The sequence below is a fragment of the Haemorhous mexicanus genome, chromosome 2 (assembly GCF_027477595.1).
Source record: "Haemorhous mexicanus isolate bHaeMex1 chromosome 2, bHaeMex1.pri, whole genome shotgun sequence".
Classification (NCBI taxonomy): Eukaryota; Metazoa; Chordata; class Aves; order Passeriformes; family Fringillidae; genus Haemorhous; species Haemorhous mexicanus.
The window spans coordinates 55,632,065-55,741,383 of NC_082342.1; the positions used below are offsets into that span (position 1 = coordinate 55,632,065).

Genomic DNA, 109,319 nt, shown 5'->3' on the forward strand with positions numbered 1-109,319 from the left:
TCTAACTCATTAGTATTCATTCAGTGGAAACAGAGCGTGCTGTGATGAAAAAAAAAATCAGATACTGTAACTTGAACTTTGGCAAGATCAAAAGCAATTAGTTGGGTACTACAAATCAGAGTGCTTTCAGCTGAAGTGGAAGAGAAAGCAGCAAAAAAAAAAAAACCTGCATGATTTTGCATTACAGAAAATTATAATTTTAATGCTGGATTATAACGCTGTAATAAAAGGGTTGTTGCAGAAGGAAAAAGAAAGTGGAAAAATCAGGAAGATAGACTGACCTTTGCTCAGCTTGGGTGCTCCTATCCTTTGTCATCTGGATTTGTTCAGTGGTTATCAAAAAGGCAGAACTCTGCTGTTGCTCCCTCCTGCGCCCTAGTTCATCTGAGTAGCTGTCCTCTTAAAGTAATCCTGCTGGGATGGTCTTCTGGGATGCTCTTTGGTTTCCTTCCTCAAAGAGGGATCCCTGGAGAGGAAAACGTGAAGAGCAAAAACCAAGAAAGCTTTAATGAGAATAAAAATTGATATATAAATAAATAGGTATACAAATAAATAAACAGAATAAGCAAAATGAGTTGAAAATTGTGTAGCTAGAACTGAATTGAATTTGCACCTCTTCTGTCTTTCTATCTTAGGGAAAAAAAAGCTTGCAGTAAAACAAGAGGAAAAAAAAATATTTATACTTTGAGGCAAACCACCCACCAACTGCTTCCTATTTACAACTAGAAAAATGCCATGCAAAATAGATAGATGGAAGGGTAATTAGGAAAATGGATATGATTAAATATTTGGGGAGCATGGTACCTTCTCTGCCCATGTGTGTTCAGCTGCTGCAGGAAATGCACCAGAGAGGATGGAGAAACAGAGCCATCTCTGCAGACAAGGAATAATGGGCAGGTGGACTCTGCCTTTGGTGACACTGAGATCCATGAGCTCTGAGGGGAATTTGAGCAAGCAGGATCTGCTCCTCATCTGTTTCCACATACACCCCCTGCAGACAGCCTCAGGGACTGTCCTGGCATCCTCACATGCCCAGGGCCAGTGGGTACCATCCACTGCCTTCCCTCTTTCCAGCAGCAAGGATGCTGTAGGAGCTGCTGGAGACAGTGTGACCCCTGTGAACATCTGAACAGTGACCAGCTATAAATACCTTAGGACAGCTTCCTGAGCACCTGAACTAGTTCTCTAACCTTTCTCTTGCCTGGCAGGAATACAAAAACCAAGGTTTATATCACTCACTTGTATCTGAAGATGGTGATTCGTGTTAGACTGGAAATGTCTGCTGCTATGAGGGCTGTGGCAAAGAGAATAAACAGAAGGAGAATGAGAGTAAGGCGGAGTACAGAAGTGAGGGACTGACTTTGCCATACATCATCCTCGAAGATCACGGGATTTACAGTGAAGAAACCCACTTGCTCCCCCCAGTCCTTCTACTACTGCATTAAATCTTAAGATAACTTTAAAGATAATTTCTATGCTTAAAACAATGCAGCAGCTTGGAAACCAGGGTAGGAGGCATGGTTTTCAGCAGAAAAAAAAAGTAGATACCTGTCCTGTTTCTGAAACAAATAATGTGCAGGCACTGGGCAGTGATCCTACTGGAATTAGCCTCCAAGCAGCCAAACCTGCAGCAGAGTCCTATGCAGATATTTCCTGTCTTCTGTGCTCACTGGAAAACACAGGTCACAGTTTATTGTCATGAGCTTGATACACTTCTGTCTCATCTAATTATTTGAATTAAATAAACACCATTATTAGTTGAAATGTTTTATTACAACATTTTGGAAACAAGCATTGTTCTCAGATTGCTTTGGACTATATTTAAAGGTGACTCAGACACATCTGTTTTAAAATGAAGTATTCAAAGCATGTCTCTAAAGATTAAATGAAACAATCTTGGTTAACCTTTTAAAACAATCCTGTTTAAAAAGTAGATTTAAAATTCTTTTTTCAAAAACAGAATAATTTTTTTGTGAAGAAAAATTTCTTCAAATAGACCTGTGATTAATTTTTTTTCAATTATTTAATCAATCAAGAAAAAAAAGTCATTTATTTATAAAACCTTAATCAAATTTTCCTTTATGACTAGATCCTAATGCATGTTTGCATACAGACCTCCTGTTGACCTCCTTGGAAGTTACGCATCTAAAGGGAATGCAGAACCAGACTCAGCAGACAAAATTAGTGATTTTCTAATTGCTCTAATTGGTGTTTAATTTTTCCGCTGTTTAGAGACCAAGTTACTGACTTTTAAACGGAAAAAGAAATATATGCTGAAATGAGAATGTAATCAGACAAGAAAAATAGCTAACATTATATTAGAGCTCCAGAAACAGAGCAGTTGGTAAATGTGAATGTTTTCATTTGAGTAACAAATACCACCCATTGCCATTTCCGTTGCCACTTCTATTAATTTGTATTCAGAAAACCGCATCTCTGAAAATGTGTAAAACATCTGCTTTGAGAAGCTGAGAGTCAGTAGCTGAACTGTGTGCACTGCCATACAGCAACCCTCAGAGTGGTGCAGAGGAAGAGTAGATAATTTCCATTATGGGATAGGTATTGGTGAGTTGTCCACAGGATGGATCTAATCACATTATACATTAATTCAGCCTCCATGGGGGGAAAGAAGGGGCTCAAAAGCATCAGCAATGACCTAAAGTATATTGGGTTTTAATCAGGTGAAACATGACAGTGACTTCAACTGCCTCCTTGCGTATGGAGGTACTTCAGGAACCCACCCCCATTTTCCTATTTTCTTTGGATTTTCCTAATTCCTGTGTTTTTCCTGAAATTACCGCCTGTCCTAGGTACATGATATTTTATGCTAAGCCTAGAAAACCTCTGCAATAAAAACTGCCGTGGAACAGTTGGGTAATTTGACAGCAGTAATACATGGCCTATCCCCTCTCACGTTATCTTTACCCTTTACTGAGCAGTACTGACTTTCTTAGCAGGCAACACAAGCCTTCTGCTGATAATCTGTAACATCTGCTTTAGATCAAAAGGGAAGGGAAAATATTTCTTGCAAGCAGACTGCTCATCTTGGTTGTCTGTAGCAAATTTCAAGTGGAGCTGATGCATAACAAAACCCACAGTTGACAAGGGGTATTTTTAGCTACATACCTCTCATCTGGATATCAACATACAGAAGCTCATTTGGATTTTGAATTTCTATCAGCAATTATTCTCCAAGCATCTCCTGAGTCCTGGAAAATTCAGTGAGCCTACCTGATGAGCATGCTATGGGAAAGTCTCTACAGTTTAATCAGGAAATGCTGTAAATACCATTTTGGGCAGTATGTTTGATAGGTTAGATCAGTTAGTTACAACCTTTAAAGGTGGTGCTGCCACAGTCATGAGCATTTTTATCAAAATGCCCTTACCACTATTACATACTCTATTGCCATTTACTAGGACTATTTAATTTCTTCACTTTGGTATTAATTAGTTTTAAAGATAAGTAGATAGATAGATAGATAGATAGATAGATAGATAGATAGATAGATAGATAGAACTACAGAAAGACATCCCAGGGTGGGTGCTGCAAATAAAACCACTCATTGCTGTGTATGCACAGTGAGGGAATTGTTAAGTGAACTTCTAGAAACCTAGGCTTTATGGGATGGGATCACCTCTGAAAGAATTCTTTCTTTCTCTTTATTGCTTGTGTTACCCTAAAATATCCATTCAGAAAACATTATTTCAGATACTTCAGATTTTATTTTCCAGATACATTTTATTTTCTTTTCATTCCTCCTTCCCCTCCCCCGCTCCCTTCCCTCCCTCCATCTGAATAGTTAAACCTCTTCACCCCTGCATCCTGGTTTTCTGGAAATGCCCAAAGATTTTTGGATTTAGAGGGCTGAATTATCAAATTTCAATTAACAAGTCATCTTTATAATTTAGGGATTATTTTGCTGCCCTGCAAAATCCAGTAGTAAAGTCTGGATTAAAAACATTAAAGAAACAATTTCAGTGCAGGTTTTTTGATTTGCCAAGGCTATGATTTCACAAAGCTATGGACCAAAACAAGTTTCCCAATGATGGTTTTCAGTACATATGGATGAAGTGCAAATTTGCCTGACATCCTGCAAATGTTTGTTGACAACGAGAAATTAGTTCATTCTACTTTCTGTCACTCTCACATACACATCTATTTTTGTGTACTTGTATGTACAACACCAAACTCCTCAATCCTCTCAGCCACTTCTGTCACTCTTCTCTGAATTCTCCAATCTCTTCTAGGAAGATGCTCAGCATCCCACTCAGTGTTGCAGCTCCTGCCACCCCAGAGTCACAGAGAGTATTTGCAGGATTCCCACTTTGCAAGGGGATGTTTCTGTATAAAGAGACCCAAACTGGCCATATCTCATAGTAACCTCACATTTAACAATATTTTAACTCCAAATCACCTGTGTGTGTCTGGAATCAATCAGTACCATTGAAAACCTGGGCAGAGGAATGTTGTGCATAGTATAGTCAGAAAACTGGACCCTGGTCCACTCTAAATCCAAATCCCAAACCATCTTTTCTTTTAAGATTCTTTCATCAGTGCTTTGCTCATCTTGTTCCATTTCAGCTCACCCTCAGGATTTCTTTTAATACTCTGTTAACATCTTCATTCACATAATTAAACAAGCCTGCATGTAATAGCAGTCTCAGCAGTAAGCCACCAAGCTCCAACCCAACACATTAATGTTTATCATTGCCCTTTGTTTACAATTCAGGGAGGTTTTATCCCCGTCAAAGTAACTATCAAGGCAATATCTGAGTGATATTTCATAACTGACTCTATCTAGTGCATTACAGAAATGTAATTATATTGGTGTAAAGTGTCAGAGCTGTCAACAGAATTAGGCATGTTACATTCAAAGACCTGCTGCTGTTACGTCCCCTGCTTTTCTTTTCTCTAATTTTGATTGTTTGAGGCAGAGCCAAGGGCCTGGGAGCAAGAAGGGAGCCTGGGCAGCACCTGTATGGAGCCATGAGATACTGTGGGGCAGACACAGCTGGGGGAGTTACAGACTGCTGCACTGGACAGGAAATGTCTATAGCACTGTCCTCAGTGGTTCCTGCTTTCCTTTCACAGATATCTGGGGTTTTCTTTTCTCAGAATCCCCTCCACTGCATAAAGTGAGATGGGAGCTTATCCTCATCCAAATATAACTGTCAGGATTGTTCCTCCCTTCCAGAGAAACCAAACTACATCTGATTTTCTCTTCTTGTTCATACACAGTTTAGAGCTTCAGTTGCCTTACTGAGAAGTTTCCTGCACCCTGAGGTCGACACCACCAACTAACAGGCAGTCTCTTCATTGTTCTTCATCCACTTCTTCCTGGTCCAACCCTTAAACCGCTGTTGGAAGTCTCTTGCAAACTGTTCCTTTTCTGCTGTGTTCCAGCAGACAGTCTTTGTCTGGAAAGCACATCCAAGTCTGGGAGTGTCATTGAAGCTATTTGGGATTGATGGCTTCTCCCAGACACCATCTCAGCTGGCTCAGGCTCTGCAGGAACTGACAGTGTGGCTGCTCCCAATTAAACCTTACATTTACTGCATAAATACCACAGTCCCCATATGACCTGAACCGACTGTCTTTTTCATGTTTATATTTCCGGGAGTCCATGTCTGGTTTGGCAATTAACAGGTCTTTTATTAGATCTCCTTTACTTCCTAAATGCTCCTATTTTCCTTTCTCATTATGACATAACCTTTTTATAGTTAGATAAAACTATTGTGCGAAATTTAGTCCCTTCACCAATTTCTGGATGTTTTCCTACGTGGCAGCCTTTTTTCAGGCAGGAAGTGGCCTTCATTAAAATGTGTTGTATTTTTCATTTGTCCTTCGATCATTTCCAACTTTATTTCTACTGGTTTTGTCTACTTACACCTTTTTCCTTAAAAGCCTTAGCCAATTCTTTCTTTTTATTTTGTTCTATGGCTGTAGGTTTTCTTTAATCTCAGTTCTTCTGTTTAGCTCCTTAGTCTCAACCTGAAGATGAGGGTAATGGGGAAGAAGCAAAACAAATAATGTTCCTGAGATCTCAGCCTAAATCATAAAATCTAACACTTGATAAAAGCACAAGCACCTTCTCATATGAGTTGTTTAACCATGCTAAGAGAAAATATCACTCCTGACCATTGAAGGCACTTGGCTTCCCAACCAGAGGCACGCAACCTCTGAGCACACATCTCCACTTTCATTCAGAGAGACTACTTGCTGAAATTGCTATTAAGCAGCTGGAAAAAAAAAGAAAATCACAGAAGGGCTTTGTTCTTTGCAGAATCACAAACTCAACTTATCTCAGCCCCTCCAAGGTGTTAGAATTATTTGCTACACTAAATTCAGGAGTGACAATAAATACTTCAAGGTGTTTTGTCATATCAGAGGCATTTGTCTTACCACAAGGCATCATGCCCTATGAGGTAACCAGAGTACAACAGTATTATGTTCTACTTTCCTTTGTTTTAAACACAAAGAATTTGACAGAAGACTACCTAAAAAAGTGATTGTCTTTCTAAAGGAAAAGTTAACAGAGCATCAGATACCATATTTCAAGCCTGACTGCATTATTCAAGGTAGAAAAAACAATTCAGTTTTATTTAAACCACTGAAGGTGTTGTTTTCAAATCTGTGGCTTGTCTCAGTTATCAAGTACAATATCTTTTGCAATGACTTGCAAAGCTACCTCTTAAAGTAATAGATAATTTTTAATTGAAGCAAATTCTATGAGAGAGTAATAAAAGGAAAATCTTCTTGAAAGGATTTTTGGAACATTTTGCAATCCAGCCTGGGTCTCAGCGTGGATCTGAATCTGAGGCACGAATACATTTGCATAAATAGAAAAGAAATGTGGGAAGGTCATTGAACAATACAGAAATGTTGGGCTTATTGCATGGACTGAAAGCATTTGCCAGAGCATTACTTTTGCACTCTGCTTCCTGCTCATCCATTTCAGAAAGCAACAATTTTTCACAGCATTGAAGGTCCTTCCTGCAGCAGTCAGGCTTTGTGGCCACCACTTGCTGCCTGCTGAGTTCTGGTGTTAGGCATTGGAAATCACTGACTTTGGGTGTCACAGTGAGACCTCACTGTGACACCCAAAGTCAGGATACCTTTGCAATGTGTTCTAGTGGAGACATCCTCACCTCAGATTTTGTTCACCAGCACTACTCCTGAAACAGACTTTTGGACTTTATTATACTTGCAGCCTCAAATGAAATTGCAACAGTGCATAGGGCAATCCCAAAGTATGCTCAATCTAAACAAAATGAGAGGGGGGGAAAAAACCCCTCCCACAGCTATTTTTCTTCTTTGCAGATAACTGATTAGGTCGTTCAAGTGGGATGTTAAACGTCTTTTCTAAGGTCATATGAGAGGTATATAGCAAACCTCGGATTGGACCTCATTACCTTGAATCCAGGATTGCTCTCCTTTGAATATTCTTTTAGAGCATAGATGTTCTTTGTGTCTCTAAGCCTCTGATTAGAGGCCCTCTAACTGCTGTCCCCACAGCAAACAAAAGCCACATACACTCAGTGCTAAGTAGCCATCTCTTTTACACATCACCTGTTAAAATCTGAAAGAACTTTATCTTTTCAAGCTGTGCAACTGTGCATCTAAATGACTTTCAAGCACTTCCATTATCTCAGGGTAGGGTTATTTTTCTTTGGTTGGCTTTGGGGTTTGGGCTTGTGGGGTTTTTGTCACTAACTGCTAGTTAAGGGTAAGCATCTCCTACTGAAGATGAGACAAACTGGCAATCAGGGAGTCCAGACTGACCAGCTCAGATTGCCACTGCAGAGGTTTACCCTGGGGTACTTGACTTCCACAAACGTCTGCTCTCTGAAGGCCTTGCTTGCAAAACTATCACAGAGCAGATGTAGTGGCTTTGCATCTCCCTTCTTTGCACAAATAAGCCCTACCAATCAGGACCAAAGACTTTTCTTCTTCTTTGCGCAACAGCTGCAAAGAGTGCAGGGGAAAAAAAAAAGAGAAGGTTTTTTTAAAATCACTCTACTTTGTTTAAACACTCTCTTTCGGTTTGTTTTTTTTTTTTAATTCACAGTGCAGCTTCCCCATCAGTGTGTGATGAAGCAAGTTCCACCCACTTTATACAAAGTTAGCCACTAGATAGTTAAAATCTTCTTTAGCAAAGAAGAAATGGAAAGATTTTTCTAGTGTTATCATCCACTGTCCAAATAATGAAGGAGGGGAAAACTGTCCAGCTCTCTTAATTTAAGCCAAATAAGGATTAAAGCAATGTATTGATTTATTAATGACATATAACTCACCTGCAGTACAATTCCAGATCAATAACAATAATAGCATTGTTGGTATAAATAAACCAGAGATAAACCATGTCTCCTATAGGCTAAGAAAGGTCCCTCTACAAGCCCCCTTATATGCACTTAGAGTGTGGGGCCCCACTTGTGCCTCATCCAGCCATGCCACCTGTTGAGCACCAGCTCCATGAGGAATTCCATAAGGATGATGACCTGTTTGAGGTAAGTGGTGGTAGCAATGCTGACAGGGCAGATTCTGGCCATGTCAAACCAGGTTTGACTACTGATGGTTACCCTTCAAGGTATTTTCCCCAACCCCAAACCAATTTTCAGTTTCTTTTGTACTTCTTTTCAGACAGACTCCTCCTTTGTTTCAAAGCTCTCTTCACAGTCCTCTGGCTATTGTTTAATCCATTGATTGTCACTCTTCCTCTGTAATAGCATTGGACTGGGGCTTATGGTTGTCTTCAGCTTGAACATGATCAGTTAACATGGACAAATGTCCTCCAGACAATTTTGTGTATTCCACACACACACACACACACACACACACACACACACACACACACACACACACACACACACCACACACACACACGCGCGCACACACACACCTCACCTCACACTGCTGTGCTGTCAGGTATTGTTATTCAGTCCATTTGCCAAGCATGGGCTGTGCAAGCACCTACACAGTTAGTTTGAAAAGTGCTGTGAATACTAATCACTTCCCTGGTAATTTTTTATTGTTTAATGTAGTTTACAATTTAGTTGGTATCTTGGGGAATGCTTCAAACTCTGTACTCACCTGCACATTTGTTTCTCATTTAGGTAAAATTAATGGCAGCCACTGAATTAAAGGTTGATATTGTCACTTCTGCTAATTATACAAAGATAAACACCTGTGGCCAAGCCCAGCACATCGAGCTGCTAAACTGTAAGACATAAGGCACAGATGCCTATTACCTTCCATCAGCTTGGCTGCACCCCAGTGGGCTGCACAAAGAGTGGGGAGCTGAGGAATCCTTTGCTTCCACACTTGCCCTTGTTTCCAACGTACATCAAGCACAGAGCCAGTGCAGGTTGTCAAACTCTACTGAAATCTCTTCAGCAGCTTGAACAGTCATTTACAGCAGTGGAGGATTGTGTTCCAACATCAGGGAACCATCAGCTGCACTTGGCCTTTTAAAACCTGTGTTTTCATGCTTCCTATTAGAAGCCTGTGACTCCAGAACTAGCCCATGTCATTGGATCGTTGTACTCTGCTACCTCATGTTCCTCTGCCCTCCTAAGCTGGGCTTTGAGCTCCTTTTTACCACTACACGAACTAAGAGCAGGATGCTTTCCTTTTTGCTGGCTGGCTTCTGAACCACGTGCAGATTTTGTCTCCTGGTCCTGTCCTGTTGGCTTCATGGCCCATGCTGGGAAACCAGCACAGACTACTCAAGCCACCTGAACTTCATTTGCAGAGCTCCATTGTGGGACAGGTCTGAACCCAAGGAGAGTGCACAGGCAATATTATGAATATTTTCCTAGGTATTTACACAGTATAGCCATGGCACAGTAGAGCAAATACTGCCTTGCTTTGGTAACCAGATGGCTGCAGGTAGGAAGGGCAGCAGTCTGAATGAGAATCAGTCCAAGAGGGAGGGAAAAAAAAAAGGAACTGCGATAAAGCAATTAGCTGTTGTCTGCAAAATGGGAATATCAAAGCTCCAAACCAAGTTAAATAACGATATAACAAAGACTGAAAGCTTGCTCTCCAAGGTTATAAAGAGTTATACAGTTTCCTGAAGAAATCAAAAGAGGTGACTTGTCAGCAACTGGTTGCAGGAAGACTGGCAGAGATAATGACCTAAGTTATATGATGACTTGCTTGGGTAAGTCTTGAGGAACCTGAATTTTAAAATAAAATACCTGAGTTGGGAAGGAAGGAAGGAAAAGGATAAAGGCTCTGCTTGTTTCAATCTTTTTCTCTCTGCTTGTTACATTTCTATGAATAAATAAATCACAGTAGTCTGGGAAGTCGTCCTGCTGGATTCTTTTCATACCAAAAACCTGGAGGATGGCAAATTGGTGTGATGCCAATTTTGAAAGAGACTCCGGAGGAGATTTGAGGAACTCTAGATCTGTATTCCTGATGCTTCTGCTAGGCAAATTAAATGAAAGTATAATGAAGATTAGAATTAGTGGACACTTGAATAAAAATTATCTAATTGAGCAGAATAATCAAGGTTTTTATGAGGAGAAATAGTGCCTTATGAACAAGGTCTTTAAGTGATTGAATAAGAGTATGGATGGAGATTATCAAGGTCATTCCAACTGCTTGGATTTCCAAAAGACTCGACTAAGCCCATTGCCAAAGATCATTTAGGGAACTAAGCAACCACAGAGCAAGGAGTGCATTTATGGATGAGTAAATGGCAAAGAGATAGAAAACTAAACAGGAGCAATTGTTTGCTTTTCAGACTGGAGGGACCTATGGGAGATCATTTTGATATTTGACATAAAAACGGAAAGAGCTGGAAGAGTAGGTGGGTAATAGGCTGGTGTGATATTTCTGATGAAATGAAGTTACTTAGGGTGGTAAGGATGAAGTCAACAATGAGCAAAGATGGACATCCTACAATATTATGTTATGTGAATTAAAAAAGAAATGAAGCAACATGATTAAGAGTAGCCTCACTGAAACAAGGCTCTTGCACAATAAAATGTTACATTAGACAGTTAGAGATTAATTTTACAGTGTTATTTGAAAATGGAAGACATTCAAAATGGCATTCTGGGGTTCCACATTTGTTATAGTTTAATTAGTTTCAGATCAAACACATTGCTTCTATCAGCAGAGATGTACTCTGCTAGCCCTGGAAATTCTGCCTGCCTTCTAAAACTCAGACTAGATTATCTTCTCATTATGTCTGCTTTGATGCCTATGGAAAGTCAAGCTGTGAATTCACTCAAGATTCATCAGCAATAAGATTCTCCAGCTGTGCTTTTCTAAAATTTGTGCACAACTCCATGACCCCAGGTTCAATGATCACTGTGATGAGAATGCCCTTGAGGGATTCAACACATTCAGAGTTATTGATATTATGTAAACAAGGTGCTTGAAGAACTGAAACACATAAAAGAGTTTTTCTACCACAAAATAGGCAGATCTGACAGTATGCTCACAGGAATGATCTGTGTCTAAGAAAATGGCATTTTTACATATCTGCTTTCCCAAGTATGACTATACAATAATTGTTTTTGACAATACATCAGACTAATGCACTCTGATATATTCTGTAAAATTAATGAAGCCATTGCAATGGCAGGTAGAGCAACAGCATTTGCTGTTAAATCCTCAGTGATTAGTTAATTATAGAATTAAGAATTATAGAATTAAGGAATTTTTCCATTCTCCTGCTAGTACAGACAAACCCTCAAAGGCTTTGGGAAAAAAATTATTTGGGACCTTATGAATCATAAATTCAAAAAATTGAATAAAACTAACTACTAGAGCTCCTTTGTAATACAAGATGGCAGATCTTTTATAGAAAGAGACAAATTATTCTGTTTAAAGAATCAATATGCGTACACCTGCTAAACTGATTTGTTTACTGTGAGCAGTTTCTTGAAATGCCAGCTGTTGTTTTCAGTGTGATGGTAGTCACAAAGAATGCACAGTCATTTTGGCTCCTTCACAGAGCCTTAAGAACATTTATTCTAGCTGCTTTTTAACCCAAGAATGAGTTGTCTGCTGAGAAAGCATGTTTTTCTCACATTAGTAATTTTAAATGCGGGGATAAACCAAATTGCATATTCTTTTTGTTGGATGCCTTCAATTAAAGGCACAATGTTCATTTTGTCTTCCTGAATCAATAAATCTCTTTCTAAATCCAGAAGCACCTAAATTTTGCCTTTTTAAGTCCATGGGGGTTTTCTTAAGGGACAATTATTTCTGAAACTACAGGAAGGTAAATCCTGTGTTGTGTCACCGAGAACCAAAACTGACATCTACCCAGAGTGCTGGACAGTTGAAACACTAAGGGGATGGCTCAGCAGCTTGGCAGATTGTAGGTTCATACTCTGTCAGACTACTTTCCTAAGCTTGCTAACCCTGTGCTAGTTTACACAAAAAGACATAAAAGGCACATACAATGCTGACATACCATCAATGTGTTCTAGTAGTAGCACCACTTTGAATTTGGTATTTGGCACTAATAGAAGATTAGTCATCCTAATACTTTCAGCACAGGCTGGTGCGCCAGGAATTCTTTATTTCTCTTGCAGTGTTGTTGTTCCCTACATCCCTACGCAATTCTGCAACTTGATGTGTGACTTGACACAGGCTCACTGAGAGCAGAGGAGTAGAAAGGAACTTGTCCCCTCTGATACTCTGCACAGTATTCACTGCTCTTTCACAATAGGTTGATGCTTTTCAGAGAAACATGAAGAATGAAGGATGCCTCAGTCCTCATACACACAATTATTGAGAATTAAACCAATTTGTCCTGTTGAAATGCAGTTTTTGCTCATTACAGAGATTACAGACAAAAAGTGCATCGATTTCAGGCACTTTTCACTGATTTAAAAATGTTAAATGGTCTTGAGGCATCCATGGTGTGAATGTGCCTAGAATGAAAAAACGGTTAGATTCTTTCAGAGTAGGTTTGCATCCAGTTCACAAGATGTAAGTTTGTTTAGTCATCAAAATCCAAAATAAGTGTCATGGAGAGCTTCATTCCTCACTGACTGCTAAGTAAATGTGGCATATATCCCTTCTTGGGCAAACAGGAATGAACATTTGAATGTAACAATCAGTAGCTGGCAATTTTTACACATTTTTAATGAGATGGTTTGGTTTCAAAGTGACAGCCATCAGAGGAGACAAATGCTTTTTGTCTCTACAAAACCTCATAGCACAGTCTCCCACCATGGAGCTATCACTCTGAGGAAAAAACAAACAAACCCAAAACACAAAAACACCTACTTCAAATCTAGGCAGATCTACACTACATTGTGGTCACTGCAGTAACTGTGGTTCATTCCCAAACACGCTACACGCTGTATAGACAAAAAGGATAACAAGGATGTTACTGCCTCCTGCTATTATTCCTCAATTGAGGAAATGAAGGATTAATCCTAAACCACCAAAGCTGATTAATCATTAATTCAGTGGAAGTGTGGGACTAATTATCTCTGAGGACTGGAGCCAAAGTGGTTTGCTAAAGGTCATCCGGAAGTCTTTGACCAGTCTGTGCAGAAAAGAAACTAGAAATATGATAAATATGCATCCAGAAATACAACCAAATGCCATCTCTGATTTCTGTTTACAGCATTTAAGCATCCTGAGGAGACCACTTCGATGATAACCTCTCTGATACTTTGAATGCAGCAACACAAACAACTGACAGGCAACACAAACAGTGGATTTGCAACTGCAATGACTGTTCTTTAAATTGTGGTCAAGAGTCAAGTGGTTTTGTACCTTCATGAGTACAGGCTAAGCTACCTCACGTTGGCTGTGGGTCGAAAACATTCTGACAGGCTCTCACAGCAGAATAGGAGCTGTGGTATAAACTTGCCCTGCAGTAACTTGTTCATGCAGCCAATCATTCCTTCTTCTAACTTCCAGGGATTAGCAGAAGATGTCCCATGAATGAAAAGTGTACACCACTTTTTATTTGATCCTATTTTTTGTGATCAAGTATAGAAAAATATTTTTATTGGTGGTTTTGGTTGGTTTTTTTTGCTTGTCTAGTTTTGAATATAAAATAGGTGTAGTGCAATTCCCTGACAGCAGTTTAGTCATTGCTAAGCTGATTAGAAATTCAGGAGCAGCACAGCTGAGCTCTAGTATAAGCTATCAGTAAAAATCACCACTGGGAATTACTGTGTACTTCTGAAGAACAAAATCCATTTCAAATCAGAATGAGAGATGCGGGACAGTCAAGGAAGCTTGGAAGGTGACTGGGTAGTGTTATCAGTTAAATGGAATTTATAAAATATCAATTTTTCAAAGCTTTACTCATTCACATGATATAAGACCAGGCCCTCAGGGATTCTGCATCTCATCAGGAGCAAAACATGGCAGCAAAGAGAGAGCTGGGCCATAAATTGTTCCTGATGGCTTGGTTTCTTGAAAGCCTGCAGCAATGTAATCACTGAACTTTTCAGAGTGCTTGATCACACAGCTGGCACGTTCTAAAAGAGGGTTCCAATAAAATCCCTCCAACATGCATTATTAGGCAGCACAGAAAACTGCTGTACAAGCAGAACCCTTGGCATGAATCAAAGCTTTGACAGTTCCATTCAGATGATGAGGAACTTGATGAAATTTTTTCTCTCTCCTCACTGTTGCCTGACATTATTGTCACAATTTGGGTCTGGATGTGGACCAGCTTTGTGCTGCTCTGTGAGTGTGTGACCCGCCAGGGAGCACACCAGCAGCTCTGTTACAGGAGCAACTCTGATGGCTCCATTCACTGAGTAGCTCTGGGTGATCCTATGACAGCACATGGTGGTGTGGCCATGCCAGACAAGCAGAAAGCTGAGCACAAACTCTCTGTACCCATGTATTTGTTGTAGAACAGGGAATCCAATAACTGTTGCTTTTTCCTTATCTTCCTTTGCCTCTGAAATGGACTGTTGTTATAACTTTGCTGCTGTTTAATCCTTACCATGATCTTGGCCATCTCCCTGGGCCATCATTCTGCCTCTTAATAAGAAAGTGTGGCCTTACATAAGTAGTTAGGTCACCAGGCATTAATGATACAACAAAATGACTGCACATTTACACAGACTTTTTTGGGCTACTTCCTTCCTAATTTAGAAGAACTAGCTATGTTTGCAAGCAGGAATGAAAGACTCCTAATAAATCCATTATTTTCTTTGTTCAAATAGCTAGTACACACAGCAAGAAAAGAGGTCTAGGGCTGTGGCAATTCCATCTCCACACAGACCACTAAAAACCCTTTAAATTCTCCATGGCATCACTTTTAAAAGTATCTTGGATCATGTACTTGCTTATTCATGCAAGGCCACTAAAAACCCTTTAAATCCTCCATGGCATCATTTCTAAAAATATCTTGGATCGTGTGCTTGCTTGTGTTTGAATCTAAAGGTGAATGACTTTGCAATTTATCACAGAATCATAGAATGGTTTGGGTCGGAAGTGGCCTTTAAGATTATTCAGTTCCAAACCCCCTGCCTTGGGAAGGGACACCTTCCACTAGATCAGGTTGCTCCAAGTCCACAGCTTCTCTGGGCAACTTGTTCCAGTGCCTCTCCCCCATCATAGGACAGATTTTCTTCCTAATATCTAATCTAAATCTCTCCTCTTTTATTTTAAAGTCATTCCCTCTTGTCCTATCACAAGAGTCATCCCAAAGCCACAACTCCAGCAGCAACCTCATCTACAGTTCCCTACATCTGTTATCCCACCAATTCCACAGCACCCTGCACTTGAGCATGGGGAACTGAAGGTCAGGGTTCCTGTTCACAGGGTAACTTTTGGTTTTACCTAAGGACCCTGTAAGATGGTGACCACTTCACAGGAGGGAACTGAGGCCTTCTTCAAGGATTCACCTCTTGAACACTCTGTGCTTGCCTTCCTGGCTGCTTAGAGGCTTCACCTGGAGGAAGATGCAGTGGATACCCTGACCCTCTCACAGGCACAGCACTAAGACCAACACACTGTTGGAAGGAAGGGTAGATGACTTGCCTCCTCTGAGATCAAGGAGGGTGTTCAAATTAATTTGCACACTTTCTGGATTATTTAGACTCATAGAAGAAGTGAACTCTGCTCTGTGAAGTACTTGTATGTAGCACTCAAGTTGATGGAGGCACTTAATCTGGGTTCCTATTTCTAAAGGTGGAAAAGGACTGGAGCTCAACCAATCTTTCCTCATACACCAACTCCTGTGTTTTGTAGATTGCTCTTTGGAAATTACCCAGAACACACCTATGCTTCATGCAGAAAACAGAATGAAGTGCAGGATGCTCTCCTGCATTTGCATTCCACAACATCACTCTAATAATGGTGTTAGCAGATTCCTGCATTGCAACCATGTCTTAACTCTTCACACCACCTGCCTTGGCTTCTAATTTACATATTCTGACTCCTTTGCTGAGGCTAGAGGTCTACTTCTTACTGTAATACCTATCTTGGAGGCATATCAGCAGGTCTCATGGATCTTTCTCAAATTAACTTAAACCCAGAAATCTCATTAGCTTCAGTCACAGCACTAATCAACTTCAGTCCAAATTCCCTGTAGTAGTTAGATTCCTAATTTCCAGAAATCTAAATATAAGACAGATATATAACTGCTACTGGGACCTGTATCATAGGGTTCTTCAAAATCCCTGTTCCTCAGCTTTTGAATACATTACCAATATAATGATCCCATGATGAGATTCTTACTTTTCCCCCTCAGTCACCTCTCCTGGGGCTGGTGCCAGCTGCATCTGCAAGAGAATTATGAGTCAATCATGAGTCATAACAAACCAAATGCTGTGCACAATTAATTGCCAACTTACAGTTTTAGAGATGCTGATCCTGTTACGGTTGCAGTGACTTATGAGTAATTACAAATCCTGGGTTCTATCTTATGTTTTCTGAATTGGCACAGTCAGATCACAAAATCACAGAATCATCAAGATTGGAAGAGACCTTCAAGATCATCTGAGTCCAACAGTCAATCTAATACCATCATAATAACCCCTAAACCAGATCCCCAAGTGTCCCATCCAGACACATTTGCAATACTTCCAGAGACAGTGGCTCCACCACCTCCCTGGTCAACTTACTCCAATGCCTAACCACTCTTTCAGTGGAAAAAAAATTATAATATTTCATATGAACCTCCTCTGGTACAACTTATGGCCATTTTCTCCCATCCTTTCACTTGATGGCAGAGCCTTACCAGCATAGGCCATTCAGAAATATGTACATATCCACATTCTCATGCAGGAAAATCAGGTGCTACAAGCCAAACAGGAATCTGCAGTTTACTGTACACACTCGTAATTCCAATACCAGCAGTTGAACACAGAATGGTTATTCTAGAAATTTTGTATGTTCTGCTCTTTCTTGTAAATGGCTCTTAGAGACTCAAGGCTCACCAATGCTTTAGACACTGCTACTACTTGCTGTAACTGATAATAACAGGTCAATGATATAGGAGAGGGTGTGTATAGAAATGCTCTTTTGGATGCCAGTATTATTTGCCATGTAGTTCTAGAGAAACATAGAATGGCTTGTGTTGGAAGGGACTTTGGGCATCACTTAGCTCCACCCCTCTCCCCATGGGCAGGGAAGCCACTCACTAAATCAGGTTGCTCAAGGCCTGATCTTGAACACTTCAAGGGCTGGGCCATCCACAACCTCCCTGAGCAACCTGTTCCAGTGCCTCACTATCCTCACAGTAAAGAATTTCTTCCTAACATATAATGTAAATGTCTCCTCTTTTACTTTAAAAATGTTCCCCCCTGTCCTATCAATCTGCCTGTGTATAAAGTCACATTTCTCTTCTTTATAGGCTCTCATTAGGTACTGGAAGGCTGTGATAAGATCTCCCCAGAGCCTTCTTCAGGCTAAACAGGCACAACTCTCTCAGACTACTATGTTTTAAGTTTTTCAGGTGAGACAACACCGACCATAAATGAAAATCTTTTGCCTACTGTGGACATAGTTGGACCTGACTTTACTCAAGACCCTCAGGTCTTAAGGTGACCCATGTGGAATGTGACATTGGGGTCCCACCTCAAATTCCATTTATGTCTTTGCTTTGAAGATCTCTGTAGACTTTCCTGTAACAATGATAACCTCTTTTTCAAATTGTTTTAGTGGACAAAAATCTTCTCATAATACAGTTGGCAAACACAATAGACTTCAAGACCAAAAGACAACAGATGTCCCATTTTCCTCTTCTAAAACCTTTCTGTATTAGATATGGCATCAAAAAACTACGACCCCCATCAGGTCCACTTGTCCATCTTTTATTCCAAAACATTTTACAGACTGATTAATAGATAGAGATGAAATGTATTTCTGATAGCAAGAACAGCAATCTGCAAAAAGGGATGGTCAAGCATTAAAATTCTATGACAATGCATCCAGCATCTGCTACTGATATGATGCCATGCATTCCTTATTGCATATAAAAACAGGAATGGCCTACTGCTTCAGTACTTTGTTGGTGTTTGGTTCTTGAGGGTATTTGTCTCAGAAATCTGTTACAAACAGTATCCTGAGGTCTTCTCTCTGATTCTATGAACTATGAGAAAAGATGGTCACGTACTGCTATTTCCATTTTTCTCTTGTTTTTCCACTGAATTTTTACAAATCAGTTCTTCATGGGAAGATCAAGTCCAAGACTTATGTGGAGTTATGCCAACAGAGAATTTGGCCCCAGGTTTCTTTTTGTGTATGATGAATTGACAGTCTTGTACCTGTAGCCAAAGGGAGCAGATGGAAGAAATTATAGTGACAATTTCGTTCTAGTTGTATGCTTCAAAAAACTGCAAAATATTCCAAGGAAGTTTTTCCCTCTTAAGATTTTATGTATCAGATGGAGGTATTAGGAAGCCAAAAGTGCCCATTTTAGCACAATTTCCCAGTACCACTTTCATAACAGCTCGTGCATTAGTTGTTTTGTTATTCCTATTCCTCTCCAGCTTCTGGGGAAAAAAAAAAAAAAAAAAAGAGTACTGACATTCTCTTATATTTTTTTAAACTACAGTGAACTCCATTGATTACTCTGATTGTGGCTAATGCAAGACCCCTGGGATTCAATCAAGTCTCCTGCTGTGGATGGATCTGGAGCTGTGGACTCAAGTCTAGTTTACAGACCCAAGTCTGCAGCCAATTCCTTGCTGGTCCAGCTGTAAATGGATATGGAATCATGGCCAGACAGGCTGCAAGCTGCTGTCTACAATAACCACAATGCCCTTTCCAAATCAACACAAGAGCCTTTTCAAGACACTTGTCTCATAAACCTCATATTCACTAGGATATTTAGCTATTAGTCTGAACAAATTCTCCTAGAAATGTTACTATGAAAGAGTCAGCTTAAGACGAAATTGTAGTATGATCAAGAAAAATATTTTCCTCGTGTTATTTAATAATATGAAATTGGCCAGAAGAGTCAGAAGGATCCAACTAGCCCAAGATTCAGCCTTACAAAGGCATTACTGTATTTTTTGTCACAGGTAGCACATGAGGCACATTCGGCCTCAGTGTAGCTTTGTTCCTCTTGGCAAAAACTGTCCTTTTCCCAGCAGCATGGATCACAAGTAATTGCCAATATCCAACAACTGGTAATAGGACTGGTGCTTCTGGAAATCACAGAATCTGAATACAAGGGCAGTGATAGACAAGGCCCTAGCAGACCCCGGCACCTCACTTCTTTATTCCCTTTTCTCTCATTCACTGACAAAAGCACCATCCAGTGGAGTGAAGCAACATTTTAGTCAATCCTGTGCCTGTCACAGCAGCCAAACTTCAAAGGTGCCAGGAACAGATGGTAATATCCCCTAGTTAAGGGATATTTGGTGAAACGTTTTATAGAGCAGATTGTGGCACTGAATTCAGTAAGGCTAGTTTTCTCTTGAGAGGGGAAAAAAAGAGGAAGAAAAGGAAGAAAACAACAATCCCCAGGAGAACAGCGGTTAGCATACTTGATGAAGGCAATAAGAACAGTACACTCACAGTAGTGCTTCCTCCAAGTGTTCTAATGGCAATCATCCAGCAAATAATCAGTTGAGGACTTCCTGAGCCAGAGATATTGTCACTATGTTTATTAGAACTGTATTATGCAATTGTTCAATGCAATTGTGGTGTACACAATGGATATCCTAAACATATGTTGTACAGCTTTATGCACAGTACCACTGCACATAACAGGTTTGCATTTTACTTTGGCTGAAGTTCTCTTTCATGAAACTGTCCAGTCACTCTTTGAATTATGTAAACTTGTAGCCACTACAACTTTCTGCACGGAAACTTTTCACAGCTTGATTGAATATTGTATAAAAATTCACTTCTTTTGTTTGCTTTTATCTAGTCATCTGCTCCTTTCATTTGAAGGTCTTTTGCTTTCATATTGGATGAAACAGGTTATAACAAAAATTTGTAATTGTCTTTTCTAGCCACTTGTTTTCACAGACTTTTCTACAGTTATCTCTCAGCCAGTCTATTCAACTTGTCTATTTATTATATAGCAGTTCCATACCTTTGACAGTCCTTATCCCTTGTCTCTGTACCTCTTCCAGTTTGCCCACCACCCTTGAGACAGAACCAGAACTGTACTGAACACCTCCAAGAGGCAAACTGTGTATATTATTTTCTGTTTTGATTGCCATTGCTGTGCTAATAATTTTTTACACACTAGCTGCTTTTTGCTTGCAAACAGAAAAATTAATAGAAAAATATTAGAAAAATAATAAGAAAATAGCCTAGGTTATATCCCTAGCACCAATGAACCAATGCTGGGTTAACAAATGCAAGAGCAGCAAAGATGCTAGAGGTGCAAAGACGTCATACATATACTCATAACTCATGTCTCTTACTGACCTCTGAGGAACTGTCTTAAATGAGAGATTTTATCAGAAATAAAGTTTTGATTAACCTCATTACCTCCTTGACAGCATTTACTGCTCTCTGGAAGGGCTATGACATTTCCAGCGGGCCAGCACTTGAGCAGTGTTTTAAGACTCACTGTACCAAAAGGAGATTTAGATTAACACTCTACAGTTCTCACAGAGGTCTGTCTCTTAAGGAGCTTAAATGACCTGGCTTCTGAAGTTACTGCTCCCTGACACTCCTAGCTACTACAGAAGGAGAAGCCTCCAGTAATTTCAAGTTTTTTATATCAAGATGGATTTAATTTTGATTCAGCAAAAGGTTTTGAATACTACAATAATTCTTTTAGTTCAGTATTTTCCATACAGATTTGGTTGGAGTCAACACAAACACAGGGCGCTATTTGGAGAACTGCACTGTGAAGAGGCTTCTTAGAATTTTCATGGTTTTGACAAGTAATTAGGGTTTGTACTTTGAGAAATGACAGGCAGAATTTTAATCAGGAAAACAAGAAAATGAATATGAAAAGAAAAGAGACAGCATCAACTGAATGATAGCAAAACCAGAAGTGCCATGGTTGTGCTATCAGAGATTTAGAGAGACTTTTACAGCACTCATAGAAAACTGGGAAAAGACACATTTGAAAAAAAGAGTGGTTTTGAGAATGACCAAAAAAGGAAAAAGATACTAAAGGAGAGAGGACTAAATAAAAAACTAGGTATGGGTGATCCATAACATTTTCAGTTCCAGGTTCAGCTTGATTTACTGAAGACATTCAGAGATGCTGATGCTAAAGGGACACTCCCAGTTCTTATCCACTCCCACGCCTTATCTATGGAACAGATCTGTTGTGGAGAAAATGGAAAAGAAGTAGAAGTTTTAAAAGTACATTCACTTGTTCACATATCATTCTACATTTAGACTCACCAAACTAACCTATCACAGCTCCACTAGAATTATGTGGCACTCACAATATCAGGCATCCCTTTCTTGGGAAATTTGGAACATTTCAATTCACTGGAGAATCCCATGAAGTTGTCTGAAGACAAATCTAAATCCCTTAGCTTTGAATCAAGAAGATAAGTTAATTTCCAGTCAAGATTAGACTTTGCTATTTCAGTAATAGCCCTCCAGACCTTGCAAGAATGAGGCGGGAACGGAAATTGCCTCCTTCCTTAGAGCACTATAGTTTGCTTCCTGACACCACAATCTCTGAGAGAAGCAAACTCTACTCACAGGAGAGCAATGGTTCCTTCTTATTATCACATTTTCTTTTATCTAATTGATTCTTTTATTATTGTGTTTTGAGACCAGTGAGAAAGGTTGATTTCTCAGATTTTTTTTTTCATTCAAGCATTTAACAAAGGGGTTTTCACCTGTATGTCTTTGACTTTAATTTATTTAGCCTGTTTAACAGGCTTTTAGCTTATATAGATAATTTTAGCTTATGCCATTTTCTTGTGATGATTCTTGGCAGTGTCAGTTGATGATTCTGGGACTTTTGGTGGGCGCAGCACGGCAAATAGCAGAGACACTCTCTGTGTCACAGCAATTTCTGGGTAAGTACCAGACAGAACAGGATCCAGTAGGTAAAACATACCTCACCCACATGAGAATAGGAACCTAACACATTTTCTTTTCAAGAAATTTTTCTTGATGGCTCATACCTCATCCCTCTCCACTCCTCCCTCTCTCTTCTCTGTGAAGTACAGGTGTCTTTTCTGCAAATAACCTCAAACATTCACAGATCAAGCTGCAAAACCAGTTTTCCTCAAGCTAGAAGCTTTTAATCTTTCGTTTTGGAACATATTAATTTCTTTAGATGGATATTGGTATGGACTGTTATCAGATAGTGGAACTAGAAAATAATTAGCTCTCATACAAAACCTTTAATGGGAAAACCCGGGCCAAGAATATTCAGAATTAGATTTTTGTCCAATTTCTTTTCCCTGGGCCAGAAGTCACAGAATGGCTCTAAAAAAGTAGAAATTACACGCTGCATGGTACAGAGAATTGTGTCAATGTACATTACACTTCCTGATTTCTGCCAGCTATAAACCCCTCAGCCAAGGCTTTCTGCTGGGAAGCTTGTCTATTGGCATACATATGGAAAGAGCAAGAAGAAATGAAATTTTAGGAGAGAATGGAATTCAAAGTACAAAAAGCTTCAGAAAGGGATCTTTGCTGTGAGGTTGCTTTGTCCTTTCATGGTGAGGACTGCCAGAGCTAGCAGCATCATGGGGTTGCCTGGATCTTTGGAAAGAGAGAGACAGAAATTGTTGCCTGTTTTTTCTATTGTTCCCACATAATCTGCAAAACCTGTCTCTCATCCGACTGTATTTCTGTGGTCTCAGCCTGCTGGACAGCCACTACAGCAGCAACTTCTCTGTAAGAAAATGCTCCTCTTTGTAAGATCGTTCAGGTTGGACCATTTCAGATATATAATTGGTTGTATACAAAGCTACCAGGTCTTTCTTTGCTGGGCCTATTTTGAAATGTGAAGTAGCACCATTATCTGAATTGCAGTTTTGCATGAGCTATGCTTTGCTCCATCTAATTCATAAAAGAGCAGATACAAATTCCCAAACTGCTGTCCAATGTCAAGAACTTTAAAAACCTTGTGGAAAGCCCCAGAAGAGTAGTTGCACAGAAGAGAATGACTACCACAAAACCATGGAGCCTGTCTCTACAGCTGCGGAAATACCCAGCTGTCAACATCCCATCTCTGCTTCCCTCAATGTTCTAGAAACAAGCACAGCACAGGTAGAGGTGCTGACCATTGTCCTGCTGCAGGGAATTCCTGTGAGTGAGTAAAGGGAACAACTACAGAGGTAATATAAAGGAAGAGATGGAAAACTAGATTTGGCTTGACCAACATATTTAAATAGCAGTTTTACAACCTGTTCTAGCTAGTATGACTAAGATCTATAGTCTTTTGATATTAATAACCTGAGTACTATCAAAAGTAAAATCTATGGTTCCTATAGTAGACTGAAAGAGGTTTACAGAGTTTACCATGAGAAGCGAGTATTTGATCATCTGATTTGAATCACCAGTATTTCACAGGCCATTTCACAGATGTATCACACAGCTCCCCTTTTATTGTGCTACCTTGTGTTTGACTAAACCCGTTTTCCAGCAATTTAGCTAGGTGTGAATCCAAAACACAGAAAGCTGGAGTATCTACCACTGTTTTATTAGCTTAATCGAGCCATTAATCACCTTCACTCTTAAAAATTTGCACCTTATGTCCCATTTGAATCTGTATGACTTTAGCTCCCAGAAAATGGTAAGGGTTTGTTTTTTTTTGGTTGGATGGTTGGTTTTTGTTTTGTTTTGTTTTGTTTTTTTCCTCCAGAGGTTTTCCCTATTTAATTCAACTTAATTAATTCACTTACTATTATTTTATCTTCAAAACCCTACTTATATTGATATTGTATCACATGTCAGGTCTTTGGGGTTTTTTTAAGTGAACTTCTATTTTTTTTTTAATTTTTCATTTGCAGATGTTCAATATTGCCCTAAGTTGCTAGTGAACTGGAAAACACTTTTAATTTCCTCTTATGATAGAAAAAAGCATGGTATATTTTCAATGACTTAACAGAAATATTTATTAAGCCTCTATTTTTTTCCTTCATAAAAATGTTATAATCTCCATTTAACAGGAGGCTTAGGAAGAACACATTTTCTAAAAATCTTCAGCTTTTCATTTGTTCTGTTGCCAACATTTTTCTACATTTCATGACCATATATGCCTCCTTACCTATTTCTCATTACATATAATTTATTATTCACAAGGCCTGACCTGGCTTCATTACTGGGCCTGATGCCTTGTGAAGGCCGGCCTAGAACAGAGACTAGATGGAGCTAAAGAATAAAGTAGGTTTTTACCAGGAGGACTCAATGGATACACCTTGGGCAGCACAAGAGCCCAGCCAGGGCCACACCCTATGTGAACCCAAAATGGTCACAAAACGCACGACCGGTCACTGGGTCTCTCCCTTTTATAAGTTCAGGTCCATTAGCATATTGGATTTAATTGTCCAGTTACAGCTATAGTCCATGAAGTCTCATCCTTGTCTTTCTCTCTTCAGTCCACTGCTGTTTATGCTCTTGGGCCTGAGATCTGCATTGGCTGTCCTTGGGTCACCAGCTGGAGAAGGAATTGTTTTTTCTACCTACTCTGTGAAAAGAGCTTACTATCCTTTAATATGAGGCCCAGACCCACACACTAAAGCAGCACAGAATCTGAAAAATACAAATCCTAAAACCTGAGGCATCAGGCCAAGATTGGCTCTAAGCCAAAGATGTCCCTTCTGATAGATTGGAACTTTTTTAGCCATCTAATAAAATTTTCTTTTAAATCGACTATTTTCGATTTTTTTCCTAAACTATTCTGTTCATTTTTTTTCTGTTTTAAAGTTAACTCCTATATCCGTGATGTGCATCCTTATGAGTAGCATATGTTTTTATAATTACTGTTTATGGTGATTTTTTTTCCACAGTGTCTGCAATTAGTCTTGATTACTGGCTTCCTAATTTTCTACTCTGTGATTGATTTTTCTTTATCATAATCTGGCACTTAGTATCCCACATGTAAGTAAATTACTATCTCTAATTGTTAGAAGGTGTAATAATGCCTTAGCACTGGCAGTCTAAACCTTCCCTTGCTATTTTATGCTTTTAATGTAATAGGATGATGTATTTGTTATAAACTGTTAAAAGATCAAAAGTGTTGATTTGCCTGACTAGGACATGCCTGAAAGACCATTACTTAAAGTACAATCACTTTATTATGTGGGAGTAAAGAAGAAGATAAGACCAACAAGGCTAGATGTGGGTTAAAGAGCAATTCTTGTGGATTACATTAATATACACGAAGACATGCTGGCTGTCTGGCCTGTCAGCAAGCTACCAAGAAATTAAGGATACTATATGCAAGCTCAAGTCTGATACTTGACTTGACCGTGGAAATAGGCCAAACTCAGTTGCAATTGGTCATGTAATTGCAAACATCTGACACACTTACCCTTGTAACAAGAAATCCAGGTCATAGGGAAACTAGGAGGACTAAACACAGTGAAATAAACTGTCAGCCTTTGGGGATCCCACTGCAGTTAGGAGTGGTGACTTATTTTTGTTTTATTCTTTCTTTTTTTTTTTCCACAAGAAAGATAGATTTTCCAGACATTGCCTGAGTAATTAAAGGTATTGTGATTTCCTTGAGAGTAAGGCTTGAGGTGTAGAAGAATTGTCAACAATTAAAGGGCTTTAGGTCCAAATTCTGCTTTGAGTGGTATTTGTACGATTGTGTGGGAATTGCCAGGGTTGGCTTTGTTCTTACTGATTTCAGTGTGGCTGTTAAGGTTTTAAATCAGAGCTGGATTTTGCAAGTAGCCATTCCTCACACTAGGCAGTGAACAAGTATATGTAGACATATATTCACTTTATTCATACTGTTTTGAAAACAATCAAATCAATAGCGCCTATTTAAAAGAGAAACAAGGGGAGAACATAACATCTACATTCTCTGCATCTAAAAATCTTTTGAAATACAGGCAGTTTCAGGGAAGAACAATGATTTAAACTTCCAACTTGTGTTTGTTATATAAAACATTGGCATTTTTCACCACCACTAATCAAGTCCAAAATCTGCATCTGTGTACTCCTTACACTGCAGAATGTCAATTAATTTTATCCCTCAGAGCACTGGTCCAAAACTACTGGTCCTCCTCATTTCAGTATAAAAAAAAAGAGAAAACTCTTGATCAAGTGACAGTGCCAAAGAGAAGCAAAGAGGAATGAATTTACAGTTTTCAGACTTTGACACATTTCTAAGCATGAATTATAATTCTTTATTGAGAAAAAGCAGTTGAGCAGGAATTACCTTGTTGTTAGTCAACTTTTAAAAATTACTTGGAATAAGACTGTCTTCACTAAGCTGTTGTGTGACAAGTAATTTATAACAAGAAAATAATACCATGGAAACCATTTTCTTTATTACAAAGAATAATTCAACAGTAGCAATATAAGGATTGTACAACTGTTGCAGTATAAAGAGGAACATTTAGAAGTTGAGACAATTTTTTATGTAAAATAGTCTGTTGAAAAGAGGATAAGTCATAATTATCCTTAAGTCAATATATGGGGAACTAAATAAAATGTTTTAATGGTTTGAGAATATTCAAATTGCATTTTATGCTTCCTACTCTTCTTTCAATAGTTTAAATGCCCAGCTCTATATAGGATGCACAAGTCTCGGAAATTGAGAGCGGAGGACAGAAATGTCTAGGTTGCACACTTTTTCCTTCCAAACACTTTTCAACAGATTGTGTAGCACAGACCATTATGAGACATTCACAAAACACCAAAAAAGATGTTGAATGCTAACAATTCAATAAGCCTACAAGTTGCCATCTATTTAGAACACAAAACCAACTTCACACATACACATACAAAGTCCTCATGGAGGACTTGTCCTTATTTCTCTCAATATTTAATATGCCAAGAACCCTCAGCACTTTTCCCATGTTTCCCACACAGTTATCCATGAATCTCTCTGCTTTCTAAGGCAGACTTGCAGACTCAACATTTTCTCCTCTAGGACATTACTTGTGGCCCTTGGGAAGTAAGTAATCCTACTTTTCTAGTAGTTACTCTGTAGCATTCATAACCTTTATTACCTATTGTCAATTCAATAAAACATTACAGAGAACTCCATTGCTGCAGCCCCAACACTTTGATTTTCCAGTACTGAACAGAATTAGAGAAAATCTGCAGCAGTTAGGTTGGCATAGTTCAAAGGGGAAAATTGTGCCCGGCTCTTTAAGGAGATTGTCTCCTCTGCATGCAACTCCTTTACAAAGCTCCATGAACATCTGCCTCTTCTTGGAAAAATTCTGTATCTGAAGTGGACCATCTCCAATGTACAAAAGGACATAATCTTCACCAACATTCCTGTACCAGAATATGCAACCAGTAGCATTTCTCAGCATAACTATTAAGCCTGCAGAGACCAAACTAACTTCCATTTTTCTGTATGCCAGTAGCTACTTCTAAAACAATAACCAGGATCTGGACAAGGTCCAAGTGTCTCATGAATAATACTAGCCATTGACCCCAACTGAGAGAAGTTCAGCCTGTGGATTGCAACATTTATCCTTTTGGAAGGAATGCATAAAAAAATTATGTAGAAACAGATGTGCCTCAGCCAAATGGTGACACCAGGGACTCGGGGGTTACACAAAAACCTTCTGTAAAAATACATGGAAGAGCTCTTTTGCCTAGAAATTTTGATGCTTAAGTACAAGTGTGTGACACGCCTCCAGAAATACGTGCATATATATATATATTATATATTATATACATATATATGTGTGTGTGTGTGTGTGTGTGTGTGTGTGTGTGTGTTTATGTATCTCAATATATGTACAATATATGTACTGAAATGCCAAAATGACTGTAGATCAATACGAATGCTTGAGGTGATGATGCATGACAGGACCAAGAAATTCAATGTTTGGGAAAAATGTTTCATGTGAAGTAGCAGTCCCAGGACATCTGGTAACTAACAAAGGAACTGTTCCTAGATCTCTGCAAGAGAAAAAGGATAAAGGCAATTGTAATTAGAAGATATAAGCTAATGACTAAGGCATGTGCTAATGGCCCCTTAATAAATCCCTTTTGAGCTTCCTGAAAACTGGTTTCAGGCTCCTGTACTTGGAACCAGCTTGATGTAGTTGGAAGTCTGGGTCCTGACTCCTCCAAAATTAAACTGTTTAAACATCCATCTTTAATAGAATGGCTTTGAAAACAGCTGGGTCCCCAAGGGCGTTCCAACAGTCTGTTGATCATGGAGGCTTCAGGGCCAGCATTCAGACAAACATACTCGTTTGCCAAGACGAAAGGCAGAATAGCTGTATGCACATAGCACAAAGACAGCACACTTGTCCAGAAAATGTTATTCCTGTACATAAATAAAGTCTTGTAATGTCAGTCTGAGAAAGGAGAGAATAAACAGCTTCTTAGGCACAGATACACCATTTACTGAGGATCAAGCCATGCTTCAGTCCTGTACAGCAATAATTCCTTCCCTTCAATTGTGCAAAAATTCATTCCTTTCAGTCTCTGATAGTATGAATCTGATCATAATAAAGTCCCTACATACGAACTTCCTTTGTACCTGTATTTGCCAAGAATTTCAAACAGAACAGGTATAAATCATTGTGCAGAGTACAACAAAAGCTTTTACATTCCATGAACTGGACTCCTTTCTCCCTGACTTTCTGTAAAGGAAAAAAAGAGTGGGCTAGGAAAGCATATAAACGAGGAGCCAACAAATCTTATTTACTGACAGTTGTTACTATGCAATTTCATAAAGCAGGGCATCTTGACTTTTCTGTGCCAGGAACACTGTATGTCTCTGCCCTTCCCTTTGTGGGTACCCCCTACATCACTGCAGTACAAAGAAGCCAAAGTGATTCTGATTCTCTTGCTCTTTGAAGAACTGTCACTTAAACAGAGCAAATCAAATAACACCTACCCCCGCCCTTGATATTGAGAAATAAAACAGAAAAGCCTCCATGACTGGGAAAAAGAAGGGACAAAGTTGCTATTTCACAGCTTCAACAAAATGCCAGAGAAGTGTGCAAAAATAGCTCTAGTTCAAGAAAGAAGTTCCTGTTAATAGGTTAGAGGCACCCTTTTCACTAAGGGGATTCTCAAGTGTGAAATACATCTTTCAGAAAAACTAGACACCTTTGATTACACTTATATGTGAGAAATGTGAGAAAATATAAATTTTGCTGTCCAAATAACTATTCCAGAAATAAATATTCCAACTTTTGCTTGAAATGACATGCAAAACATACTTGTGACAACTATACAGAAGATACTTCACTGCTTGATTAAAGTGATACATTATTCACAAAACACAACCTGTGAATAAGTTGTTGAGTGACCCCATGGTGTAACTCCTTAGATCATGAAACAGAGACCCTGGTGAGAAGCTCAACAGGACCTGGCAGAGAAAGTCAATCATATCCTGGGTTGCACCAAAAGGGGGTTGGCCATCAGGTCAAGGGAGGGAATTCTGCCCCTCTACTCCACTCTTATGGGACCCCACCTAAAATGTTACATCCAGCTCTGGGGTTCCCAACATAAAGGTGGTGAGATTCTGGCACAGGCTGCCCAGAGAACTTGTGGATGCTCTGTCCCTGGAAGCATTAAAGGCCAAGACTGCATGGGGTTTTGAGCAACCTGGTCTAGAGGAAGGTGTCTCTGTCAATGGCAGGGAAGTTAGAACTTCCTTGACATGATGATTATGATGATCTCTAAGGTCCCTTCCAACACAAACTGTTCTGTGATTCTATGAATGTCAACATGAAGGCCAGAACACATGATCAATGTTATCAGTTGTTACAAGATAAGAAGGAAAAGATGCTGATGTTCAGACACAGGTATGAGCTGCTTGTATTTGGCAGCCACAGTCGTTGGCAATGGACAGAGCAGCTAATCACATATTTCCCTGCCAGGAGAGGATTGCCTCCCTTATCTAGAGCTTTGCTTCCATCTAGTTTTAACTTTCTTAATAAGCAGGGCTCTCCCTACTTCTACTGAAAGACAATGTTCCATAGTCTAAAACTCAGCTCACTGCCTTCCTTTTTTCATTTTTGCCAATGTATCCCATTTTTTATATTTACTGCTTTATTAACCATAGTGACTATACCTACTTATTTTACAGTAAGCAGTTTTCTGTTATTCATGGTTTCTTGGCTATAAGGAGAGAAATATTATTTTAAAGTAGGCCTGAATTCAATTATTTAGATTGAGAGGGAATCAACCTGTGAAACAGTAGTAATTAGAATTAGCAATGCTGACTTCTGACAAGGTACTCACTGTTCCATACCACGAAGGCATATCTAACAACTCACATAGACTAGGAGACAGTTCTGGACATGTCCAAGGATGCTGGCTCTGCATGGGGCGACAACATCCAGAATGACACTGACCCTACCCAGAGGCCAAAAGCAGTAAACATGATCCACTCATTGTGAATAAAAATCACCTAGACTAACAAAATGGTCTGCAGTTCAGTTTTACTTCAGAAATTTGAAAGAACATCAAAGAAACACCGTTTTGAAAATTAGTAGTGTTCCAGTAACTAAAGCTGTGAAGAGAACAGGGGCTAATAACTGTTTAGTGTGAGGTTGGAGGTATAGTCTAATGCCTGTCCTGCACATTTTTATTCATGTCTGTTTTTGATTGGTTTTACTATCTTGTAAATCATAATTTTATTAAAAATTTTGTTTTAAAAATTTACTATCTTGTGTAAATCTTAATTTTATTAGAAAGCTGATTTACTTATGTCTAATTCTGGTTAAATATATGGAAGGGGAGATTTTCTTTCAGCATACCTATTTAATTTATCTGTTGTCATGGGACAAAGGGAACCATGCAAAATGAGAAGGGCATGGGGAAAGAAACCTATTTTTAATGGCCTTTTTTGTAACACATATACTAAAACCAGAATACATATCATAATGCAAACCAAGCTTCCATTTAGTTCATTTTTTTATTTCTATGATTGCAAAAATAAATTTGTCTGTAATTCATAAAGCATAGTGAGTTTCTGATTACTCTTATTTTGTATACTTGAACAGTGCAAAGAGAGATGTCTATAAGATTTGATGAAATTGGCATCAAATTTTTGTACACTTACCTGAAAAGCAAGCTTTAACAGACTGATTACAGCAGCTTAAACTTCTTTGCTTTGCTATTTGTGGTAAGATTCCAGCACTCATTGGCACCTGGGTATTGAATCAGTGAGCACATTGATCACTCTGCACATTACCTTCCTTTGAGGGCAGATTTGTTTTCAGACTGCTGAGCTTTTGAATCTTTCCATGACTGTATCACTGTTCAATTTGGCTTGAACATCAAGAGCAAGTAGGAAGAATAAATGGAGAGTTGGCTAAGCAGTACAAGGTACAACAAAGCAGAAAACTCTCTTGATTATATACTTGCATTTGGATTCCCTCAATCAAACAATGTGTTTCTAAAGAGATGTATTTTAAAAACTATTACTTCTCAGCTTCCTCCAGCAGTCTTCATTCATTCCTGTTTATCTTTCAAGTACCATTCATTTCTGTTTTAAAAACCCAAATGCTGTCCTTGACTCAAGCTGTTAATTTTAGTACAAATAACCAACAGCAATAAGGTTACAAGACACTTTGCATTTAGATTATATTTACAGGGATATCACAACACTGGATGTAAGAATTTCAGGGTCCCATGTCTCACAGAAGTTCTTAGTATGGCTTGCGCTCTTACAGCACATGATAAAGGCAAATGCATTTTTTTATGATAGATAGACAGATATTAAGTGAACAAAATTCATATTATCCCTTATGGAAGACTGCTAAAGCAACTTTCAACAATTTGAAAATATTACTTCAGCTATGATCATCAGTACTATCTTGTTTATAAGAAGGACAAATCAGCTTCTTCAATGATTATAACCTTTCTGGATCCTAACCTGTATCTGTTTTTTAAAGCATGTTGTTCTCAAGACAATTAAGAACTAGATGGTAAGAACTAGCACAGAAATCTAGAATATTAAAATTAACTATTTCACAAACACAAAAGAAGAGACAGCAGAAAATCAGAGAATCTATTTAAATATTTATTTAGAGACGTCAGCCTGAGGACAAATGAACTTATTACATTTCAGTAAATGAACTTATTGCATTTCAATAACTGCATTTGTCCTTCCCTTGCACCTGGGAATACAAAATATGATGAGACTGCACCTGACTGGATAGCAATGATGGACAGACTGGTGACAAAATTTTCCAAACATGACATTCGTTCTCCAGCAGACAGATCTACAGAAGGGCAGTCCAAGGAAACAACTACTTTTTTTGATTTCTTTTCCACTGGAGTGTTTCTCTTTTCTGAGCAAACCAGGCAGAAAAGAAGAAAACACGAGTGGCAGCTTTTTAAGAAGGACTTGCTTTGTTAGCTGTCACTAATTTACTACCTGTGTATGTTTCTGTGCCCTCAAACAAACAGATTACAAGGTTCTGGGTTAAAAAAAATGGATAATACTTTGCATTCCAGTACAGTAAGAGACTCAGTAAATATCAAATCAATTTGCTAATTAATTAACCCCTTCAATATATTTGTAATGCACTGTTAGTTATCCGTGGTTTTTTATTGCTCTTTTTTCTTCAAAAGAGGAAAATGAGAACCATGGAGTTGAAGTATGCTTCCAGGCATAGTCTGCAAGGAAATCCCCATGTGTTACCAGAGTGTCTAAGGTAGAATTTAACTTATTCTACAAGAGAGGGAGTTTTCAGCAGAGCATTTGGTTGGAAACCTTAACTCCATGAATAATTTTCTCATATAGTCTTTAACTGCTTTGGTCTGCTGGTCAGACTGGCCCATGCCAAACCCTGCTGTCTCAGTGGGGCTTCACAGAAGTGGATGAAGGGCCCAAACAACTCTTCTTCCTAGAATTTAAAGGTTAGCAGTTTCCTATTTCTTTTAATTAGTTATCATGTGGATACATGCAGGGAGTATGGCTGGAGAAAAATGTGATTTGATTCATTATTACTCTGGATTTTTATTTTAATTAATGTCAGGAGAACTTAGAATTTTAGGAAGACATTCTTTCAAGATGCATTCAAAGCAAAAGAAATAAACTAAAATTATTTCTATGGGCCTATAATGTGAAAAAAAAAACCCAAACATTTTGTGATGACATCAAAATAGTTTAGAAGTGGGAGGAAAACAAGGCTACATGTAATTTTTGTATTTTTCACTATTGACACAATTCAAGGCTGAGTCCTAAAGAAAGCTTCTGGCAAGTTGTCCTAGCATGGCTGTAACAGAGATGAAAGACACTAAAGCAGATGTGGGGAACGTAAGTCTTCACTGACAAATATAGTCTGTAATTCCTGTTGAAACCCTGGAACTGGAGGTCATCTCGCCCATGACTGCTTGGTGAGAGGCAATGAGGACAGAGTTACTCAGTTCACTGCAATTTTTCAAGGACTATACCACCATTAACTATTTTGACAAATGAGAGAGAAATGTATTATGACAAGATTGAGGGTGAAACAGAATGGCTACAACTGTGAACAGCATAATCATTTATCTTAGTGACAGGAAAAGGGAGCTGCTGTAATTGCCAGGGAATAAATGGAGTCAGCAGCGTTCTTTAATATGGGATGAACTGCTGTGGGCAATGAGAAAGGCAAGAACCCATGGAAAGTAAGGAGGTAAGACAAATAAAGAAGGGCCAACAGCAGGTGATCAAGGAGATGGAAGTCAGTGGGACTTCTCTGCAGCCATGCAGAGGTAACCCAAGGAGAGAATGTATATCCAAAGGAAGAAAGGGCAAGGAGCAGCATGCTGACAGCCACATGGGCTGTCACTAGAGGCAACAAAAAGGCTAAGTGGGAGAAGCCAAACTGCATCCCTGTATCTCCACTCTCGAGTGACAGTGGATGAAGAGCAAGGATACAAGTACAGCCTAGAGACAGCACTTGCAAAGATCAGCTGCAGGAAAGCTTGGGTCTGGGCAGCCATCACAAGACCACAGCAGAACAGCCTGCTCAGCCTCCTGGCTGAGCAGGCTGACAGGGCATAGAATCCCAGAAGATGATGGGATAATGTGTATGTCTCAAAAACGATAGCTGGATAGCAATGGAGCCAGCCAAGGGTTGTTTGCACTAACAGACGAGGATTGCTGATGTTAATGCTCTATGAGAAAGAACAAGATGTGGCTGGAGACGGAGGCCATGTGGAGGGAGGGTGGCACTTTTCCTGGACTAACAGCCTTGTGTAGTTCCTGGAGATGAGCTCGACACAGTATCACACAAGCATGGGAATGAGGGCAAGATGTGGGAGGAGATCAAGACCATCGAAGTTCCTTGAAGCTGTGAAAAATCCGTATTTTATGACTGGCTCTTCGCAAATATTAAAATGAATATTATATGTGTTATGTTAGAACGTTATGCTGTATTAATTTTCTTAAGTAGTGTGTTAAATATAGTTTTAGGTTATAACATAATGTTAAAATAGAAACTATGCTATGTAAGGTACTTTTTTAAAGAGAGGACTCGCACCAGATAGCGGCCACGGGACAATTAAATCTTTCAGAGAAGAAGAATTTATTGCTCTCTTATTGAATTGATCCCGTCTCACTCAGCCCTGAAGATGCCATTAGGATTCAGAGGAAGAAGCTGACACTGACCAGACAGAATCCTTTGTTTGAATGGAATTTATGCATCATATATGAGGTGTATGAATATGCAACAGGCTATTGCTTTTAAGGGTTAATCCTCTGTTAACGTGTGTCCTTTTTCGGGCTTATTTTGCCCAGAAAGAGGTAACCGGACTGTCCGTAACTCTTTGTTCTTATTGTCTCATATTGTCCTAATACTAATTGTCCAAATTTTTATTACTATAATTATATTGCTATTTTATAGCCATTTTATTACTATTAAACTTTTAAAATTTTAAAAACAAGTGATAGTCGTTTTTCACAAAGCTCTCTGAGCTATTTCCCAAAAGATCTGAAAGAGCACACTGCGCACGATAATTAATTTGTATATAAAGTGAGAAACCTGTCCATGAAAAGGTACCCCCCTCCAAACCTGGGGCAACACCTCTTTTTTCTCTTTTCTCTCCTTTCTTAAGTTTCTCTTCCTCTCTCTGACCCCTCACCCCCTCTAATTCATCTTTTCGCTCTTTCCTTTCACCCTGCCCCTATATCCAAGCCCACTGCCGTGTGCTTACACAGTAGCTCACGGGCTAACAAACCAATTCCCACGCCAAGCGCGCAATATACTAATAGAACTTTCTGATTGCTTGCAGACCCTCCGACTTCCATCGCTCCTTTCGACCACGAGCATCTACCACCCAGGGCCAAACCACATTGGTAGCTCTAACACGACAGCAATCACGCACCACCGGGACCGCCAAAGCCCCGAAGCAAACTCCCCCACAGACGCCCGGGGGCGGCGCCGCCATTAAAGGAGCCCCGCCCCTGACCGCGGCCGGGGCGCGTGCGTCATGCGCGCGGCGCCTGCGCGCGGGCGGTGCGGCGGAGGCGCGGGAGCGGCGCGCGAGAGGCGCGCTCAGGGACCGGCCGGGCCGGGCCGGGCACCGCCGCCCTGCAGGGCAGCCCAGCCGCCGCTCCCGCCTCCTCCGCCTCTTCGTCCTCCTCCTCGTCGCCGCCGCAGCAGCAGCTGACGCTGCTCGTGATGCAGCCGGGCGGCGGCGAGGAGGCGGCGGCCGGGGCGGCGGGGGTGGTGCTGCAGCCGAACGCCGACCCGCAGCTGCCGCCCTCTGCTAGCGGCGGCCTCATGGTGTTCTACGAGCTGGGGGCCGCCGGCGAGGTCGAGGTGGGGGAGGAGGAGGTCGAGGCGGCGGGCGGCGAGAGCACGGCCAGTCTGGAGGAGCTGGAGGAGGAGGAGGCGGCGGCGGTGCCCGGGGCTGCGGGCGGCGAGGCGGCGGCGGGCGGCGAGTGCAAGAGCTGCACGTACGAGGGCTGCAGCGAGACCACCACGCAGGTGGTGAAGCAGCGCAAGCCCTGGATGTGCAAGCGGCACCGCAACAAGATCTACAAGGACAAGTACAAGCGCAAGAAGAGCGACCAGGCCCTGGGGGGCGGCGGGGCGGCTGCCGCGGGGGGCGGCCCGCGGGCCGAGGTGAGGCGGGGGGCTGCGGGGCCTCGGCCAGGCCACCCTCGGGTGCCGCGTGGTCCCTCGGAGCTGGGGCTTCCTGGGGGTTTGTAGGGATCTGTCAGACGGCCGGAGAAAAAGGAAGAAGTTTTGGGCGTCCTGTAGGGCGTCCTACAGCTCGCTCTTCTTTCTGTTTGCCAGAGCAAACTCCGTTTGTTTTCAGTTCTGACGTAAATTGTAGAAACTTACAGCTATACCAGATTCCAAGAAAAGAAATATCGCTAGAAGATGCTCTGCTTGCAGCGTGGCTTTTTTTCCCGTGGTAGGAAAGTATAGTTCTAAGAGAGATGTCAGACTTGTTTCTCAGCTGGTGCTAAAGTGTGGGATTTTAGAGTCCCAAAGGCTGTTGGGTATCAGGTGTACAAAAATCAGTTGTGTAGGTTCTTCAGGATGCTTTTTGGTTGTTACTTTTATATTAAATGGCAGGTAAATATTTCGACCACTGCTAGTTCATACGTAATCTGCATAAGCTTATATGTATTGTTTAGATGGGGAAATACTATCAGTGGGAAAACTGATGGTAACGTTCAACTTTTTAAATCCTACAGTTTGTGACTCAACTAGGACCACACACTTCTCTGATGGTTGCTTGTATAGTTAGTGTTTCAGATCTTGTATTTAGATGAGACAGAAAAAGGGAAAAAGTTTTACACTTAAAGGCGCTGAGTGGTTTGTGCTCAAAGGGGCAGGTGTAAAACAGTGATTGTCAGGAGAAAAAAAAATAAAATCTTACCTGGAGCTCCTGCTAAAAGCAACCCTTTTATGTCATCACAGCTGTGTCTGGAGTTGTGTTATTGGGAACTGATCTAACTGCAAACTGACCACCAAAATCTTTTCCTGTTTCCATTTTTCTTCATGTAAATATAATAGTAACCATACTGGGTGTCACACGAAAGAATCTTCTTCTGTATGTCCGTAAATGCCATGAGGCAGGTGCTTTAAAAAAGGGAAGTGTACATGATGCTGCTAGGGAATATTCTCTCATCTTCTCTTTCAGTTCAAAGGACTTGCTAAGGTTTTCCTGATGTATTCTGTAACTATAATTGATAAGTGTTCCATATAGTATTTTGGGTTTTTGTTGAACCCTTGTAAGTTCTGAGTCTCTGTTACATTCTGTTGGTTTTTTCAGGTCTGCTACCTGGTGTGAATACTCACCTTGTTTTTGAATCTTGTTGGTGTCAACCTAATTTGCCAGGTAGTGTTTACATTAGAACAGTTCCTCTTATGATTACGATACTTACTCTAAGTTTTTTCCTTCTCACATTGAAAAGGCATGGCATGCTTGTTTCCAGTGAAAAAGTTACACACTATTATCATCTATGCTGTTTTGTAAGCCTTTTCTAATTCTAGTAGTTACTTCTCATTTCAGTGAGATAAGAGAAGCTGCACACATTATTCAAGAGGAGAATGAATTCTAGATTTATATACCAGCATGACTTTCCCTCTTCTCTCTTTCTTCCCTGATAGTTCATCTTGCTCAGTTCATGATGTGTCTACACAAATACTTGTGCTAGTTTAGGAGAGGGGACAGTATGAGAGAAGGGTAAAAATGCTGCATTTCATGTAGTGATGGATTAAAACTTTTTGATCTGTAGCATAAAATAGTGATTATTGCATGTTGGAAGAGGATGGGTTTTCTTTTCCCAGTTTGTGCAAGTGGCAATTGCTTTGAATATAAGGAAATTAGGGCCTGAACTTGCAGGAAGAAGCAGGGTATTTAGTGCTAAACTTACTTTTTTTACAGTGATATTTTATTGAGGCCATTTTCGGTAAAAGTTCCTAGTAGAAGTTTCATTTTTCACTTCTGTGGAGAGGATAGAAGTGAAAGGTACTGGGATGGTTTTTTGTTGTTCTGCTTTTGAACCCTTTCCAGTAGATGGAAGTATCAGTAAGTTTTGAATGTAATACACGTAGTATTTGGCATTGGTTGAGATTTTCCAAACCTTTCATATTTTCTTTAGAGCAGATTGTAGAGCCACGTTGTACTAGTATGTCTAATTCAGATGACTGGTGATTGTACAGGCAATAGGATAAATTTGGAGGGGAAAAAAAAAAAAGCCTGTGGCTATGGCGAGTTCATCATAGTGTTCTGAAGTATGTTTTGGTTTTGGTACTACAAGGATTATTATCATTCCTGCCCAATTACAAATGGTAAATATAATTTCATTTCTGCAAGCTGGAGGCTGACCTGTTGTGAATTACTTCATTTTTAAGAAATGCAGTCAAATAAATTGAAGCCATTAGCTAGCCCTAGTAACCTGTTCAGTTTTGCAGTATAGAAGACTAACTCAGCTGCGTTGCTTCACTCTTGCTGGTGAAATAGTGAAAGGAGGTGGAAAGAAGAGGCCAGGTCTTGAATAGAGAGATTTCCGTTCCTGTACTGTTACTTTGCTCTGCAGATTAAGGAGGCAAATGTTCTCTACTCTTGGGATTTTCTGTATAGAACTGTATCAGAGTTCATAGTGTTCATAGTTTGACCTCCCCTTTTTTTTTTGGATTTTTTTTTTTTTGTTTTCTGTCATATGCAGGATAGTGTTGAAGGTTCAGTGTCTGCCACAAAACAGAGAACAGGATCCATTGGAGATCGCCCAGCAAGACCTACTCTTTTAGAACAAGTATTGAATAAAAAGAGGCTGGTAAGTCTTGTTTTTGAGAGGTTAAGAATTCAAATAAGTAAAGGCAATGTAACAGTGTTTACCTGTCACCATTGTGAAAAAAGAAAATCAGTTTAATAAGTACGCACTGCAAGTGCATAATTTTAGATTTGAAACATGCTTCAGAGATGTGCACTTCAGTCTCTCTGTGAAGAATACTAAGATGACTGAATTTAATGATCTGAAGTTTTGGTAGTAACAGATGTGGTGGTTTCTTTAGGGTAAATAGTGCCTACAGTATAACTGAGATGGTTTTAGCTTGTTCAACCAAAGCCTTAGGTAGAACAATGAATGGACTTTAGGTCTGATGTAAGCTTTACTATGGTGTCTTTTAGAAGTTGTAGACATATCATATCAAGCTCAAAGTTGTGTATATGTGTCTTAATAAAGCAAACTCTAAGCAAACAGTGTGATTTATAACATTTGCAGATTGCATAAATGGTGTGTCTTGCAAGTTTTTTGAACACTGGTTTCTCCCTTAACAAGTTAAGCCCAGTGCAGGGAAATCATTCAGTACCTACAGTTTGTTCAGCTTCTTCACCATAACTTTCTTTGTTGTATGTGTTTGCAGTCCCTATTCTTTAAAAGCTATTGGGACTGTTTGTCTTCCTCTGTTACCTGTGCAATTAACACAGTTTAACAATCCTTATTATAGTGCTGTAGTGCTTGTTCAGAAATTTGGAAAGAAACATCATGTCAGTCTTAGGTATACAACTACCTAGATGTATTTCTTGATAATTCTTTCTCAATGATAGCACTTTTTTAGTGATTGTGTCTGAAATTCAGAGGAGTATTCATAGCTTTTCAGTTTTTATGAGGAAAACAATGAACTACAGAGTAGTTTTCATATTATCTCTTGTTCTTCATGCCCCACTTATTGGCTTGCTGTCCCCTTTCCTGGCTGTTTTATTGACATGGCTTTTAATTTAATTTGAAAGGTATCTTATGAATAAAACATTATTTTTTTTATAGGAGTACAGCAACCAGAAGCTCTTTTAATAGATTTTCAGAGCTTTTGCACTTAATTTTGTCAAGGCTCTTTAAGAACTTAGGATTCCTTCCGATATTCCTGAAATTCAGATTCTCCGTGATCTGGTTCTTGCTTCTCTCTTTCTCCTCTGACTTGCAGTACCTCTTTGGTTTTATCATTGAAGTAACCGTGGATAATGAGCAAGCATCTAGGGAATTAATTCAGCTGAAAAATAACCCTTTTCCTATATTAATTTTTGGAAGGAATCAATTCCCAACCTGATATGCCATTTTACCTTACAATCACTTGTGCTGCCACCATGCAGGAATGAGAGTGAACAACCAGAGTTGGATTACAGACTGCAGCTATTCGAGCCAGGAGCCAAATGCAAATACTTTTAGATACTTTTGTCTTTTGATTGAATGCAGAGGAATTTTTTAAGTCATTCCCTGTGGATGGACTGCTGTTTTGAAATGTTGGAAAATTCTGGACCATAGAGTATCTTGACCTGAAAAGGACCCACAAGGATCATTGAGCACAACTCCCTGCTCCTCACAGGACTGCCTAAAACTAAAATATGTGCTGTGGGCATAGTCCTGATGCTTGAACTCTGATAGGCACGTGATCTTTGCTGCAGGATTACAAGATTTTATTCATTTGTTACACTGATTTTGAGCAATCTGCAGTGAGAAGTGTAGAAATTAGCTCAATTGAAGCACAGCTGTTGAACTGAGGCACAACTGAAAGATGTTTTGGTTCCAGTATGTTAATAAATTACTCCTGTCTGCTATACTTACAGGGTTTTTATGATATTAAGCAACAGCAGTGGGTAACGTGCAAATTCATGTAATGGAAAAATACTACTATGGTAGCTATTTAACATATGTGAGTTTTGTAAAGTAAAATTCACCTTCTCTCTCTTTCAGTCCTTACTCAGAAGCCCAGAAGTAGTGCAGTTTCTACAGAAACAGCAGCAACTGTTAAGTCAACAAGCTTTGGAACAAAGGCAGCAACAGTTTCAAGGAGCACCTGGGTAATGAGGAAAGATCAATGATCTGCAGATGAGTCTGGTGCTGAAGGAGGGACACGATCTGTATTTTGTATAAATACAAAGAATCTCAGTGTTTAAACAAAAATGGAAATTGCTGTTGTTATGTATTTGTTTCCTGTTTGCACTTTTGAGGTTTTGATCTGCTTGGGAGTCTGCAGATTTGTGAGCAAATCATAGAATGGCCTGGTGTTATGGAAACTTCTGACAGGTGCCCCACTTGACTCCCTGCACACCTGGCTTGCAGTCAGACCAGGTTTCCTTACTGGTTTGACCCCCGGTCTTTATGCAATTTTGTTCCATAAAGCAATTTATTAACAGTGTAATAACACAGAAACAGCCTGGGCTGGTTCCTCTGAGGAGGGATCTCAGACAGAGGAACTCCTGGGCTTTTATACTATCACAGTCTAAGGCTCTTTCTCCTGAGTCTTCCCTTCTGCGTCTTCCATTCCTGCCACATCCCTTTGTCCATTCACCTGGCTAGCCACTCACCTTCATGCCTTTTGTTATACAGAGTTGGCAGTTCACTGCCTCCTGTCTTTGATCCCACCTAGAGCTCAATTTCCATCTCAATCTGCCTCTCTTTAACTGTAGCTTACAAATCAACTACCTGCACCAGATGTATTCCTCAGCAGTTGGAAGGGACCTTGAAAGATCATCAAGTTCCAACTCCCTGCTGTGAACAGGGACACCTTTCATAAGACCAGGTTACTCAGAGCTCTGTCCACCCTGGCCTTGAACACTTCCCAGGGAGGGTGTATACATACCCAACTTCTCTGAGCAACCTGTTGCAGTGCCTGATGACCCTCACAGTAAAGAATTTCTTCCTAATATCTAATCTAAATCTACTCTCAGTGTGAACCCATTCCCCCTTACTATGTCCCTACATGCCCTTGTAAAAAGTCCCTCTCCCATCTTTCCTGTAGGCTCCCTTCAAGTAATGGAAGGCTGCAATTAGCCATGAAGCCACCTCTTTTCCAGACTGGACAATCCCAGTTCTCTCCGCCTTTCCTTGTAGGAGACGTCTTCCATCCCTCTAATCAGCTTGTGACCCGTCTCTGGATTTGCTGTAACAGGTGGATGTCCTTCCTATGTTGTGGGTTCCAGAGCTGGATGCAGTCCACCAGATGGGGTTTTCACCAGAGCAGAGGGGCTATGATGTGTTGACTTTGGCTGGACATACAGATTTGTAAATTTTCATTAACTGCTATCCCCTGTCCTTTCACAGATAGGTATTATTTTCCCATCTCAAAAGCATCCTCCACCTCTTGAGATGTCCAAAATCATGTCATGACTTGGGTTAGATTACATCAAGATGGGTGCTCAGCAGCACACTTAATTATTGGACACCAGCATTGGCCCTGTGCCTCCCACTCTCCTTATTCCTCACAAAATTCATGCTTCATCAGTTCATGTCATTTTTGCTGCTTTACTTTTGCAACTTACAACTTACACCACAAATTATTTTCCCCCCACGGTTAAATCTCCTTGGAGCACACACTGGGTCTCCCTATCCTTCTGCATTACCCACCAAGTACACCCAGGTATTTGAGCAAAGACAATCCAATAAACAGGTTTGCCTTTTCCAATAGGGAGAGAAATCCGCCCTGATTTCCCCAGCCACTTCCCATGTATAGTAGAGGGACCTTATCTCCTCCTCCAGTGTGTAGGGGTTTTGTTTGGGCAGGACCAGGAGGTTTGCAGATCTGGTGTTAACCAGCCAAGTGGTTTCTGTTAAATATACATCTCAAGCTTTCTATGCCTTATTACTGAACACTTAACACAGTCTTCAGCAGTCTGTTATACCACACAATCTTTCCAGAGGCTTATGGGTGATGATGGATGTGATGTCCACTCAATGTCATTTTTTTTTTGCCCAAGAGTTTATTAGGTTGTTCTGAAAAGTAGTCCCATTGTCTGATTCGATTCTCTCTGGGGTACCATGTTGCCAAAAAATGTGTCTCTTGAGACCTGAGATGGTGTCTTGAGCAGTGGCAATGGTTTACAGGGTATGTTGCCAGCCAGCCAGTTGTTACTTCTACCATGGTGAGTACGTACCATGTATTTGGTGTGTTCATGGCAGTGGTCCAGTTTGCCAGGCCTCACCATACTAGAAACCCAGCTGCTACCCTCTATTCCAGGGAAAGTTTACTTCAGTGGCTTGGCTGATTGCAGCACATGCTTCTCATTCATGAATGATCTGTGCAATGGCCTCCATGATCAGGTCAGTCCCTCATTGATAAGATCATCTGTTTGTTGCAGCTGATGTTTCATGGCCCCATTAGGTTATAAATAACTTAGGCACACTTGGACTGGGAGCTAATTCAGTTTTGGCAGCCTTATCTCCCTGTTCTTCAGCTGAGTGGTTTTTTGGCACATGAACATCTCCCTGATATACCTTTCCAGTCATGTTTTTGACCTGTGTTCTGATGTCCTGCCCCAGTGCAGGTGCAGTCCAGCCCAGGATGGGTTTATCCTTGCATTGCCAATTGGTCTTCCATTTTGCAGCCACCTCCATAGGTGTCAGGATGGAGATAGAGGCAGGTCACTTTTCTCATTCAGCAATCTCTCAGGCTGGTTCAGATGGCTTTCACCTCTGCAAACTGGCTTGACTTACTGTCTCCTTTAGCAGCCTCAATGACTTGTCCACTTCTGATGATTTCTTGCCACACAGCAGGATCCATCACTAAATAGGCCATAGCCTTTTTCATCTTCTGGTAACTCATTGTGTGGGGCTGCTTCTTGTGCACAAGTCTCCTTCTCTGGCAATGCTCCAAAATCTTTGCCTTCTGGCCAGTCCATGATTTTTTCCAGAATTCCCAATTGAGCTCATGTAATCAATGCTACCCTCTTACTCCATGTAGCCCTGGCTGCATGATCTGTTAGGGGGATGTTTCCTGTGAAATCTGGAGAAGTCTTTTCCAATTATTTTTAAACCTTAATTTTAATATTTAATTTGTTAATAAAAGCTTGTTTATGGTAGCAGTGTTTAGCTGTACACCCTTTTCTACCAAAATTGGAATAAATTAACATTTTTCTATATAAACATATACAATTAAGTCAGTCTTTGATGACAATCATTGATGGAAGTCAGTTACTTTCTGTGGACATTGTGAAACAGTTCTGAAGCTGAGTCAGTCCTGTGGCATTAGCTAACAGCAGTTGCTCAGGGATATGAGAAATTTATGTCCTGTAGAATCTTGCACTAAAGGCAAAGACAACATGCCATCAAGAAGTCAATCCAGCAGTTCAGAAAAGTACAAGTGATCTCTTTATTTCCTGCAAGTTGAGTAGGTTTGAAATGCTGAATTGTGCATAGCATGTAAAAGAATTTGCACTTGAAAGTTCCTAAAGTAATAAATGGCAAAAAGCTTTAAAAGGTATCAGGTGAAAAGCATGAAACTGAGAGTTGGACCTTGTTACATGGAGTTATTTAAAATTACTAACTTCTTATATGTGAAATATAACTTAATTACAGATTAGAATACCACTAATTTTTAAGTGACTAAATTAAATTATAAGGTTTTTAACTCTTGATACTAAGTAATTCAAAATCTAGTCTTTTTCTTCTCAAAAAGGTAAAGTTAAAATTCTTTTATTAAGACAACAGATCTCTAATCAGCTGCAGTGCTTAACTTCACAGGTTTTCAGCCAATTAAAATGAACTTGTAATTGATTGGCGTTGTCATCTTATTGCAAAGCTCCCATACCTTCTTGGTAATTTCTCATGGGCAGCTCCCTGCAGCACTGACTCCTTCTTCACAGCACAGCCAACAAACTCTAGCTCTCTTCTCAACCAGCTAACCCACTCTTTTGTAGCACTGGTCTTCTTATTGGACACAGCTGTGGCCTATTAGGGGCAGGCCTGTTCCTAATCTTTGGTGATTAGTACAGCTGCAACTCCTCAGGTGTGAGACTGCCCTCTGCACTATCTTTACTTTCTTACACTCTATCCCTCCACAGATTGGGTTAAGAATCCAAACACTATATTATGTAAATGTTAAATCCCATGTTTTATTTATAAAAATCATTTTGTATTAAGCCACATTTCTGAATAGGGGTTATCCAAATGGATTAGGTGCTTATTATCACGTACTATTTTTATATTGCAGCAGTTTGAGCCTCTAAATAATCTCTTCAGCAGTATTTGTTAGTCTTATGGATTTTTACATGCTCTGCTTTTTGTATTTATACAACTTGTTCTGTGGGGATTTATTGTGTTTAGCGTTGTGTAAGTTGTTCTTTAAAAAAGAACTTGAAAAACTTCATATAAACAGTTCCGGACCAATAAATGAGGAAAATCTTTGTTTTTTCTTTAAAAAAAAAGTCTGTTCTTTTTTGTTTTGTTAAATTTGTATGCATTTTTCTTCCTGTGCTAAAAAAACCAGTTCTGACTAGAAGTAAGTTTTGTGTTTCAAGGTCTTGTTATAGAAAGTTATTTTAGATTTAAGCAAAATTAGGTCACTTTTCAGTGTATAAGAATATACATGAAAACATAATTGGCAAAAATTGTAGAATAATGTATTTGATTTTAGTTTAAATGATCAACTTTTAACAGGTGAGCAGATCATTTGGGTGGACAGATCTGATTAAACTTTTTTAAAACCCAAACCCTCATGACAGAAAATTGGCACAGGGAATTTTTGTTAAGACAGTGCTGAACAAGTTGGCTAAGTCAAAATAAATGTCAGTTGCTGAAGCTGTGCATAGAGATGTTTAGTAGAGTGCAGCTCACCTATCCTGTATTTTTGGTAGTCTGTGATAGCAGCACCATTAGGCTGATGCAGACACTGGGACATGCTGGCAGTGCTCTCCTGTTTGGGCAGAAGATTGGATGGGATTCCCAAGCCGGCACTGTCTGCGTAGCTCTGAGGCCCATTATGTTGTCTACTCCCTTCTGTTATGACAGAACAAAATCTGAATTTTAGGAAGATGGAAACACAACACTTCTCTAAGCATACATTCTTACGATATCTCTCTTTGTCCTTGAGCAGTTCAAGAGCTGTGCAGCTACAAGTCTGTCTTTCCACTAATGTCAGTCTGCTCCAGAGGGAAGGCTTCTGTCACAGGGCAGCATCACTGTTCATTGACTGCCTGTCAGATAAGAGCTGTCCTCATCCAGAGAAAACTGAACCATCCTCTTGAATCATCAAATCTATCACAGGACAGTGAGGGATTAATATACATGGAGATTTTATGCTGAATCAATTTTCCATACATTTTCTTGTGTCAAGCATCCCATTACTCACTTAGCGCAATTACTGATTCCTCTTGCCTAAGACTGATTTGTATGATAAAGGCTTTCTAAATGCTCTAGTTCCCAAAGTCACTTGTGGTCACACTGGGACCTACAGCCAATCTCTAAAGGAGAAGAAGGGGAGACAACCAGAGAAGGAGCTCTTAAAACAGAAATATCTTTATTAACAGTAAAACACAAGACGTGAATAATCCCTTTTACAATAGAATAATTCCGGCCAAAGAAAGTGGAGTGCCTTAAAAAGTGTATTGTTCAGACTAAATGTGTTGTCTTCAGAATGCCTCAAATCAAATGCAGCAGGAGGAATGCTTGGGAAAGTGTCCCCTTGGTTAGCAGTCGTTCCATCTTTCTTGGTACGACATGGCATGGAATAGAGTTCTATAGGGCTGGTTGAAGGACTCCAAGCTGCCCGGATCTCTCACACTCCTGAAGCTATGTCTGTGATTTTTCATTCTCCAGAGGCAAGAGCCAAGTATTGTTCTTTATACAGCGACCTATGCTGGTTGACAGAATGTCACAAACCATGAGTAATACTTGTGGATAGTACAGATGTTTTGCTTTGCTTCTGATGGAAAACAGAGGGCAGAATTATTCATAGACATGAGTGACTCTTGTTAATCTATGGGTGACTCACAGTGCTTTTCTCACCAGACTGATAGGTCATAGTTAACACAACCCCATAGTAACTCCTTGCTCAAATCCACCATTTTAGCCCCTTGCACACAGCTTTGCAACTTCATGACTTCATTGATCCACACAAAAAGGCCGGTTTCTTCACTTTCTTGTCTCACTTCTCAACCTCATTTATATCACAGAGGTGATATGAAATGAAGGTTTAAATTGCTAACACTGACTTATCTGCAGAAAGCAGGCTGTGGTACATTTGACTTGTACTTTAAATGTATTACAAATAATTAAAAACTCCAGTTGCTTGAGTAAGTGAAAAAAATGTATCTGAATGTGCAATTATCTCTGCTCATCATTGTTTGTTCCCTTGCTCTCATTTGCAAAGCTTCTCATGGACATAACTGTGAATTAATAAGACAACACACACTTTAGCATCAAATAAACCACTTTGAATATGATGTGCTCACTCACTACTGTGAAAGTGCAAGGGGTCAGACTTTACCAAGTTTTCTCTAGCTTTTCTTTGCTGATGAGGTCTGTATTTAAAATTATTAACTGGTTGGTCTATTTCATCCTATGCTATTCATATGCAATATTAATTGAATACTAACATGGAATATAAAATAGCAGCATCCATGGATAATAAAAACACTATGACTGAAGATCTAAAATGTGTTCACAATTAGCTGCAAATGTTCACATTGACTGTAATGGAAGAGTAGCTGATTCTGGAGGACATAGTGGTTATGTCTACCTTGTGTGAGAGACATGGCCTGCAAATTAGATTTGTTATCTATACAGGTGCCAAGTTTGCAAGCATGGCCCAGGTGCAAGTGGAGGTGTCCTCTTGCTAGGATTCTCATGTGCCTCACCTCCCTGGCAGAGAAATGTGGCATCACTATGGCACGCCTGGGCAGGGTGTCTCGACAGCTCTGGGGTGAACACGTAACAGGATTCTGGCTGTTCCTGGCTGTTCTGGAGCTTCCTATGGGTAGATGATGGGTACAAACCAAAGGCTGTGTTCTGTGCTGGTCCCCAGCACGCAGAAGCATCTGTCTGTCCTAGAGACACAAAGCAATTTCTCTCAACCGAACAAAGACTAAATGCCCACTCAGGCTTCCTGTATATTGCAGAAAGGTACTCCTGGAGCTGCCATGAGGAACAAGCCCTGTTTCAGTGGCTGCAAGGAAGCCTCCAGGTTTAGAACTTTTTAATTCACAGGTCTCAAGTCTCACAGAATCTCTCTCCCCACTGCAAGACGGGACTAACTCTGTCTAGCTCTTTTTTAGTGGTAACTTGACCTCTTAGTTGCTCTTAGGGAAACACACTTGTCCATCCTTATGTACTGTTAAAAATCTGATTTCATAGTCAGGAGTCCTCATGAAGGTTCCTGCTGACTGTTTTCCTCTGGGCACTGCAATTTCCCACCTTACCTTGAAATGAGCTGGTTTGTCGCAATTCCCAGGTTAGATGCTCTCTCTATATATAGTTCACATTTTTTGAGTTGTGCAGTTTCTGTTCAGACTGCATCTTTCTTTGAGGAGCACATACTGGATGTGTTTATAGTGTCCTTGAACAGTGCCCTGAAGCTGGGCTCCTCATTAGTCATGCGGCGAGGCAGAGGATAATCTTCCAAGTGTGGTTTCCAGCTTACTCTCTGGAACACATGGGACACCATTTGCCCCACTACATCGGATGGCTTAATCAGGAAGCTGGCACATTCTCCCAGGCCAGATGTATAGGAAAAACCCAAGCAAGGATTGTGGTACTTCAAGCTGCTCCTAAAACAGGCCTTGAATGGCTGCCTGAGCATGTACTGCCTTATACCACTGGGCTTATCTTGTTGTGTTCTCCCTCCTCCTCCTCAGTCTCTTCACCATCTCAGTGCAATTCTGGCTACTGGAACACCCATGAACTGCAAATCCTTTATAAAAATTTTCTCAGCCCCTTCAGTGAGGTCTCCAGTCACTCAGAAGGGCTTTGGTTCAGATGTTCAAGTAACAGCCAGTTCTCCAGGTTTCTCCAGAGCAAGGAAGTCTTGTTTCTGTGCAGGCATCTGGGACATCATTGTCATCGAATAGTTTGGCTTGGAAGTGACCTTTAAAGATGATCAAGTCTCAACCTCCTGCCATGGGCAGGGACACCCTCCTGTAGACCAGGTTACTCAAAGCCCAATCCAACCTGGCTTTGAACAATTCTGGGGATGGAGCATCCACAACTTCTCTGGGACAGCTTGTCCTGTGCCAGTGTCTCCCTACCCACACAATAAAGAATTTCTGCCTAATATCTTAACTACCCTCTTTCAGTAAAGTCATTACCCACTTGTCCTATAACTACAAGGCCTTCTTGTGATATAAATCTTCATTTGAGGCAGCACTTCTCAGCTTTGAAAAATGGTATTTAATTACTCTACTTTATGACTCATTGATCTTTTTTTGTTGTGTTTGATTTTGCTTGTACTAAGCTAGGTTATGGGAAGATAGGGTGAATAGTAGAGAGGATGTAATGTTTCTTTCCTTTGCTGAGTACCATGTAGTACTAAAGTATTCAAAAATATTTTATAGTTGTACCAGAGCAGTCTTGATCCAAGAACATTAGTCTTATACTTTATACCCCTTTAAAGTTCCTAAATTGATCAGGCTTTTTTATTAATTGTTTCCATGCAGTCAAGAAGCAAAGTCTCTGCCTGAGCTGCCTCTGTAAATACAGCTGTTCGTGCAACTCCTTAGTCACTGGTGAGATTCATTTGTAGAGCTGATAGACAGAGGTGGGTGTAGTAAGTCAGGAAGAACAAGAGCAGATTAAATAAGGTTACAGTCACAAATGCCTTGTTTTCTGCATTTTAAGAGGGGTGTGGTGAAAATATGTTTACAGTGAGAGATGTTTGGAGCACTTATTTTATGCTGAGGGAACACTAATATGAAACAGCTAAGGAGAAACGTGTTTCATCCTGAAAGTGCTGCTAACAGAGAGCTCCTTCCTGTGGCAACCAGTTATTACTGAATCTCCACAGAGACCCAGAGGATGATGTATATTGGAAGGGATCTCACCATGGCATCAAGTCTGACACCCGGCTCCAGACAGGGACTGCTTGGACAAGGCTGCTCAGGGCAGTGAAAGTCATGACAGAGTAGCTGCTGGAGACATGGAAGGGATTTCCTCAACTCCAGCTGATGCTACTTTGGACCACAGTAGCCCTTTATGTTTCTGATATTTTACCCTTCAGACTGAGCTCAGCAAAGCATTCTGATGAGGAGTGAACATGTTGGTGGAATAGCAGCTGATGGGGAGGGCAAGCACGTGCTGCACCTTGCAATGCTACAGCCACTGCTGTGCTGTACCTGGGCAGCTTTTCCTAGGCAAGGGGATGGGACTGAGCCACCCCAAGCAGTAGTGCCATGGAATGGCTCCAGGCACTCAGGGTGCGAGATTTGCTCCCGTCACCTCTGGATGCAAACAGCACATTAATACTGGTGATGCTGAAGAGCTGGCAGCAACTAAAATCATCTTCTCTTGACTATGTAATAGGAAAACAAGTCGTCTACATACCATGCTGAATGTGCTATATGCCTCTGCCTCATTAGGCTCCCATCACTGCCTGATGATGCATAGTAGTGCTCCACAGAAACTTTTAAAAGGCTATGAACTGTTGATGACTCAAAAAAACCCCATTTTAAAAATCTGCCTTCAACTAAGTAGTCTTGCTGTAAGTGGCTTTAAATCTCTCAGGAAGACTGTCTCCAAAGGCTGAGCATTAATGAGTAGAACATTTATAAAGACCTTAAACTGACTACGGGTTTAAAGGTTCATTAAGACCTTTGAGCAGAAATTATCTCCTTCCAAAGTGGGGAAGACATTAGAGATACAAAGTTATATTGCTGTAAATTGTAAGAAACCTGAATTTTAACCAATTGCAATTCATATCTATTAGAGAACCCTGTAAAAGAAATCTTGTTAAAAAAGAAAGGGAAATAAATGGTTTATTAGCCTTACTTTTTATCTGGGCAGGTGTCATCTTATTTACTTTTTTGTCTCATCCACTGTTACCACTCTTCCTTTGGGGAGGAGCTGTCAGCTTCTGTGTGTTTACACAGCATAGTGGGCTAAGCCCCCAGAAACCATCACAACAGGAAACAATGGACACAGCGGTATCTGCCTTCACAAAGGCTAAAACCAGATGGCTGTTGTCAGAATTGCCCAGAATCGAGTGCTTTGATCCAGTTTTTAGCAAATAGTTAAATTTGCTGAAATTCATCTCATCCTAATACAGGTGTTTTAAATGGGTCATAAGAATCATGCTCCAGAAATGCCTCTTTTCTTATTAGTGAGGCAGTATTAAAGCAACTACCTTAAATGAGATGCATGTATGGACTACATGGAAGCCAAATCCTATTTGTAAAATGATTAAAGGTAAACATAAAGGAAAGGGAAAACTGCTCCAAATTGACCAACTTCCATTTAAACCAAACAAACACTGGCTGAGCAAGCATTGTTACTAGGCTGGGAAAATCACCACACCTTCATTAGAGTTCCTCTCCTCTGTTTTTTAATACATCCAGTGTAAGCAGTCTGCATTTGAGCTAATGACCCCTTATACTCAGTGGGAAGACACAAGCACGCTCAGGTAGGAGTGTATTTCACCTGCTTGAAATACCTTGTGATGAAACAAATAATGCCCCAGAAGAAGCTGCTTCTCTTCACTGGCCATCCAATTTTTCTCTGCAGCATTGACAGAAAACTGAGTTCTGGAGCTGCCCAAGAACAGATGCACCTCAGAACATTTCCCTTTGCTCTCTGTGAGGAAGGTGACAATGCTGGGAATGCCTAAAAGGAACTCCTAGGCTTCTCTCTATATTATAAGGGAAGGAGGTTTCAGCCTAAAAGACAAGGAAGAATCTAGGACAAGGGACAGAGCTAGATTCTGGACAGTAAAGGTGATGTCCTCTATTCTTAGCTGCTAAAAAAAAAAAAAAAAAAAAAAAAAAAGAATGAGCAAAATCAAAAGGTTCTCATCCTGGAGCAAAGGTGCAACTGGAGAAGAGGGGCAATGAACATGCTAAAAAACATTACCAGTATCTGATCACTTAGAGAGAACTGAGGAAAATGCATTTTTCCAAACTGATGTCTCTAAAGACTGCTAAATAGTAAATGACACACCTGGAATTTCTGTATATGATTATTATTGTTATTGGATTTCATTGCTGCAAGAGACTGTAAAGTTTTTCCTATCTCACAGTGACCTTGCTGATGTCAAATGGTGACAGAATAGGGTTCTCTGCACTTACAAATTTCCTATACAACTTGCTATTACTGCTCAAACTTAACAACAATTTATCCTTCTGTGCCCTGCTAAAGCTGCAGGCAGCTGAAGATGCATTCAAATGAAATAACACTGTTAGTTTACTCACTGTCTTTCCGGTGAATGTTATTTCCTTTTGCATTTGTGGTACAGCTGAAGATTTCAGGAGTACTCTTCTAATTATGCAGCAAATGTCTAGCACCAGATATTGTGTGAGAAGAAAAGAAATATTCTGAAAAACATTTTTTTTCCACTAATATTTCTACCTGTTCTATGGAGGAATGATGTTGCAGATGTTTTCAGTCTTTTTGACTCTTAAATAAAAATGATTTTCAGCTGACTGTTATGCCCGGAAAGAAATAATCTCAACTCTTTCAGCAAAAGGAAAGGCCATCAAAAAATACTAAGAATTTCACCTGTCTTCTCAGGAAAGTTTTCCAAGTGAACAGCATTTTGCAAGGATGGGATTAGGGTATGGCCAATAGGTTTCCCTGCTTACAGAAGAAACACAGACAAGGTTCTGCACATAGATTCACTCTTTACTTGTTCATGGCTTCACAATGCCTCACCATCCTCTGCAGGCAAGGCAAAAGCTCAGCAACTGAAGAAGCCTGTACCTAAGACGAGAAACCATCCACAGGGATGTATGGAGTGACTGGCAGGGAAGCCCTCTCAGTCTGACCCGAGCAATGCTGTCAGATCCTGAGGACTGGCCCAATACAGGGGATGGACATGGCTGACTCCCATCTCCTTCTCATTGCATCCTTTGAGTGTGGGGCTTTCTGTTCCCAAGATGAATGATAAAGTAATTATTTGCTTCTTCCATGCACAATTAATGTCCCTTTTCTGAATCACAGTTCAAATCCCTTTTTGGTGTACCTTGATATCAGCACAGCAGTCTAAATACAGACAGTCCTAACTTTAAAACAAACTACATCAATACTGTAGAATGGACAGGATTTACTTTACATGCTGGACACATATGCAAGTATGTATGTACCTTGCAAAAAAAGCACTGGAAGTTAATTAGTTTTTTTTAACTCATGGCCATAAATTTAAATTATTATTCTTTTTCTTAGGAGCTTGTTGCTTTTCAGTGCAGCAGTACCATACCCTACTATGTTAGCAGTATCAGACTACTCAGATTGTCCAGAATGCTCTGAGATAAGGTTCCTGTGTTGAACATGCTCCCTTCTCCTGCCAAATCCCAGGAGAGACAGTGTGCATCAGCTCTTCAGAGGATTTGTAGGCGCATCGTGCTTTGCAGTAGGGAGACAGACTGGAATGGCAGTTAGTCCTTCAGTTCACTAGATAAAAGTCACCTCTATGTAAAAGTCCTGTGCACCACCTCAGGTCCTCTTCTGGACTTGAAATCAAGATGTAAGATGAATATAAATGGCACAGAGATCTGATTTTGGTTGCCTGCAGAGGGGTGAATTTCACCTAGTAGGAGCAGCGAGAGACAGGTTTCTGAACCCACGTGAAAGTGCTGGGAATTTGCACCGTTTACTGGCTTGGCTGGGGAATGAAGATGCTCACAGGAAATGTTTGACACTTTTGCAGGAATTTGGCTTATTTTGTACTAGAGAACAGATATGCTATACCTGAATTTCTAAATTCATTGTACTGGCATCAGAGTAACTAGAAACCACAAAATGAAAAAAAAAAATTAAAAAAAGAGAGTAGACTATGTATAGATATATTTACATCTACATACATCTACATATAGAAGCTTCTGTTCATCGGAATTCTATAAGCCACTGCCTGCAATAGCATCCATCCTAAGGGAATTCTAGAGATGATTCTTAAGAGACTGAGGAGATGGGGTTGTGAGGTGAGCCCATCTGTGTCAGCACCTTATCCAGCCATTGCAATGGTCCATGCAGGTGGATCTCAATCCAGCAGGGTGTGCTTGTAACATCTTGGCGATGATACTCTGCTCCCCAGCCCTATAAAAGGACCAAAAAGTGAGGATTTTTAAAAAAAAAAACAACTCAAAACATTAAATCATAACTCCAGTGCTGATAGTCTAACACAACTGCAGACAGTCCACCACCCAAGTTCCCAAGATTTAGTGCTTTATCCTAGGGATAATTTTCTCTAGAAACTTAGCTCCTTTTTGAGGTCATTGTTATCATAATTACCAGGGACTCGATGCTATTAAATTAAAAATCTCAGTCACACTTCCAGGTGCAGAGAACAACTAGCATGGAAAGGCCTGTTTCCAAGCCTGGCTGCCTGCAAACAGCCCGTGGGGAATGGTCCCTGTTGTTTGCACCCCAGGGACATGTCTAGGGAAGTCTGGCAGACTGCTGTCTGGCACCAGCAAAGAGCAGGCCAGCCACTTTCATTAACAGGAACTAGGGATGGTCCTGGGCACTGCTTCATGTATTGGTAGAGATTCATCCTGTGATTCTAAGAATTTAGAATTTCTAATTATTTGTCTAACCTCTGGAAATTTCCAGCCGTTCCTATGTACCATACTTAGCCTATGTATAAATACTTTTCACAGGTTTTCTATCCTTGAACATGTCCTCTTTGCCAACAAGAGTTCCCAGCTCTGCGGTGGGAAGTCCTGCAGTAATTTCTCCAGCTCTTGTGGGGAAGATAAGGGATATGAGGCATCTGAGAGAAAGTGGGGATGGGGTGCTGGCAGGGAGAAGAGAAAACCTGAAGTACCCATGCTTCAAGGAGCAGGTTTAAGTTAGGAAAAGACTTTTCTCCCAGAGGGTGGTTGGGCACTGGAACAGGCATCCCAGGGAAGTGGTCACAGCACCAAGCCTGACAGAGTTCAAGTTTTGGGGACTAGTTACATGACAAAGGTCACGTAGACATGCTCTAGATAGTTGAGAAGTAGAAAAGTACCAGACCCAACTAATCTGGGGCCCCGCACCTGTGAAGACGCTGTGGCCTTGAGTATAGCTGTATTACAATAACAAAGATGCTGTAGCCGAGAGCAGGGCATGAGAAAAGAGAGATGTAAGTTGTAAAGAATGAAGAAGTAAGAATAACCAATAGATTGCTTAGCTTACAGAATATGCATGAACTTATTAATTGTTGTGCATAAATGTTTGATACTCTAATCAACAAATGAAGTTTGCTGAACTCTCATATTGAGCGTCCGAGCCTCCCTCACTGCGACATTCAAGAAGCATTCAGATAATGCTTGTGGGTGTGATTCTTGGGGATAGTGCTGTGCAGGGCCAGGAGCTGGACTTGATGATCCTGATGAATCCCTTCCAACTCAGCATATTCCAAGATTCAAGCAGGCACAGTGTCTAAGCAGTGCTAAGCAGGCAGCCTGACGTCACAGCAACACAAGGCATGCGAGTCACAGCCCAGAGTCTTGCAGCTCACCAGATGCCTCACTGGCAGAACTGATCTCAGATTTCCATAGGGCAATGTGCAAAACACGGTCCCACTACAGGATGAGGATCTTCATTTGTGGGATGCTGATCAGACACTGAGTCATACCTGTCATTATGATAAGCAGGCAGGTTGGTATTCTTGCCACAACAAAAGGACATGGAGGTATGTTAAGACTGATGGCTGCCAAAGTCACCAAAATTTGAGAGTGCTGAGCAGCTCAGACAACTGTGGCTGCCAGTGCAGCTACTTCTTTAGATGACAGCTAGAAAACTAGGATCAACACTAAAATGAAATGTCACCATAAGTGGTCTGGATAAAATCCATGCTAATTAATGAAGTAAAGGGGAAAGAAAGTAGAAGAGTAAGGTATGGACCCACCAAAGCCCAAAGAGTACTTCCAAACAGACAGCATTTTTCTGAGCTGCGGAGCATTTATCAGACTAGAAAGAGCCTGCATTCACAGAACCTCAGATTGATGTTCTGTAAATGTTTACATAAAATGCCAGCACAGTCAGACTTCTGAGATGGTGAAGTCAGAAGTACTCAACTGCAGTGAAGATACACAGCCAGGAGAGCAAGTGTCAGAGGAGCTGGCACACCTTGCTGACAGGCAGGAGAGAAAATCTAGAGAAACAGCAATTACCGGATTCAAGCACAATGTGCCAGATTTGGGGGAGCCTGCCAGGTGGCTGGCCATCTCCCTCTGCTGGCAACTCCCAAACATTCCCGGTGATGCTGTCTCTGGCTGGAGCAGCCCCAGGGGAAATGCCAGGAGGGCAAGGACCCTGGTGTTCCCTGTATATCACTCTTGGTTTGCAGGTAGCCTCCTTCGCCCCAGGACTGAGAAGAGCCCAGTGCTGGAGTTCTCTTAACTAGGGAATGAAGTGAGTACAACTTTCAAAGCTGCAGTGGTGTTTTCCACAGATGGTGGGAAGAGGATACTGGTACCCTCATGTGTCCTGCTGCTTCTGCCAACACTGCCCTCCTCCTGTGGGCAACAGCTCTCTCCGGCCTAGGCTCCATGTCCCAGAGCACTGAGCTTTCAAGTCTGCTGGGTATTCCCCTTAGCCCCAAGACCTGGGGAGATGTGGGAAGGATTGAGCTGAGTTCAGACCTCGGCTTGGAGAAACTCTCGATCTCTTCCCTTTGTGCTTCACCTGCCTCAGTTGTGGAGAGGTGGCAAGAGCCATCCTGCTTTGGTTATCAGCAGTGCTCAGTGGATGGAAGCTGCTCTCACTGATGATACATCCACATTTGAGCTCCTCTCAGCTGCTCTGTGGGCACAAAAAGGGCATCAGAGGGGACAAGACCTTCACCTCCCCCTGTCCCATGCCCTGCATCCAGAAGATGGCACAGAGTTTCTCATATCTTGGTCCCTACCTATCCCTGCCTCCCAGCTGGTAGCTCAAGCATTGGTGGGGTCAGAGGCAGGGTCTCCAGCCCTTTGGGCTGTAGGTGACTACCAGTATCTGGACACGAGTCAGCAGAGAAGCCACAGCACTGCCCTGCACATGAGGGCTCTCATGGACTATGGCTCTGATAGACAGCAGGCCCCTCTGGCCACTGCATCCCCAACATCCAGGATCGCTCCTGACCCCAGACTAAACACAGGAGGGCTCACTCCTTGGGAGGGAAATATTTTGGAAAGACTGAATAAAGGAAAGTGTATTTGCAGGCCAGGAAGAAAGAGCCTAGATGAGATTTGCATAGCAATTTTCCAGACATCATGGGAAAGAGTTCAAAATGACTCCTTGCACTGGTCTTCCGGTGCCTGAGGCACAGTAATAGTTGCTGTTATTTCAACAAAGCAAGGTGAAAATATGGCAGCAGAATTATATAGTGCATCAACACCACCATTTGTGCTGCCATGCTGGGCATGGAGGCAGATAACACATCAAAGAGCTTGCCCCTGAATCGCTGAGATAATGAAAATATTGTGTAACTGGCTCCACTGCCTTTACAAACAACGTGCCCATTCATGCCTTCCATTAAAGAAAATGCTGTTTGTTGGGTTTCTTGCTTTCTTTTTTTTTTTTTTTTTTTTTTTTTTTTGCCCTTATGCTTGTATGTGAATTAGATATCAGTTCACTCCCAAGAACAAAGCAACAGCATGGTCATGGGCTTGGAGATTTTGGCTTGGACTCCTGGGAGAGATTACAGGGCACTCCTAATGCTCTTGAAGACTTAAGAAGATGGGTCCCCAAGGATGGCTAGAACAAGTTTGACTGGAAAGATATGTAGGACTCAACTCATCAGCTGTGTAGAACTTAAGGAAACTGGACTTGAGCCTCAAGCACTTTTTGGTACCTTAGATGAGAATTCAATCATCTCAATTCAGTCATTTGTATAAAAACAAATCTGCAAGACAAAGGAGCATACTCAAGCCATTTTTATGGTACCTAGCAGGACCGAGAGCTTCTAATGGTGCAACTGCTCTAGTCTGCAGGCTGAACATTGCTGCCAGCTCTCCCCAGCAGCACTACAGCAAGTTGGTCTAGCATCATCTGGAAACTATCTCGAAACACTTGCCATTCTTTGGGGGTTAGATGCTACAACAGGCATGCAAATAAATCCTAAGTGCTCAAAGGAGTTGAGAGATCTTGTTCTGGTGAGAAGGCCATTCAGAAGACTTGTGAAAGTCCCACAAAGACTGATAGATTTCCCACAATGCAGTCAGACTGTGAAATTCAAATATGAAGGACATCAGAACAGTAATGGATTTGGTAGCCTCCTGTCTCTTCCAAATAACAGGGGGAAGGTAAAATATTCTTTTAGGTTTTCCATTCTGCTTGCAAGAAGCCCTTCTGGTTGTGTGGCTGGCCAGAGTGAATGTCATCAGAAAGTAAGATGATATTTGTCAGGGACTGGGCAGATGGCAAACAACAATTCTCTGCAAGGTCAGTGAGGGATGAAGAAGGACCCAGTGTTTCTTGATTAAGACAATATATACCAGTCTGTGGTACTGGTGAGACTGTAAATAAATAAGGACATTCTTTTCAATGGCTCTATTAAGCTCTATTGCCAACCCCAGTAACAATAGGAGAGATCACAACTGCCTAAGATATGTGCTACAATATTTATATGTTGCTAAGCTCTTCTGAGTTGAGTTTTTTGAACAATCAGTGGGGGAACACCACTATGCATTCTCTGCCTATTTTCCACAGAGAGTCTATGGAGCACCTAAATTTTGTAATCAAAGAGATTTTTAGGTTGGCCACAAAAGCTATTGATTTTGAGCACCTATAAGTTTAAGGCAATACTGAAAAACAGGCAGTATGAATTGCTATTCTAAAGTTGGGTATCTACATCCTCCCTTGGAACGGATTTGATGTGATCTAGTTTTACACCAAAGGATGCAAGAGAAAGCAAGAGAAAGGATGTAAGAGAAAGCAAAGAATCCTTACTTTAACAAAGCTCATTCGAATCGTACACATCTTGGTCAGCTCATACACCACTTCAAAACCATGATTGACTGACTGGGCAAGAAGCTGGGCAAAGAGCTGGTTGTTGAAGATCTTGAGGCTGCAGCCACTGGGGATCTTGCAGACCGTGGCTGGATGGAAACCGTGCTGGTAGTTACAGTTGCGGCTTTGCACAAAAATACTGCTGTCACTGACACATTCAGCATAAACCTCCCCACCGACGTAGTAAAGATGAACACCTTGAAAAAAAAAAAGTAACATGTATAATGTCTCGATTTTTCACAACACTCTTTATGCCAGTAAGTAACTATCTTACACACACTTTATGCCAGTAATTAACTATCTTACTGGTTTGGGGATACAAGCCCAGGATCCTTCCAGGATCTTTGTTTCTCAGTACTGGTTTCTTTACTTTTACCCAACAGCATAGTTGTACTAAAGTAGTAACTTTATGACAAAATACGCATGCATAAACATCAAACACACATCAACAATGTCCTAAACATCAACCAAAACTATCCAAGAATGGAAAAATGACTATTGCATTACACAGCTAAATGTATTTTTGCTGTTAAGCAAATGTGCACTGGTCAAGACCCACTTCACTGCACGCTGTTGTTTTACTACAGGATCCTACAGTCAGACATTTAAAACACAACATGGCGTGCACTTAAAATACTTTTCTGTATTTTGCCTTATCTGCCACATCAGAACCATGTGTTTGCATTTACAAGATGTGACTTACTCATCAGATCCTGTTCCAAGTGACCTTTAGCAAGAAAATTACTGATTTTCTTCAGAACTTTTCAGTGCCCAAGTGACTTACCAATACCAACTCAAATTTTGACTTTGACTTGGGGAAATTAAGGTGGAAGCACTTCTATCCTTTCAAATATTCTGATCCGCCAAGGATATCTGCTTGCATGAAAACATACCCAAATTGGTGGGAGAATTTATCTCAGCCTAATTCAGCAACCTTGAATTTGGGGATCATCTGTAAGATGATAACTGTGTAGATGCCTTCTCTAGCTGATAGCTAGAGAGAGGCACTGTGACCAGATGATTCACTCCATCTGCTACAGAGTGCAGGCTCAGAGCCAGCTTAATGCCATGGAAGTCTGTGCAGGTGCTGAAAAGGCTCTCCCATTCCCTGCCCCTGCTGACACACCTGCTTTCATGCTGGCAGCAACAGCTGAGGATTGGGCTGCTGTCCAGGCAGAGGAACTGAACCAGCTAATAAACTTAAAAACAAACAAAACAAAATTTATTTTCAGTGAGATCTTGTGAGATCTTTGTCAGTACAAGTGTGACAATGGGGACCCTGGCTGCTTGAAAAGTGAGCACGAAGCCACAACCTGAAAGGAGAAAAATCATCCTGTGAAAATTCCCAGTCACCCTTCCCATGGCTAGATTAGGGGAAATGAACCCTTCCCAGGGCCAAGAGAGGTGGAAAAACTCAAATCTTTGTTCTTGTAAAAACCACCACTAAATAAAAATAAAATCCTCCTCTCTAATACTAGGTATGCTCTTCAAACACACACAAATGTTCACAGAGCCTCAGAGACTGCCTGCAAAGCTACTGGTAACTGTGCTTTAATAATGCAGCTGTAATTAGTTTTATTCCTGCTGTCTTTCATACAAACAAAGACTGGTTACATATTCCCAGTCTGTTCATCATTCTGCAGTCATAACAACAAGGGGCAGCAGCACATCCTTAGGACAAAACCAGCCTCTAAACAGAAGTGGGAATGGCACAGGGGAAAGCAGGTTGAGTGGGAAAATAATCTGGGAAAAAATAGACTCTCCCATAGTCTTCCAGGGTGACTCAGACAGGAACCTTAAAGTCTGTCTTCAAGCCATCATTTGAATTCTGAACAGCCACAAGATCTGAAACGAGCTGTGAGTGGCAGGACTGTGCTGGGAGCACACTCTGGTGCTGCACTGGGAACAGCAGCGACAGGAAAGCATCAGCTCCGACTGCACCAGGCACTGTGGGGTGCTGCACACCATGACTGTTACCACTTGACCTTCCTTCCCATGGAAATGGATAAAAGGGAAGGACAGAAAGGATCTTTATGGAGTCCATATAGCTGTCTGAAATAATCAGATGAACAGAGGGTAGAGACAGAAGAATAAGGATGTAAACATGCACCACATTTCAAATCTTCAGGAGCAGCTACTGACTTAGGGTCACGACAGGCGATGCAAAGGTGAAAATTTCTAAAGGCTGAGTTTTCAAAGTATATTAGATAACCCATTTTCTGAAAAGAATGAATGCTTTCAAAGGCATTGCCCAAACATTGTGCTACAATAACAAAAACATCAACACCACTTCTGAAAGCAGAGGTTAAAAATTATTTTCTTCTTGTGAACTTTTTAAAAGCAGTAAATACAACACTAATCAGTGTGTATTCCTATTATTCTAGTATTCATTCACCAGAGGAAAGCACCCTAAAGGAAAGCAAGCAGCTAAATACATATTTGTAGAAGACCAAATCAAAGGTCCATATGTTTTAGTGGTATTTCTTTGCCTCTGCAGAAACTGAAAATTCAGCAGTCTCCAAGTATCCACATCTTTTTGACACTGATCAAAAGTTACTTTTTTGTCCTTGAAGTCTGACTGCTGAAACAGGTCCAATTGCTCGTAGATGTTGCATTGTGTTCTGGATTGTTTTTAGCTTTGATGTGGTATTTCCAGGAAATGGTTTCATGCTGATACTCTAGATGACAATTCAATCACATATCCTTATCCTACTGAGCTAATCTTGTTTACTCACTCTTTTTTCTCCAGTGCTAACATGTGACAATTGTATCCATTTCAGCAGCTTTCATCTGTCCACCATGCCTTTGAACTATACGCTTCTGCAGCCGCTCTGTGCTCTTCTGCAGGCCTGCACTGGTGCCACTTCTATTCCACTTGTATATGGTTTTTTAGGATTTGCATAAACAGAGAAGAGCAGTGAAATTAAGGATCTCTGATATATTAAGCCTCCTCTCTCTGGGCAATCTGCTCCCTTCCCTTGGGCACATTCCTAGTGTAAGACTTTAAAGAACTTCTAATCAATTAAGACAGATCTTCACATTTAAATGGATGAAGACCATTAGCATTTACCTAACTTTATTTCTGTTCTGTCTCCTCATCTTTTGGGGCAGAAAGTCACAGACTGTAACATTGCCACATGACAGCTGGGATCTTTTGTCATTCTTCTTTTAGGGCCAGGCTCAGCTTTGATCTACATCCCTCTGACAACTTACACTGATAGGATGTAAAGCTTTGCTTTATTTTCCAAGTTAAAACTAGATGTACAACACATTTGCACTGCACACAACAAACCACTATGGCACACACTTGTAGCACGTGCAACATAAGTGATTTTCATTCAGGGGAAAAGTGCAAGAGCTTAGCACAACATGGCCTGCTCCAGCCTTCAGGTTCACTGCTGTTTGCAAAAAAATGTATCACATTTGTCTCAGAGCTTCCTTGTATTCAGTCATTCAACACTAGACTATCAAGAGCCAATTAAAATATTGCTCTAGGCCTGGGAAATGAGGTGAGGTTGACAAGATAATAGGAGTGGAACAATTAGAGTTAATTAGCCCAGTGGGAAATGCATTCCCAGGCAGCTACTGGTGAGAGGCTGGGTTGGCAAGATAATGAGTCTAGACTGGATGTACCAGAACAGGCAAAGCTTCATCTGCATGGAGAAGTGGCTGGCACAGGGCTTCTGACTCACCACCACAAACAACAGTAAATTCTGGGAGAATATCAAACCCGACACAGCCCTGGGGAGCTGGGAAGGAGTGTGTGCGGCCATGTGTGTCCAGGCGTGGTCTCCTCGTGCTTGGCACCAGCAGCATGTCACACTGCATGCTGAGGGTATACGTGCACCAGAGCTGCACCAGCAGCCACTGGTGGGAGAATGCAAACCTTAGTTTTACCAGTGAAAAGCTGACAAAGCAGGGAATCGGGCTGGCTGGGGGGAGGGGAAAGCTACAAACAATTCCACCAGAGTTCTTCAGCTAAGTAACTCAACTACTAAGTGTTTCATCCATCTCTCTTTGTTATTTGGTGGGAGGAGAAGCAGCCCTGAGGCACCAGCAATTATCCTTTTAGTGGCATTTCAATGGCAATATTCCCAGTTGCCAGAAGCTCTAATAAATAAAATGAAAATACATACTGCTAAATTAGAACACACAACTATAAACAACATTTTTCTCTTTGCTGGCCAAGTAAATAGCCTTTGTAAGGAGTTACTCTGTTGATTGTTATCCAGTCAGAAAAGAATCCTCTGCTTTTCTTCTATTTCAGAAGTAATGTCAGAGGTCTGATTTTAAGGCAAGCACGTCTGATGAATCAGATAGGTTTGTTCATGCAATGCATGGTTCTTCTGAGTTCTGAATATTATTCCTGAGGAGAGGGGATTCCCTCTTACCTTTTCCTATGTGTCTCCTGGTGTTTTCTATAGTAGAATTGCGGTTTACATTTGAGAGCAGACCCAGGCAGAACCTGTTTTTGTTATTGGAAGGATCTGTAAATCCATCTATAAGGATACTTCGAGAGGAGGCCTGGAAAGTCTCCCCTACCCGGTTGTTGAGTTCATAGTAGGCAACTGAGCACCAGTGTTGGGGTTCCTCGTAACAAACAGGCCGAAAGTCTGTAGGGAATAAAGTTATGCAGCTGCTCAGGTTTCAGCAATATTTTTTAAACAATCTTTCTCTGTTTTCTTTCATTCCCTCCCACTCTCAGCCCCCCCCATCTCTTTATCTAAACAGTCGCTTATGTCATACTTTGTCCCAACAGAAGCTTCCATTGCTTCTTGATTTTATGACTGAAGTCCCAAACATGCAAAAGGTTGGTGCATCAGCTTAACTCTAAGCCTCGAAGAGCCCCACTTCTTCTTAAAAGTGGAAACTCCACTGCATTAAATCAACCACACTGACATTTCTCACTGAACTGGGGCCCGAAATATACACTGAAAATAGTAAGGGATACATCTGCTCTGCACACCAGCAGGAGATAGGGATGACAGATGGGCTCAAAGCAAGTCAAAACTGAGCCAAGTTTTTGGTATTAGGCCTTCAGCCTAATACCAAACTCTGGAGTTCAGAAGTAATAAATCACTCAAATTTTTGCACACTTTCAGGCTTTCCGCTTCCATGTGGGACTGTAAACAGAAATGTCAGCAAGGTCATTTCTTTTGGATCTATCCCTGCCCAGGTTTTCTAAGTCAGAGACAGAGAAAGACTCAGAAATGTAACAGAATCTCTGGTCTCATTTGTCCTACAGGAATTAGTAGGAAACTTTATCCTGCCTGCTCACCACAGGCATGTGAGCCCGCCTGCCCCCAGAGCACCTCTGTGCATAACCTCTAATAAACCTCCAACTAATATTCACTAGGATAGTGATCAGGGATGGTAGGCTATGATAAAGAGATTAAACTAGCTTGACAATTTATTTATAAGTATTGGTGTCTGATAACTTGTTATTATCCGGCCATCCTGTGTCCCCATGCATAATTAGCACCATCCCCTCACATTCCTTCTGCTCCAGTTCCATGCTACATACACACTCCTCGCTGTTTCAGAAGGCTGGCATTAATTTTTTAATGTGCATGTGTGTGCAGTGCTCAGTCCTCATTCTAGAAATGACACTTCTTTAGGAACACAATATGGTGAACTAAAAGAACAACAGTGATTTTTCATTGCAGTAGCAGGAAGCCAAAGCAAAAGCCAGCAGAGGAACTCCATTTCCCCTTCCTACTCTGCAGCAAAGGGCTGTGAATGGTGGGGGCATCAGCACTAGCCAGTACTAGCCCAAAGGTAGGCGAGGCCATCAAGAGGCGAGGTCATCAAGTTGTTTGAGGGGTGCAAACAGGACCCCAGACTCTGCTTTGACCATTAATGCCTCTCCCACTAAAGAATTCTTATAAGACGACAAAGACTTTGGAGTTCTGTCAAAATATCTTTGTACTCCACTAGAACATGTCCTTTTCTTTCTAGCCAGCCAGTACCATAACATTTATACAAAGATGGCAGTAAAAAGGTCCCTACCATAAGGCTTTAAAGTGCTTGAAACCTAGAGCTGAAGGTGATAAAGGAGTTCTGATATTGATAATGCTTTTGTGTGTTATATTGCCCCACCATCCCTGATTTGATATGTTTATCTTTACAATGTAGATAACAGTGTTTGCTTGCATTAACAGCTTTTTAACTGTAATAGTGCATGGATGCAAATAAGGTCTAAACTCTGTAACTTTGCACTTAATTCATAGAAATATTATATCAGCCTCTCCTGCTAGCTAATGGATGGGTCTAGCACACAGCCTTACTGCAAAAACTGACTGAAACTTATTACAGATCACTAACCCTTCTTGTGCAAATAACAATTTTTTTAAACAACTTTTTTCCTTAAAAGTTTTTATTTAGAGAGTAGTACAAAATGGTATTTACTTTCAGCTTCTCCATCGGCAGATTTACCTCCATTGGGCAAAGACAGCACAAGCTGACTCTCAGCTATTGCATCCATTGACCGTCCATTGTGGATTCCAGGAGGTTCTCTTGCGTGGTAGGGCGGAGGTGGAGTTTCCACTACAGGAAGAAAGAAAAAAGAAAGGAGAAAGAAAGGAAGAAAGACACCAAAGTCAGTATCTTGGTAAATTCCTCCTGGTTTTTTCCCAGTGAGTATTTTACTATTTCAGTACTGTTTGGCTTGAGAAGACTGGAAAAAGCACAAATCTGAATCTGACCTCCCTTCAGTCTCCAGATTAAGACCATTGCATGTTCAGCAAAGATGGGAAGGAAAAGCTGTCATGCTGGACGTGCAGTGCTTGAAAGAGAGAGGGATGGTCACAACAGTGCCTCGGGCCTAGACCTGTGTAAAATCAAGCTCTTTGTCAACACCAGTTGTTACCCTAAGAAAGTAATGCAGTTTCATCTGTTATTTCCAGAATTCTGTCTTTAATTTAAAACTTGAGGAGGACGATTTAAGAGCAGAAACTAACTTTATTTCATCCTCTGGGAGAAAACTCTCTTTCTTCATAATCTGTAAAAAAAGCCTATGGAAAGTTGGAGAAATCAGACTTGACAAAACTCCCTCCAGACTTGTCTTTTTTCCTCTGTCCAGCCATGGAAGTCTGTCACTCTCCTGGTTTGTTCAGTCTTCCATCAAAGAGCAAGAGATGTCATGAAAACATTGGGAGGAAAAGTATCAAGTCACAACAGCTCAGCTCCTGATTTGTTTCATTTACAGCAACATGAGCTAGAAAACAGAAGGTGACTCTACAGTGGGGATTATCCAGAAAGGCTGGAGGCTTTAGAAAGCTAAATTAAAAAGGACTTCATTTTCATATTATAAAATGACAACATTCAGTGCATAAGCACTAAAAGTGTGTAGTTTTGCCTCACTTGAACAGAAACTCAAGGGGCTTATATGAAAATTATAGCAATATACAAGCTTGCAGGACCAAGGGCCTCTTTAGGAAGGGTCTGACTTGGTTGCAGACTGAAATTCCTCTTGTGTTTGGGGTCTGTTGGCTGGCCCTCAAAATGAAAAAACTTGACCTGGAGTGGATAACTATGAACTGTATAATGAGACAACCACTGAATCTTCCAAGTAAGCCATGTTAATCTATTCTATTCAAGCACTGTTCAGGGCCTAGGAATTTAATACACTATAGGATATTTCTAACACTTAAAAGACATAACCCTCCAGCAAAAAACTGTAAAACAAAGTCAAGAAATAGTAGAAGAGAAAATTAGTAACAGAAAGGAATATAATCACAGAATCATGTGGTTATATGGATATTTTTGATATCTGCTCAAACTAGTCACATTTAGGTCTCTTTACATCCACTAAAGAAAAATAGGAACCTGCAGTGTATTGGACATATACAAGAAGATGCAATGAATCTTTTTCTAGGAGTATCTGTTTTGCTCCACTGGTTACAGGGAGAGTATAGACAATTCCATGAGCTGCAGAAACCTGCATTGCTGACATCTGTATTTGGTCACAGCAATCCCTCTCAAGGTTCTTGATGTAACTCCAGTTTGCTTTAGATAGCCTTCCATCCCTAATTGTTACACAGGCAAATTATGCTTATCAGTGTGCCATGTGCTGTGATATACTGAAGCTCAGGCTGAGCCACTTCCATTATTAAGTAGCTTTGTGAGGTCCCAGGTTCAGTTAAATGCACGAGTCAGAGTCATTACACAGCTGGAATGGGCCTGATTTACCTGTCAGGACCAGCTCCACTGAATCCAGCTTAGGTACACACAGGTGAAAGAAAAATATTGGCAAGACAAACAAGTCTTGCTACTTGATGAAATGTTTCAGTGTTGCTAAATATGATATAATCAGAAATAGAGATCTAGAGAAAAAATGAATGAAGGCACATCCAATGAAGGAAGAGGGAAGGAAAAACATCACACTGTGTTGAAAGTATCCAACTTAAAAGGAAGTTCAAATGCTACAAAAACCTTGTAAAATAAACTTCTTTCTTAAAATGAAATCGTTATATCATTAAGGACCTGAGTTTAAATGTTTCATAGTTGAGACACTAAAATCTTAAATTACAAGATTCTGACCTGAATTCATCTTTGTGAAAAAGCTGACATAACAGAAAGTATTTGAAAATTAAAGTGCTGAAGTGAATCTGAACCATGTTTTGATATTAAAACTAGCTCTTAGCTGTGTTGCATTAACAGCAAAAGCACAGATAAATTTTCAGGTAATTAGAGCTGTACTAATTCAGGAGTTTACAACACAAACAATCTGAGTGGCATAAGCCTGCTAATCTCAGAACTGTGGAACATGTTCCAATGTCACAGGAACTTGTGTGGTGACTTCTCCAAGTGTTGGGCCAGATTGTTAAACACCTTAAGTTTATGAAATTTATACAGTGAGTAGGATTGCCATAAACTTAAAAACTTTCTGCACACCAGTTTCCCCATTTTTTCCTGTCTCCTTGATGGAGTTTCTAAAGGTTCCTATCCTGACCATCCTAGGTCCCTAACTTAGGTCTTGCAAGTGCTCTTTTCTGCCACACCTGCTTCTCTCCTCAGTTTTTTTCCCCAGAGTAATCATAACATCCCACCTAGGCACTTCTAGGAGCGGGACAACTACAGCTCTCAATCTCTTGAGCATCTGTCAGAAGGACTGAGAGACAATATACAGGAGACAGCCATGAGAAATCACATTCCAAGTCCATTCTATCCAACAGTTCAATCTGCAGCTACAGTCTGTGGGGGAGCACAGAATTGTCACCTGACCCCAGGCCCTGGCACGACCCGCAAATGCCTCAGTGAGGGTGTCCCAAAGCTCATTCTCACCTGTGAGCTGATAGGGACTTCCTGGTCCAGAAGAGCTTTCTGGTGAGTTGGGGTAGCTGATGCTGTTAGGTGACTGGGAGAACATGTGGCTGGGGGATGGTGGGAAAGGGGTGCACGGAGGATGCTGGAAAGAATCCGGATAAGTGGCATTGTGTGGCATCAGTGGCTCGCTGTGCAGAGAAGTGTTTCGAAACTTGGCAAGGAGGCTGAGGTGAGGGTTAAATTCACTGTGTCTTGGAACAAGTACAGGAGGTAGGACTGAAAACAAAAACAGAAAAAATGGTTAAAATGGTGTTCTTGAAAGTGTATCTTACTGTAAGTTAAAAAGAGGCATATTCCATGCTGCTCAAATATTACTGGCTGTATACAAGTCATTGAAGAGTAACAAACCTGTCCAAACCCAAGAATCAAAAGCTGAATTCTTGGACATTTTTCTCCAGACCTGCAGCCAGTTACAGCAGTTCCACATGCAAAACAATGAATCTTGACTTGAGCAAGGTACCATAAAATTCACAAGAATGGCATGCAGAAATTCAGGAGGTACATCTCTCTCTTTCAAAATTACCTATTCTTTCCTTCCTCAAAAACTGAACACATCAGAAGTTTTCTAAATATTATCACCAGGATGTGCCAAATTCACAGCCAAGTTTCATGACAATTAATAGTGCTCTACAATACTCTCCATATTTTACTACCAGCGTGTTACAGATGGGCAAAAGGAAGTACAGACCTGAAGCCAGACACCGGATCTAAAATGTTGTCAGGTACTTGAAAATGCTGCCAGACAGACAGTGGGATATTTGAAAGGAAATGTAAATGGCAATTCAAACATTGCAGCAATATCAATTTAGGTTCTTGCAATATAGTTAGAAAAGATCTAGCATAAGAAGGCATATGTCAGTGGTTGGTATTTAAGACATGAAAAATGCAGACCAGAAAACTGAAATCCAAATTAACCCATTTAAAAATCAGTCTAGTAGAAGATACTGCCTATGCACAAACTCTCTTCGCTTTCATCTCACACTGTCAGTGCTGCTAACAGCACTGCCCCTTTGAGAAACCCAAAGTTGATCCAAATTAATTTGGATTCTGACATATGAGAAGCAAGAGTAGAATTAAGACTCAAAACACTGAAAATCCTGACTAGTGAAATACCTGTGAAGATGCAGTCCCTAGGCTGGAACACAAGAAGGCTTGCTGAATAATTTTCAATATGAGAGCTCAACCTTTAGGAGGTTTTAATTGTGTCTTCCATAGTCCTTGGTGGGGAGAGCAGCCCCTACAATGGGTGATTCCTGTACCCCAAGATTCTCTATTAGTTACTAGCTCACATAATGCCTAATTATGTTAGTTAAGGCTTTCAACACAGGTAGGGGGAATGGATTCCCAGCTGGTATCATGCAGATCTAAAAGCCACCAAAGAAGATAAGGAGGCAATTTGAGTTATTGTGAGAAGGATGAATTGTCCCAGCATCAGGGACAATTCAGCAGACTTGTGTTGACTGACCTAGCATCCAGAGTTCCTGTGGCCTAAAACCCAGCAGCACATCATCTTCCAGTCTGTCCTTACTAGTTTATGGAAACAAATAGCAATGTACACTCTTGGTTTTAAATGTTGATGGGAATATACAGTTTGAACATGTTTTAACATATTGCTTGGGCCAAAAAGCTGACTAGGTAAGGCAAATTATTTTTAGGTAGGTTAGCTAACAACTTTTAATTACAGCAAACTCTCATTTATCCAGCTTAATGAAAGAGTGGAATAATTGCTATTGAATAAAGCAAATAATGTATAGATAATGCAAAACACATGCATGAGAAGAGGCAGCAGGAATTCTGCTTGGAATGCACATCAGTTGCTCAGAGAGCTGGGGCATTTACAGTGCCTGGTACCAACAATGGGTTTACAACTTCTTGCTTAATGTAGCACTCTGCTGCAGTAGAGGCAGGGTTAAACAACTTGTCTGCCCACCCACTGGAATATATCACTGGGAATCTGCTAATCACCCATGACCTGAAGAACTGACCCCTAACACTATGCAAAAGACTGGACTGATGGCAGGGACTTCACTGCAGAAGTTATCTTCTCCTCTGCCCAGAAACACAGGCACTGGGATACCTGTTAAGACACCCCACATACATGGTTCTCTGGCTCAATGCATTGCTAATTAACCTCTGGCCAGGACAAGGATTGGTGCTCTGGAGACTACTTTCTTCCCTCTTGCCTCTCATATGCCCCTATTTGTGTCATGAAGATTCTGCTGCCACTTTCTTAAGTCGTTTGGTAAAGAAAGGTATTTCTGCTTCTTTACTATTCTTTTAGCTTTAAGCATCCAGGTAGGACTCCTACAGGCAGTACAAGTATTCACATCTGGCATGCACTGCCCAGTCCTCTGTGGATCTCTTCACAGCCAGTGGAGAGGAATAAACTCTTTAACTGCTATATATTGGGACAAGACCAATACCATCACTGCAGATATAATTTTGGTGAGCTGTATTCCTCGCATCCCATGCTCCTGTGAACAGCTCCAGGCTGTGAACTGTTGCTGCTTCTGGAGTTTTCCTTTGCTGCTTCCGGAGTTTTCCACAGCAGTTCCATGAAACTGGTATGATGCTTGTCAGCTCTGCTGCTGATCAGCCGGCTCTGATCCGCAGCCTTCGAAAATGAGGAGATGGAGATCCCTTTGCGCCCAGCAGAGGTGCTGAGCAAAGGGCAGCTAGCTGTGTGCAACAATGTCCTGCAGTGTTGAGAGGCTGACACCTCACTGTGGGTACCACAGCTGAGGGAGCTGCTTCCTTCAGCCCTGTGAGAACTCAACTCCTTCTCTAAATGAAAGCTGAGAATCTGGATGCATGAACAGTGCTTGCCAGGGAAAGCTTTTGATTTGCCTTGAGTGAGTCAGCAGGAAGAATTTTCAAGCCTTGAACTCCTTCCCGGCTCTGACCATGGCACTCTTAATTTCTGCTCTGCTGAACAGTTTGTTTGCCACCTCACTCACTCTTTCCACTGACTGTTCTGTGACTGCCTAGAGGGCTAAAGCCTCTGTGGTGGGGAGGCATTCCCAGATATTCTTGTTTGTGGCTAAGAGTGTCCCCCAGGGCCTCATTCTCCTTGCTCTTTTGGTAACTTGTCACTCTCCAGGGCTCAACCACTCTGAAGGAAGTGTGACCAGAGGCATAAAACTGAGTAACTGAATGTGTTGGGACCTGTCTGTCCTCATAAATTACCCACATTTTCTCCACTCATTGGAGTCCTTTTCGTCTATGTGCTACTGTCCACCAAGAGCCAGAGGTGGATCCTTCCTTCTATGCATGCTGAAGATGATCTTTGTTCAACTGAAGACAAATATGGTCATGTTCTAAGTCCTGCCACTGCTTTTCATACCTTTCTCCCATTCCCTTTGGCTTAAACAGTTCCTGCTGGGAACCTGGCTGTGCCTGTGACTTCAGATGCTAGCAAGCAAACTTCCCTTCCTCATTTTAATTTCAGGTACAACATCCACACTGTGATTTCTCATACATTATTCCATCTCTACATAGTTTACTACTTTTGGAGACCACTCTCCTGTGAGATCCATCTCTTCCCTGCGCCCATGACTGCTCCCAAACACATGGCCAACGGTGAAGCCATCAGGTGGTCTTCCACCTGGGAGGCTCACTTATCTTAGTTCCACTCAGGCTTCATGAAAGCAGTCAGTTAGTCTAAGTCAAAAATTCTGTCTACAGCAATGGTGCACCCTCAAATTTGCAATACTTACATATGAATGATCTCTTATAAAACTGATATGTTATAAAAACATGTTTAGGCAGCTTCTGCTGACAACAAACCAGACTTCTGAGAAGCTCTTCGAAGGCAACAATGAAGGGGGAAGCAGAGCATAACCAACATACCTACCTCCTTCAGATTAGGTGGCCTAACTCCTCTCTGCAGTGGGATGTTGCACACATAGAGGAAATATTTTCTGCTTTTTTTCTTAAGTGGCACCTGCTATTCAGCAGAGCTGAGAAGAAATCTGCCAGTAGTTGTAGCAGCAATAAAAGCCATGTGTAATCTGTGCAGTTTCAGTAGCAGTGCCTAAAATGGGACTGGGCAGCCTGAGGACACAGCAGAGGTAATGAAATCCCTAAATCACTGACCAGATTTTAAAGCTGTTACTCTAGTAACAGAGGTCTAGGGATTTGCCAGGCTTTGACACAATTCATTCATTCTGGATTGAACTTAATGGATCTGGTCATGTAGTGGTTGACTCAGCAAGAAAGACTGCAGTGATGGAAAATGATCCCCAAAAGGGTGGACATTTGTATGAAAATAATATGTGGATTATAAAAAATACAGTGTTGACTTATTCAGTGGGGGAATTGTTTAGCTCCAGAGGATGAAACTCAGAGAATATCATATAAGCCTAAGATCACCAACAGCCAAGATGCAGATTTTCTGCAGTTAAAAGAGGACTGTTGTTTAAACAGACTGGCACCTAAATCAACCACTCCCAGCCTTTTCTGTGGTGATCTCACTGCTACCACTTCCTCATGAAGCTCAATTGCTCTCTTGCCTTGCCAACACCTCCTTGCAGCTCTGCTTTCTAACTGGAGCTGCATTGCACCACTTGCAGTGGTGCAAGTTCTCTCTCCTGCTGCTGCCCCAGAACACCTGAGTGGGTTGCATTCTGCTATACTGTACAAATATATACTATAGCTGTGAGCTTCAGCTTCTGAGTTGTCCCTGTAAGCAGAGTTGTAGGAGTGAATACAACAGCCTGAGAACAATTCCTGGGTCCTGTGGAGAACTGGCACAGCGGAGCTTCTATCCTCACAGTTGCACTCACTTTCACCTCCAGAACAAGGTGACCAAGTCCAAAGTGCCCAAAGTCCCTCCAGTGGGCTAACCCTGCACTCTGAGAGCTGCTAGTCCACATGGGTGAGAGCTGTTCCTGGGATCATGTCACCAATTCAGCAGTACCCAGACCTGCACCTTGTCCCCTTCTACTTTACTAGCACAGATACTGGCAGTCTGCTGCACAGACAGACAATAGAGACACATTCACAGCTGAAAGCTTCTGAGTTTCAGGATCAGAACAGCAAGCTTTGGCAGCTGCTGGACTATTCCATTAGCAGTGTTTGTTAGCTGGAACTGAACAGATGAGAAAACCAGGGTTGAAATCTGTCAGCTTTGAGGAGACTCCATTAATTGCACCAAAGTTACACCAGAAGAAATGAGAAGACACTAAAGACTGCAGCATGCAAATAAAGAAGTGCAATAAACAAAAAAATGGGATATTTTATGAGCATCTTTCCTTAAATTATTTAAGAGTTTACTTTAGCAAGGCGTGAGATCAGCTTTTTCCACTGAAAACTGTTGACAACAAGCACCACTCAGTGTAGCTGTAAAATATAAAAGTTTTGACAATGTTTACAGCAGGTCGGATACAACTTCACAGTGACAGTGCTGCTGCACTGGAAGGATTATCAGAAGAGGAAGCAGCCCCTGGTGTTTAACAAATGTTAACAGATGTTTTTCCCTTATTTCATCTGTGTGAAAAGAAACATCCCACAGTTCACTTATCTGATCCTAATGTCACCTCAGAGTAAAATTCATGCCAGACAAGGAGTAATCTCTGAATAAAAAGTATACACTTACCAACTGTATCCATTAGTAAATTAAATTACCGTAAATTTTGGCAGTAAGGGAGAGCTAGGTTAGACATTAGATATCATTTTGAACTGTAAGGATAGAAAAGCAATAGCTTCACTTGCCTGGGGAGGTTGTAGAGCCTTTATCACATGGGATTTTTAGAGCTCATTAGGAAAATATCTGTCAGGAACGTACCTGGTAATTTGGTTTGGTTCAGGAGTCTAGGCAGAGGAAAACAGGATGACTGCTCAAGACCTTTGCCAGTCCTGCTTTCCAAGATCCCTATAGAAGTCAACTCTGAACACTACAATTTTTTAACAGTTGCTTCATTGACATAAAGCCCAATTAAATACCCTTTCAGTGAGGTCATAAGTTTTTAGTGCAGTCCAAAGAGGGTTATCACTAGAAAATGTCAAAGTTTTAGAGGGAACCTGATGGATTTATTTCACATAAACTCTCCATTTAGGTAAGCAAATCCCACTTAAGTCAGGCCACCAGGTATTTTAGGAAGAATCAACTGACCTGGTTTCGCATTCACTGCAAAATATGCCATTCTACTGCAACTCTTATCTTTAAAGAGAAAGCGTTTCCTAGGGCTTAATGAGTCAACTGTTGGATTTCAATGAGACGTAAATCTCACCATGGTGGTGAGGCCAGGCTGGTGCCCAGACTTCATGCAAACCAGTTCAGATGGGGAGGATTCAGCACCCACGTCCAGGGAGAGGAAGCTGCTTTCAGCACCTTGGACAAGATCCGGGTGCCCTCAGGGGTCCGATGGGATGCAGACCCCAACGGGAGAGGGGTTCCTTACTCCCTCCCTAGTCCTGGCTGCCAGAGCTATCATAGCAGCAGACAGGGTAAGACCCAAGATCCTTCCATCAGATGGAGTCTGCCTTTTCCCATTTCAGAGCACTGCTGTAGGATGCACCAAGACTAGACCTGCCAGAGCAAGAGCTAACACAGAGATGCGAATCATTTGCAGATGACATAATTACCTGGGGTTTCCACCCGCCGGTAATGGTAGGGGTTGATGCACACTTCTTTCTGTTTCGAGCCAAAAGGGAACTCACAACATTCCAGTGGTTTCAACTCATGGTGAGATTGTAAGTCAGGCCAGCGCCACACTCTGCAGTATATGACGTGGGGAAGCCCCTTGCGGTGAGACACCTGCAGCCGCCCGTCCAAGGAACGTGGGATCGTGACGCATTTACTGGGCTGACCCGGGCAGCTCAGAGCCCTCTCCAGTTCTTCCATGGCTCCTTTCTTCTTCTTTAACTTCTTCACCAAGGAATCAACAGCTTTTTCTGCCCACTTTTCTTCTTCATCTCCTTGTTTCCAGCCCAGCAGCCTTTTCACTGCTGGGCTGGTGAAGGAGAACAAGGAACTGATAGGGGTGCTGGAGTGCATAAGAAGCAGAGATTGCGTGCGAGCGTCAAGGGAAGCACAAACTGTTCTCCTGTCTTGCAAGGCCTGCACGGAGTTTCCACAGTGTTGTGATGGACACTTTCTTCAGTGGAAGGAAGGAAGAGAGGTTCTTTCACACTCACGTTTTTGTAGTCTTAGGCACTGGTTACAAGTAGTCCAACAGGGTGGGTCTCAGAACTTTCCAAACATCAAGAAACTGCTGATGAAGCCTGGAACAGCAACATAATACATGGTTAGGCTTCACACACTATTTCCATTGTTCCTTCAATAAAATGTTTTGAAAGAGAAATCATTCAAAATGTGTAGTTAATTTTCAGTGGTTTTCTGTTTGGTTTTTAATGTTTATTTTGGGCCCAAGCCTCTCTTCCACACTATCTATCCCATTCATTTTAGAGTTGCACCATGGAAATTGTAAAGTATCCAGTCCTTCAACTTGTGTTTAGAGTTTAATGCACCAGGCAAGTGGTTGCAGGACTAAGATTATTATTAGTACAAAATAAAATTTACCCTCTTTTTTATATGCTGGTAGCTGTAGGTTCAGCTCAATCAACTTCTATGAAAATAAATCTGTGATATCAAATTCTATGGAAGCAATGAGTAGAACGCTGTTCTGATTTCAACTTGCTCTCTGCTACTCCAATCTCACTGCACTGTCAAGAGTTGTAAAATATTAACTGCAAAATTAATTTAAACTTCTCCTAGATTATATTTAAGGCTTTTGAAAGATTTACTAGTGTTCTCTAAATTTATTTATATTTTCTTACATGGAAGAGAAAAGTCTTTTTTGCCTATACAGTCTGTTTCTCTCTCTTCAACAGTTCACAGCTTTCTGGATCCAAATCACAGACTTTTGGACACAGTTTGTGCTGGATGGATCCTGAGTTATTTTTGCTAGGAGCTGCTACATCTGACAAAGTCCAACAGAAAGAGTTTAGCTCTTGAGGGCTTTCTTTTTTTTTTTTTTTTTTTCATATAGCTGGAGCCAGTCTAATTTTAGCTGAAAATTACATATTTCCACTGACTGGAACTCTGAGGAAAAAATGTCCTTGTATGTCAAGCTATTTACTGCTTTAAATATATTTCATGGACCCCCTGTGCATAGCATGTCCAAAGGTCTGAACTACACAGAGGGCACTTAAAACAGGAGATGGGCCAGCTTCCAAATGGATGCCTCTAGAAAAGCATCTCCCTGACTGCCCAAGTTCACCTTGTGGACCCTTTTGCCCAACCAATAAAGGCCTGCTCACAGTCCTCAGCACCACTTAGATGCAGCTGCTGAGGAGACAGATGTTGCCCAGCACAGGGAGTGGCAGAGCTTCACAAACCGTATTTTTGTGCAATTTCCTTGAATATACAGGTCTTGTAAGAGTTCAGAGGGCACCTGGGGACACCATGTGCAGGCGCAGGTACAACACAGTGAGACAGGAGGCCAGTCCCAAGGACTGGCTCTTTGGCATACTCGGATACCCTCGGCGCCACGCAGCTCTGGAGCATGCTGCAGTGTGAGCACACATGGCCCAGGGCAGCACAGCCTCTTGGACAGGCAGTGATGTTTACTGAGGACCAAGGACTGCCTAGAGCTGTTTTTCTCCCAGCTCTTCTGTTTTGTTCTCATGCCCATCCCTATGCCCCACTGCATTTCCCTTTAAGAGATGCCCATCACCCTGAGAAATGCAGATACATGGAAACATAACGAGCTTTTTCCCTTCCTCCACAACAGCAGCAGTGGTGGGGGAAGGGGCTCAAAGTCCCACAAGCACTAGGAGGATGGAAGCACTTGGCCCCACAGAGGAGAAATCATTAATCAACTCTTCGGCAGCACCAGCTGCTCTTCCCCAAGACTTTCATATGCCAAGCACCATGAAAATATACACAGAGGAGCTACAAAACAAGAAAGCAGAAGAGGCACACCTTGCTTCAGGCACCCACCAGAGCACTGAGCTCTGGCTTATGCAATTTCTACACTGTCAGCCTCTGTGTGTGTCCATTTGTCCTCGACTGTCAAGAAGGGCTCTTGACAGAGCATGGCAGAAACTCCCTCACTCGTGCCCTTCATCAGTCATAGATTGATTCCATGGAACTGTGGAAACCCACCACACAAAAAGAAACTTCAGACTCCAGATTTTTTTCCCCTGCTCTGTATTAGTAAAAGTCCAATGACCTGGAATGTTTAACTGAATAGTTACTAATGCCTCTAGACAAAACCAAAGTCTATTCCAAACAATTAGAGGGTGCATGTGAGAATGAAGGAAAATCAGAGTGATTTATCACAGGGAAAAAAAAAATGTCAATCTGTTTGTAAAACATAAAGTGGATAAAATTTAGCAGGCAGGCTCCAGCCCTTGCAAGAGCAGGCTCAGGCTACAGAGCCAGCACCAGCCCCATTCAGACATCCCGTGCAGTGGAGGTATCTGTCCCTCGCCGCCCTGGTGAGAACCTGTGGAAGATTCACCATCACACTGCTGTCATTGCCTGGTGGCACCAAAACCCATCCTCACATGAGAAAATAAAGCAATGCTGGGGTCATTGTGGATCAACCCTAAAAGCAGCAACAGAAGCAAGAAAAGCCTGGGATGAAAGCCCACCAGACCAGTAGCAGTGTAGAAGTCTCTGCTCTATGCTGAGAGGGAAAATGGCTCACACTTCTTATCTGAGAGGGTCTCCTGGGCATTGGCATGTGTAAACAACTGCTCCTGATAAGTTAATGCAACATTACAATCCTCAGATGTGAAAACATACATGTTCACATAAAAGTATTGTCCCAAGATTTTCTTTTCCATTTTGACCAAGGTTTTAAATAAACACATTAATCTCTTTCAGTCAAATTAAATAACTCAACAGTGACATCAGTATGAGTCTGAGCACTATTGTTGCTGGTGGGAGAGTCTCCAAGACTCTGTGTATAAAAGCAAAAGCCGTGCTTTGCAGACCATGTGATGTAGTCTCAGATAAGTACATTGCACAATTTCCTACTGTGCTCCCCCCAGTATCTTCTAAAATCTTTTTTCCCCAAATTCAACTGACATATGAAATATAAATGGTATTAAATAAACTAAACAGCTTTCAAATAGTGTTATCAGAACATCCTAGTTTAATGCTATTAAATTACATAATACTGCACACTACTCAGCAAACTAAGCCCTGTGTTGCTGCGCTTAGATTCTCCCTTGTGAAATAGCGAGGCAGCCACTCTGCTCCAAGGCTGCAGCAACAGAGATGTCAATTCACAATTTAATTTTAACAGTCTTTCAGGACAGCAGTTGCTTAAGCCATATGCCTTTGGTAACAAGCAACTTGACTACCCAACTGGAATGTTTCAAACCCACACTTGATACATTTTCTGTGCTGATGACCCATTGTGTTTCTCGATGCTTGATTCAGTTTAGAGTAGCAATGGGGAGGGAAGTGTTACAGTTCTGATCCATATTCCCAGCACATATCCATCATAAAATGATGGAAGTTCTGGTCTGGTCAGCTCTATCTCCCTCAGTGGCAATATGATGTGCTATCATGAGGATGAGTCAGGCATCATTCAGGATATATTCCTAACCCAATTCCCTCCTCTGGGACTACAAGGAAGGCTTTGTCTATCTGTCAGCTAAGTGAATGGTCAACACTAAACACAGTCAGTCTTCCATGCTGTAGATCTTTATTCCAACACTGAGTATAGCATAAGATCTGAAGCTTGATTGAGGGAAGAGGTGGAAGACGTATGGGACGTGAGCATGGACCCACCCTTTTTTTTCCTGTGGCCTGCAGGAGAAGGTGGGATTGGAAACATGTCAGCCCAGTTCACTGGCTCCATTCTCCCTAAACATAGGGTTGTCTACTATTGCTGTGGCACAATAGCAGTGGGAAACATCTCTGGGCACAGGAACTTTATTACCTGTAGCATGCTATTACCATAGCATCTGGAATGGCTTTGGTCTGTGCCAGCAGGACTACCCCAAACCACTTTTGTGCATAGTTCAAGAGTTAGGAGGGAACAGGGGTCACTCCTAATAAGTCAGCATACACCCACCATGTTTTGAAGGGTGAGACAACCATTGCACGGAAGTAAGCCTCAAGGCCAAGAACAGTATAAGGCATGTTTCATTCATTAATATAGAAGCAGTCTTTCAGCAGAATTTACTTGGTCACATAAACCTGTCCAAATTTTTAACACCCATATCTGTCTTACGCATCCCCAAGTCCCTGAATCTGTATTTGAGAAAAATATATGTGTACATAGCATGGACTATTCCACATAAAGGTAAATATCTAGGAGAAAAAAAAAAGTCAAAATCAGGCACTGCTTGCAGCTCATGCTGTGTGAGATGAAGCACCTCAAGTCGGAATGATTGCAAGGCTAAGAGCCAGCAAAATGGATATGAAGTGGAAGGAACTAGGATCTTTTCTCCTCCTCCTATGCCCATTTTTCACCTTCTGGTGTAGAAATAGCCTGTAGGTCCACAGGTCAACAGGAGGAATGTGTTGCTCCAGCTTCACTTCAGTAACTTCTACTGTAGTACTAGAGAGCCTGACACACCAGGAACAGAGGAAAGCCCAACATTACTGTGGGCTTACAACTTCCTAACTGGAGCCAGGTCCTAATGAAGTCAATAAGAGGGGTTCCGGAGTTCATGGAAATTAAACATGCCCTCCTCTCTGTCTAGTGCAAACATGCTGACATCTCCACTATGGAAAGATTTTGTTAAGTTTAGATTTTATCTAATGTTAAAATGATGCATCGTGTCAGGGAAGATTCACACCTCAGCAGAATGCCTGTGCAGCCCAACACGCTGATGAAGTTTCTTCTAATTCAGTTGTCATAGAATCACAGAATCATAGAATATCCTGAGCTGAAAGGGACACACTAGGGTCATCAAAGCCAACTCCTGGCCCTGCACAGACCACCCCAAGAGTCACGCCATGTGCCTCAGAGCATTGTTCAACACTTCTTGAACTCTAGCAGGCTGGTGCTGTGACCACGTCCCTGGGGAGCCTGTTCCAGGGCCCAACCACTGTCTGGGTGAAGAAACTTTCCCTGATATCCAACCTAAACCTCCTCTCACACAGCTTCATATCATTCCCTCAGGCTGGGGGAATTTCACTCCCATAGGCAAAGCAGGGAAATTGTACCACTACTTGTTAAATTTCACTCTAAGCTTTCTGCAGAAGTCAAAAAGGAAAACTTCCACGGATGCTAATGACAACAGACTTAAGACACCACTGTGTAAAAGCAAAGTGTCCAACGTCCCTCAAAAACGTATCTGTGTATGTGTATGGAGTGGGCAGATGTGTATCTGCTTCTAGTCTCAGTATAAAGCTCCAAGGTGCTGACTCCACTCCAGCACTTGCCTGGTGAGAGGCATGGCTATCTGTCTCAAGAATGCCTGACATCATCAGTCTCAGTGTCACTGCAACAGCTAAGTAGGGCCACAGAGGGAGACTTCTCAGAGGATCGTCTAGACATAAGCCTTGCAGTTCTTGGAGGGGCATGCAGCTGGAAAACAGAGCAGTGAGACAGTTATAGCTGGAAGTCTGACACTCAGCGACTAAATCACAACAGAACTGGAAGGGAGAAAATTGTTTAAGTTGATCAGTGTGAAGAGGAATGCAGTGAACATGCTCTTGGTTAGTTACTTTTACCTAGCACTGATTCATTTACTTCTACCTACTATGAAAGAGAGAACCACGTGAGTTTTCTTAAATTAAATGATTCTTGGTATGTTTTCAAATGTGCCCAACTGGCAGCAGCCTGCACACACCCAGGGCTGGCAAAGAATCTCCCAAGTCAAATCATCACTGCTACTCACTCTGGGGATCTTCTACACATCAGCAGGGAAAAGGGTTTCAAAACAAACAAACAAACAAACAAACAAACAAATGTGTGTACGAATATGTGGGTCTCAAATGAGTGGCGAACCTCACCAACCTTGCCTTGGGTCTCATGAACCAACCCTTTTTTTTTTAGCCTGAACAGCAACTTGGAGTTTGGAGCTGGGCAGCAGAGGTTTCACATGTACACTCATTCCAGGAGAGCAGTGTGAAAGCACAGCCTGAGCAGCACAGTCCAGGAATCAGGTCATGGCTCAGCAACAGTGGCCACATGTTATTTTTGAAGCATGTAAATCACTTGTTCCACTCATTGCACCCTCAGCAGCAGTTGGGATCCCTCAAGGCTTCTTGTTGTTCTTGGGACCCACCCTTGGGACAAGGGTGCTATTATGAACCTATCTGAAACCACTGTCTTTCACACACAAGAAAATACAGTGAATGAATTATTCATTACAGTGTTCCCAACTTCTTCCACGATCACAGAACCTAACACCTAGGGTTTTAATTTAATAGGATGAAAAGAAGGTTGGGGTTTTTTTTAATTAGGAAATTAAATTTCTTCCCAGTTTGACCCTGGACTGCTCTGACTAAAAACAGATCCAATGATAGGAGGCAGAGTGTTTGAAGCTGAAATTTATCTATGTTTCACACAGCCCTGGCAAGATCTTATTTATTTGTATAAACTTGAATGAATAATGCAAACTTCTGAAACTAATTTCCTTGAGTATTTTTCAAGTTTGTTTAGAAAACCCTTCTACTGTGAACTTTATGTGCAGGCATCATTATCACAAAGCAAATCTCACAGCGCCTCATGCTTCTCCAGCCACTTGTTCACCCTGTGGATCCTTCACCTGAACTCACTGCCTCCCAGATAAAGTAAGAACAAAATTTGATGCTGGTGACTAAAAATTTCAGGCATCTGCATAATTGTTCTGAACTCATTTAACCACTCAAGTATTACCTCATCTACTCAGCATCTTTTAGCTTCTCTTAACAGGAATAACACATTCTTACTTGATACAAAGGAGGAAAAATTCAAGTACATAAGCTGCACACCTTAACACAGCTATGTGCTCTTCCACACAAACAAACAAACACCTGCAGAAGTGTTTCAGGAGCATAAATTCTGTCCCAAAAGAAAATAAAGTACCCAGGTCATGTTTGGTATGCCCAAGATGCCTGATTAGGAAGCAATTCCTGCTGTAGGACTGCTGTGGGACTGTGGATGAGCACATTGGCAGATGCTTCAACAAAGCTTCATCAGTGTGGCATAAGATGAGGACAGCAGAGGTGCATGGGCATGGTGACAGTACCCCCATGTGCAAAGTCTTCTGCAGACAGAACAGGGGCAATCAGTCTTTCATGTCCACTTGAAAAATCAGAGAGAGCATACGAGTAGGATAGATGCATGTTGGGACAGTTGCTGCTGTCTGCAAGTGTATTTTACACAGCTTGCTTCAAGAATAACTGTGCTGGCCTTGGGGAGGAAGAAGGGACTGGAAAACCCCTTGGAATGAGCCCTTATGACCCTACATCACCTACTACAACCAAGTAAAAGGGTCTCTCTCTTCTGGTGTGGCACATGGCTACACTGGCTTTGATCCCTGGGCTACTTACATCCAGCTGCTGAGGATGGCAACCCAAACCAGAGGGCTGGATGTTCCCACCAAATTTTGCCTTTGAAAATCTCCCACAATATCTGAAGGCACCCCACAAAATTACCACAATCAAAGTCTATGTAAAAATATTAAACTGGACCAATTTATCACTATGATCTCTCTCTGACTGCTCTTCCTTCCTCGGTATTAATTTTTAAAGGAAACCAGTGACTGTGATGTTTATAACGAGTGAACCACACAGTATTCCCCGTCTGGGCCACACCAAAGTTTCTAAGATGCAATCCCACAGGGACACATCCTCTCCTCTGCTTCACACCCTGCTCCCTGCAGGCAGGAAGAAGACCCATCCACCCAGTCCCTGACTTATCCCCTCCTGAGGCTGCCTTGCTCAGACTCAGACAGGCAGCTCCGAGGAAGAGCCCCTCTCTCTGCTGCTTTCCTCCAGCAGAGCTGCAGGCTAAGGAGCACTCATGCCATGGAGGAGCTCTGAGGATGTATCTGGGGGAGAAGGCAGGAGGCATTGGGGTGATGAGGGGGTGCATCAACCTGCCCTAGGAAGCTGAAATGTCTTCTCATGGCTCTGGCTATCCCCATTTTACAGCCAGTCAGTCCTGCATTCCTCACATACCCACCATTCCCAGAGAAACTGCAGCAAAGCCCATTGGTGTTTCTAAAAATGGAAGGGTTCGAAATAGGCAAAAAATAGAATTCCTGCTTTTAAAATAAAAGCTGATTCGTCTCTGATATAAAGCATGAAGCCAAGTGCCTCCAGAGCAAACACTTCACAAAGGAAGAAGGGGACTTGACAAGAACTTCAGCTTCCATGCTGGTCTAAAGTTTACAGCCACACTAATCAGATCCTGTAATCCTTGTTATCAATCACTGGCATTCTTGGAGTCATTCCCAAATACTCATTTTAGGAAAAGGATTTGCTTAAATTTAGATGTTAAGAATGTTGTGAATAAGGAAACATCTAAAGAAAATTACTTCACCAAGGATGTGGCACTCTGCTGTGATGGGAACCTGTTCTGGAAATTTAGTGTCTTACATTGTGAGAAGAGAGTACGCTTTTGCATACCTGGTTGTTCCTTTACAGTGCACACAGGGAAAAAGGACAAAGCAAATGTTCTCCTCACACTGTATGGTAGCACATCCCACCTCAGGGAGGTCTCTCTGAAGCATTTCTCAGTTCTGGTGTTAACATGGCAGACGTTTTTGGCAGATGATTTAGCATCTCACAGCTTGGAAAGTGAAATACAGATCAATAAATAGATCATATGGATCCTGGATAAAAAACTCAAGAGGAAGAACTTCCAGAAGTGCTTCCCCTCTAACTGGCAGCAGGCCTGGGGAGGAAGCAACAGTACTGCTGGCCACGTCTCCTCCTCTGCAGGTGAGACAGCCTGGCCAACTGCATAGGGGGGATAGATTTCACACACAAGACACTTTCTGTACACACCACACTAGCAGTTTTCCACGGAATCACATTAGCATTTCATTGTGTTCAGACCGTATCACATTCAAATCTGTTTTTCCTAAAAGGCCTCCATTGTGCATCACTGTGGGAAATTGCTAATGCAATAAGATTGACATATAGGTTCTCCTGCATGAACATCTGCAGTAATCTGTGCTAATTGAGCCCTCAGTGGCTTGTGAAACCCTGCAGGGGGGAGGAAGGGTGGAGCATCCACACAGCCACATCTTGGAGAGCTGCAGCCAGTAACTGTGTGGAGAAGAGGTAAACACTAGTATTAGTGTCCTTTATCCATGCAAAGATCTGGCAGGGATTGCCTTGGTCAAGGGACCAGGAATTTTCTATGAAAAATATCTGGATGTGCTTGGACTGTCTGTGGAAGCTATTTCCCAACAACAGGGCTAAGAACAAAAGGAGAGAGAACTTGCCTATCTAGTTCCCTCCTGTGAGGGAAAGAAGGAGATAGCTGGCCATTCCCAGGGACTTCAGCTGAAGATGTGGGTGCTCAGATTCTCTGTAAACCAGAACATCTTCTTAGGAGATTAAACAGGTTTCATATGCCTACATTTGAGCCTGGGAATAATAAAACAAGGACTGGATTCTCTTTAGCATGTAAGAAAACATGTCATGTTAACTACCAGCTTCAGAAAACACTGAACAGAAGGCACAAATCGGGCCCTGAGTCCTTAGAGGAAATATTTTACTCTTCTTCAAATCCGTCTCAGGATTCCAAGGAATACTCCATCTCTTCATGGCTGTTGCTGCCCTTCCTCTCCCCTCCTAACCCTCAGCTCTGGCCCATGCAGCCCCTACAGCCCAAGGCTCCCATGGAGGGCACCACCAAGAAGCCTGAGGTGGTGCTGTAGGACCATGCAGCAGGACAGGCATGGGAGCTGCAGCCTCCCATGGGAGGGAGGGAATAGATTTTGATTTCTGTACTCTAGATGTCTCTGTGAAGGTTTCATGCCCTGTGTGAAGTAATCCAAGATCTGTTGATGAAAGAGAGATAAATCAGCTACCTCCCATACACTGCAGGGTGAGAAACTGCACCTTAGCAGCTGGGCCAGAGTAATTTGACAGAGACAAGTAGGTTTGGATAGGCAAGACCAGCAAGTAACCAAAAGAGAGTTTTGAAAAGCCACATGTACTGCTTGTGCCTCTGGTCAGTTTTGTGCCCACTGGGCAGAGTGCAGGATGCTTCCTGCCACAGGACTCAGGGTAAACAACCTTCCCTCGGGTGCCTCGATTTCTGCATCTGTCCCACAGGTGCATCAACAGGGATGGCTTTGTAAAGCATGATCTGATGAGTAGTGCTGCAAAGAAATGCTTTAAAGAAAAAAATAAGTAGGGTTTTTGGGGTTTTGTTTTTGTTGGTTTTTTTTTGTGGGTGGGTTTTTTTTTTTTTTTTGTTAAGGGAAGGCAAGCAAGAAAACCCACATAAAAAAAGATTAGGCATTGTTAAAATGTATTGACTTCAGCTGCAGGGTTATTCACATTATAAAGGATTCTTCATTAGGTGGAGCTTTGCTGCTGGCAGACAAGGCCTTCTGGAAAGGGCATCTCCATGGCCAGCTCCTGCCTGCTGTTCTGCACAGGGCAGCTGCGTGACCCAGCTCACCACCAGGCAGAGCAAACACAGAACCACCCTTATCAAGAAGTGGCCAATCTGGCTCCCATTGTAGCCAGGTAATGAGGGTGAAAGGAAGCCTGAAGAGAACAAACTCTAATGACCCACGGGTCTGCTAATTTTCTTCCCTCCTCATTTCTCTCTTTTAATGGACAGTGAGTTTGAGGCCAACAGTTGTGGGGAACTCAGGATGTGGGGAATATTTTCAAAACTTATACAAAGGCCAGGCATATAGAGAGAGACTCTAGAATGGGAGATGTTTCAGGAAGAAAAGCAAAAGATGCAAATTTTACATCTGGGAGCAGAACGTAGGTGGGAAAAGAGATCTTGTTGGGAAATGGGAGGTTGCAGTACCAAGCTGGAAGGTTGCCACAGTGTGGACTAATGCTTTGGCAGCTGCAAATAAAAGGAAAGAGGAATGTAAGAAGTAACACGAAGAAAAACTGTCAAGAGATATCTGGAAGTATCACAACCTGTGAGGAAACAGAAAAGGCAAAGATGATGCTAAGTTTGGCAGAAGGAGGATGGTGATGCCACTGACAAAGAAAAAAGAGTGGGAAGGAAACAAGTTCTGGATAGAAAGATGTGAAAGATAAGGCTTTGCTTCTCCCACTCAGAAACACACTTCGATCTTAATGCTGTCTCAGAAAAAGAGAGATCAATTATCAGATTTTCTTCTTCTGTTTTTTTCTTGGTTTTTAATGTAGGTGTGGCTGCATAGATTGGGAAGTTTCCTTCACTCCATGTCCACCTCCACCATGTCCTTGCTGTGCTCCTGTTTAGAAGAACTGAACCTCAAAGAGAACTGCTCAACCTTATAATCTGTCTAAGGTGCAGAAACCTGCAAATGGTCCTGTAGAACAATCCACCTGATGTTTCACCTGCTTTAATTAAAATGCAAACATGTATTAGTCAGGTTCTCTGTCTGGGCTCTGATCCTGCAATCTATTAAATCCACTCATCTGCAAAAGCACAGCCAGATTTTTAGTTGCTATAATAAATACACAGGGCCCAAGTCTCTTTAAGTCACCTTTCCAACTGTAAAATTCCCACAGTATTAACCAAACACTGCAGACAAAATATAAGATGGGAAATAATTTGGGATATTTTTGAAAAATTAATTTTGTTGCTCTGTGTTCAAAGTCTAGTGCTACTCACAGCTGTTCTCAAAGACTCTAATAGGACCACAATGATCATCCCTTGCTGCTCATGCACAGTAACACTAATGGTTCTTTATATCCACCTGTACCAGGAAACCAGGCAGTTAGACAGAACAACCTTTACTATGTATATTTCTGCTGTGTTGTTTTCAGTTAAAATATTTGTGATGCATTCTTTGTTTGTTTTTTTTTTGTCTTCCCCAGCCCTGTAATTATTACTTGTAAAGGGTATATATTGCTCAGAAAATGGAATCTCTCTACTGTATCACTGTATTTTTTGCAGCAGACAAATTATAGAGCATGTATATATATGCATATATGTATATTTGTCTCCCCTTGTTCTTTTAAGTTTCTTTGAGACAGAGTCCCCAGTACTGCTGATGCTGGAATTACTCTTAGTCAGTATCAGCACTGGTGATAAACTCCAGCTAGTGTTTTGGTTAAAGGTCACTTGTAATTAGTAGTCATTGTCCTTTGAATTTAACAATGGAAAAATAAAACTTTATAGCGACAGATTAGCCTGGCCATCAAAATTACAGCACTTTAGCACTCAGGAGAGAGGATTGCATGACACACTATCTCCCCGACTGATAACAGCAGATAGCTAAGAATTCAAACATGAGATGCAGAAAGCCTGTAAAAGAATAAAAGGAGAGAAAGGAGAATTACCTGTGCAGATGTTATGTGATACATTATAGTGACACTTCCACACTCCTCTTTTTGTGAGCTGGGCCTCATCTTGTACCCACTGAAGCGAAGATGCAGCACTGCTGCCTCTTTTCATGAGAGTAGCTTTCAAACCCGAGGTGCTGCTGAGTTCCTCTACACCACATCTCCCCACCTTCTGCAGATACTTGGCATGTGTGTGCATGACTTTTTAGTGAAATACTAATTCTCAACTTTGTCACAAAGTTATGCAGTTGACTGCTTTGTGCATGTTCGTTTCAGTTGCTGCAGATAAATAAAAGCTCTCTCCACTTTGTATCAGTTTACAAATACTGACACGAATTAGATGCATCCATCGGGAAATCTCCTGGTTTGCATATATAATATGGATATGATAAGGATTTGTTATAAAATACACTTGACCCTTATTCCAGGCACTTTTGCAGAATTACTGTTTATCAGTTTATGTGCAAGGTAATAAAGTGAAGAAGAAAATGTTTCTAATTCCATCACAAAGGACAGACGGGAATCGGAGCTACTTCTAAACCCGGTAAATACAAAATATCCTTCTTGATACAACTGACTTAAAATGTATTTTTGGGCATGTTTATTTTAGCAACTAAGTCAAATTAACTCAATATTTAAAAACCGAAAAACAAACCACAAACATCCCCAGCGTCTGCTTTAGAATCTAACAGGAAGCAAAGATGAACCAGCCAGACACTGGTACTTATCAAATCTGAAAGAAGGGAGTTGTCTGGCTGGATTAAAACGGATGAGGTTTGTTTGAGTGATGACATTTGTCCTACCGTTGCTGAGGAGAAGAATTTTGCAGCACTTTCCTCGTGTTGTGCTCCTGAAGATGGGAAGATTAGTCCTACCACAAAAATATTTGCACATATAGAGGGGCACATTTCCACACATCAGAGATGCTGAAGAGTACTGAAACTTGCGTTATCTGCAGTGCCCTTCCCAAACCACTGCAAACTTGAATACATTCCCAAGCTGTGCACATAATTTCCTACTTCTGCCAAGGGAGAGCTCCTTCACTAAATAGTTGACCATTCTGGGCTGAAATATTTCTTTCACTAATTTATAAGATGCAAGTAATTAACAGCAGGAGTGCGTGTCTGTGCGTCTGCACGTGTCCATGTGTGTGTCACTTATTTTTATTCTCACTAATGCCTCTTTTAAAGCAGACCTGGCTAGAATTAAATAAATTTACCCATAAAATCAAACTAGGAGAACACAAAGTTACCAAACAATATCCGAATTGTTACCAATGAGCCGAACTCCGAATTTCCCCCCACTTAGAGCTGCCTGGGCACGGAGATAAAATTACAGTGATTTGTAATTTGCCATATCGAGAGCTATTGTTTTTGGAAATGTTGGTTACTTGCTAACCAACAAACGTGTAACGTTTTAACTTCGGAGCCAAAAGAAAAGAAGCCAATCAGAGTCACCGTTCGTAGCTGGAATGAAAACCCCGAATCCCAGCAATTCTGCTCCGTTTTGCCCGGGAGCGTGTCCAGGAGCGGGATTTCTTGAACAGAAAATAACCTCTGAAAGGAAAAGTATTTCCAAACGTGTCATGTGGGGCTCAGTTGTTTCTTTTCTTTTCTTTTTTTCTTTTTTTTTTTTTTTTTAACCTCCCCTCTCCTACTTAAGGGAGAAAGAAAGAAATCCTGACAGCGGGAAGACTTGTCACCGTTTAGCCATCCATAAAAATGTTTTTCCCCGCGCTCCTCCTTTCGCTCGCCGTCCTGGCGTCGGTCTGTCTCATCTCGCTGCTCTGCGGCCCCAGCCCCCGCCCGCACACCGCCCCAGCGCAGCCGGGCCGGGGCCGCCAGCCGGGGGGACACCGGCCTGGGGCGCCGCCGCGGCTGCTCCGCCGGGCGCACGGAGGGATGGATGCTGCGCCCGCCGCTGCCCCGCGACCCGGCACCGCTCGGGGAAGGATGCGGGACAGCCCCGGCGCAAAGTTTGGAGCGACGGCACCGTTCCCCGTCCCCTCCGCTTCCCCCCTCCGCCCTTCCCGGGACGCGGCCGGGAGCCCCGGCTCTTACCTGCCACGGGCGCGGGCTGGGGTCTCGGCGCTCCGCGGGCGGGAGCGGGGCTGCAGCTGCGCGGCGGCGGCGGCGGGGCCAGGGCGCAGCGGCAGCGGCAGCAGCAGCCCCGGCCGGCGTCAGTCAGGCGGGAGCCGCCAGGCTGTATTAGTGCGCCGGGCTGGAGCGCGGCCAGCAGCGCCGCGGCCGCTGGCCCGCCCCTCGCCCCCCCGCCCCCGCGCTCACACACGCTCGCACACACACGATCGCACACACCCGAGATCGCTCACACACGCTGTCACACACACACACAAGATCTCACACACCCGAGATGGCTCACACAGAAGCGCACATCCACACACTCGCACACTTGGCACCGCTGACACACACGCGCATCCACACAGATACAGATACACACACACGCTCAAGCACACCCGGACCAGCACACGCCCATGTGAGTTACACACACACTCACACACTCACACACGCACACTCATACCATGCACGTCCCTGCACCCGCACCCACCGCACGCCGTCCCTCTCCGGGCTCATCGCTCCGCACCCACCGAGTTCTGCCCCTCCGGCGCACGGGCTACCCGTGACAGAGATCACCCGCAGGCACAGGCACACACGAGCCATCCCCGCCGAACCCGCCCTTCTCACAGCCCCCGCTGCCGCTCGCCCCCAGCCCCGCGCCCCGCGGGAGCGCAGCCGCCTCGAGGGCCGCCATTCCGCCTGCCCGGGCTGCCCGCGGAGGGGGTGCGGATCCCTGCCCTGCCCGGGGCCGTGCGGGGCGGCCGAGGTGTTTGTGTGTGACCGCCGGGCCGCCCCGGGACAGGTCCTTTCTGAAAGTGCCCCCGCAGCCGGCCCTTCCCCGGGGCCCTTCTCTCCAGTCCCCGAGGATGGACACAGTGGCCAAGCGGGGCGTGGACCAACTTCAGCCCCGTCCTGCGCTGCTACGAATGCTGCTGACCCGGCTTTTGGGCACAGGAGACAAACGCCGGCTGCGGGCAAAGACTTGGAATCAACGTCGTCCCTCTGGGACTGCTGGACAGCACAGCTGCAACGGGTTTGGGGATTAGACTTCTCCTTCCCCCGCCAGGCTGTGCGGAGGTCCCATCATTTCTCGGACTGGTGAGAGAACACCAAACTGCAGCTGGCACTGCTGAGCAGATGCATTTCCTGCTCCAGAGATTACCTATTAAACCCTCATATTCCCTAGAAGCAAGCATCTCTAGCTATGTAGTGTATTGCATTAGCGGTACTAAGGAAGGGCTGCAAGAAGGGAAGTCAAGTGGCTTCAAGGACACTAGACATAAAAACTACTCATGAAACTGGGGCTCCAGGCAGTGCTAGGAACAGGTACTGTCTGAACCTGACCCTGGCTGCATTGAGGGGCTCCAGTTAAATTGCACTGTGCCTTTTGAGGTCAATCAATAAATATGATTAAAGATACCATCCTGCTGACATTTTCACCAAAATTTTTTACATTGTAAAACATGACAGCAAAGCTAATGTTGTTTGAGTAGACATCAAAAAGCCACAATGCAATTAGGGCTCCACAGCACAGTTTTATCCAAGCATGCGTGCGTGAGGGCTGTGGTGCAATAGTGAGATACAATGTAATGCCCCAAAATATCTCTGTTTCCTGCTTCAGACTAAATCGTCTTCAAATACCGGCGGCTTCCCCACTGCTTATCGGGCTTCTCCTACAGGAGACTTCTCGACAGATGAATGGCAGAAGAGATGCTGTTAATTAAAAATCTCTGTAAATATTAATAAAGTGCCAATCACACATTCTAACTTGGCATGTTCTCGGATTTTATGTCCACAATGCTATTTATTTTTAACTGAAGACATCACACTGCACATGTATACATGGGCAGTTGTGGGGGGGTGGGGGGGTGGGCCGGCAGAGGTGTGGTGTGTAACTTACTGAAGCACAGCCAAATTCTGCTGGGTCTCACTGCATCTCTTTCAGGTGTTGAAACCTCTGGTTTCTCATGGCTCTGCTCAGAGTTTCTGCTACCAAAAAAGGGGTGGCAGGACAAGGCGGGTCTTTACTTCTGCCACTCTGGTGCACAGCCTGCTGTGCTATTTCCAGTCTGCTTTCATTAGCGGGGTACATTGAAATACCAGTACTGCTACTGGAGAGATCCCAGCCAGCAGAGCTGCTGCCTAGATTGAGCAGTCCGTTCCTAAAACTTTACTTTGATTGAAGCTTCCAGTTAAATAGGCAAAAATTATTTGTGAAATGACTTAATTGCGTTCCTATTTGTGCTGTGGTGGTTTTAACTATCCCATATCAGAAAAAACTCTAGCTAACAGAGGTCACACGTGTGTGTTTACACACACAGACATATATATCTATAACTAGAGTTTGATACATTATAGATTATATAGCAGCAACTTTTTTTTTTTTTTTTTTTTTTTTTGCATGCAGTTGTATTTCTGATCATGTGGAATGCACACATACATGTTTTATTACAAGAGCTGAATATGTGCTGGTGTCACCTGTGATCTGCTTGGAATCTTTGGAATGAGGGATCTCCTCAGGAGCAGTGCTCATATATCCTGCCTGTCCTTTCCACTCTCTCCACACATATTTTCAGAGCCCAAATCCCTGAGCCCAAATGTTCTTCTGCATGGCTTTCAAAGCCAATGTCCTCTTTGTAAGGCTCTCCTCCTCCTGCCAGGGTGACTCATCACCTGTCACTCCTCTGCACCACCTGGGCTCTGCTAATTCCATTTCTCATTTGCCATTATCTCTCTCCAGTGCCTCATTTCCCATCCTGCCCTTTGTAAAAGCCCTCCCTTAGCCTGCACATGATGTAACTTTCTATCTCAAATCCCCTCCTGTAAAATGTGGACCAACTTTCTTTACTCATAAAACAAAACCTTATTGGAGTATTCTTCTTATTTTGGTCTGTATTTTGTCTTTTTGCATTGGACAACTCTGTAAAGAAAATCATCAGTATAAGGTTATATAGAAAATAGTAAAGACTGGATGTAGCTGTAAAATGGATGGAAAGGCACTAATCTGATACCGTGTAAAACATAGAATAACATGAATTTTCCACTTGGACTGAACTGCAAGTTCCTGAGAGCTGTAAATACACTGACTCTGTAGGTACAGCTCCAGGGCTCCAGTAGTAGTACTGGGGAGTACTGGCAGTGTCCACCACTGAACAAGGAACAGCTGTTACAACAGCAGTGTCGTGTACCGGGTGATGGAGATCCCTCAAACAGCTCCACGTGCTGCTGCTGCGGCCACTAGAAGACTCCTAGCCACACTATCTTGGATTTACTGCATGAGTTACATTTTCCTCAAGGGCTTTCTCCAGGCAAAGACACAGCAGGCACTTGCATCTGGCAGCAGATTTTTGGGAACAGCGACATAGTTGTGGTTCTGTTGCCCGCTTTGCCTGTGCCAGAGCCCTGGAAAGTGAGGGCTGTTCCTGTATTGCAGGGAGGAGTCAGACATGTGGGGCAGCATTGCCAAGAAGAAGCTGATTATTCAAGCAGCAGCAGTCACCATCTTACTCTCTCCATGGGTGCCTGAACTACAAGCCCAAACCCTGCCAGGATGCCTAGCTCCACACCTTTTACTCCTCTTCCAGGATAGGGCAGGACCAGCCCTAACTCCTTACCCTCGCGTTTGACTTTTTGATATTTCTTGTGCTGTCTGGAAGCTTGGAGTTTACCCTGCTTCTTATTCACAGGCAGTTTGGGTATCTCAGTATCCTGACTAAGGTTCCAACAGTTTGGACACATCTGTATCAGGTTTAAAAATAAGCACTTGAACCATCAGGGAGTCTTCCTTTACACATCATTTCCAGCAGAAGAAGGATGAAACATTCGCTTTTACAAACATGTTTTGTGCTACTCACATCAATTTCCTGCATGGTTTAAGATGCTAATTCTCAGAAGAAAAACAGGTGGAAAAAGCAGTTGCAATCTTGTGCAACATGTTAGTGAATGCAGCATTGCAGAGACTGTGCTGGGCAGCTGGGTGGTCTGTTCTGTCACAGAAAAGGAATTGTAATTGCTCATCTCACCGCTCTTTGCTTCAGATTCTGCAAGTGAAGCTATAAATCCAGAGAGGCAGAAGAAGGATGTAGGCAGGCAGGTTTGGAGGTGCATGCTGAAAGGGAGAGAAGGAATAAAGGGAATCAGCAGTAGAGTGGATGGAGTAACAAGCACCACCTGAGAAAACTGCAAAACAATAGTTCAGAAATATTGGGAGACACAGGTGAGAGGGCTGAGTGGTTTCAAGTACTGCCACCAGGATGGGGATTCTGTCCCTTTTGGGTCAGATGACTAGTAAGATCTGAAATTTGTCATTTAGCTTCATGGCACTTTTCATCCAGGGTTGAAAGAGGTGTCAAGAAGTGAATGAGCATACTGTGGTATGGACAAATGAATTTATTCTAAGTACCTTTCAGTTACCAGATGAAAAAGACACGGCAAAATATTTGGTCTGGTTACTACAGTTTTCATAAGTGGAAAGGATAATTTCCTACCCAGTACCATAACAAGATTTTTGTTAGTGTGTGGATGTAAATACAGGCTAAAGGAATGAAACCATATTTGTGATTAAAGATTTTGGGGGCAATTTCTGCTCTGAGCTAAAACTCCATAAATTCTAAGGAATTCCAGGGAAATTTGTCTTCATCTTATTATACCAAAGCTCCTCAGGGTCCCTTGATTTTTTTCCTTTTCTTTGATCCACATATAAAAGCTTGGCTTTAATTCTCCAGAGCTTTTAGTGCACTGAGATCCAGCTACCTGACTTGTTATTGGTGCTGAGTTTGTTCTCTGCTGCAGAGAATAAGACTTGACATGCTCAGAACGATATGATTCTTGAGATGTCTTTTTATTCCAAGATATGTGGAATGATGCCAGACTAGCTTAGATTAATTGGAAGAAGAAGATCTTCCAGTTGACAGAGTTTGTTACTTTGTCCTCAAAACTGTGAGACCATGTGGAGGAAGAGGACAGAGACAACCTACTTGCACTTCTTGTTCCTTTAACATAGCAACGTTGATGACTTAGTAAACCTTAGAAGGCAAAGTCTGCAAGGATTCTTTCCACCCTTTTTAGCCATCACTGGCTGAAACCTGTGATAAATCACCTTCCTGATGTTTGCTTGACCTGGATGAAATATTTATGTGCCTCTGGCTCAGCTGGCATTGATTCAAGCACTGCTCTAATCCCCTGCCTTCACTTCACCTTCTGAACTTCACACCTAATGTTGAGAAGAATCAGATGAACTCTCAGCCATTTTATCTAAGTCCATTCTTTATCTTACTAACGTGAACAGTTTTCTTGTTGCTGAGGACTTCCTTGGATGAAAAGAAAGATTATGGAAAAGAATCAATATGCAAAGATTCATTGGCAGTAAGAATGAGCCACTGTCCTTTGACTTCACATATATACAGAGGTCCCAGGATTCCCCTGAACTTTGGTATCAGCGCCAACAGCTGTGGTTGAGCTAGAGCAAATCTTCTGGAAAAAGAGATTTTGAAATCATTAGTGATGGAAAATCCATTACCAGTCTTGCTAAGTTGTTCCATGATCAGGCTTATCCTTGGCTTACAAGGTAGCATAAGCACAGGCTGTAAAGAAAAATTACTTTCTCTGCTCTGAATTTTTCTAGCTTCAGCTACTAGCACATTGATCTTAAGTCTTTGCACATGGGACTAAAAGTTCATTATTTCTGCATGTTCCTTTACAGCCTGTGCTTATGCTCTACCTTTTCCTTCATACACTTGGCAATGGCCCTTAAATATCAGGTGATTAAATAATCTTAAGAGTTGCTGGACTCCCCTTTGATTCCATTCCAAATTTTCAACATATTTTGAATGGTGGACATCAAGAACCCAGGCTTCTCCAGCTCTACTAGACATCAGGGGACATACACAGAGAACAGTTGCCTTTGTATGTCTGTATTTCAACCAATGGAGATCACACCAGTATTTAATAATTTTGTCTCTTGCTGAGATGAAGCCCAAGATTTATTTAGGTTCTAGGTTAGACTCCCCATCCTCTCACACCTTGACCTGCAAACATTCTTCACTCCAGCATGTCACCTTACAGACAGGAACAGAGAGTGCAGAAACATGCTGTTTTCTTGAGCCAGGCTTACAAGCAAGTACTGGAATAACATCCCCATTGCTGAGGGAGAAATTCTACCACTGAAGAACAGATTAGGCAAAAGATCTGTCAGAACAGCTGGTTCTTTTGTGGAAATGGGGAGGGATAGACTGACTTTGAGGTCCTCACCTGCCCGACTGACAGTCTAATTACATATTCTCTCAATTTTTTTTCCTCTTCCTTTTTCAACAATGCCATAATTTGTGTCATTGGCAAAGTTCTCAGTAACTACTTCATAGATTCTTCTATGTCATTATTAAAAACATAGTTAAATACTGTTTGGTCCAGAAATTATCTCTTTGAGCCCTCATTAAAAATCCATCAAGCTGGTAAAATTTCCCCCATTTATTGTGATGTTTTCAGACCTAGGAACTAGTCCGTTTTTAATCAATTTAAAATAATACAAATTCAATACAGCTTACATTAATTTCTTAATTAAAATGTCAGGTAGCGTGAAGCTGAATACCTCTGAAAAGTCTGTAATATCTAACTCATTTCCTTTACCAGCTAATCTTTTATATCAGTTTTAATTTCATCAGATGTACTTATTGAGTGTGGTACATATGTCATCCTCCTGTCGTCCTCCCTTAATCCTTTAGCAACCATGACCTATTTTAACTGTTTCATTGTTTTACCTGGAACTATTTTTATCTCTGAAAGACTTCTAATCACCCCACATATCCTATATATCTCGGAATGTTAACATAAAATAAGCTGTCTTCTGCTTTAATGTTCCTAAACTTTCCAAATCTGTTGAAGTAGCGTGTGTTGGTCATAGAGCTCATTAGTGCTCACATTTAAAACGCTTGAGAACAAGGTGTTAGATGCTGAATTTTGAAGATCGGGAATCCAGTAAGCACAACTTTTCACAAGAAGCTATTGACCTGATGATTTCAAAATGTCGTAAGTCAAGGTTTGCTTTTTAACATTATCTTCAGTTATTGTTAAAATACAAAATGTTATTACCTTGCAGTATAAATAATTTAACTCTTTTTTTGTCCCAGATAGTTTTGAAATCTTTCATTTTATTCTCAGTTCTATAATTTCTACCTAGTACTGAAAAAATAATTGTTTGAATTACTTTAATTTATCTGGAATACTTAACCCCTTTATTATTGTTACTTTTGCTATCCATGGATTTGTCCTCCTTTTTTTCCATTATGATATTTTTTCTAAAATCTCTATTTCTTTTTTGTCTTATGTGTTTTATAGAACATATTTGCATTCATACTCATTCGGGGTCTGTCTGTTCTCTGTTAACCAGAATAGCCTCCATTCTCTGTTGGATTGTGGTTTTGAAAGTATCTCCTAGAATGTTTAAGCAGTTCCTAATTATTATTCCCTTTCTATTTATTTTCTTTCTTTTCAGCTGATTTAGCTTCAAAATGCTTTCAGCTTTGTAAGACTGAATTTCTGGTTTTGGTTTGTGGTTTTGTTTGGGTTTTGGGGTTTTTTTGTGGTTTTGTTTTTTTTTTTTTTTAATTTATTTCCAAGAACATGTAGAGCTGTCTGAACTATCTCCTGATCACACATCACAAATGCAATTAAGTCATGATACCTTGCAATTAAGCAATCTTTGAAAAGCAATCTCTATATTTTAGTGATAGGCTTCTCTACCAGTCAAGACTTAGTCCAACATACATTCCTTCCATGTTGGATACTAAATTTTTGAGGCCAGGGAAGCCATCCTTATTGAACAGAACTTTTCAGAAGAAACTATTGACCTGACAGGATATCATTCCTGACCCTTTCTGGAAGCAGATTTAAAGTGAGTCCACAGAGATAATTTTTTCTCTTGTCCACATTGTCAATGAAGAAGAGGTATGAAGAAGATTGGAGAAATATTGAGTGGGGTCATCTGATGTGTCAATTTCAGTTCTGATGTGCCTCCTGTTTGAAACTCAGCTTTAACAGCTCCATCACTCTTTACAAGTGCCTGAAAGGATGTTGTAGCAAGCTGGGGGTTGGCCTCTTCTCCCAGGCAAAACTAGTGACAGAGTGGTTACACATTGGAACAGGCTCCCCAGGCAGTGGTGGAGTCAGCATCCTTGGAAGTGTTCAAAACCCGAGAAAACGTGGCACATTGTGATATGACCTAATGGGCATGGGGCTATTCAGTTGGAGATTGAATTTGGTGATCTTGGAGGTCTTTTCCAATCTAACTGGAAACTTTGTTTCATTTTTATCTAGTACAGCAGTTATCCTTAAAATGTCCTTAAACTTCTGTGTTCTGTTTACTTAGAAGGTATGGTTGCTTGGATTTTCACATTCTTATATGGTTTCTTCATATTCTTGCTCTAGGAAGGGAAAAGAATGGTCACAACAACAAGAAGCCAGTAATTTCCCCCTCCCCCACCCTTTTTCTTTTTTATGGACTTAAAAGCTCATTAACAAATTTCTCAAAACAGAGACTGCAAAGACGTGTTTCACTTTTGGAGAAAGCCCATCTTGGAAGGTCATTTGAAACTCTTATCACTAAATGGCGTCCTCGGCCTTCCCTCTCCAGATGAAAACATGTAAAGATGTTAAAAATTAATGTTGATTGCAAACATCGCCTTAATAATATTTTATTTTAAAACACTCCCACGGTTTAAAGAAAAACAGCATATGTGCCTGGCAGGGGAGAAAAAAAGACATCTTTATAAACTAGACTATTTAAAACTCAAAATATAAAAAGGAAAAAACCCTCAGTGATACATGACAGAGTAGAACATTGGACAGATAAACATATCTTATTTGTTCAGTGTTGGCATTAAAACAGGATGCAGTGATTAGAAGGGAAAATGCCATCTGTACTAGAAAACTCAAAGTAGTTTAATTAAAAACTTGATTTATATGGACCAGATTTATCTGTATTTTTATTATCTGGCAGAAGGAAAAAGAACCTCACAAATTTAGAGTTGCTTCAAGCAATAGGGCTCAAGCGGTGCATCATTTTACGCTGTGTTTTCTTTGAAACAAGTTGGGTACTGACTGAATATTTTGCTTAGGAGTTCCAAGAAGGAGACCACTGCACTCTAATCCACTCATTGCAAATACGTTGTCTGGGAGATCATGAAGTTATTGCCACTCTGTAGGACAAGCAGGAACAGTCTGCTTGGAGGTCTGTGCCTTTCAAAGGGAGATGCATTTGGTAATTTATGCCCTGATTTAAAGTTGACTGCAGTTCATAGGAACTAACATTAAGTTATAGATCAAGTAGTTATTAAATAAGGATTGCAAGACTAAGCATGTGATAAATTCACTCCCCTGGGAAACACCTGGCACCAAATACCAGGCCTCATATTTAATCAAGTTATCAGGGAAGCTGAGATACATAAAGATCTGTTTTACTCAGCATCTGTTCAGTGACTATTAGACATCTGAAATGTACAAATCCTGAAGAATGTTTTTGTACCTACAAATATTTTTAACCCACTCAATGCCTAGGTTAAATACTCTGAGACAGTTCACTAGTCTTACATTTTCTAGTCTTACCATAAAAGACCCCCAAACAAACCAAAAGAGAAATAAGGGGAGATGAAGCTATTTCTTATGAAGGAAAGCAAATCAACATCCAAAGATTTGCCACTAAAGCATACCTGTAGGTATATCACTGTATGAACTTCAGACAGGAAAAGTATTTATTCCTTAAATCATAAAGCAGCTACTTATTTTCTAGTCTTACCACATTTGAATACAGAGATGATGTACAGTACATAAGGCACATGCTGTTGCCATTTCATGATGTCTCTTCATCTTTTTCTATGCTCAAGACCATATTCCAGAAAAATTTCATCATTTCTTTCACAGAAACATCTGTCCAACTGTAAAACCGACCCCTTTTTTGTTGTTGTTTTGTGGCTTCCATCACAAGACTTAAAGGCACCATATTTTACAATCTAACACATTTAGATTCAGTGAAACTCCATGTTACTGCACACTAATGTAATAATGAGAAATGTAATTAAAGTCACTGCTATAATAACATCTTATCGGAATGCACAATGAAGATAAACTTGCTTATTCCAGAGACAGAGGGCTTATTGCATAGGAAGCAGTTTGTTCTGATGGGTTCTTTGATCTACAACCAGTATTTCTGTTAACTGGAGGGGTGAGGAAGGGCTCGGTGTATATTGCCACATTTTCCTTTGGCTGCCAAAGGGAGGATAATTAAAATAAGGGGGGGCTTCAGGATCAAAGAAATGGAAAAAGTTACGCTGCCTAGTCAACAAGCTGAGGGAAAAAGTTTTCTAAAAAGATCTTCATTAGTAAATATTTAGAAGGCACAGATGCTGAATAAACACCTCATTTAGCTACAGAGTTCAGCAGAACAACTACTGTATGAAAAAGTCAAAAGATTCAAAAGAAAAATAAAACTGGGTTGGTGGCTAGTATGTAAACTGTGTGTAGAAATACCACAACTATGCACAAAGTATCAGGTTTTTTTCATAAAGGGCGAGAAATTACTCTGACTCATCTCTCCATATTTTGTACACAAATGAGACTGGATGGCAACTGAAAACCTCAGAGAAGGCTCAGAAGTCAGTCCCTGGGAACTGGGTGAGATAGTTTCAGCAAACTGGCCCTTGGCACTGTGTATCTCAAACTGGGGTGCCCAACTATCTCCAGTCTCCTCCAAAGGAGGCACTAACAAGCACAAGGAAAGAGAGAAGAAATTGAGTGATTTCTTTATTCTGCACAAGGCTTGCGAAAGCCGGAGCACAACATTAATTGTTTATTCCAAATACTTAAACACACAGTGCAAGGGTCCATGTTTGCAGAGTCCAAGTGGAAATGACTCAGCATGCTAAAAAGAAAAAGAGCAGGCTGTCCTGTTGTAATTCACATAATTAAAATATTCTGCCTAAATGCATTACATCTCCCCACACACATCAAAGGCTTGTGTTTCCTCAAATTCTCCATTTACATTTAGGGAAGCAGAGTTCTTAAGCTCTTGTGAGAGAGAAAATATTATGTGGTCTGGGCATCTCTGCCTTGCTGTGCATAACAAATCATAATACTGTGCAAAATACCAGGTCCCAGGCAAAGATGCCTAATTTTCAATACATACTGCAGCAGCACCACTGCTCTGTTACCCTTTGCTGCATGAAGGGCCGTGTGTCTAATTCAGTTTGTACATCAGCTTGTACTGACATGAGCCTGCCTGTGGGCCCACCAGCAGCCCAGCAGTGCTGGAAAACTAGGTTGCAGGTCTTAAGGAGTCAGCAGGAATTTATATCCTAGCTTGCATGTTTTTAAAGGGTTTTTTGATTTACTTGCTTTTTGAAGGTTGTGGGGGGAATTCCTGGGAAGCAGAGGTCTGCCTAGAAGAATGGCATTTGTTATGTAAATGGACAAGGGCCTGCTGTGCCACTCTTGGCATTTGGATAGGGCTGCTCTTTTCCTCTGTGGCTTTAGATAACATTGATGAAGGCTTCATCAGCTTATGTGAGGTATTTGCTCTCTGGCCTGGCAGTCTCCAGGTGATGGAAAATGCAGGTGGAGAGGCAGCAGTTTAAGGAAATAAGGACTCAGCAATCCCCATGATGGAAAAAGCCACAGCTGTGGGCTTTGGGCCAGTAATAAAAGTGACAGTCATTTCAGGGGTGTCCTGAAAAGCAAGGAGGAGCCAGCAGTAATGCTATTGTAGGCTGCTTGCATTGGGACTGACTGGACTGTGGGTGCAGCTTTGTGGGGCTTTGCTGGGAAGAGACATTGACAGGACAGATGAGGGGCAGGCACTTAGTGCTTGTTGTACCCTCTTGTATCATGCCCTGGAGACCAACGATGTGCGTAAGTTGAATGATCAAAAGTTTAAGAAGAAAAGGTGGTTGCTATTTTCCCTTTATAGCCAAGCTGGGCCTACAGCTGGGATGGTTTTAGGTCAAGGCTGTTAATGTGAAGAGAGTGAGGGTAGGGGCCAGGGCATGGTGGTGCTGCCCTCTGGTCTCTGGATGTGAGGTCAGATCTTTTCCTTGGCTTAGGGGGCTGTGTTCTGGCTGACTATGTGATGGACAGTGTCAGGAATATTCTGATGGGGGCAGTCACTCCAAAGCTGAAGCCTGTCACATGGGCCACATTCTTCTTGACCAAAGCAACATCTCCCTTCAGGTTTCTTTAATGTAATTTGGTATTTTCAGTGGGTTGGTGCTATTTACTGGGGTATTGTACTGTGTATCTTGTGAAGACAAGACTTAGGATTGACCACTATAAACAACTACCACATAGTTCAGGAGATGAAGAAATGAGCATGCTTTAAAAAAATCTTGTTTGGTATATTCCCATCTACTCCCAATCTAGTTTTCTCTAGCAGCAGTAACCAACCTTCTGTGGCATTTAGTCTTATGCTACAAAACATCGGTTTCCCAATTAATTTTCCTTCTTGGTAAAGAGTTGGAGAATAGATCTCATTTCCACAACATGGGTGTATAATCCCTTTTATTTTTTACAGCTTTGATGAATTAGAGCAGTTCTCCTTGCCTGCCTCAGCCCCTCAGCTAAAAGCTGTTGGGCATAAGAGGTGGTGCTTGGTACCTGTAGGAGAGTGAGAACCAGACTGTCATCTGAGGGGGGTAGGAAGCAGGGGCTGTGTCACCACAGCAATATAATGGCTACAACAAGATGGAGTAGAAAGGTTTTGGATCCTGCTCAGCTTAAAGGAATTTAACCTGTGGTACCTCCTTTCTGAAACAGTCATTGAGTGATGGAAAGGTCTAGCACGAGGCCACTGAAATCAATTGGGCCACTGTTCAGCAAGGAGTGCAGGACTCCTGAGGACACAGACAAAGTGGAGAGATACACACCCTCCCTTTTAACAGAAAAATGTGTTTGAGAATGGGAAGTCTTGGTTCTTGTCCATGTGCTGGAAACTGCTTCACAACACTTGCCCAAGAAGCAATTGAATAAAAAATGCCTTTGCAGCACTGGAAACAGGACAGAGGACTCCTTTCCCAAGGGGATATTTAAACTTTTCATTGGAAAAGATTTAAACTTCTCATACGACATATTTTGTCAGCAATGATTTTATTACTCAGTGACTATTAATCATGGGCCTTACTGTGGCATTCATATTTCAAGTCATTAGCCTTTTATTTTCTGGCAAAAATGTAGTAGATCTGTAAGAGTGACTGTTCCCTGCTGTTGAGAAAGCCATGGCACCATAAAACTTGAGAAGCCTTGCCCTAACGTAATCAATCTACTAAGTGACAGCTATATTTGAAATACAGTTTGCATGTACAATGCCTCACAACGGAAAGCAAAATACTGGTAGCACTGCCGTGTTGTGGCTCACACCAGCAATTTGGGGAGTTTCTTGTGTGAAACTGCTTCCATGCTGCAAACCCTTTATTTTCTTGAAGGTCTGTTCCATCAGACTTGGTGGTGCTATCAAACACCAAATGGTGCGTTGGCCACATAGCATTTTGATGTCAGGTTTGCATCCTAGCAAAATGGCAACCACATCTTTTTTGGCTGTTTTAATTACATTACCTCTCAGATATGAAAGATAATGTTTCCCACTAACTTGACATCCATTGAATGTTTCCTTTAAGTTTTTTTGCTGTGTTAAGCAATGATCTGTGAAACCTGAATCAATTTATTTTGAAGTTCTTTATGGTGATACTAACTACAAAGACAACAGCCATCTTAGGAGCATTGCATCAGGAGAATTGCATACTTTCATCTGTCCTCTTCTTTGAGAATGAAGAATTAATCTCTACAGGACACAGTCCCATTTAGTATGGGATTCAACCCTGAGTGAATATAAATGCAGATTAAATTGGAGGAAAAAATGTTGACAAGTCCGCAGCAGCAACATGGAAAGAACAAACCTTTGTAGAGCTAGCAATTTCCTAAGAAACTTTTAAGGTTCTCATAAATTATTATCTAGGCACAGCTGAGAACATCAGTCTACATTCCTGCTGAATTCTCCTAACTCTTAAATATCTGATTGAGTGCAGCAGTGTCTTTATGAATGACCATTCTGCAAATTTTTTCCCTAAACATCAAACATCTTGCTTGATGGAAATAAAAGCTCTTGCACATTGCTCAAACTTCTGCAGCGATCTATCCATTAGATTTGCACTTAGTAGCAAAGACAGTATTCTCCCCAAAGTAATCACAATGCATAATAAAGCTTCTTTAAAGTGGGGAGTTTTGTCTCCTGCTGTTGACTGCACACCTACAGAACTGTAAGCCTAATGCTTGCATTGATAGAGAACATCTCAGAAGCAGAAGAGATAAAACCCCAGGACTTTTAGTGCAGCCTGAAGGCAGGGTAATTGGGGTCCCAGGTAGTTGTCAGAATAACTTCATATTCCCTGTGAATGTTTGCTGTTCACAGTGAGTAGCTTCTGTTCTGATATATTAAAAGCTTTTGTCCTACCATTGGAAAATTCAGCAGAGGTTTTTTGAGGGTAATTAAATTATCATGCCCATCTTCTAGATTAGGGGTAGACTGATTTACTGTATAATCTCGAGTAAATAAGGAGAGGCCAGGAATAGAAAGAATGTTTCATTATTTTACAACCCAGAAAAATCATTACATGTGAAATTAGATTCTTGTAACCATGCAGGTCTGTTCAAGGCACTCCTGAAATTCCTTAGTGATGGGCAAGGGTGCACACAGCAAGACCGCTCTTCCCTCACTACTTTCTCCAAAACCTTTCAGGATTGGATGTAGAGCATCCATAGTTTCGGGGAATGGAGTGGGCCTTACACTGAATTTTCCTACCTGATTCAGTCTTCTCAGTGTAAGATGAAACCCCATTCTCTTGCCTCTGAATGATTGTTCAGGGGTACCTGAGCAGTGACCCTGCTTTATCTGATCCTCTTCTACTTTGTGGAAAGGGGAATGTCCAGAATATGAAGTTAGTTCTTCCCTGGTTCTCATGAAGCTTAAGAAGGCACTGGCAAGTATGTGAAAGACAAACATTACACATGCAGACAAAATGGTGAGTAACATCTCCACTCTGCAGTATTTCTGTAGGATCTGACAAATCACAGCATTCCATATTCTTTGTTTAATACTTCAAGATGAATGGCTCTATTAAGTTGTCTAGCTCTATTTATTCATTTTGGTAAACAGACTTTTTCAGTAATTAATTTGTTTGATAAGTGAACTGAAAAGGACCAGATTTCTTCTGCCATGGGATTACTATATGAAGATATGAGTGTGGGTGCAAGAATTTTAGAGGTGTCATGGAAATTGAGGCAATACATGAAAACATGAGTAATGCATGCAGAAGTGGCTTAAATCTAAAATATTCTTGTGTAATCAACCATTCTTTTTTTCTAGCTTTCTAGCAAATACTGGAATGAAATTGCTTGCTGTCTCCTTTATGAGAGTAAGTTTTGTGTTTTTCCTTCCTCTAGTCCCCTTGCAGTACTCCTGCAGAAAATGGGCTATTTTTCATTCTGTCCCTGTACTTATGAAGCATTTTATTGAAAAAATAAATTGTCAAGAATGGTAAAATTAAACATAACATCATAAAACATTTTTGTGAGATCAGACTTTTACTCTTTGATTGAAAACCAGTAAAGGTTGTTCTAATCTCATCTGTGTTTCATCTTTAATTTTCACAAAACCTTCTGCCAGGGCAGAATCTAGCCAGACTTGTAAAACAACCAAAGGGAGAGCTGACACAGTTGATTACCACTTCCAAAATGTATGACTTGGCTTAAAAACTGGAAGATGGCCATGGATATGGTTTCGGTTTTTTGGCAGCAAGATATGGAAGTTATCAGCAGTTTTGTTGTTGAGACCTTAAATGGCAGACCAAGTCAGCCAAAAAGAGTTACAAATTCCTTGTGGTTCTGACCTTTTTCCTAGTTTGACAGCAAATGATTGAGAGCATGCAGTGGGTAGTTTATGACAGCCTGTGCTGTGCGACTAAGGCTGTAGCATGGCTACAGGGTGAACTCTGATCTTGACATAATTAGTTAAACCTTTCTCTACTCTACAAAGATAGGAAGGTAAGGATTAGTCCCACATGTGGAAGGCTGCTTTCCAGAGATGAGGCAAAGTGAATTTGCCAAAACTGTTTCCAGAAATCCACGATTCTTCATCATCCTGTGGTTCACGTACCTCTTCTGATCTCCAGTCCAAAATCTGACACTCAATATTTCTCTTTGTTTTGTAATGGGATCTTTATACAGCTCCAGAATAACTCCAGATGAAACACCAAAACATGGCAAAAACCAGATGGGAATGCCAGAGTTCATGTCACCTCATTCTTCAAGAATATTGCATAGAATGTGCCAGCAACAAAGGCTTGGATTCAGTATAGATATTGAAATTTGTTCTGCTAAAACAACAAATTGATGAAAATCCAATGGAGGAAAGTAATCAAGACAGCACAGCATGAAGAACCAAGGAAAGCAGAGCCTGACTGATGCGAAGGGATGTACCTGAGGGGGGAGTTAAGGTCATGTAGGTAAGAAGGATCACCTGTGGCTAAGCCATTTTGGAAGGATGTTTGTTTCTTTTGCAGCTGTTTTTGAACACCAAAGAGTGTTCTGGTACTTGGAAGACCAAGCCCAGCAAGCAGGGCTGGAAAGGTTTTGTTTGTTCCTTTTTTACACCAGAGAAATATCTAATTATGCAGCCAGGGCAGTTGAACAGAACCATGAACGAAAAGTTAAGTAGATTAAAAAACACTGAGGGAAATGGAGGCTAGTTAGCCCTTTATTTTCTGATGGATCTCTTAAATGAAATCATATTCTAGTACACCCCTCTCAGCTATGATCTCACAACTATTACTAATGCTTGGTCATATGAAAATATAATTTCTTTCCCAGTAAGAAACAAGGGTTTGTCTGTAGCTTCTCCCCTGAGCCTCAATGACCCTTTGGGCTTGTGTGCTCGAGACTCCCTTATGTGCTGTTGGATAAAGCAATAGGCATGACTTGGTACCATCCCATTCTTAACCTCTGAATCTCTATCCCAAAGAGGTAGATAAGTTATGGTCCAGCTGGCAGGGCGCTGCCTCCAGCAGTGCTGGAATACTACTTTAATTCATGCCCCTTGAGCTATTACAGACATGCCACTGCATCCCTAAGAAACACACACAGATCATAAATAAGGTTAGATGTTATTTTAAGTAATAAACACTAAGATACAAAAATTTCATTGCAGCCTTCTGTCTTTGTCTGTCTCTTTGTTTTGACTATTTTTAGTTTGTAGTCAGCATTATGACTGTGAACTCAAGGAACACTTGGACAATAGGTACATAAATAATTATGGATAGATCTCCAGAGCCTTAAACATTAGCAGAGAATTTAAGTTAAATACTGGCTGGTACTATTCTGTGGCTTGGAAATACAAACTATACTTATACATATTGCTAGAATTTTATTTCCCATGACCTGGACATTGGTAGTGGTGGAAGAGTCTGCACAAAAGCTTAAAGAATTTCAAATTGATGTATTACTGAACATAATTCTGCAGAACGAAATGGTGCCATCTTCTATGTTTATCTGCTTATACTTCTCAGCAGTGAACTTTGGGCTGTCACAGAAAACATATTGCACATCCACAGACATGCCCGAGAGTAAAAATAAAATAAAGACTTTTACTGCTTTTCCAATTGATATTTAAAATGTGAGTTCAAAAAAATAGCTTGTAAGGATAAAAGCTAAGAGTGTATCAAGGGATACTGCATAGCTAGTGCTTTGGGTTGTGATAAAAAAATAGTAAGAGTAAAGAAAACTCATGTAAACTACCAAATATTTTCTGGTAACTTGTTTTTTTTTTTTTTTTTTTTTTTTTTTTTGGCATGTGTTTTTCAAAGAGGACTTTAAAATTGTTGCCTTTTGAAAAAATCTGTTGTTAGTAAAGTGGCGCAGAAAAGTAAGGGTTTTATGCAGAGATATAAAAATGTTTTCTTTTTTTAAATTGAAATCTATATTTATAAAAGCGCTGCCTATGCAGATATTGATGTTGGTACGAATGTTGCAGAATTACCATGTAGATTTTCTTTACTTGTTTTTATTTTCTTCTCACAGTCTGTGAGAATATTTTGTATCTTTGGAGAGCTGGGTCAGGACAGTGAGTAGTATAGAAGACTTTCACCTCCTGCAGGTCACCCCTGCAAATGCAAGGCTAGGAAGAAATAGTAAAAGTTAAGACTCCACTGGGATACTAATAAATGTATCTCTGCAACTGCAGAAAGAGAAGCATGAGGACAAGTTAGGCAGAGCACTGGTCTGAATGACAGCTTTGGTGATCAGGGAGGTTCTTTGTTTATGTCTGAAGCACTTAGCTCTCTACACAGTACCTGCAATTAAGCAGGCCTGCATCAAATGTGAATCAACCAGCTCTTCTCCTACTAGGAATGACTGAAACTATCTACTCAAACCTCCCAGTTCTTGTTGTATCACTTTGTAAAACCAAGTGGAATCTCTGGAACACATCAAGAGCCAGAGTCAAATCTTTCTTGATGGAACAGAGTAATTCAAGGTCTCATTTTGAGAGGGCAACGACCTCAGGTCTTGTATGGGCTTAAAAAAGGAGGAATTTTAATTTACTTTTCCTGCCCTCGGACAGTGTACTAGCCTCCAGGTGACAAGTCAGTCTACAAACTTGTGTTAAGTTCACAGCTACCAAAGGGTAGCTGTGAACTTACCACAAGTTTTGCTTGTGTAAGTTTTGCTGCTGTACCCTCTGCCTGGTAGACCACACAAGGAGTCATTTCAGATCACTGAAATGGTAGAAAACTATATCAGAAGAAAGGAAAAAAAATATGAGGCATGTAGAAGATGGCATCCTGCCATTCTAGTGAGCTGAACTGGCTTCAGGGAGATTCTAAGCAGCCCCAGAACAGGTGTAGAGAGGGAGCAGGAATAGTCCTCTTTATACCTCTGTGCCATTAAACCAGTGCATCTACTTTCGAAAAGGAACCCAGGAGAATCTTTCCCTAATTCTGGGATCACTGTGCAACAACGGAGGTGTGCTGGGCCTGAAGGAACACACAGGAGAGCAAAGCAAAAATCTAAATGCAAGTGTGAGTCTAAAACATGCATTAGAGCATGTGTATGGTGAGTCCTGGTCTCCTGTGTGTCTTGTATTCCCAAATCTGCAAATAACTGCCTAGGAGATAAGTATGCTACCTAGAAGACTTCTGACTGCTGAGTGACAGA

General features: G+C 41.5%; 2 protein-coding genes across 2 annotated transcripts; one reads left to right on the forward strand and one right to left on the reverse strand.

The window, feature by feature from the left end:
- Positions 1-35,919: 35,919 nt before the first annotated feature.
- On the forward strand, positions 35,920-41,363 carry RFXAP (regulatory factor X associated protein; the record flags this gene model as incomplete). The annotated part of the gene is made up of 3 exons (XM_059840301.1): positions 35,920-36,570; positions 39,132-39,239; positions 41,154-41,363. Coding segments are annotated over 3 exons (870 nt in total), but the record flags the coding sequence as incomplete, so codon positions are not given.
- Positions 41,364-46,669: 5,306 nt separating this feature from the next.
- SMAD9 (SMAD family member 9) lies at positions 46,670-75,822 on the reverse strand. Its single transcript, XM_059838877.1, has 6 exons — positions 75,204-75,822; positions 68,577-68,834; positions 65,700-65,837; positions 63,683-63,904; positions 59,232-59,488; positions 46,670-54,407 (listed from the first exon to the last, which is right to left on the reverse strand). The coding sequence occupies exons 1-6, from the start codon at positions 75,613-75,615 to the stop codon at positions 54,264-54,266; spliced, it is 1,431 nt and encodes a 476-aa protein (XP_059694860.1). The 5' UTR covers positions 75,616-75,822; the 3' UTR covers positions 46,670-54,263.
- Positions 75,823-109,319: the final 33,497 nt, after the last annotated feature.

Bases quoted from the DNA above. Each gene is read 5' to 3' on its own strand.
- SMAD9 (XM_059838877.1), bottom strand. From the start codon at position 75,615: ATGCACTCCAGCACCCCTATCAGTTCCTTGTTCTCCTTCACCAGCCCA. The intron at 65,838-68,576 runs GTGAGAATGAGC...TTCTTCCTGTAG, and splicing joins AAGTCCCTATCAGCTCACAG to TGGAAACTCCACCTCCGCCC. The intron at 63,905-65,699 runs GTAAATACCATT...TATTCCCTACAG, and splicing joins TGCCGATGGAGAAGCTGAAA to ACTTTCGGCCTGTTTGTTAC.